This window comes from Argentina anserina, chromosome 1 (genome assembly GCF_933775445.1).
Source record: "Argentina anserina chromosome 1, drPotAnse1.1, whole genome shotgun sequence".
NCBI lineage: Eukaryota > Viridiplantae > Streptophyta > Magnoliopsida > Rosales > Rosaceae > Argentina > Argentina anserina.
The window spans coordinates 6,069,476-6,210,853 of NC_065872.1; the positions used below are offsets into that span (position 1 = coordinate 6,069,476).

The 141,378-nt window shown below is 38.5% G+C and overlaps 17 protein-coding genes, 1 long non-coding RNA gene and 3 pseudogenes across 22 annotated transcripts; 8 read left to right on the forward strand and 13 right to left on the reverse strand.

Moving 5' to 3' along the window:
- Positions 1–3,417: 3,417 nt before the first annotated feature.
- Positions 3,418–4,899, reverse strand: LOC126800022 (dehydrin Xero 2-like). Of its 2 annotated transcripts, XM_050527316.1 has the most exons (3): positions 4,538–4,899; positions 4,162–4,440; positions 3,418–4,041 (listed from the first exon to the last, which is right to left on the reverse strand). In XM_050527316.1, exons 1-3 carry the CDS (start codon positions 4,802–4,804, stop codon positions 3,748–3,750), a joined length of 840 nt encoding a protein of 279 aa, XP_050383273.1. In that variant the 5' UTR covers positions 4,805–4,899; the 3' UTR covers positions 3,418–3,747. The 2 variants fall into 2 exon arrangements, with proteins under 2 accessions (XP_050383273.1, XP_050383265.1); XM_050527308.1 differs by having other exon boundaries at positions 3,418–4,440.
- An 888-nt stretch (positions 4,900–5,787) lies between these two features.
- Positions 5,788–8,477, forward strand: LOC126800152 (uncharacterized). Of its 2 annotated transcripts, XR_007672696.1 has the most exons (4): positions 5,788–6,427; positions 6,743–6,947; positions 7,283–7,536; positions 7,789–8,477. It is a non-coding gene; the product is annotated as an uncharacterized LOC126800152 (long non-coding RNA). The 2 variants fall into 2 exon arrangements; XR_007672695.1 differs by having other exon boundaries at positions 5,789–6,427; positions 6,743–7,536.
- Positions 8,478–9,910: 1,433 nt separating this feature from the next.
- On the reverse strand, positions 9,911–11,449 carry LOC126800123 (bZIP transcription factor 44-like). Its single transcript, XM_050527413.1, has one exon. It carries the CDS (start codon positions 10,555–10,557, stop codon positions 10,090–10,092), a length of 468 nt encoding a protein of 155 aa, XP_050383370.1. The 5' UTR covers positions 10,558–11,449; the 3' UTR covers positions 9,911–10,089.
- A 3,727-nt stretch (positions 11,450–15,176) lies between these two features.
- Positions 15,177–16,804, forward strand: LOC126800607 (uncharacterized). The gene is made up of 3 exons (XM_050528002.1): positions 15,177–15,645; positions 15,746–15,958; positions 16,380–16,804. The coding sequence occupies exons 1-3, from the start codon at positions 15,177–15,179 to the stop codon at positions 16,802–16,804; spliced, it is 1,107 nt and encodes a 368-aa protein (XP_050383959.1).
- A 695-nt stretch (positions 16,805–17,499) lies between these two features.
- On the reverse strand, positions 17,500–19,942 carry LOC126799992 (mitogen-activated protein kinase 7). Its single transcript, XM_050527264.1, has 3 exons — positions 19,667–19,942; positions 18,634–19,060; positions 17,500–18,368 (listed from the first exon to the last, which is right to left on the reverse strand). The coding sequence occupies exons 2-3, from the start codon at positions 19,054–19,056 to the stop codon at positions 17,679–17,681; spliced, it is 1,113 nt and encodes a 370-aa protein (XP_050383221.1). The 5' UTR covers positions 19,057–19,060; positions 19,667–19,942; the 3' UTR covers positions 17,500–17,678.
- Positions 19,943–23,585: 3,643 nt separating this feature from the next.
- Positions 23,586–27,494, reverse strand: LOC126799876 (phosphatidylinositol/phosphatidylcholine transfer protein SFH12-like). Of its 2 annotated transcripts, none has more exons than XM_050527150.1 (13): positions 27,364–27,494; positions 27,026–27,281; positions 26,839–26,938; positions 26,466–26,732; positions 26,167–26,244; positions 25,972–26,073; positions 25,848–25,897; positions 25,542–25,641; positions 25,347–25,421; positions 25,030–25,089; positions 24,486–24,573; positions 23,987–24,351; positions 23,586–23,801 (listed from the first exon to the last, which is right to left on the reverse strand). In XM_050527150.1, exons 1-13 carry the CDS (start codon positions 27,389–27,391, stop codon positions 23,697–23,699), a joined length of 1,674 nt encoding a protein of 557 aa, XP_050383107.1. In that variant the 5' UTR covers positions 27,392–27,494; the 3' UTR covers positions 23,586–23,696. The 2 variants fall into 2 exon arrangements, with proteins under 2 accessions (XP_050383107.1, XP_050383101.1); XM_050527144.1 differs by having other exon boundaries at positions 23,987–24,354.
- Positions 27,495–30,064: 2,570 nt separating this feature from the next.
- On the reverse strand, positions 30,065–31,870 carry LOC126800083 (thioredoxin domain-containing protein PLP3A-like). Its single transcript, XM_050527370.1, has 8 exons — positions 31,800–31,870; positions 31,543–31,710; positions 31,412–31,459; positions 31,187–31,329; positions 31,021–31,093; positions 30,824–30,885; positions 30,422–30,519; positions 30,065–30,352 (listed from the first exon to the last, which is right to left on the reverse strand). The coding sequence occupies exons 2-8, from the start codon at positions 31,699–31,701 to the stop codon at positions 30,249–30,251; spliced, it is 687 nt and encodes a 228-aa protein (XP_050383327.1). The 5' UTR covers positions 31,702–31,710; positions 31,800–31,870; the 3' UTR covers positions 30,065–30,248.
- A 1,338-nt stretch (positions 31,871–33,208) lies between these two features.
- On the forward strand, positions 33,209–34,613 carry LOC126800616 (AAA-ATPase At2g18193-like; annotated as a pseudogene).
- A 2,024-nt stretch (positions 34,614–36,637) lies between these two features.
- LOC126799923 (AAA-ATPase At2g18193-like) lies at positions 36,638–38,690 on the forward strand. Its single transcript, XM_050527190.1, has 2 exons — positions 36,638–37,977; positions 38,076–38,690. The coding sequence occupies exons 1-2, from the start codon at positions 37,021–37,023 to the stop codon at positions 38,490–38,492; spliced, it is 1,374 nt and encodes a 457-aa protein (XP_050383147.1). The 5' UTR covers positions 36,638–37,020; the 3' UTR covers positions 38,493–38,690.
- An 8,549-nt stretch (positions 38,691–47,239) lies between these two features.
- On the reverse strand, positions 47,240–49,163 carry LOC126800001 (probable mannitol dehydrogenase). 2 transcript variants are annotated; one of them, XM_050527273.1, is made up of 5 exons: positions 48,961–49,163; positions 48,720–48,833; positions 48,094–48,607; positions 47,777–47,930; positions 47,240–47,673 (listed from the first exon to the last, which is right to left on the reverse strand). In XM_050527273.1, exons 1-5 carry the CDS (start codon positions 49,068–49,070, stop codon positions 47,468–47,470), a joined length of 1,098 nt encoding a protein of 365 aa, XP_050383230.1. In that variant the 5' UTR covers positions 49,071–49,163; the 3' UTR covers positions 47,240–47,467. The 2 variants fall into 2 exon arrangements, with proteins under 2 accessions (XP_050383230.1, XP_050383238.1); XM_050527281.1 differs by lacking the exon at positions 48,720–48,833.
- An 821-nt stretch (positions 49,164–49,984) lies between these two features.
- Positions 49,985–51,749, reverse strand: LOC126799965 (AAA-ATPase At2g18193-like; annotated as a pseudogene).
- A 6,956-nt stretch (positions 51,750–58,705) lies between these two features.
- On the reverse strand, positions 58,706–65,261 carry LOC126800628 (AAA-ATPase At2g18193-like; annotated as a pseudogene).
- A 12,571-nt stretch (positions 65,262–77,832) lies between these two features.
- On the forward strand, positions 77,833–81,255 carry LOC126800636 (uncharacterized). Its single transcript, XM_050528031.1, is given in 7 exon segments — positions 77,833–78,111; positions 78,113–78,161; positions 79,355–79,436; positions 79,522–79,820; positions 80,049–80,265; positions 80,485–80,723; positions 81,009–81,255. Coding segments are annotated over 7 exon segments (1,314 nt in total). The 3' UTR covers positions 81,158–81,255.
- A 379-nt stretch (positions 81,256–81,634) lies between these two features.
- LOC126799891 (AAA-ATPase At5g17760-like) lies at positions 81,635–84,215 on the reverse strand. The gene is made up of 2 exons (XM_050527157.1): positions 83,054–84,215; positions 81,635–82,274 (listed from the first exon to the last, which is right to left on the reverse strand). Exons 1-2 carry the CDS (start codon positions 84,050–84,052, stop codon positions 81,759–81,761), a joined length of 1,515 nt encoding a protein of 504 aa, XP_050383114.1. The 5' UTR covers positions 84,053–84,215; the 3' UTR covers positions 81,635–81,758.
- Positions 84,216–85,017: 802 nt separating this feature from the next.
- On the reverse strand, positions 85,018–88,289 carry LOC126799902 (AAA-ATPase At3g50940-like). The gene is made up of 4 exons (XM_050527167.1): positions 87,841–88,289; positions 87,050–87,394; positions 86,693–86,963; positions 85,018–85,701 (listed from the first exon to the last, which is right to left on the reverse strand). The coding sequence occupies exons 1-4, from the start codon at positions 88,233–88,235 to the stop codon at positions 85,201–85,203; spliced, it is 1,512 nt and encodes a 503-aa protein (XP_050383124.1). The 5' UTR covers positions 88,236–88,289; the 3' UTR covers positions 85,018–85,200.
- Positions 88,290–90,964: 2,675 nt separating this feature from the next.
- LOC126799933 (cytochrome P450 90A1-like) lies at positions 90,965–93,945 on the forward strand. The gene is made up of 9 exons (XM_050527200.1): positions 90,965–91,223; positions 91,470–91,794; positions 91,965–92,114; positions 92,524–92,775; positions 92,921–93,007; positions 93,168–93,246; positions 93,446–93,552; positions 93,639–93,757; positions 93,852–93,945. The coding sequence occupies exons 1-9, from the start codon at positions 90,973–90,975 to the stop codon at positions 93,943–93,945; spliced, it is 1,464 nt and encodes a 487-aa protein (XP_050383157.1). The 5' UTR covers positions 90,965–90,972.
- Positions 93,946–94,185: 240 nt separating this feature from the next.
- On the reverse strand, positions 94,186–103,086 carry LOC126800142 (toMV susceptible protein tm-1(GCR26)). The gene is given in 15 exon segments (XM_050527432.1): positions 94,186–94,447; positions 94,814–95,067; positions 95,160–95,325; positions 97,879–97,912; positions 98,150–98,397; positions 98,837–99,056; positions 99,175–99,285; positions 99,287–99,391; positions 99,874–100,080; positions 100,321–100,791; positions 100,793–100,963; positions 101,041–101,153; positions 101,869–101,933; positions 101,935–102,145; positions 102,869–103,086. Coding segments are annotated over 15 exon segments (2,613 nt in total). The 5' UTR covers positions 102,954–103,086; the 3' UTR covers positions 94,186–94,295.
- A 6,736-nt stretch (positions 103,087–109,822) lies between these two features.
- On the forward strand, positions 109,823–111,314 carry LOC126800015 (probable methyltransferase TCM_000336). The gene is made up of 4 exons (XM_050527295.1): positions 109,823–109,921; positions 110,002–110,406; positions 110,489–110,761; positions 110,891–111,314. The coding sequence occupies exons 1-4, from the start codon at positions 109,847–109,849 to the stop codon at positions 111,224–111,226; spliced, it is 1,089 nt and encodes a 362-aa protein (XP_050383252.1). The 5' UTR covers positions 109,823–109,846; the 3' UTR covers positions 111,227–111,314.
- A 13,478-nt stretch (positions 111,315–124,792) lies between these two features.
- On the reverse strand, positions 124,793–125,897 carry LOC126800075 (uncharacterized). The gene has a single exon (XM_050527358.1). The coding sequence runs from the start codon at positions 125,765–125,767 to the stop codon at positions 125,000–125,002; it is 768 nt and encodes a 255-aa protein (XP_050383315.1). The 5' UTR covers positions 125,768–125,897; the 3' UTR covers positions 124,793–124,999.
- A 9,343-nt stretch (positions 125,898–135,240) lies between these two features.
- On the forward strand, positions 135,241–137,071 carry LOC126800053 (lipid phosphate phosphatase epsilon 2, chloroplastic). The gene is made up of 4 exons (XM_050527340.1): positions 135,241–135,720; positions 135,808–136,033; positions 136,497–136,570; positions 136,807–137,071. The coding sequence occupies exons 1-4, from the start codon at positions 135,373–135,375 to the stop codon at positions 137,044–137,046; spliced, it is 888 nt and encodes a 295-aa protein (XP_050383297.1). The 5' UTR covers positions 135,241–135,372; the 3' UTR covers positions 137,047–137,071.
- A 1,349-nt stretch (positions 137,072–138,420) lies between these two features.
- LOC126799867 (putative pentatricopeptide repeat-containing protein At3g47840) lies at positions 138,421–140,819 on the reverse strand. The gene has a single exon (XM_050527132.1). The coding sequence runs from the start codon at positions 140,803–140,805 to the stop codon at positions 138,694–138,696; it is 2,112 nt and encodes a 703-aa protein (XP_050383089.1). The 5' UTR covers positions 140,806–140,819; the 3' UTR covers positions 138,421–138,693.
- Between the last annotated feature and the right edge of the window lie 559 nt (positions 140,820–141,378).

Below are 141,378 nucleotides of genomic sequence, written 5' to 3' on the forward strand. Positions count from 1 at the left end.
GAAACCTCATCACTCATTTATCTGGTAAACCCAAACCTTCATCATCTTTCCTACTCCTTATTTCCTTCGATCTATTAGATCCTAGCCTTAATTCCTATCTTTTCTTGGTTTTGCCTTCGGTTTGTAGAATCGACTCCGGCGATTGTAAACCTTCTTTACCATAACTCTGTTTGGATCTTTGGGGAGGTGGTGGAACTCATACCCGTAGCAGAAATGTTTGGGAGGTGAGGAGGAAGTTCCAATAGCTTGGAATAGGAGTGGCGGAGCACATAGCTGACAAGATCTCTTTTCGGTGCTTCATTTAGGTATCAATCAAACTCTGATTCCTTTGATTTTGGTGTTATTGTGTTCGTAACGTAGTTTCGATTCGTTTGGTATATTTGCATGTTGGTTTTGAGTTGATCATAGTTGAAGTTTTGACCGGAATGGGTGATCAGAGGAGGAATGGTAAAACCCTAGTTTTCACCGTATACAACTTACCCTTTTACTGTTTTACTGTGGAGTGAAATCACCTTTCTACCCCTATTGACTTTGAATAATTACAGTCTTGCCCCTAGTAGTAAATAAGTTGAAAAGTTATTGTTTTACTAAACAATAATTAATTTAGTTTTTACTTAAATCTCATTTCAACCTTTTTACATTTAGCTTTCTCGATTTAAATCGGATTAAGAAAAATTATTAACTTTTCGCTAAAACGTAAATTTATCTTTACGGTTAAACCTTAAACTCGATTTTCGCCCGGATCGGAAATCGAGGAACTCTTAAGCGTGAGAGATTTAAATGCTGGAAGAATAAATTTAAGATTTTCTAATTATCGATCATTCACGTCTTAAATCTAAGATAGAAATATCTATAAAATAAATTCACACTCACCTTTAGAAAAGTCAACCGATCATCCCGAGATCTCGACTCTGGTAATCAAACTAGTCAAATTGACGATCAATTACTAAATCGACTAAAAAAGTCGTGCCCCTTACTTATCAATTTTTGTTATTTGTTTAGCTATGAGACTTGCTTGCGGGACGCAATTGAATGCGGAGCATGAGGAGCGTGACTTGGGGCGCAGACTTTTGACACTGCTATATCAGGTAGGGTGAGCCGCCCGCTAGGGTGAGCCGGTACCTTCCGGGTGAGTGATTTTCTATATATAAAATGTATATGTTATATGTCTTTATCGCATGTTGCATTCATTAGCACTTTACTTTGGTCATATTGTCTCGGGACTGACCATTTTTATTTTATGCATGATTATAAGTCGGTGATTTCGTGTATTGATGTCTAGCAACGCATGTTTTATTATTATATGGTGAGTCCTGCGTCTTGATGTCTGGGAACCATCACGGTGATTATGTTGTCCTAATGTCCTGCATCGTGTGACTTATTACTACGGTGATAAGCGTGTCCTGATGTCTAGCACCGTAGTACATTATTGGCTCTCGGTTCTCTCGAAGGCAAACCTTAGAGCGGTCGGATTGGATATACTATCGGCGCATTTGATATTTCGAGCCGAGTCGCATATTTTACATCTGCATGATTTTACTTGACTTGCCCTAAACTTTATGAGACTTGTTATAGTCTCGGTTTGGCTTTTGTTACGTGTTTTTATGCTAATGGTATATATATATATATATTGTTATATATATGTATATATATATATATTAATGGTTTTTAAACCTAACTACGGTTGGGTCGTCTCACCCGCATCGGGTTAGGAAGGACGAGTGCTCACTCCTACTTTTCAGGTACCTAGTAGCCGGTTCGAGGACTTGGTTTTGGTGCCAGTGGCGTTACATCGCTCGTGGTTCACTTTTGATAACGAGGAGTCAGCTTCCGGTGTGACATCTTATTTACCCGATCTCCGTTTCTACTTTAACAATTGCACGACACGTACTCTGTTACTTTTCATTTCATTTATGCAGTTGTTTCCTTTTACTCGTATTTATTATGATGACACACTTTTCTCATGTCATACTTGAACTTTCATTTTATTTGCTACCTTCCGCTTATTCATATTTATTCAGTAAATTGAGTTTTCTTTGTTTTTAACCCAAATTTACTATTATTTACTTATCCCCATAGCTTTGTAGTCATAAGTTAGCGCTGTTGATGCGTAGAATCCGGTATCGATTAATACTAATTTAGAATTACGACGATTACTGCTGCATTTCGGGACCGAAAATGGTCCCAGGGTGTGACATGTACCGTACCTTAGGGTTCAAGACGATGGCCATTCACCCGCCCACAATCATAAATTTTGTGGTAATTTTCAAAATTTCGACTATTGGCCTTCCCATGCTAATATAAAGATTTAATTAAAAAGATCTTCATGAAATGAGTCAAGTTAATAATCATAAGCTTGCCAGGAACCTTGGCTAGTAGTATATATAGCTAGGGCAAATAGTGCCTAGTTGTTGAAAGCAGGATTCGATCTAATGGAGCTTTCTGATTCTGCGAGTACTAGGACTTGCTATTATTGCGAAGTAAAGCAAAGCCACCAGAATGCAAATGGAATATATCATTTGATAGCGATAAAAGAATCATGTGCCGCCGTACCTGAGAAATTCTTAGGAACAATCATGGTGGTTGGGTTATGACGTCTTGCACGCGTATATTTTCTTAAGTCATCACTATATTTGCATAAATGTAAAAGTTCAATCACTTCAATGATAATGTAATTCTTAAGAGCCAACTAAACAATAAACATCATTAAAAATCATACGCATGCAGACCTTAAAAACAATTTTGGGTCGCATAGGATTGCATATATAGCTCACATGCACGTACCGTAAGAATTAGATTATATAGTGAGGACACTTCTGGTCAGATTGACTCTTTAGGCAAACCTATGTGGTCATCTCTTTTTGCAGTACTCACCTCATATTAATTAAACTACTAATTTGATACACAAACCGACCAAATCGAATAGTATCGATCCTCAAATTCATTAATCTTTCCGTTCTTTTATATATATATATATATTTGTTTATTGAGATCGAGATAATGGGTCTCAGCAAAACGCATACCCCATTAAATCAAGCTCCCCAAATCATGCGATTACGTGTCTAGGATACAACGACCTAGGAATGTATATTAATTTGTCGATCACAATTGCACAGTTGCACCAAAGGCAAGAGTTCCAAAGAACATGCAGAGCCAAAACTCAAAAGCCTTCAGTTAAGAGCCAGCTAGCGTACGCATAAGCAGTGAAAGCTTCAATTGTTTTTAATGCATATACTTGCTTTGTTGTACATTTGTACGTGCCTTGAACGTACAATGATCGGAGTGGTAGTGGCTACTATACTTCTACGGTAGCATCTACAATTTGAAATTTCATTAATTTGATCACTTGTTCTTTTGACTTTGAAGTGGATAATTATATATCGTTGCTATAATATATTCATCGGGTCTGGAAATGGCTAAATATAAGAAGATTCTTTATATATATTGATAAAACACAATACGTACACCTCAAAACATAAAAAAGGTACAGATTACATGATACAACAACCGCACACAGTACGCACCCGCATTATACGTACACGTACAAACATGCATGGTAAGCTAATCACACCAGGCACTTGTTATTATTATACGTACAAATTAAACCACACTAGCTGCTAAACAGTAGTACTCGTTTGCAACTACAACACGGCATACATACGCTTATGAACCCCAAGTGTGCGTATCATGACCTACAAATTACAAACGAGCATCCACCCACAGCCGTTTAATTACAAACTAATAAGTTCATCGAGTAGTGCTGTGTCCACCGGGGAGCTTCTCCTTGATCTTGTCCATGATCCCTTTCTCCTGGTGCTCTCCTGTTGCAGTTGTACCGTAAGCCGGTGCAGCAGTGGTGGTGGTGTGAGTAGTGTTGTAAGGATCTTCCTTGTGACCCCCCGGAAGCTTCTCCTGGACCTTGCCCATCATGCCCGGCTTCTCATGGTGCTCCCCCGCGACGCCGTAACCCGGTGTAGTAGTGGTGTTATGAGTAGTGCTGTAGGGATCCTCCTTGTGACCCCCCGGAAGTTTCTCCTGGACCTTGCCCATCATGCCCGGCTTCTCATGGTGCTCCCCCGCGACGCCGTAACCCGGTGTAGTAGTGGTGTTATTAGTGCTGTAGGGATCCTCCTTGTGACCCCCCGGAAGCTTCTCCTGGACCTTGCCCATCATGCCCGGCTTCTCATGGTGCTCCCCCGCGACGCCGTAACCCGGTGTAGTAGTGGTGTTATGAGTAGTGCTGTAGGGATCCTCCTTGTGACCACCTGCTGGGATCTTCTGCTTGATTTTGTCCATCATGCCCGGCTCCGGGTGCTGTCCACCGGTGTTCGGAGTTGTGCCGTAGGGATCATCGGTCTTGTGGGTACCACCTGGAAGCTTCTTCTTGATCTTGTCCTTCAAACCCTTCTTCCTCCTTCCACCACAGCCATCATCCTCAGACTACACGACGATACATACATACAAACCACCATCAAATCAATTCAAACACAAACACAACAAAAAAATCAAAAAGGTTTAGATGGAGGCTGGGGCTTACAGAGCTAGAGCTGCTGCCACTACCGGAGCGAGTAATGACGCCGTGACCACCCGGAGCTTTACCACCAAAACCAGTGGGTGCAGTCCCAGTGCCTTGAGTACCATATCCGGTTCCGGTGACGTGAGTGGTGTCATGAACGCCATGGCCGGTAGTTGCTCCGGTCACGCCGTGGTGAATGGGATTGCCATACTCGTCCTTACGTCCCACCGGGTTGCCGTAGTCTTCGGTGACAGACCCGGTAGGGTGGATGCCCTGGTATTGCGCCATTTTCAAATCGAGGAATCAAGAAAACACAAAAGGCACTTCAAATCGGGGAATGTATGTTGATTTCTAAGCAAAGATTGTTGTGGATGAGATGTGTTTGAGCTTAGAGACATGGCTGGTTTATGTAGGCATCGAATGCATGGACACGTACCTTGCCCTAGACACGTGGTTGCCTTAAGAAGGTGACAAGTGTCCTCGGAATGTCGGTAAACAATAGGATAAGGAGGTCGTTATCTGGGAGTGGAGTCAGTGGAGGGCTCGTGACGCCTTCTCCGCGTCTGGCCGGCGATGGAGGTCTCAAAGTGGGAGTTGAATTGTCGTAGGTGGAGACGTGGTGCTCTGAGAGTTGCTGATGAGTATCGACCCTGATCTAATATGACACTTAGTCACTTAGATCCAGCTATCAAGCTGGATAGGATTGTACGGCCCTTTTGTTTTTATCACTATCATATTGCTGTTAGGTAAATATGTTGGAGCAAAGCTAACAATCTATGAAGATATTTTTGTATACATTTCGTAGTGAGAACCGACATCAAAATAGTTTATGATCATCAAAGTGTGTTTAAATTCGATACAAATTACTTTAGTGAGTTTGATCAGAGTATCTAGGGCAGGTGGTGGTGTACTTTGGGTTTTCAGATTCATCCCCGAACAAGTTTAGTTTAGAATAATATTTTCCATGCCAAAGTATGAGGTTTGCCCAACTTGTTAATTTTGTCGAGGATATATGCTTATACCGATCGATTTGATATTTTGATCAATCTTAGCGCGTTGGTTTGTTGTTGAGAATCAAACAAGCTTGGGATTTTTATTTTTTGGAATTTTGAAGTTATATATAAAACTCCTCCATACAAAGCATATCAACTTACACATGTCGGGCAGTTGAACCCTATAATAATCCTGACAAGTTACGACCCCACAGAATAATGTGATACCTAACCACATAATTTTGTTTCAGAAAGGAAAACGAAACAAAGAGAGCAAAGAAAATGTGTAATTAAGAAATGTACATATTGTAAAGGAATAGCCTGGAAATCAGGGCTGTAGCTCTTTTAACTATCTCTCATAAACTATTTTTCAATCTTCTAACACCATGCATCCTTGAATCCAATGCAGCGTTTGTGTTTGTGACTGATGATCTTAATAAGAACGAGTTTGGTTTATCGGTTGAAAGTAGTTTCACCTCAAATTATTACCCAGACAACAAATTTGTTAGCCAACAGAGCTTTTTTATTTCCTACATTTCAATGATTTCATGTCTGAGTGTATCTTTGAGTAGAGCCGTAGACTCGTAGAGGATAAGCCACAAGGATATGAGTCTCCATTCTCCAAGGATATATCTAAACAATTTGATAGAGCCCAAGGTTGATAACCCAACACATAATCATATTAGTGTGACTCGAGTCACTTGACACGCTTCCTAGCTCCACCGCCAAATTTTCATAGCTCCCAAACCTCTCAACTGCACCTTCATCAATTCAAACTCAAACCAGAGAACCAAGCAGAGACGGTATCAACAGTTTCCTGGCAGCCCAAAGGAGATTCCAATCCAATCCCGCTGTCGCCCAGCCGCCCACCCAGGAAGTCATCGATGAGATTAATAAATTCCGGCATCTTAGACAGAAGGTTAACCTCTTCAACTCTTGTCTTTCTCTTAGTATTACTTATTTTTCATTCCTATGTTGTGTTCTGATAGTTGTTGTTTCTCAGTCTATGCTGTCATACTTGCTTCATTGCTTTTGGTCAGTTCTTGTTTACTTTGAAACAAATGTTGGGTGTCTTTAGTTTCCCTCAGAAGGGGGAGTCTTTATAGGGAAAATAGGGAAAGATTGAACTAGTGTAGGAGCAATGTGTTTGTGTAATGTTTAAGGAGGTGTGTTGTTTTATGAGGGTTTGTGAGTTAATGTAGTAATGGACTTATGGTGGGTGTTGTATGCGCAGTAGAGCCGGTGGAAGGGATGAGGATGATGAGGGAGAAATAGAGGTTGAAACCACTAATGAGGGTGGCGAAGTCTCCCAAGCACTAGAGGTTGCGAAAGCGCTCAGTAGAGCTTCCAAAGTGACGAAATCGGGGAGAATTAGGATGGCATTACTGAAGGATTGAAGGAGCTTGACATGGATCATTATTACGACGAGGATGATGATGGTATTTCAGTTTAATCTTCGTTTTGTTTAACATTATATTTGGGCATATAAGAGGGGGTTGGTTAGTAACTTAGTATGATGGCTAAACTTGTAAGATAGTGAAATCTGTGAAGTTATTTGCCTTGGTTCTTTGTTAGATGGTTTTATTATATGGATTCTCCGTGTCAGTAAAAATGGTGGCATTGGAATGGCAATCAGCTGTGAGAGAAGGTTGAAGTAGAAGCATCGCTAAATTTACTAATTGTAATTTGCTCAAGTTTATAGTGGTTTACCACATCTTTAAATTGTCAGTAAGGTTTTAAGCTGACAGTGTATCTTATTGATGTTTGACTTCAGGCATTGATTTGTTTAGTGGTGGGTTTGGGACCTTCACTACCCAAGTAATGATATGGATCCATATCTTAAGAAGGACAAGGATGATGTAGATTTTAAAACTTAATGTGCCGTTATCTGCTTAATTTGCCTGTATTGTGAGGCTAGAAAAGCAACTTGGTGTTTGTTGACATTTATATTTTCTTATCGGACACCATCAACCCAAATGGATTGTCATAGTTTGTGCTTGCAATGAGGATGGTATCAGTTGGTTCAAGGTATGCAATACTTAGCTGAAACTGTGTGTTTCCGTCTGTCACCTTTAATTCTTGAAAAGTGTTTAAGCAGATTGTTATGTACTTAAAAAAGATGATGGTGAAGTGGATGTTTACATTCACCATGACATCATTATTTTGGCATCGTCTAATCCTCATCCGTGTGCCATTCTTTCCCTCTTCTTTAGCTTCTTGCAACTGGATTCACAGATTAAGCCACTATTTCTCATAAAATCTAACTGTTATGTCTTGCAGGTTAAGCTTTGGGATTTGTCAAATAATCAACCTTCATGCATTGCGTCCGTGAATCCTAAACTCCTAAAGCAGTAAGTTATCTGTGATTTATTCACTGTATACAGTGATGACATTTTAAACTAATTTCATTTTTCTTACATGAGATTGATTGTTAAACTGTTCTTAATGTTGTCAGGGCGCTGTGTTTTCTATTTCATTTTCACAAGATAACCCCTTTTTGCTGGCCATGGGAGGCTCGAAAGGGAGATCAAAAAAGAGCTGTCATTTCAGATCTTGTTTGTGTTTTGGGTTTTGGAAGTTTCTCCTACATTGATTGATGATGGCTAATTCTATATTACTGTAATTTCAGGTCTGGAATACATCATATGATTCTGTAGTTGCCCAAAGATTTGGAAAATTGGAAGTTACATCAAGAAGAGCAGACCCCATTCTGCGGCTTCATCAAGATAATTAAGTTACATGAGCCCTTCGTTTTTTTTTTTTTTTACAGAAGTTGCCCAACAGCAGTGGTCTGAAAGTTTTAAAATCCATATGTTTCAGATCCTCATCACCTCTTCTGAAGTATACTTTAGTGTCATACACTAGAATTGGTATATTTTCAATGTTCTTGTATTGATGTTGTGTCAAAAGATGTGAATTGTGGAAAAGACATGGGAAGCGGTTTTTAAAAAAATTGTTTTTTGTGCGCATTATAGTCTTCTTTTTATGTTAGGAACTGCTTGACTGAATGGGTAGACATGATTTTCTCTTTGAAACAAAGTAGGCTATCTTATTAGATTCCTGGTTATTGCTATTTCTTGTCAACTTGCCTGTAATGGTGTTAAATCTAAAGCTTGTTACTCCTACAAATCCATATTAGACTCTATCAGGAGTATCAGCTGAGAAGAACATGCACCTATTAACCCTCAATTATTTTGAGACAATTTCTGTATTGTACACATTTTTCTGTTCATCGATAGATGCATATGTAGTTTAGCAGTCAATAATTCTAATATTTTTGTTCTCAAGTACAAATACTGCATTCATTAAGATTCATTAGGTATGTAGATTTAGATGCTTTTGTTTAAGAATAGAAAAACCTACACTTTAGCAATCAAAGATTATAATTAACTTTCTTAAGCTCATGTTAGCTCTGCTGTCATAGTTGGTTGGCCACATGCTTTCATCATCTCCCAAAGTTCCATTCTACATCAAAACTAATCTTGCTAATTAGACTTGCCCTTTCAAAGTTTCAATTGTTCTAGTGAGTATCAGGGTTCACAAAGTACATTTAACTGTTAATTACTCTATTACATGAATTCTCTATGTTTTTCCCTTTGGCCTTTGCTCGCGGCCTAAATTGTGAAAACAGGAATTAGTTTAGCTATGACCAAGTGTTAAGTATATGCTTATGACTTAGTATTACTTTAACTATTATGCAAAACCCACAATATAAACGTTAGCTATATAATATACTAATACTTGGTTGATAAACTGGGCTCATCAAGCCTGCGTTTATATTCTATCTCTGAAACCCTGACTATGACTTCAAAATAAGCTGTTAAAGAAGTATTTTCCGTCTTACGTAATAAGGAAACTTAATTCTCTGGTAATAGGCACTGTGTTTGCTTGCCAACAGAATTTACTAGGCACTCATTTTCTGACTTGTTTTTTTTTCTTTGGATATTAGTATTGTAGTTGGGCTTAAGTATATCGTTTCGGATTAACAATAACCAAAGAACAAAAGCAAATTGACACTAATGAGCTTCGCAGACCTTGTGAGTTTCGTGGCACTCCCACTTTTGTGTTCATATTAGGTGAAGATTTTGGATCATTATCATCATCCTCGACATTGTTTATATGTGAAAGCTTTCCCCTAAATATTGTTTATATGCACTGATGTAACCTTTCCCCACCAAGAAAGCACCCCAAATATAAATCTCACTCTAGAGTCCACTACATTTGTCACACCCCTGCAATCCAATTATGAAAACCATACAAAACCAGCACACAATAATGCCACTATTCTATGCTTGGTTCTTTTGTCCAACTCCTATCCTATTGCACATCCCATACCACTTAGCACCAATCAAACATTTAGAACTGGAAGGATCTGAAGCTGGAGAAAAAAACAAACGCAGCATTCATAAAGAGTTTCCACTTCTTTATATTTCATTGATTCCAACAAACCCATAAAAGATTGATTACAAAAACCAAAACCCTTGGCTCATATAATAGGAATACATTTGCACATGCCATGAGTTACAAGTACCATTAAGCATTATTAACCAAACAAATTAACCCAACTAATTAAGTTTAGCTTCAGCACATGAACATGTCAACTGGTTGATTGAAGCAAAGATTATTCCATGGATTAAGAAACTCATCACCACCAAACTGATCACTCATGTCCTCTTCATTGTCCAGAAGCCATTTGGTCGAGTCAATGCAGTCGACAATATCATTCAGACTCAGCAGCCTGTTGGTGAGCTCAGCCACCTGGGCTCTGAGCACACAGTTCTCAGCCTCAAGGTTCAGGTAGAGCTGGTTCGTGACATTGATGCTTTGAAGGATTTGGTTGTTTTCTTTCCTCAACAGACCAACTTGGGCCGTCAGATCAGTCAGGTGCTCTTGCTTTCTCATCCGAGACCGCCGTGCTGATGCTCTGTTGGACATCATTCTCTTCCTCTTCCTCTGGTCTATAACCTGATGGAGACCCTCTCGTTCAGAGCCGGAGTTCGTAATCTGAAGCGCGCTGGAGCCAGATGAGTTGCCACTAGAAGTGGCCATGCAAATGCTAATTATGTTACACAAAATAATAACAAGTAGAATGAAAAATAGGGTAGGAGTCTATAAAATGTGATGCAAAACTAGTTTATATATGAAGGGTTTGGTTTTGTAGGCAGTTGTTCATGAAAACACGTAGAACCAGTAGAGGAAGACAACAGAGAAGGATTGAACTAAATGGGTCCTGCGTCTGAGTGTGGAGTTTATCATAAACCCAGAGAGGAGGATTTCACTGAGTACAGGAGACATCAATCTAGCTCAAACATGAAGAGCTGTATATGTATATATTAAGCATTACAGAAGCTAGCTAGGAACGAACTAAGAGAGCTTTATAGGTATATGAGAAAACACTAGAATGAAGGGAACGCAGGTTTACAGAACCAGTGGAAGAGAGAAAGATAGAGATCAAAGTTTTATGGAAGGAAGAAAGATAAGGAAGAGGAGGTTTTGAATGGAGGTAGAGGGTTGAATATATAGATCAAGAACGCCCACTGTAACGGAATAAACTTTTAAGAAATGAATATGATAAGCCTAGAAAGATTAAGATGTCTCAGAATGAAAACAAGGGAAATGATTAATATATAAAGCTCAAAACTAAGGGTCAGGTTCTCTATACATATTCATATGGTGGGCTATATTGGTGAAGTAAATCAGGTTGAGGTTTTCAAGTTTTTTCTTGTTTCCGTATATTCCAAGCTGAAATTGCTCAAGGAAGAAAATGTATTCAATTTAGTGAAAAGGCCGAGTGAATCTGAAGGCAATCTGAGCAGTACAATAGCACATGCGATGTGATCAGAATTCTGAAAGCTTGGTCCCTTAGAATTGATAAAGTATGAGGTTTTACATGGCCGGCAATGGCAGCTTAGCTGTGTGTGTTATTTTTTGTTTAAAGGAAAAGGGCAACGAGCAAAGCAAAACCCTTCCTGGCTTGTTGGTGGTGCTATGTATATATTGTATTCATGCTGATTTTATACGTAATAAATCTGAGAATGTTAGGCATTCAGTTCAGTTTCTTTTATGTATACTCAGATCTAACTGGATATTTCATAGTGACTGTCTTCTTGGGACCTTTTCTAATTCGCAATAAAAAGTCTATACTGCACTTCCATTAACGTATGTATTGCATGCTCAAAAGTACCATTGGAATTCCTCTCCGAAATATATGTGCTTAATGGATGTTATGCATATGGAATCCTATGGTACAATTTTAATCGAATGTCAATACGTCTTCTATGATTTTGTAAACTGGTATTGGAATTTTTGTACCGACAACTGAATCTTTGCACATTTAATTAGCTAACAGGAAGTCAGGAACAAGAGGGGAAATATCCGAGAAGAACGAAATGGATCCAAAAGCAACTTTGTGGTGCCTTAGAAACTACGCACATTGTCTTGCAACTAGCAAGTAGCCCCAGGGTCTGAGATGGTGTGCTTCTTTTGTTAAGCACATTGTCACTTACTTTTCTATAAGGATGGTGATGAGTACTGTTTCTGTAATCCATTTGCCCAAAAGTTCTACAAAAGCGGTATCTTGAATTAAACCCAGTAAAAATGGATTAAGAATATTAAAAGTTCCACCAAATAGACTTTGTACCGGGTACATATCATAATTTCTTCAATGTCATAAGATGTAATTCTGGAGAATTATTATATATACTCGTCACATATCTCACATGACGTACCATATTAATGTTATTGGTCTATTTTTTACTGTGATTGTTTCTGATTGGTTCTTATATGTAAATAAACTTTTGTCATTTTCACCGCGTGCATGTTAATTATACTATGGCGTAATATAATTGGTTGGGTACACCACATGACAGTGTTACATGGTGTGGTAAGTATACAAAATAATTATTCGTAATTCTGTAGGCGTGTTAACCACCGTGATTTCTAACACGCCTTAATGATTTTGGAACTAATTAATGATCTTCCTTGATGACTTGAGCACTTTTGACTTCTTTGAAAGATATATTTATATAAATCAAGCATGTTTATATAGTTGGAGGTAATGGACCAGGATGGCTTAGAATATTTCTTGATTTTTTTTTCTTTGTAGCTATACGGCCATCATTTCCAGATTCCAATCAACTAGTTTCAATATGATGAGAATTTAATCAAAGATTTTAGATATACATTGTTTTTCTGTACGTCATAAGGATACATTCTACTTCAGAAGCTGATGCTCTGCTCTTGGACACTAATTAGTTGCGTCTTATTTCGTCTTAATGTCTTATATCTGTATAATTATGTCTATGAGGATTGAGGATTGAGTTAAATCGTCTTTCCCCATCAGTCTTGGGCCTTGTACTTTGAATTGGGCTTTCAATAATCCAGAATCAAAATCCACATTTTCATCTTAAATCCATTATTATCACTAATGATGCAAATTAGGGGTGGGCACGGGACGGGACATGGCTCATCCCACGTTTCGTCTCACTCATTTGAATCGGGACGGGACGAGGGTTTTTAAGAATGTATCACACTCGGGATTAATCCCGGTTGGGACGGGACGAGATCGGGACGGGACGGGATAAATCCCACTTTCCTATGAAGTTAAATAAAAACATATATTTTTACTTTTTCATTAACAAAGTAACATTTAATAATGAAATTTTAACAAAAAAAATGCTATTATGTTCAAAATATTATAATTTACCATTATTATTTGAGTTGATATAATTTTGGAGTTATTAAGAACATAAATTAGTTTCATTTTGATACAAATATATAAGAATTTTTCAGTTTTCATTAAAGGTGGGACGAGACGGGATGAAGTGAGATAGAAATTATTCGTCTCACGTCCCATCCCACTATTATGAAACGGGACGGGATCGGGATGGGACGAACATTTTTAGACATTCGTCTCGTCCCGTCCCGTCCTTATGAATTTCGGGACTGAATCGGGATGGGATCAGGATTTCCTTTTTTTATACCCACTCCTAATGCAAATTATCTACAACACGGTGTCTCCAGTAGTGGCGAAAGACCTCTGTCGTCACATTGGCTGCTGAGAGCCAGTGTGAGGGAGTCAACAACAATTTCACCATGGGCTTGAAGTCTTCACACTCTAGTGTGCTTGTGTTTCAACTTCATTTTGTTGCACTTACCATTTACGTTGCCTAGATGCAGAGCCGGCTCTGCACATGTGCAAAGAGCTCAACTGCACATGGCTGTAAAACTTTAGGGCCACAAATATTTTTAGTTTCTCCTTTTTCTATTGAATAAAAATGATGGGGCATCTCACTCAGCTCTCATTTCCCTTTTTTTATTACTTCCTTCAACCCACTCATTTCCTCTTTTTCTTTTCTTTCTTATTTCTCAGTTCGCCGCACTCATTTCCTCTTCTTCTTTTCTTTCTTCTTTCTCAGTTCGCCGCACTGATCTGATTTCAAATCTCATCCACTACAAGTCAACCATCACCACTCATCAATTCAGGTAAGATAGGTCGATCCACTCTATTGTATTTTATAGATTGAATGATTGATCATATTTGCATGAGTACCGGTTATTAATTGTTTACATTTGGAATTTCAATTTGGAAGATTGCGGTGGTCTAGTGATCAAGCTTTTTGAGAATTGAGGCAATTGGAACTTGGGAGGAGTAGCGGCTGTGAGTGAATCAGGTTTTCTTATTCAAACTGAGTTCTTGAATAGTTCAATTTAGAAACATGCTTCCTAAAAGAAAAAATTTATGTTGCTATGCAAAACGCATGAAGAAGAAAGATGAAGTCAAGTTAGTTAAGTCTTTGCCCCATATTGATACATTCATGAAAAGAAAAGAAAAAGGTCTAGGTGGATCTTTGGTTAATGAACAATCAGAAAAGCACATGGAAGATATTGTGGAAGAACACACTAATGACAATTAAATTGTAGATGATTTGGGTCATGATGCAACTGAGAATGATGCAGAGCATAATAATAATGTAAATCATGCAGATGAAACTTCGGTGAATATTTTTGATCCTAGAGTTTGGGATGCCCTGAATAAAAAGCTAGTAGATCTATTGGTAGAAAATGGTCCTCTTAGAGATCTCTCCATAGAGAGTGGCCCACCAGACAAGTTCAATAGACGTTTTAGTTCAAGATTCTACACTCGATATTTAGGAAATGGAGAGAAGTATGATAGAGAGTGGCTTGTGTACTTAAAGGAACTTGATAAGGTTTTTTGTTTTTGTTGCAAGTTGTTTAAAAGGGGGCTAATGCGGGGTCAGCTAGCAAATGATGGGTACAAAATTGGGGTCATCTTGGTAGAAGACTTAAGGAGGATGACATGAGTGTTGATCATCTCATTAATGCAAATACTTGGACTGATTTGCGTATTAGATTACAAAAGCTCACTATTGATAAAGCTTAACAAGACCAGATTAGAAAAGAGAAAGAACATTGGAGGAATGTATTGAAAAAAATAATTGCAATTGTGAAATTTCTCGCTAAATATAACTTAGCTTTTCGTGGAACTAATGAGAGGCTTTATCAACCTGATAATGGTCTATTTCTTAGCCTAGTTGAAATGAGGGCATAATTTGATGAAGTAATGGAGGAGCATTGTCGGCGAATTACTAATGCTGAAATTCATCATCATTATCTTGGACACAACATTCAGAATGAGTTGTTGCGAAATGATAGTTGTGGAGATCAACGCTAAAATTATAAAGACAATCAAAGATGCTGAATATTTCTCTGTGATTCTTGATTGCACACCGAATATTAGTCATCAAGAGCAAATGTCATTGATACTTAGATGTGTCAATGTTTCAAAAAGTCCAATACAAATTGAAGAGTTCCTTTTAGAATTCTTAAATGTTCATGACACTTCTAGTCAAGGGCTATTTGAAGAGTTACTAGTTGTGATACAGCCACTAGATCTTGCTATCAATAATGTGAGAGGACAAGGATATGATAATGGGTCAAACATGAAAGGAAAACACCAAGGGGTGCAAAAAAAGTTGCTAGATATCAATTCTAGAGCTTTATACACTCCTTGTGGTTGTCATTGTTTGAACCTAACCCTTTGTGATGTGGCAAATTCTTGTACAAAAGCAGTTGATTTTTTTGGCGTGTTACAACGCCTCTATACCTTATTTGCAGGTTTGTCTAACTTAACTCTTTATGATGTAGCAAAGTTTTCATATAGAAAATCATATGGTTTTTTTTAGAGATTTATAATGTGTTTATATCTTATTTGCAGGTTCGACAAAGAGATGGAAGTTCCTAAAAGACAATGTTAAAGGGTTCACTCTGAAATCATTATCCACCACGCGTTGGGAGAGTCGTATTGAGAGTGTGAAGCCTCTACGATTCAATGCTATTGAAATAAAAGAAACATTACTTCAACTGACTGAAGCTGACAAGGATCCCAAAATAAAAAGTGGTGCAAAATCAATTGCCACTAATGAGCTAGGTGACTTTGAGTTCTTGCTAAGCATGGTGATCTGATATGAAATCTTGTTTGCTTTTAATAAGGTTAGCAAAATGCTACAATCGGATGACATGCAAATAAGTGTTGCTATTGGTGAGGTAAAAGGTCTAATTACTTGGCTAGATAGATTTAGAGAAAATGGCTTCAAGGAAGCAATCATTACCACTAAGGAAATTGTTGCTACCTTAAATGTTGCTCAAGTTTTTCCAGAAAAGCGTATAATTCATAGTAAAATTTTTTTTTGATGAAAGAGCCGGTGAGCCATTACCATCATCTTCTGGTGAAGAATGTTTTAGAGTGCATTATTTCTTATACCTTATGGACCAAGCTAAGGGATCATTGCAGAGAAGGTTTGAACAATATCAACAATATGATGATATCTTTGGATTTTTATTTACTTCAGAAACTTTGAATTTCTTAGATAATATTGATTTAAGAGCTGCTTGCATTCATCTTGAGGATGTTTTGAGACATGGAGAGAGTTCAGATATTAATGGGGAAGACTTGTTCAGAGAGCTGAAACTTATGAGGGAAATATTACCTAGAGTAAGGATGACAACTTGTGATATATTGAATTTCTTACAAGAGATGAATACTTGCCCAGTGATTAGACTTGCATATCGAATATTGTTAACTATTCCTGTTACTGTTGCTTCAGCTAAGAGAAGTTTTTCCAAGTTAAACCTATTAAAGTCTAATTTGCGATCAACTATGTCACAAGAAAGATTAAATGGACTTGTTTTGATTTCGATTGAGAGTGATTATCTTGGGAAAATCAATTGTGATAAACTGATTGATGATTTTGCTGCTAAGAAGGCAAGGAGATGAATTTTCAAATGAGCATAGGTGATACTGAGTATGCGAAAGGTTTTCAATGAAGCATCTTTTTGTAACCATTTAGCATCTTTTACAAGGATATCTAATGATATTTTGATGTTATGTAATTAACATCTGAGTTTATATTGTCCGTTTGTTTAAGTTTTTTTTCATAGAATAAAGCTTAGAGGGCCGCATTTTAATTTTCGCACAGGGCCGCCGAAAAGTTTGAGACAGCCATGCCTAGATGAAAGTAACGGATCATGTGAGACTGAGAGAGACGTGATCATGTACTATCAGCTATTATCAATTTACCATTCCTAATTTCCTATTTTGCCTTCTGGCTTCCTTCTTCTCTTTTGTGTTAACGTTGATCCATCTCAGTCTCCATTGCAATACTTCTTCAAGAGGAGCTGTTTGAGATGAAAACCAGGTCTCCGATACCTCAAAATTAGGGTATGTGAACTCTGAAGGGTAAACATGGGTTAAGAATATTGCGAGCATTGTCAAGACCACCTGGATGCCATGATTAGCATTGAAGAGTTCAAAGTCAAGAGCAGCAAGAAACCATAAATGGAAGTAGACACTTGCGCGTTTTGCGGAAGAGGAGGAACTGTTGATGAACATGTATGTGGGAAAGGGAGGAAAACAACAGATGCGTTTTTATTCAATTCCTCTAGTTCCTTGAAGGATATGACTTGCTAGACTTGGGATAAACAAGCATAATTATATACATAGTTACATGATAGCAATGACCTTTTGCAGGGACCTCAAACTACCAAACAAACAAAGTGAAACAAAATCTTGGTGAAACCAATATCAGGACTAACACCTTATATGTTCTCAAATGTCCATAAACAAACATTGTTAAGGAATTAAAGCATACCTAGGCAAAAGGGTTGGAAGAAGCAGCTTCTGGATGGTAGTGAAGCATCTCGTTCCACATCATCTCCCGAATCATATGTTCCCCTAAACTCTCATCTATATCAAGGTTGATTGGAATATGAGCAAGCGGATTGCTTCTGGGATCATATAGCCCTGACATGTAAGGATGTTGGAGTGCTTCTGAGACAGTGATTCTCTTAGTTGGATCAAACACAAGCATCCTCTGTAACAAGTCTATAGCCAAAGGATCGGCTTGGGGGTACAGACGGGAAAAATGTGTTCCTCTCGAATATGGTAGTGATTTGATGAACTTCCTGGCTTTCGGATTGTCAATGAACGCAATATCAGCTTCCTGCTGGCTACCAAGGACATTGATAATTAGTTTTAGTTGGTTGAGGCATTCTGTTCCGGGAAAGATTGGTTTTCGGCCAAGAATCTCAGCAAAGATACATCCTACAGACCAGACGTCAATGGATGTTCCGTAATTGTCACAGCACAATAGCAGCTCCGGTGCACGATACCAGCGAGTGACAACGTACTCTGTCATGAACTGGTCAGTACCTCTACTGGTACGGGCCAAACCAAAATCACATATCTTCAGGTCACAGTTAGCATTGATGAGCAGGTTCCCAGGCTTCAAGTCTCGGTGAAGAATGTTTGCTGAATGTAGATACTTGAGCCCTCTAAGCAGCTGCAATGCATACTACAAATTAATATCTACTACAAGTGAGCTCAGAAATAACTAACTTGTTAGACACAAAATCACATATTCAAGCCCGAGCACTGAGTTCCTAATAAGAAACTGTAAGAGGCTTCAATGTCTTTCATAGTTGGCTATAACATACCTTAGTAGAAAGTTAGATACATTCTAGTCATTTAGTAGAATAGCAGAAATTAGCATAAATAGTTCAGATGCTTACTTGAAATTAGAAGAATGGTTTAGAGAATTCTAATACCTGAAATAGAAAGTACTTGCAATGGTCTGTTGAAAGTGGCTGTGAAGACTTTATAATTTGGTGAAGATCAGTATCCATGAGCTCATACACAAAATACACGTCCTTGAAACTTGTCCTGTGAATAGGCATCATAACATCCTTCAAAGCAATCACATTCTCGTGATGGATATTTCTAAGGAGCTTCAACTCCCTCAGTGTCCTCAATGCATCAATGCGGCTCTCGAACACATTATTGATCTTTTTGATTGCAACTTTCTCATTCGTTTCCCTATTGATGGAGGAGCAGACAACACCGTATGCTCCTCTCCCTATGGGTTTGATCGGAACATACTTGGAATCAACCTCGAACAACGTTTGCCACATTGAGTAGTACTGCTTCCCCCGTTGCCCGATTCCATTCGGAGGCTCAACTAAAGTTGCCATTTCCCTGCAAATCACCATACCACAATCTAAACCACTCCATGTCCATCATAATTTGAGCCACGAAAACCTCTAAATGACTCTCAAACTATCAGAGTTTATTATGAACAACATGAATTACTATATGAACTTACACAAAAATCTGGTTTGGAACAGGAAACATAGCCAAGAGAGAAAAGTTGGAGTATGACATGAAATAATTAGACACAGGTATAAAGAGAGGCTTTAGAATAGAATCAGTTCTTAATTGCCCCTTCTACTTCTGCAGGGTTTGGATCTTTTGCCAGTTTATGTTATTCTTCTCATTTTTCTCCTTTTCAAATTATAACAATTTCATTAACACTTTCTGCCTTCTTCCTTTTTTCTTAAAACCCCACTCTGTACTCTGCCAACTCCCAAAGTCCTAATATTTCTCTCTTCCTTTACTTGCCTACCCAGCAACTCTCCAATCCCATTCACACCAAAAAAAAGCCTCAAACTTTCAGACCCAACCCCTCCAAAGCTCACACCCGAATTCCCAATTCACCAATCCAATTCTCAATTCTACAGCTTGACACAGAAACAACCTCAAAAAACAGAAACCCAGAACAGAGAGAAAAGAAGGGAGCCTCACCTCAATAACTGCCAGCCAACATTAAAACCAAGATCCTACAAGCGTGTAGATCGTTCCTTATCGAATGCTCCAATATAAATCACTTCAACTTTGAAACTTCACAGTGATGGGATCGGTCACGAAATAAAGATTCGTGATTTCGTCTGAATAATCTTAGCGAGACAGAACAGAGAATATTGATAGAGAGAAGGGTTGGAGATACTTATTGGAATAAAGAATGGGGTTATGAGGAAGAGGATGAGAGTGAGCCAAACCCAAACCCACCCATGACAGAACCACACGGCATAATTCACCTCGTTATATAACAGCACCACACAAACGACAGCTCTCTCTCTCTCTCTCTCTCTCTCTCTCTCTCTTCTTTTTCTTCATGCACAATCAAAATCTCGAAGACCCTATCATGGAGTGGAACTGTGCAAGTAAAATTGTGCGCTTCTGTCTTTGAGCTCGCCTTCAGTCAACTCATCCCTTTCACTTGTTACAGCTACCGGCGCAGTCTTATTCATCAGCCATGTGTGCCTTGTTTTCAACGCCATTTTTTTTTGGAATAGACCTATGAAAATTCTCAGTCTTTCGATAGTCGATCATTTGATTCTCAGTTTAACACGGTTGAGGAACTCTTCATTTGGCTAGCAGCCATATATCACGAAACTTCACTAAAATAGTAAACGAATATAATTATGAATAGTAAGACGGATATCTTATACTTCAATGTCTAGAAAATATGTCACGTAAGAAGAACGTTTTTCAAATATATCCAAAATACCATTCACGTTTCTATCAATAATACAAGAAACCACCACACCCTATGGCTGTGTAAAAAAGTGGGTAGTTATTTACATGAAAAAATTGGTAGTTAAAATTTGTAAAAATTTATGTTTTTTAATTAATTTATTTAAGTTTTGACTATAATACCCTTAATAGTTTGGTTGGTAGTGGAAGTAATAAATATGCATACTCAAAAGTTCACAATTTGGTAAATCTATTAGTATCCGCTTTATAGTAGTAGAGATTTGCATGATATTGCAACCAACTTGCAAATCTTAACTTATACTCTTATAGGTTATGCAGACCCATTTAAGGTAGGCCTCATCATTTAGCCCGTGGAGGCCCGTAAGCCTGATGAGCTTTTACCCGGCCTGGCCCGCGAGAAAGCCTGTTTCAGTGGGTATAGTAGTATTGGGCTTAGATTAGAGGTGTGAAACCCGGCCCGACCCGTAAAAGCCCGCCAAATAATAAAATATCATACATACATATTTTATTGGGTTTAGCATCAAACTATGCGCATTATGAAGCAACTATATGAAAGAAACTTCTCGGGATCGATCGACACCCGTCGATATGATCGGTATATATTTTTAGTGATCCTGTAAAAATTTCATCCAATTCGGACTTCGTTTGACTGTCGGAATTTCCGATAAACCAAAAACAACACTAATATGTCATAAGGGAAGACCCATTACAAAAATGTTAACACCGAAAGTCATTTGCATATCTGAAATCACCTAATTTTTATCACCGATTGTGTGCGGTCGCACTAAGGAAACCCATTTGGAAAAGCCCCGGTCAATGAGATTTTTAATATGTCAAAACGCCTCTTTTTTTGTTGACCAAATGTACGGACGGTCAAACAATATCCAAAACGGACGAAATTTTTACGGGTTCCCTAAATGGCTAAATATATATAATGATCACATCTGTTAGTGTCGATCGACCATATTTCGAACTGGAGTAATCGATAGCCGAAGTGTCCATTAATGTATCATAACCTTTATATTAGGTTTATAATAAAACTATCGCATTATGAAGCGACTATATGAATGAAACTTCTCAGGATTGATCGACACCAGCCGATGTGATCGGTATATATAATTAGTGACCCTGTAAAAATTTCTTCCAATTCAGACCTCGTTTGACCGTCGGAATTTCTGGTAAATCGAAAACACCTCTAATATGTCCTAAGGGAGGACCCATTACAAAGATGCGAACATCGAAAACCGTTTGCATATCTGAAATCACCTAATTTTTGTTATCTATCGTGCAATGTCACACATATGAAACCTATTTAGCAAAGCCCCGGTCAATGAGATTTCAATATGTCAAAACACCACTTTTTTTGTTGACCGTAAGTACGAATGGTCAAACCATGTCCAAAACTGACGAAATTTTTACGGGGTCCCTAAATATATATATATATATATATATATATACCGATCACATCTTCTAGTGTCGATTGACCATATTTCAAACTAGAGTTGGCGATTGCCTAAGTGTCAACTAATGTATCATAACCTTTTATGTTAGGTTTAGAATAAAACTATCGCATTATGAAACGACTATATGAAAAAAACTTCTCGGGATCGATCAACACTAGCCGATGTGATCGGTATATATATTTAGTGACCCTTTAAAAATTTCATCCGATTTAGACCTCGTTTGACCGTCGGAATTTTCGGTAAATCGAAAACACCACTAATATGCCATAAGGGAAGACTTATTACAAATATGCGAAAGCCGTTTGTATATCTGAAATTACCTAATTTTTGTCATCGATCATGCGTGGTAGCAACGAGGAAACTCATTTGGCAAAGCCCCGGTCAATGAGGTTTTATTATGTGAAAACGCATCTTTTTTGGTTAACCGTAGGTACGAACGGTGAAATCATGTTCAAAACGGATGAAATTTTTACAGGGTCCCTAAATATATATTTCGATCACATTGTTGGTGTCGATCGAAAATATTTCGAAACTATAATTTATTTGTGACTTTTTTTAGAATGTTTTCTAATAATTATTTTATTGTTTTAAACCCTTAAATTAGAGTATTATAATTTTTTTTCTAATACAAGCCCGGAAGACCTGGTCCGCAAAAGCCCGCAAAGCCCACTTTAGATGGACGGGTTTGGATCTTCGTATTTATAAAAATACCCGGCTCGCCACTTATTTAAATATATTAAGTCTCGGCCCGGATCCGCCACTTATGGGTAGGGCCGGGCTGCGTTGACGAGCCCTAATTTAAGGGATAGACTTTTTCGTTAATGTAACGATTATGCTACTTTCAACACCCTGTTATCTATCTGTGTTTCATAACATTTGGGTGAGTGGGTGACCCTCTAGCCCTAGTGCTATTCTTCCTGTTTATTACCTAATTTTTCCACTCAACTCTGTGGGTTAAGCTAAGCCTAAGCCAAGCCTTTAGGGCAGCCTTAAAAATGAAAGCCACATTCAAAGGGCGGCAGTTCCACCGTGAAGATATGGTAAAGATCTTAGTGTTCTTTCACTTTGCTTACCCTACAATTCATTTCAAAGAAGACATTCTTATATATATTTTGCTCTCCCTCACTCCAACTCTGCCTCCACTACCAAGCAAACAGCGGCGCCAAGCGGAAAGCAGGTAGCTGCCGCCGGTGGCCTCCTCCCTCCTTGCTTAGCTTTGCTTTGACCCCACTTCACCTATCAATCTTGTTCCGTCATCAACAAAATCCAAAGTAGCTCACTAGCTTTCCGGCAACCAAAACTGGAAAGTCGTCGACTCGTCGGGTACAAGGTAGGGTATTATGTTCGTGCATGCACCCGATTTGGCATAATGTGATGATCAACTAATCACACTCCTGTCACGTAAGTTTGTTTTTTTTTTTTTTCACATAAGTTTGCTTATAAAGCAATATCAGTGTGTTACATGAGCCAATAGCGGTCGAGCTTGTAGTTTTAGTGATTAAGAGTATTTATTTCTTACGTTATAGATGTTTCGAGAGAAGAAAATAGTATGAGCAAAACTAACAAATTACATTCCACATGAAATCACTGAAATGACACAAATTTTGGAATAAAAGTGGGTGCAAAACTATACCAAACTATAGCATGTGGCCAAAACATATGAATTCAAATGTCGTAAAGGTTACAATTAATATAAGGGTGGCTGCATTTGGGGGGCGGCTTTGGAAAACCATCAATCAAAGCAAGCATATTCTTCAGGTCTCCCTTCACCATGTGGAATGACACAAACTCCACCTTCAGAATATGCAACTGGATTAACCATGATAGCACATGAATTTCATCATTTTCTTCCTCTTGTTCTTCTTGTTCTTCCTAGGTGCCAAAATCTCGTCTTGTCGCGCAAGCGACTCATGGAGAGCCTAAGAAAGGAAACAAATAGACAGTACTAATCTCTAGTCATTGATGCAAACGTAATGTATAGCTTTTACTCTTCTGTTGCCTGGTTCTGTACTATGATTGTGTTATGATACTAGTTTCATGAGTAAGGTTTAAAGTCCTGTGTAACAATTTTTGAAAAGAAACTTGAAGAGGCCAAGGATGGTACCATCTTTGTTGCATTAAGTTCATGCTCCAAGGCATCGACTCTGCTCATAGCTTCATTCAGCAGTTCCTCCTTCTCATGTGGTTTGGAAGATGGTTTAACTCTCTCTTCCAATTCAGCCATACGTTTCATGACAGACATGAGTTCTGAACTGACGATGCTAGAGCATGAAGGCTGGCGTCTGAACACGGCATCATCACCATATACAGTGCTTGAGTAAAAGGTGGAATCTGTGAGTCTCTTTGGCATGTTGTGGGTTAATTTGACCATCGCAACAATCCCCATGATAAATGCCACAATACCAGCAAGAACCTGAGAGCCGAACCCATCATAAACTCTGGGAGTAATGGGAGTATCATAATAACCTCCTGCTGCAAGTTAAAGAATATCATTACATAATGATTGTAAACAAATTAAAACACAGAACAAAGTTTGGGTTATCTTGGACGGGTAAGGTAAGGAAATGAAAGAAATAAGGCCACCTATTGGTTATCTGATGTACCTTTGCCATTATTAACCGCTGTTTGCCATGATGAAGCCGCAGTTGGGGGATAGTTGAAAGGCCCTTGGATACTTTTAGTCATGGAAGACTGTGAAGATTATATCAGATGAAGTTAAAGCAGTTATAATACATGGGAGAGGGAAAGATAACATGAATTCAGTACAAATTTAGCTAGATGAAGAGCAATGCAATTCCATCTCTTCAAGCTGCAAACATTGACTCCTAGAAACCAAGCACATGATGCAAATAGATGTGGCTTATAATGCCACAGTGACATTATATGTTGCATCAGTGATCAGTCTGATTCATTCACCCCTATGCAGCACATTTGATTTAAAACTTAAGTGCTTTTGAATCTACAAGAAGTCCACAATTTTCCCAACACTCAGGTTGCAACCAAAGGACAAACAAAGAAACTATAATGCCAGTGCTGCAGAATTATCACCACAACTGCTAACCACCCCCATTTCTAACTGTCTCATGCATAAAAAATTATAGAATTTGAAGGCAGCAAATACTGATGATTGAAGTCATCTGCACTTACTTCTCTGTGAAAACGAGAAGGTCCAGGAGACAAAGGTTGCACATCAGCTGCTTCACGTCCCTGAGAAGGTTATATAAATCAACTAGAGCTTTTGTCAACAACAAGATACACCAGATGACATTAAGAGTACAATGTAAAAGGATATTTGAAAGGACTCGGGCCCAAAATTGACAATTAGATGAGCGTTTGTTGGTCCTTGACAACTTAATGAAATTCTCTTGTCTACAAGGGGAGTTTTGGATGGTAAAGATAAAGGAAACGTTGATTTGTCTACAAAAAATGAAAATCATGTAAGATCTTTGGATTTTCTATTTCACCTCTGATACCGTCTTCATTTCACTTGTTTGAACAGGAGGTTTCTTTGTACATTTATGAACACCATTCTGGACCATCTGCATGTTTGTATATCAATTATCTGAGAATTTAAACTCAACTTCCAACTGAAAAATTATACTGTATTGAGTATTTATGGTACAGAAGAAAAAAAAGAGAGGCAGAGATGGTTTTTTAACCGTCATTATCAATTGGTCCTTCCAAGGGCCCTTATCAGAACGTAAACAGTCTCCTTGATCAGCACAAGTACATGCACCTCCTAAAAATTCTGGCAACTCACTGAAGGAGCCAAAAATGGAACATTAATAAAGAAAATGAGCAGCTCTGTGTATATATAAGCAGAAGATGTTATCGTAAATATAGAATAGGTGAAGTATTGTCTATTGAGTTAGATATTGTAGGCAGAAAAGATAGAACATTCTGCAGCAAGGAAAGAACCGATAATCTTGAGTGAAAAATAGCCTGCTGCTCATAATGAGACTTACCTAGCATCAATTATCTCAAGTAACTTGCTCTGATAGTTGTTACCAAGGACCTGGAGGAATATAACTTTGATCATAATATAGTCCTGACAGGAAATAGAACTTTTAGCTCAAAAGGTATACTGACATTTATCTTTTCAGTTGTCTTTGGATCAATGAAGGACTTCACAGTGCTCCACAACATTCTAAAACCAGAACCAGCATTGATGATAAACATACGATTCAAGGTCTGCAATGGAAACAAGAAAACTCACAATTTGGTCGTCCACCATCAAATACAGACCAAAATATGATCATATATATATATATATATATATAGTACCTCAGGATAGTTGTTGCCATCAATCGTCTGAAGGCGAGTAATAAGGTCCCTGGCAGCTTTATTGAAACTTTTAAGTCCCTGAGGCATACATAACATAGACGATTTTACTCTCATAGTTTCATGGGACATTTAAGCATTAAAAGGCAATACACAAAGTAAATTATAGAGATAATAGATTCTTTTAGCACCTTTGCCTACAAGATGAACAAAGCTTTAAAGTATCCCTAATGACTGACATAGAAACAGCTATAAACAATATAACAGCTTGTCTACAAAAGCAGTGGTTATGATAATCATACCACTCCTTGCACATCCAAAATAGTTGTACTTTGATCAATGTGCTTCTTTGCTGCTATTGAACAAGCCGGGAATTTAGCATCAAATGTCCTTTCAAACTCGCGGACATGGTATCTCACGTAGCGATCTATTGTTGTGGTTTCCATCAGCTTGTTTGCATCTACTTGGCCTATTCTCTCAATATAAACAGGCCGTCCATCCTTGTCAACTCCATGGTGTCCTTGAGGATAGTATTTCACGACTTCATCGAGTTCCTTGAACTCAAATTCCTTCGAAATGAAACACTAATGAGTAAAATAATGAATATTGTTATATGAAGACTGTAAGAGGAATTAAAAATTAATAATTTCAAAGCCTTAGAATCTATGAATCCACCTCCAGTATTGTGTCAGCACCAAATGTCTTCCTCCACTGAAGCATGTCGGACCACATTTGCTTGGTTTTCTGTATATCAAATTTCCTGGCCTTCAAGAATCTGCCTTACAAAAATGAATTCGCATTAGAAGAAAAATCTTGGAAACCATGCCACAAACTATTTTGTGGAAAATAAATTGGTATAAACCTCAGCATCTTATGATAATCATCGTGCTTGGTAGGAAGAAGCTCTTCCGATATAAGTGCCTGACGAAGCGAATCAACAGTCTTCATCTCCTCAATGTCATGCACATCGTCGATTTCTACAGACAAGACTCTACTCTGGCTTCTCCTATGCTTTCTTGTCAAAGAGTTTCTGAACCTGGCAGAAGCAGTCAATGCCTTCCTCTTCAATGACCCAATCCTCGTCTTTCTCTCTTCTTCGGTGATTTCGACATCACAAGCTGAAAACACATATTCGATAATCACCAAACATCATAATTTCGAAAAAGTGTTAAAAATAGAGAAGTAAAGTGGGGTTTTCACCTTGCTTTGTGAAATGAGGTCCAGACATGGTTTCAGAACCTTCTTTTGCTACTATAGGAGAGCTTGCAGAAGAGAAACCAAGCACTTACAATCACAGATGCAGGGACCCTAGAACCAAAGCGCTGCCCAAATGCCTGCTATAACATTCCACTTAGGAAAATAAACATCACAAGCAAATCAATTACGCAAATTTCTAAACAAATGCAGCTCAAATAGAACAAGACAAATTTAAAACAAAGCAAATTAGATAATCTGCATCAAAATGAAGCTGACCCAGATTACTACCTTTGATTCAGGAATGGAGGTATCCAAAAAAAGGATTAAAAAAAAAGAAAAAAAAGGGAAAAAAAAAGGGTGGAGTGAGAGATAGTAATGGATACAAATATCCTGAATCATAGTTGGGAATTCCGGCATATTTAGAAAATGAGGGAGAGAAAAGTGGACGAGGTCTCAACGCCATGCAAAAAAGGAGACAACGTTGACGGAATGCAAGGCTTTTTCGCTCAAGTTCTGATTCAAGTCAACTAACTTCCCGGCAGAATTCCTCAATACGACAGGTCGCTTTAATTTTTTTTCATTACAATTTCCAACTTTAAAGTGAACCCAGTTTCTTTCTAGTTGCAGTAAGACTATCAGTGGTCATCAAAGAAAAATCCCTGAACATAGGTTGGCAAGTCACAAGTTTGATCTGCTTCTATGATATTTCCCACCAAGGTTTTGATCTCCCAAGATTTATCTTCATAATTTCCTAATATTGAGAAGGTTGTGCATTTCAGCATTTGGCTTATCCCAGCCAAACATACAAATTGGCAAGGAATCAAGATTCGGCTCAAACAAGATGAGTTTACAGCTTTACATGGACTCGTTCTCATGAACTGAAAGTTTCTGGGAAATGAAGCTGGTTTTGGATTCAATCATGATCAATGTTCTAAATATCCCGATATATCCTCGATATGTCCCCGATATATCCCTGATATTAAGAAAACGATACGATAAGTTGCTTATCAGTCTATTATATCGGTCAACCCGAAAAATCAAGTCAAATGACGATATATCGGGTCAAACCGAGTTTGACCCGATATATCGGTGTTTTTTTTAATATTTTTTTAAACCAAGTTGTTTTGAAAAGAAAAAAATTAAAGAAAATAAAAGTTTCATCGATAACATTCAATGACAAAATAGTTTATGATAAATGATCACCTCTATTTTTTATTAATTAATACTATTTATGTATTTTAATTGTTGAAACAATCAAATATTTTTTTATGAAGTTTATTTAGTACATTTACTTCTATAAGTTTTAATTTCTCAAGTTTATTTGGTATATTTTGATGTATATGTTTATAAATATAGTAAATTTAATTAAAAATTAGAAAAAACGATAAATCCGATATAATCCGATATATCTCGATATATCCTTATTTTACAAAACCGATACGATGCCGATAACCGCTATTTAGACCATTGATCATGATGCATCAAAGGCTCCAGATAATATGCAGCGCCGCTCTAAGCTATATGAGTTTCCCACATTCACTTGTACTAGTTTCCATTGAATGTAGTGAATTTCGATTAAATAAAAGAGAAAAGAATCCTCAAATGGTACATGAATTATGCCTTAATGCACATTTTGGTACCTGAACTTTCAAAACTACCCAAATGGTACCTAAACTAATGCTCTGTTAGCCATTATAGTACATCCGTCAGATTTACCGTTAAAATAGGGGTAAAATCGTCAAAGATATTTATTTTATGCTTGAAATAATAATAATAATAATAATAATAATAATAATAATAATAATAATAATAATAATAATACACCATTGCTAGTTCCTCATATAGTATAAACAACAGTAATTGAGCATTCGCCAAAAACCCAAAAAAGTTGTTGTTCTCTAATTTTTCATTTTTTAATTTAAGAAATTTTTAAAAATAAGGCTTTATTCGTCAAACATAATTTTTTTATGCTTGAAATAATAATTATGCACTATCGCTAGTTCCTCAGAGAGTATAAACAACAGTAATTGAGCATTCGCCAAAAACCCAAAAAAGTTGTTGTTTTCTAATTTTTCATTTTTTTATTTAAGAAATTTTAAAAAATAAGGCTTTAATCGTGAAACATTATTTTTTATGCTTGAATTAATAATAATGCACCATCGCTAGTTCCTCAAAAAGTATAAACAACAATAATTGAGCCTTTGCAAAAAACCCAAAAAAGTTGTTCTCTAATTTTTCATTTTTTTATTAAAGAAATTAAAAAAAATAAGGCTTTATAGATTAAATCAATTTAAAAAGTATGTTTGACAATTTTACCCTCATTTTTAACGGTAAATCTGACGGAAGTACTATAATGACTAATAGAGCATTAGTTTAGGTATTATTTGGGTAGTTTTAAAAGTCCAGGTACCAAAATGTGCATTGAGGCATAATTCAAGTTCCATTTGAGGTTTTTTCTGTGAATGAAATCTAAGAAAAGGTAAGCCTGCCTCATTGAATAATCATTAGTTTTGAGATAGCTTGGTAGATCTTTATACTACTCTCAAGTAAATTAATGAGCCCCCCCCCCCCCCCCCCCCCCCCCCCCCCCACACACACACACACACACACACACACACACACACACACCTACGTAAATGAGTAACAACGGCTTCCAAATCTATTAGGAAAGACAAAAGGTATGAGTAACAACGGCTTCCAAATCTATTAGGAAAGACAAAAGGTTTGATTCAGTAGAGAGCAGGGATAAGGAAGAATTTGGACACACATTTCCTATTCAAGCCTGGAAGAACACATTTCGAATGTAATTTTGTTTTTCCAAAAGAAAATACATAGATTGGAAGTATAATAACATCCAACTGAAGCATCTGAGACTTCTAGTATACTTATCAGTCTGAATCAGAATCATGATTTAGAGAGGATCTCACTGTCCTGCGACCACCTTCAAGATAATCATCATCTTCGTCTTCTTCTTCCTTCTCACTAATTATACCTGTTACAATCACACTTTAGAAACTGCCACAAGCATATGACTGCAAACACACATTTAATGAAGTGTTACCTTTCTTGATTAGGACAACCTCAAGTGCCCTTGTGCTGAAATCATCTTTTCCACCCATATCAATGAATCCAATCAGCCTATCCACAGCAACTCCTTTTCTGTACGGCAAACAGTTGGATTTGTAAATATAGAAATTCTAAAGCAGCATCTGAATGTAAGTAGAAAGTGTCAAACACAACTTTGGGTAACCACTAAGAGATGTCATGAAGTATTGGCCATATCAAAATTAGTATTCCCACCAACCAGAAGCTGTAATCTAGGTATAGCCAGCTAGCAAGTATGAGGGCTCAAATAATTATACGTAGTATAGCTCCAACCATATAGTCTGCACTAATATGCATATCAATACTGGAAATTCAAATGCTTATAGATATATAGTCATCAAGATGGGAATGTTCTGACCTGAATATTATGACACAGGGCAGAGTTTTGACTCCCAGTTTGGTGACAAAGAAGGGCGCATTCTGCATATGATTTCCAAATAATTAATCTCTCACTCAACTGTTGTGCTTACTAAATGATCAAAACGGAGTTTGCAATCTAAGCTCAGTCCTTATAAACACGCAAAACAGTATGTATTCATAAGAGCAGACACTGACCTCGGCATCCAGCCTGACGAACTTGGTATCATCATGCTTCAACGCAAGGGTCTTCAAATGCTTATCCATTATCCTATACACAAACATTGCTAATAAGAAACACACACAAAAACCCTTACATTTCCATTTTTATTCATCTACACAACAACAGAGTCAAAAACCTTACTTGCATCTATAAAACTCTCTATGGTAAAAGTGGCACACAACCTTTTCACTCCCAGTAACTTCCCCCAAGAAATCCCCCTCAGTAATTTCCCTATACTCCCCATGTCCTTGCCTCTTCAATGCTTCCCTCTTCTCAGCTTCTCTCTGTCCAAATTAAACACAGATCAACACGATTCCCACATGACTTGCATAACAACAAAATGCCAAACATCCAAAAAGATCAAACCTTTAGCGCTGCAATTCGATCTGCGTGCAATTTTTCCAGCTCAGGATCCTAGAAACAACCGAAATCCACATACAGATCATATTTCTGTGTCAAAATTGAACATGCAAATTGTTAGAAATGATTGAACTTACATCCATGAGCTCATCAAGGTCGACCTCCTGGTCGGCGGAGCTGCTGGCCGGAGCTTTATCGCCGGAGAGAAGCTCCTTCTGGTAATTGCGGGCGGCTGCTGCCATCACATTTCCGAATGCAAGGTTTTGGAGGGTGGATTTGACTGCATCTGGATCCATCTTTTTTACCTGAAATCGAAAAGTGAATGAACTCTGAGATTGGTATTGTGGGATTGAATTTGAGAATTGGAGATCTGGGTTTGAGAAAAGAGGGTTACTTTAGTTGGGTTGTTGAATCGAAAACCAGTCTTGGATTGCAAAATCGGCAAAATCGTTTCAAAGGTTTGAAGTGGTGAACCGCCAATTAGAGCATTTGGGAATTTGGGATGACCATTGTTATAGTTCTTTGTAAGATTTTATTTTACGCCGCTTTGGGCCTATTGGCCTAAGTTTGTTCAGTCCACTTTCATCTAGGCCCAATAATTTCTTCTTCCTCACTAGTTAGTACCATGTTCTAGTTGTTCTTGTGTGCCTCAACATTGTAGCCAATTTCTTCACTTATGACTTTATGAGATCATCATGTTTTGATCTTCGTGAAATTCCAAGATAACACTTGTGGGATCTACGATAGAAAAGGGGGAATGTCAAAATGCAAGCAATCCCAAACACTAACAGTTCATTTTTGTGTGTTTTTCAGTTATCAAGGGGAGATTATAGCCCTGAAATAGAGAAAAGAAGCTGGTTGATCAATTCAAAACATATATCTTACATAGAAAGCTAAATATTGATTTCATTATGACATTCATAGAGGTTAGAAATTGAGCCCTAGTTTACTGTTTACCTACAAAGTGTCTAACTATATGGAGTAGTTACTGTTTATTACAATACTGTATAACTATTTGCCATAACCTAAAACTCACGACAATGTTTGAATGCTCTGTATTCTGAAATCAAGTAACATGCTTTGTATTGTTTGCGAGTCATAATGGTTGTACGATTTTGGTTTCCTTGTATAGATAGGATTAAGTTCTCCCTATGGCGGTATGGCCTACACTCTAATATAAAATGGAATTGGTCTACGTGTCATAACTCTGTGTCGGTTCATGCAACAAAATTGCTTGGAAACCAAGCAAACACACATATTGTACTTTTGATTGCTGCCCAAGTTCATCATAGATCAACATAAATAAAGCGTAAACCCTTCATTAATTACCTCCTCCCAAACCTATAGATTTGAAATCCAAATACAATCACAATGACAATGTTTCCACCCAGATTTGAAAGCCTGAACCTCATAAACATGCACACAACAGCATCGTCCTTGTTCTCAGCCTATTGTCACGTCCCATTTTTCAGGAGTGTCTATTGTGGGTATCGCTGGTTAAATATAATTCATGCATACGTGGGATTGCTCCAATGCCAGAAGGTGTGGGAGATATATAGCTGCTCCTTTCGAGGGGTTCAGACAGGCCGACCCGGTTGAGTTTTGGGAGCTTGTCGCTAGTCGGGGACTTAACGTCGAAGAAGGGAGTTGGCCACCCTACACACTGGTCGGGGTCTGGAGCCGATCCCCTGATGAGCCCAAAGCAGGGCGAAACCAGTGCATTGCCCCGTTAGATAAAGCTGGCTCCATGAGAATGAAGCGCCGCATGGACCAAGTATGGCAGCCGAATAGCTAGGTCCGTGACACTATGCCTCCTTCAACGCATTCATAATGTTGGTGCGTTCCATGGTTGATCAGTTCATCCCCCACGAGCTCCGCCACTACATCTACTCTAGCTGCCATGGGCCGCCTCTTCACCCCCCCCCCCTCCTCCGACCTTACTCTCGTCGTTGACGAGAGCTGCGGCATGGTTCAAAACCAAATCTATGAGGCCGCGGAGGTCTACCTCCGGACCAAGATAAGTCCCCAAAACGACCGTCTTCAGGTCAGAAAGGCACCTCGGCAGAAGCACATAACTGTCACCATTGAAAAGGGTGAAGAAATCAAAGACAGTTACGAGGGGATAAACATCAACTGGCGCTTCGTGTGCAGCAGGGGAGAGAATGAGCAGAACAATCAGAAGCATCAATTCGAGCTGACAGTGAGTAAGAAACATAGAGTCGATCAAGGTGATCGAGTCCTACTTGCCCTATGTGCTTGACAAGGTCGAGGCCATTAAGAATGAGGACAAGGTTTTGAAGCTCTATAGCAAAGTGGAGCAATATGATCCGTACGATTATGAGTCCGATTCGGAGTGGAGCTCGATACATCTGGAGCATCCGGCTACTTTTGAGAAACTTGCCATGGACACCGAGCTTAAGAAAACGATCATTGAGGATTTGGATAGGTTTTTGAGGAGGAGGGAGTTCTATAAGAAGGTTGGGAAGGCCTGGAAAAGAGGGTACTTGTTGTATGGTCCACCGGGGACTGGCAAATCCAGCTTGATTGCTGCCATGGCTAATTATCTGAAGTTTGATATATATGATGTGGAGCTTACTAGTATTCAAGACAACTCGGAGTTAAGGAGGACCCTGCTCAGTACTACAAACTGTTCTATCTTGGTCATTGAAGATACTGATTGCAGTGTAGAGATGAAAAACCGGGAATGTGAGGATCAAGATCATCAACCATCTGACACCAAATTAACTCTTTCCGGGCTATAGAACTTTATAGATGGTTTGTGGTCAAGTTGCGGAGATGAGAGGATCATGGTGTTCACGACCATCCATAAACACAAGATAGACCCGGCATTGCTGCGTCCTGGTCGAATGGATGTGCACATTCACATGTGTTATTGCACTCCTAGCGGTTTCAGGATCTTGTCCTCTAACTACCTTGGTATACAAGAGAGCAATCCTCATCTCATATGTGGAGAAATGAGGAGTTAATAGAGAGCACAAAGGTCACCCCCGCGGAGATTGCTGAGGAGTTCATGAAGAGTGAGGATGCTGATGTTGCTCTTGAAGGACTTGTAGAGCTACTGAAGAGAAAGAAGGAAGAGAGCCACAAAATTGAGGATGAAGGGACTAATATACCTGAAATTCAAGAAATAAATCAAGAGGCAGATAAGCGGAGCTCAATCGGTAGCAATGATGAATTTGATCGATGAATCTCCTCTCTCAGATGCTGAAGTACGAAGGTGTTGTCTCCTATTTGTTGCTCCTCATGCGCTATACATATGTAACCACAAATGTAATGCCTGCTGAATCAGAATGACAAATACACACAAAAACAAAAACAAAAATATGTACAAAAACCATAACAAAAAGAACTGCTATAAGGTTCTTGTGTTTGTTTCCAAAGCATCTGTGGTGCATAATTAAACTTTGAATATATATACTCAAGAACTCTATATCAAACTTCGTAAACATGAGGCTTTGATGAGTAAAATTTATTCAGGGACATGTAATATTGTCAGTGAAGATCTAAGTAGCACGGACACGGACACGAGTGTCCGTATTGGACACGATTCGATACGTAGACACGGAATATATAAAATTTTTTGAACACGAACACGTGGTGGACACGTTAATTTAATATTATTTTTAATATATATATATATTTAAAAGATTAATTTATAAATTTGAAAGTATTTAGAATTTTATATGTATATATATGTCAAAGTGTGCATTAAAATGATAAAAACATAACTTGTTAGAATGGTTAAGGACTTGATTAGTACCTTGGATAACCAAAGTTCGATTCCCACCACAAACATTCTTATTTTTATCACGAGTTTTTCTCCTTATATATATATATATATATATATATATATTAAAGTGTGCATAAATATAATAAAAAGTGAATCTGTTGGAATGGTTGAGGAGTTGTTGAGTGCCTTAAATGACCAATGTTCAAATCTCACCATAAGTATTTTCACTTTTATTGTGTCTAAAGTCAATTCGTGTGTCCGAACGTGTCAGTATCCGATATACGCTGCCCATAGCACGTGTCCGTGCTTCATAGGTGAAGATTGAAGACTTGAAGGTAATATTTATACGTACGTATCACATTAAAAAGGAATGGAACTGACGATAAATCGTCGTTAATGTCTCACTAAAGTATGATTAGTCACTACACCTTGTACTAGTCATAATACTCAGTAAACTAAAATCATATGATCACACCAATGTACTAGCCATCAAGATCACAATTCTAACAGGAAATAAGTTGGGGAACCAGCCGTGCATTAGGGCTAGCTAGAGAGCTAGACAAGCATCCATTGAACTAGCCTTTTAGGTGATTACATATACTGATGCGATTATGCGAGTGAATTTAACTGCTATACAAAAGTTAAACAGGAGAGCTTTTAAATTATATCGCTACATTGCTGACTATATATTTCTTAGATCCGCAACATTTGTGCGTGCAAAATCAATTGATACATGATAAATTGCAAGGATATTCAAGTATAAATAAAAAAACCAATATATATGTAAGCGAAGTTCACCTCTTTTAATTTTGTGACTGAATCTCACCAGCCGCTTGTGACCTTGTGTGTGTCACTGTGTGTGCTAGACTGTGTAGGGTTAGTTTGGGGTTTTCCCTGACAACCAGGGTTTGTATAAATAAGATAAAGTAATGAAGATTAACACTGTGCATCTAGCTAGCCGCATTTCCTCCATGTATTCTCTCTTGAATCCAACAGTGATCACTGGTCAGTCTGGTCACCAATGAGTCTCTGGCATTGACTCAATGCCAAATAGGAATATATCGGGGACTCGAGGCTAGCTTGAGATGTGAATTTGTAGTTTGCCGGTGATTTTTCTTCGTCTAGTTAAGGCTGAGATGTGAGATTGCATTATGACTGCCGCGCCGGCACCATTTCCGACTGAGTTTGGGCTGCAAGTTTGGTACGCACCTTTCTAGTTTCTAGTAAGTCCTTGTAACCTACTCTTGATACAATTGGTCTTTATAGGCTTCATCTTTAGGTAATTTATACAGCTAAGTTTTTAATAAATTTAGGTACTTCTATAAAAAAAAAGAACTGTAAAATATTTGGTAATAAAATGTAGAATGTTATGAGGACTTATATACGTACAAATTAAATTGCTCTTATAGTTGTCTCTCAGCAATTATCCATGGAAAGTCAAGTCATGCAACATGAATTTCTTTTATTGATGTTTGCACCACAAAGAAACAACTTTCCTTGATACCGATAGCACCCAAATTCCAACTCAACGTTCATAGTCTCATGTCATGTTTGTTGAAAAATTGAAATAGTTACCGTGCTTTGCTTTTTAAAATGACAAAGTTGTCTTTCCTAATCCATCGTCATGATTTGTAGTACATGCACTATATGACTGTGGCCACCCAATTGGAATGAGGATTCTCTACACGTCTTCAACACTTGAACCCCAAGCAAAACCAACAAGGACACAATTCACAAATCTGCCCCATTCGAAATTTTTACGAAATTGTCATACTGCCATTCTATAAAGTATAAAACCAAAGCTAGCTTCATCTTCATCCTCAGTCCCATAACCTGAACTCAGCGATTTACAGTCACATTTCCAATGTATTCTCTTAATTTCAAAGACATGCCTACCTCGGCCTCGTCCTTGTTTTCTGCCTATGCCTCATTGGCTGCATTTATCATGTTGGTTCGCTCCATAATGGACCAACTCCTCCCTCATGAGCTGCGTTCATGTATCTACACCTTCATCCGGCAATTCTTCTTCACCCCTCGATCTCTTGACATGACGATCATTATTGATGAGAAGTGCGGCTACATCAACAATGAAGTTTATGATGCAGCGGAGATTTACCTCCAGACCAAGATCAGTGATTTGAATGAGCGTATTCGAGTGACCAAAACACCAGGGCAGAAGAGTCTCAACATTGCTGTCGACAAAGACCAAGAAATGATGGATTTCTTCGATGGCGTTAAGCTAACATGGCGATTCGTGTGCGCTGAGGACAAGAAGAGTGATTCTGGTTCTGGTGGCGATGACAAGCGCCATTTTGAGCTGATTTTCGACAAGAAGCACAGGACCAAGGTGATAGACTCGTACCTGTCACATGTGTTGGCTCGGGCTAATGCAATAAGAGAAGAGGAAAAGGTTCTCAAGCTTGATTCTCAGAGTTCGGATTCAGTAGATTTGGAGCACCCTTCAACTTTCGACACATTGGCTATGGACCCCGAGCTTAAGAGGACGATTATTGAGGATTTGGATAGGTTTGTGAGGAGGAAGGAGTTTTATAGAAAGGTTGGCAAGGCTTGGAAAAGAGGGTACTTGTTGTATGGTCCACCTGGTACTGGAAAATCAAGCCTGATCGCAGCCATGGCTAATTATCTCAAGTTTGATGTGTATGATTTGGAGCTTACTAGTGTTTATGACAACTCGGAATTGAGAAGGATACTGTTGTCTACTTCAAATCGTTCTATCTTGGTCATTGAGGATATTGATTGCAGCGTGGACATACAAAACAGGGAATCTGAGGAGGAAAGTAATGAACAATCCAACACCAAGGTAAGCATTCTTTATATAGCTACTAACACTTTCAGTATATTTGGCATATTATTAGTATACCTTGAATGATGATTGACATGGGGTTTTAATGTTTGCAGGTTACACTCTCTGGCCTATTGAATTTCATAGATGGTCTGTGGTCGAGCTGTGGTGATGAGAGAATTATTGTGTTCACCACCAACAACAAGGATAAATTAGACCCTGCATTGTTGCGTCCTGGTCGAATGGATGTGCACATTCACATGTCATACTGTACCCCGAGGGGGTTTAGGGTTTTAGCCTCTAACTATCTTGGTATTCATGAAAGCAACCCTCATCGCCTTTGTGGAGATATTGAAGGTTTGATAGATAGCACCGAGGTTACCCCTGCTGAAATTGCAGAGGAACTTATGAAGAGTGATGATGTTGATGTTGCTATGGAAGGACTTGTCAATTTCCTCAATAGAAAAAAATCCGAGAGAAGTAAAGAAGACGATGAGGGGAGTCAGGGGACTAACAAGAGTGAAATTGAATGAGATGTAGGGAGAAAACAAACTTGAGCAACTTGGTGATGAATTTTACATCTTCATTCTTGAAAGTGCCAGTAAGATTTGGGGCATTTTGTTGTTAACTGCGATATTTCTGATGGAATGATTAGCTGTAACAGCGATTAAGAATGAGAATGCAAGAACAGTGTATTTGAATTTGTATCTGTTATGAAGGGTTGATCTTCTTTCCAACGGATCTGTTAGTCTGTTTCACTATATGTAAGAGTAGCCTAAAATTTGAAAATTAATTCAGAATTTTTTAACATGATTGGTTGCGAGGATGATCAATTGCGAACATGATTGGTTGCGAGGATGATCAATTGCAGAGGTCAATGAGGAGCTCTTGGAGGGTGAAGATGCTGACGTTGTTCTTGAAGCCTGGTCTCATGCATGCTTACGATAGGTACTGTAATGTTTCTGATGCAGTAACTTAGTTGAAGCATAAATAATGGACATCGGGGAATGCTAATATTTATGGTTAGATAAAATAAAAATGATCTTCATATATCTGAATCAAACTAGTCTCAACATGGTATTGCAAACTACGTACAACCCAAAATCCACAGATGAATATACATTTTCTACATTCTAATCGATCAAATGATGACAGTATCAGAACTCATGACAGATAATTGATATAATTTAGACATGCTAGAATTCATTAGGGCTTGTATTCTGTGATCTTCCTACTTCCAGACACCACCTCGAAAGCCAACGTCTTCTATGGGAAAGGACACCAACTCCGGACACCAAGTTACAGTGACTACTCTTACAGATGGTATCACCTTTTGAACCTTCACCCATTCTTCTTCCAAGTCAGAGAGAGATTCTAACATTAAGCCCTCGAGTTTCCATACAGTATTGTCATCTCCCCAAAATCGTTCATTCATCTTTGCAAGATTGCCCGCTGATATTGAAAGGTACTTCAACATCGGAAGTGAGATGGGATTGAGCCATATAGGGCTTACCTTCCCTGGATAAAACTTTAGATTGAGCCCATGGAGTTGTTGAGGAGGGAATAACTTATCCAGCTTTGTTATGAGGTCATCACCATGACTGTCAAAGCAGCTGATTGACATGTGTTGTAGTTCTTGAAGATTTACCAATACATTGACCTCAGTATCTGCAATCTCATCGGAACAACTTAATTGAAGCCCAAGTTTTCCAAGTCGAATTAAATTTCTGAGCTCAACAATTCGACAACCTTCTAATTGGCTTGACTTGGCAGGCTTGAATCCCAATAACACCTCAAGATTTGAGAGTCTTCCCAACCCTTTAGGTAGATACTTAAGTGAACCACAATGACTTGCATCAGTTAAACGTAGCTGAAAATTTAAGTTATTAGTTATTACAAGTAGAAATTCACCGACATTTGCTCTTCTACTTAACACATGAGATAACCTACTTAAGTTAATGCAACTGATCAAATCTGCATCTTCATCTTCAAACTCTAGACCCAGTTTGAGTTCATCTCATCCGTTTTCTGAATCTCTGCTTTGATAGTCCCTTCCTTATTTCCTCTTTCAGTCCCTGCCTCTACTTTCTTAGTCCCTTCCTCCTTTGAGTCCTTTCCTTTAGTACTTCTTGCATCCATTTCATGACTCTCCGCTTTGTTAGTCCCTTCCTCCTTCCCTGTTTCAGTTCCTACCTCCTCTGCTTTCTTAGTCCCTTCTTCTTTTCCTTTTGTACCCCTTTCCTCCTCTGCTTTATAAGTCTCTTCTGATATGGTCAATCCCTCCTTAATGGAGGTGTGAAAACTATGTGATGTTCACATGAGTAAATCAAGCACACCTATTACTTTGGTGACCCATTAATTGATAGAGTTGATTTTGTTGAAACTTGGAGCAACCTTTGTTGAATGTAAGAAACAAATCTACAACCTTATGGTGGTAGATGGTTGATTTGTTTGACAAAGAAAGAAGAATGCATTGATGAACATGCCAACATTGAGCATGAATCAAGGAAGAAGATTGACTTTGCTTCCATGCATGTTACATGCAAATGCATGAATTGCACAAAGATGTTTGCCTATATAAAGACATGAGAAGTGGTGCAATAAACATAGAAAAACAATAAGGGAGAGATCATCTTTTGTGTGATCAAGAGTGAGAGATAGAGAAAAAACTCCAAGTAGAGAGTTTTGTGTGTGTAGCAAAATAAAGTGTGTGAGAGTGTATCCCTTCAAGTGTGAGTCTTGAAGTAATGTTTCTCTCGGTGTAACCTTTCTTCGTATAGTGGAGGTTATTTATTGTTACTACCCGTGGACGTAGGCACTTTGCCGAACCACGTTAAATCCCGGTATTCTCTATCATTTTTATTTTCCGCTTGTGGTTGTGAGTTATTTCGATTTCCATTCTACAGTTCATTCTTCCGCATTCCCCAAGATCTTCCTCAACTCCAACATTACTCCCATCCTCTTCTTTCTTAATTCTTTCCTGCTCAGCTTTTAAAGCCTTTTTTGACCTCATTTTGTCATATGCGGCCTTCTTTTCTATGAGAAATGTGACAAGCCCTTCTAGAACAACATCTGCATCATCACTCTTCATAAACTCCTCTACTATAGCTGCAGGGGTGACCTCTATACTCTCTATCAAGCTTTCAATTTCTCCAAAGAGGTGATGAGGGCTGCTTTCATGAATGCCAAGGTAGTTAGAGGCTAAGATTCTGAACCCACTTGGAGTGCAATATGATAGGTGAATGTGCAAGTCCATTCGACCAGGACGCAACAATGCAGGGTCCAATCTCTCCTTGTGGTTGGTAGTGAATACAATAATTCGCTCATCGCCACATCACGACCACATACCATCTATGAAGTTCAGTAGACCCGAAAGGGTGAACTGCAAATAGCATACCACCATCTCAATGCCTATTCACTATTCAGTAGAGCACATATAACAACACAATCTCGATGCCTATTCAGTAGAATACACATAACATCTATACATTACAAGTATTCTTACCAATGCAGATCACTAGCGGATCCGCTCGAGCCCATGCTACAATATTCATTCTAAATTTTTAATATATTAGTGCTGATAATATATATATATATATATATAATTAGATTATTAGCATATATTTCTCCTACTAATACTGTTATTTCTTCTTAAATCTCATACAAATCCTCAAGTATTTTCTCCTAATATTCTTGATATTCTATATATTGAATATGAAATTGTAAATATGAGCTATTAAGTTTCAATCTAAGTAATTTGAGAAAAAATTTATTTTAGTATTTTAATTTGTAATCGATTTTCATAATATTCTTTAACATTTATTGACACTTATTTATATTTTTAAAGACTTTACATACATAAATGTTATATGATTATATATTATGCTGACCAAAATTGTTTTTTGCCTACGACCAATTCTAAACCCACCCTATGTTTGGATCCTAGATCCGCCCTGATGCAGATGATTACTTGAGGTAACAATGTGTCAATATATACAGATTAATGAAGTAATAGACTAATAGCTCAAGTTAAATGGCTGTTTAAAAAGGTTAGGGACTAACATTTCTTGGTTGATTTACATGGCCTTTAGAAGACTGAACTGAATCCCGATTCTCTATCTGCACACTGCAATCGATGTCCTCCACAACCACAATAGAACGATTACATGTAGAAAGTAGAACCCTTCTCAGTTTAGAGTTTCCATAAATGCTAGAAAGCTCTAGATCGTAGATATTAAACTTGAGATAGTTAGCCATGGTTGCAATCAAGCTCGATTTTCCAGTACCAGGTGGACCGTACAACAAATACCCTCTCTTCCAAGCCTTACCTTCCTTCTTATAAAATTCCCTTCTCCTCACAAACCTATCCAAGTCATCTTTAATCATCTTCTTGGGTTCTGGATCCATTGCCATTGTCTCGAAAGTTACAGGGTGCACCGGTGCACGAGATCTATGCAATTTCTGGAAGCCCCACATTGATCCCTTCCAGTGGTATGAAGCTTCAAACCCTTTCCCCTTGTTCAATACTCTCAGCCTGAGCAAGCACATAGAGCAAGTACGAGTCCATCACCTTGGGTCCTTGGCTCTGTCTTTCTTATCGAAACTCAACTCAAAGCTCTACTGAACCTTCTCTCCTCTATTAATACCAACCATCCCGTACTTACTTGGGTTGGTTTTGCTCTTATTTGATGATTTGGCCACGTATCTCCACCGGAGATTTATGTCATCAAATACATCCATGACAACTTGGCCTCTTTTCTCAACGGTGAGGCTGGCACTATCTGCCGATTCGTCTTGCTCAGTTCGAGTCGAGAATCGGAGGGACTGATCTTGGGATCCTAGGTAGACCTCCACCTTTTCATGGACCTCGTTGACAGCCATGCCGATGTTCTTGTTGATGAAAAGAGTGCGTTTGTCATTTGGGGGAGACTTGAAGAAGTAACTTCGAACCTTGGAGTATATATAAGACCGAACCGAGCTGGGAATGAAGTCTTTGAGCTCATTGATAGCGGTTTGGAGCAAGAACTTGAAGGAAGTGAAGGAAGCATAGTGTCACGAGCTTACTCTTTTGTTATGCTACTCGTGCGGTCTTAGCAACTCCCTTATGCTAAGTCAGCATTACTCTCACAACACCTGGCTAGAACAAATGAAAGGCAAAGAGAATATCTCTAAAGAAAACTTGTATTAAATAAAGAAAGCTTACAAGTATGCTTGAAGACAACTTACTTGATGTTTCAAATGTGAGGAATGCCTTGTTATTTATAGGCATCCTCATCATACCTCAATAGTTATAGAGAATTCTAGGACTATGTAAAAGTGTAGTTGCTTCTAGAGAGTTCTACACAAGTCTATACAAGTCTAAGTGATACCGTGAGTATTCTAGAGACTTCTGAAATGGTCTAGGTCCTTGAGCCTCTCCAAGGTTCTAGAGAGTTCCTGAGATGTCCAAAGGTTCTCAAACCTTCTAGAAACTTTTAAGACTTTTAAGACTTTCCAGAGTCTCTATGACTCTCTAGAGGCTTCAACGATCTTCCAAAGTCTTCCATAACCTTCTATGACATTCCAGAGGATTCTAAAGTCTTCTAGATACTTCCACAATGCTCAAGTGATCTCTAATACCTTCCTTGAGCCATATTGACTTCAGAAATGCCTAATGAAAATTCTATGAAGGTTGGCGGGGCGTGACACTCTCCCCCACCTAAGCGCGCGATGCCCTCATCGCGCATTCCTTCTTGTAACGCTGGATTGTCCTTGAATTGCCATAGTGTATCCTCGGATTCTCAGCTTACTTCCGTATTAAGCAGGCCCCTCCACTTAATGAGGTACTCCTTGTACATTGGCATGCCTCGACGTCGAGTGACTCGATCGGCTACTTCTTTCCTAAAAGAAGTGACAACCGTTGTTGGTGCCAGATGTGAAGCTCCCCTTGATGAGTCTTTCATGACTTGTAATGTCGACAACACCTTTACGCCTTGTTTTGTACCTCTAGTTGCCGGTACTACACAAGACTTGTCGCCGTCCATGATGCACAAACTATTAGTGAATGGCACCGGAAATGCTTTGACTTGGTCATGAAATTCCAACCCCAAGACTACCTTATAGTCATCCATCGGCACTATCGAGAAGTCTAGGTTCCCACACCATGATCCCACGCTGGTCTTGACTCCTCGTGCTACGCGTTGTATGGGTCGGGCAGGTGAATTGACCACCTTGATGGAGCCCCCTCCATCGCTTGCCTTAAGTTCTAGCCTTTGTGCTTCCTCGATGGCAATAAAGTTGTGAGTTGTTCCCGTGCCGAGCATCGCCGTTGTTGGCTTCCCACATATAGTGATGTCTGTATGGAGAAAACCTTTGGCTTGATCCTTAGGCGTGGATTGGAACGCAATGAGTAGCTGTACATACCCCATGTATGCACCACTATTGTCGCCCTCGGCTTTCATTTCACTTTGATGACTTCCTAAGAGTGCACTTAATGCTTTCTTTTGCGGGCAATCCCTAGCCCAATGCGGTCCATCGCAAAGAAAACATTTGTTATTGTTGGGCTTACTCGAGCTCTGCATCTTCTTTTGCTTGCCTTTATCCTTGAACTTGCCAAGTAGTTCTCACGGCGGGACTCTTCCTTGTGTTGGACTTTATCTCCCCCACCTTTGGCATAGTTGCTCTTCTTTTCCTTTGGCTTGGTGGACTCCCTTGAACTTGAGAAATCAACTAAGCCCTCGGCCACGGCTATGGCGGTGGCAAGGTCTTGCACTCCTCATCGCCTTAACTCCATCTTGTCCCATGATTGGAGATCATCCATGAAGTTAAAGAGATCATCCTTGTCGAACAAGTCGCGGATCTCAAGCACCAAGTTAGTAAAATCTCTAATATAATCACAAATAGGCCTCATGTGCTTGAGCCTTCGCAAGTGAGCTCTTGCCTCATCCTCGGCATTCTTGGGATAAAATTGTCTCTTAAGCTCTTTAACAAAGTCATCAGAGGTAGAGATGGTGCACGTACCTCTTTCGACATCTCCTCGCTTTCTCCTCCACCATAGCATGCCGGTGTCGGTGAGATATAGAGCCGCGGTATTTATCTTGGCATCCTCCTCCGTGATGCCTACGGCTCCAAAGTATTGATCTAGCCCCCATAAGAAGTTGTCCACTTCTCGAGCGTTGCGCGTCCCTCCGAAGCTCTTTGGCTTTGGCACTTTGATTCGTTTGACCTCTACGGTGCTACTAGTGCTAGCCCTCGTGGCTAGTGTGCGCTTGCATAGGGCAAGGTCTGCCCACACTTCCTCCATGCGTGCAGAATCTGTTTGCATCTCCTCCATGCGTACAAGCATGCTATTGTGCTCCATTTCATGAACTTCACGTATCCGGACAAGTTCCTTCATGAACTCCTCGCGAATATTGTCCATCTAGCCCCGCAATGACTCCTATATCTTGAGCATCATGCCCTTGATCGCAGTGTGGATTGTGGCCTCCTCTGGCTCCAAGTCTTCCACTTGGGCCCCCACTCACGCTCTCCTCCACTTGAGTTAGTCGTGAGTCGATTGTAGCTAATATGTCCTTGAGCCGTTCCTTCTTTGGACCCGTCAGATTGACGAGTTCTTCGTGACCCCTCTCTTGCGTGTCGTCGGAAACATTACCAGCATGATTGTCATTTTTTGCCATTGTGTCGAGCTAGCGTCTTGATCGAACTTCAGCTCTGATACCGCCTGTCACGAGCTTACTCTTTTGTTATGCTACTTGTGTGGCCTTAGCAACTCACTTATGTTAAGTCAGTCTTACTCTCACAACACTTGGCTAGAACAAATGAAAGGCAAAGAATATCTCTAAATAGAACTTGTATTAAACAAAGAAAGCTTACAAGAGAGTGTTTACAAGTATGCTTGAAGACAACTTACTTGATGCTTCAAATGTGAGGAATGTCTTGCTATTTATAGGCCTCCACATCCTACCTCAATAGTTCTAGAGAATTCTAGGACTATGTACAAGTGTAGTTGTTTCTAGTGAGTTCTACATAAGTATATACAAGTCTAAGTAATACCATGAGTATTGTAGAGACTTCCGGAGTGGTATAGGTCTTTGAGCCTCTCCAAGGTTCTAGAGAGTTTCAGAGATGTTCAAAGGTTCCCAAACCTTCTAGAGACTTCTAAAACTTTCCAAATTCTTCTATGACTCTCTAGAGGCTTCTACGATCTTCCAAAGTCTTCCATAACCTTCTATGACTTTCTAGCGGGTTCTAAAGTCTTACAAATGCTTCCACAATGCTCAAGTGATCTCTTATACATTCATTGAGTCATGCTGGCTTCAGAAATACCCAAAGAAAATTCTATAAAGGTTGGCGGGGCGTGACAATAGGATGTGAACAGAGAAGACACTGATTTGGGCAAGTGTTTGGGATTCAGAGGAAACATTGTTTTGTGTTTTAGCTGTGGTGATTCTGTTTGTTTCAGCTCAGGGAAGAGATACAAGCTAGTATCTGGTCTTGACTCCTGAGTAGTGATTAAATATGACAAAAGGTTCAACGTGATTTCTTGGCAGTCAAGAAGAAAATCTTATGACAGAAGATCTCTGTTCTTACCAGTGTCAGTCTCTGGTACATCATGTAAGCTCATTTGATCAGAAAGTCTTGTTCGTTCGGGTAAGATTGTTCTGCGTGTCTTTTGTTCATCTCTTTACTCTTCTCTTTAAAATTTTCGCCCTTAAAAATTAGAGAAAATTATGGAACCCCCAGAGTTATATATCATCCCTTTACCTCAAGAAACAGAGTTGATATACCAAGAAACAGAGATGATTGATCCTCTTTTATGGAGTTTCAATACTCTTGATTTTAGAAGTTTCCGGAGTCGTTGATTTGGCTTACTCCACAGTACGCTACAAACATTGACAAATCTAACGGTTCAAAGACTATAAAACTCTGGAAGTCTGGAGCAAGTACTTGTAGTGTACGTATGTGTTGCAGAGAGCCGTTGGATGTATTCAGTTTTTGGGTATGAGATCTAGTACTATTGATTCCAAGCAATGAAGATGGTGTGCAAATACAGGAAGGAGCCAACTGTAAAAGCCTGCAACCTCCAGCTCTGTTTTCTCCTTCTTCTTTTTTTGGTCAAACGAGATGGATTTAAAGGCCAAAGAGGCCAAGCTACAACCGAGAAAACAATCAAAGCAATAATTTATTTATCCGGGTGTTGCACAAGTTTGCTATTTCTACTTGAGTTTCCAATGGTAACAGACTAACAGTTGCTCCATTTACTTATTTTCAAGCAACAAAAATTGATATCTGGATGGTATTTAGACATGTATGGTAACATTTTTAAGTCTCACCAAGATTAGTAAACTCGAAATTAAGCAATATCCCATCTTATGAAAATTCTATGTTGGCAAGCATACATTTTGTCATCTCAAATTAATGTCTTTAAAGTTTAGAGGACACTTTTTTTTATTCAAAAATCTTAATCCTTTATTTCAGGTTCTACATTACTTAGTTTATTTCAGGTTCTACAATTGAATAGAAAGGGAACTCAATATGGAGAATTCAAGGTGTTTGCGACATCAATGACAAAGCGGTACTTAACATCAGCCTTGGCAACTCGTTCAAAAGCAGTGTTCACATAATCCATAGGAATGATTTCCACATCAGCTGTGATATTGTACTTTGCTGCAAAGTCTATCATCTCTCGAGTCTCTTTCATTCCCCCAGTTGCACTCCCGGCAATTAATTTCCTCCCTATGTATTGAATATTGAGAGTTAATCAAATTGAGATTTTGCCAATTTGCAATTATTTTAGAGTAATTATTAACTTTATCCAGAAAAAAAAAAACCAACGCACCAATGATCAGAGGAAACACCGGTAGCTCTGGAGGTTGGAGGGGAGCACCCACCACAACAAGCTTTCCGTCCGTCATTAACAAGTCAAGCAACGGCGAGAGAGAATGAGGAGCTGAAACTGTGTCGATGATGCCGTCCAATGTACCCATGGCAACCTATATACACGATCATTGATCGAATGCAATGTATTCAGATATGGTCGGTACTACGTACATAAGTAAAAGGAATTTTAATTTTGACAAAAAACTATGTCAAGTAACATAATATGTCACATATTTATCGAGAGTTATGGTAAGAACATCAACAATATTGTAGCACCTGCATTTCTTCTTGGTTGTGACTGATCAGAAAATGGTCGGCACCAAGTTTTTCCATTGCTTCCTTCTTCTTGTTTGGAGAAGTACTTATGACAGTCACTTCTACTCCGATAGCCTTGGCGAACTTCACTGCCATATGACCGAGTCCCCCAAGTCCTACCACACCCAAGTGCTTACCACGCTCAAGTAGTCCAAAGTGTTTCATAGGGCTATACACCGTAATGCCGGCACAAAGCATAGGTGCAACACCCTCTAATGGCAAGTTATCAGGGATTCGTACTGCGAAATGCTCCTCGACTACAAACTTGTCGGAGTATCCACCGTAAGTTATTGATCCGTCATGGTAGCGTTTGTTGTATGTCCATATCATATTGGGACAGTAATTTTCCAAGTCTCGCGTGCAGTTGCTGCATGAACCACACGATCCCACCATGCACCCTACTCCGGCGATGTCTCCTACCTTAAATTTTGTAACGTTGCTCCCAACTTCAGTCACCTCGCCAACAATCTCATGTCTTCAAAATTAATGATGGTGAAATATCAGATATATATCGATCGCACTTGTATTTGTACGTGGTGATGTACAAATAACTACGCTAGCTAAGGTACGTAACTTTTGGTACTTACCCTGGGACGAGGGGATAGATGGTCATTCCCACTTCGTCCTTTGCAAAGTGAAGGTCTGAGTGACAAATGCCACAGTAAAGTATCTTCATGCCAATATCATTCTTACCAATAGTCCTAGTTGCACAATTGATCACGTAAAATTTAAAACCAAACACCAACGCCATAATATATTGAAGGAAGCTTAACTTAATAAGAAGAAGATCAAGATCATATATAAATGCTTAGGCACGTAAGGACGTACCTGCGAGTGAAGTGGAAGGGAGAAAGAATTCCTGAGGAGTCTCTAGCAGCCCAGCCATAGGCATTCACTGCCTCCATTTCTTCTGCAAATGTTAAAACTGCTTCACACATTTTCTTTTCAAATGTGTATCTGGATGGGACAATCGGTATTGAGATATATATAGCTCGAGATTAGGAGAAAATAGTTTGTAAATGAGAGTAATGAGACTGTGGGAAAGTTGTGTGTATGGATTGGCAAGATTGCGTTTATTTATAGCATATGGTTTTGAGTAGAGTGCAAGAAATTGGTGGAAAGATCATCAAATAGGTACTTGTATCTTTCGTCTGCAATGACGTAAATGCAAGCTGCACGGCTCCAATATTTGTTTACTTTTACGTGGTCTTAAACCATGATGTATTTACTTCCTCTTCCACGGTCAACCTTGATCAACGAAGAGAAACGACAATAGAAATTCTATGAGCCAAAACGACAATTAAACCCTACCGTATTTTTTTTGCTTCCGTCTATTGGACCCACCAGATTATGGAACATCTGATCATTCAAATTTTTGTGCATACCACAAACTTGAATTCACAAAGCAGAGATTCAATAATCTGGAATTTCATCTATATATTCTCTAGCTAGTTTGTCATGATGTTGTTATTCCAAGAGTTCCATTAGGTATTAACAGCAAAAAAGAAAAAGGAAACAAAAAAGAGGTCTACTAGGTTGTGGATATGTTACAAGAATAGAGAAAAAAGGCAAAGAGAGATTGCGAGCCTCCAGATGGGGGGCAGGAGCGGTGACGGATTTGGGTAAGTAGGAAGCTGGTATGTGATATGCAAGCATGTAACTCGAATATATATATATATATATATATATATATATATATATATATATGACACTACAATTAATAGAACCCTTGTTAAAAATAGAAACAAGTTCATCCCAAACAATAAAAATCCTAACTTCACCAGGAATTCCTACGACTAGACAGACTCTGAAAACCAGGCTAAAAGATTAGGGTATTACTAGTTGTCAAGTTCAAAAGAGTTTTCATCCATAATCGACTCATACAAGTAGTACAACCGAACAAATTGTAGCTTGCATCTGTCTTCTTCTTCTCCCTAGCTTCCTCTCCTTTTTCACTCCCTGCCTCCTCCTCTGTTAGTCCCATCCTCCTTTCCTCTTTTACTGCCATCCTCCTCTGGTTTCTTAGAGTATCTACCATACCATGGAAAACCCAAACTGAATATGGCTTTCTAAGAATATAATACACTAGGATTATTCTTCGGTTTTAGCCTTTCCTGCTCAGCTTTTTAAGTCTTTTTTTGACCTCATTTTGTCATCTGAGGCCTTCTTTTCTTTGAGAAATTTGACAAGCCCTTCTAGAACAACGTCTGCATCATCACTCTTCATAAGTTCCTCTGCTATAGCTGCAGGGCTGACCTCTGTGCTCTCTATTAAGCTTTCAATTTCTCCGAAGAGGTGATGAGGGTTGCTTTCATCAATGCCAAGGTAGTTGGAAGCTAAGGTTCTGAACCCACTAGGACTGCAATATGACAAGTGAATGTGCAAGTCCATTCGACCTGGACGCAACAATGCAGGGTCTAGTCTCTCCTTGTGATTGGTGGTGAACACAATTATTCGTTCGTCGCCGCAGCATGACCTCAGACCATCTATGAAGTTCGGTAGACCCGAAAGGGTGAACTACAAGATGTAGTCATCATAACACAATCTCAATGTATATTCAGAAGAACTTACATAGCAATATACTGTAACATCTATACCACAAGAATTACACTTAACAATGGAAATGAATCAGCAGATCGAGTTGAATGACTCATTAAAGTTTAGGGATTCTGGAGTCACCTTGCTAGCTTGAATTGCAGAGTTTTTAGAAGGCAGAGTTGATGATTCCCGGTTCTTAATTTGCACACTGCAATCAATGTCCTCCACAACCACAATAGAACGATTTGATGTAGAAAGTAAAACCCTCCTCAAGTCAGAGTTTCCGTAAATGTTAGAAAGCTCCAGATCATATTTACCAAACTTGAGATAATTAGCCATGGCTGCAATCAAGCTCGACTTTCCAGTACCGGGTGGACCGTACAACAAATACCCTCTCTTCCAAGCCTTCCCTACCTTCTTATACATCTCTCTCCCATTCACAAACCTATCCAAGTTATCTACAATCATCTTCTTGAGCTCTGGATCCATTGCCAGTGTCAAAAGTTGCAGGGTGCACGAGATCTATGCAAGTCTTGGAAGCCTTATACTCATCCCTGCCACTGCTATAAAGCTTGAGAACCCTTTCCTCTTGTTTAATGGACTCCGCCTGGGCAATCACAAATGGCATGTAGGAGTCTACCACTGGGGCTCTGTGTTCCTTGTCAAAAGTCAACTCAAAACTCCACTCATGAGATTCCTCTTCTCCATCATCAACACCATGAGGCTTGTACTTGGTTTTGCTCTTCTTTGATGATTTGGCCACGTATCTCCACCGGAGCTTTATGTCATCAAATACGTCCTTGACAACTTGGCCCCTTTTCTCAACGGCGAGGCTGACACTCTTCTGCTGGTTCGTCTTGCTCAGTTCGAGTCGAGAATCGGAGGGACTGATCTTGGATCCGAGGTAGACCTCCACCTTTTCGTATACCTCGTTGATCGCCATGCCGATATTCTTGTTGATGACAAGAGTCAGATTATCATTTCGGGGAGGCCCGAACAAGTATTTTCGAAGTGTTGAGTATACGTAAGATCGAACCCAGGAGGGAATGAAGTCTTTGAGCTCATTGACAACAGTCTGGAGCAAGAACTCGAATGCTGTAAAGAATGTGGTGTCACATCCCGTAAACTTATCCAAATTTTACCTTGAGCATTCTAAATGGATCCGGAATATGGCGGAACTCTTTGGAATATCATAGAAGATCTTAGAAGGCGTTAAAAGTCTCAAGAAGTCTTGAGACATTTCCGAATTTCTCTATAACCATGGAAAGGCTAAGGGAACTAGACCACTCCAAAATTCTCTAGAACACTCAAGGATCATCTTAGATGTGTGTAGACTTATTTAGAGTTTTCTAGAATTCTCTACATTGTACATAATCCTAAAATTTTTTAGAACTAGTGAAGTAAGATGAGGATGCCTATAAATAGCAAGACACCACTCTCATTTGATGTATCAAGTAAGTAAGCAAGCAATCAAGCAATCAAGCAATCAAGCAAGAAGCATACTTGTAAGCTTTTTTTCTTTGTCCAATATAAGTTCTATTTCGAGATATTCTCTGTCTTTCAATTATTCTAACAGGGCGTTTGCGAGAGTAATGTTGACTTAGCATAAGGGAGTTTCTAAGACCGCACGAGTTGCATAGCAAAAGAGTAAGCTCGTGACAGTTGGTATCAGAGCCGAAGTTCGATCAAGAGGCTAGCACGACACAATGGCAAAGAATGACAATCATGTTGGTAGTGTTTATGACGATACGCAAGAGAATGGTCATGAAGAACTTGTCAACCCGACGGTTCCAAAGAAGTAACGGGTCAAGGACATGTTAGCTATAATCGACTCACGACTAACTCAAGTGGAAGAGAGCGTGAGTGGCATGGGGGCCCAGGTGGAAGATTTAAAGGCGGAGGACGCCGCAATCCACACTGCTATCAAGGGCATGATGCTCAAGCTAGAGGAGTCTTTGCGGGGCGAGATAGACAAGGTTAGCGAGGAGTTCATGGCGGAACTCGCCCGGATGCATGAAGTATAAGAAAATGAGCACAATAGCATGCTTGCACGCATGGAGGAGATGCAGGCGGATTTTGCGGGCATAGAGGCAATGCAGGAAGATCTTGCCCTATGCAAGCGCACACTAGCCGCGGAGGCTAGCACCAGCACCAACATAGAGGCCAAGCGGATCGAGGTACGTAAGCCAAAGAGCTTCAGAGGCATGCGCAACGCTCGAGAAGTAGACAACTTCTTATGGGGGTTAGATCAATACTTTGGGGCCGTAGGCATCATGGAGGAGGATGCCAAGATAAAGACCGCGACTCTTTATCTCACCGACACCGCCATGTTGTGGTGAAGGAGAAGGCGAGGAGATGTTGAAAGAGGTATATGCACCATCTCTACCTTTGATGACTTTGTTAAAGAGCTCAAGAAGCAATTTTATTCCGAGAATGCCGAAGATGAGGCAAGAGCTCGCTTGCGAAGGCTCAAGCACATGGGGCCTATTCGTGATTACATTAGAGATTTCACTAACTTGGTGCTTGAGATTCCCGACCTATCCTTTCTTCAATTTCATGGATGGTCTCCAATCATGGGCCAAGACGGAGCTTAAGCGTCGAGGAGTGCAAGACCTTGCTACCGCCATAGCCGTGGCCGAAGGCTTAGTTGATTTCTCAAGTCCAAAAGAGTCCACCAAGCCCAAGGAGAAGAAGAGCAACTATGCCAAAGGTGGGGGAGACAAAAACCAATGCAAAGAGGAGCCCCGCCGTGAGAGCTACTCGGCATGATTCAAGGATAAAGGCAAACAACGGGACATGCAGAGCTGGGACAAGCCTAATGAGAACAAGTGCTTGTTATGCGATGGTCCGCATTGGGCTAGGCATTGCCCACAAAGGAGAGCTCTAAGCACACTCTTAGGAAGTCATCAAGGCAGGAGCGAAGCCGAGGGTGGCAATGGAGGTGCACACTTGGGGTCTATGCTGGTGGTTAATGCAATCCGCTCTACACCCAAGGTCCAAGCCAAATGTTTGCTCTACACGGACATCACCATATGTGGGAAGCCAACAACAGCAATGCTCAACACAGGAGCAACCCACAACTTCATTTCCGTTGAAGAGGCACGCAAGTTTGGACTCAAGGCAACAAATTGAGGAGGCTCCATTAAGGTGGTTAACTCACATGCCCTCCCAATACAAGGAGTAGTTCGAGGAGTCAAGACAAGCGTGGGAGTTTGGTGTGAGAACCTAGACTTCTCGATAGTACTGATGGATGACTACAAGGTAGTCTTGGGGTTGGAGTTCCATGATCAAGTCAGGCATTCCCGGTGCCATTCGCCAATAGCCTATGCATAATGGATGGTGAGCAGTTGTGCATGGTGCCAACAACTCGAAAAGCAAAGCAAGACATCAAGGTGTTGTCAACATTGCAATTCAAGAAAGGCATCAAGAGAAAAGAAGAGAGCTACTTGGCCATCCTTAATGAGTTCGATTACGAGAATCCAAGGCCACAAGATGCCATGCCAAAGGAGGTAGCTGCAATTCTTGAGGAGTTCAAGGATGTATCACCCGCGGAGCTGCCCAAGAGACTACCCCCAAGGAGAGAGATCGACCATGAAATCGAGTTGCGGAAGGAGATGAGCCGAAGACCGCATGCATCACAAGGTATGATTCTTATTAGTTCTTAGCTATGCCATTTGGTCTAGCTAATGCACCGGCGACATTTTGCACCTTGATAAATAAGTTATTACACCCCTATCTCGATCGGTTCGTGGTCGTCTACTTGGACGACATAGTGGTGTATAGCAAGACCATGCAGGAACATGTGGAGCACTTGCGGGAAGTGCTTAAGGTTTTGCGGGAAAACGAGCTATACATCAAGATGGAGAAATGCTCATTCGCTAAGACGGAGGTGTCGTTCTTGGGACATAAGATCAAGGACGGCAAACTCATGATGGAGGATAGCAAAGTGCATTCCATTCAAGAATGGGAGCCACCCACCAAGGTACATGAGTTAAGATCTTTTCTTGGGCTAGTTAACTATTACCGCCGCTTTATCAAATGATACTCGGCGAGGGCTGCACCATTAACCGACCTTCTCAAGAAGAACAAGGCATGTGAATGGACATCGGAGTGTCAAGAAGCCTTTGAAGACTTGAAGAAGGCGATATGCGAGGAGCCCGTACTTAGCCTACCAGATCACTCCAAGCCATATGAAGTACACACCGATACTTCCGATTTTGACATCGGTGGAATTCTCATGCAAGAGGGGCATCCAATTTCTTATGAGAGTCGGAAGCTCGATGACACGGAGCGGCACTACACCGTGCAAGAAAAAGAGATGACTGCCATCATCCATTGCCTTCGAGTGTGGCGACATTACTTGCTTGGGACCAAGTTCGTGATCATGACCGACAACGTAGCAACAAGCTACTTCCAAACCCAAAAGAAGTCAAGTCAAAAGCAAGCAAGGTGGCAAGACTTCTTGGTGGAATTTGACTACACCATGGAGTACAAGCCCGGGAAGGCGAACATGGTAGCAGATGCACTAAGCCGCAAGGCGGAGTTTGCAAATATTTCGCAAGTCACTAGCTCATTGATAAGCAAGATCAAGGAGGGACTAAGGGTAGACCCTCAAGCACAAAGTCTCATTACCTTAGTAAAAGAAGGAAAAACCCGGAGGTTTTGGCTAGACGATGACATTTTCTAACGAGAGGCCGCTGCATCTACGTATCAAAGTGGGGAAACTTACGGAAGGAGCTTATTAAGGAATGCCACAATTCTAAATGGGTCGGCCACCCAGGTATGAAACACACACTTGCTTTGTTAAAGTCCATGAATTATTGGCCTAAGATGCGAGACGGGGTCGAAGAGTATATGCGGACGTGTCTAGTTTGCCAACAAGACAATGTAGTCTAACAACAGCCGGGGGGCTTGCTAGACCCCTTACCCATTCCTGAGAGACCATGGAGAGTGTCTCTATGGACTTCATTACTTGTCTGCCGAAGTCCAAGCAGTTTGGGAGCATCATAGTGGTAGTGGACAGATTTAGCAAGTATGCAACCTTCATGGCCGCATCAGCTGACTGCACCGCGGAGGAGACAACAAGGTTATTCCTACGCAATGTAGTCAAACTTTGGGGAGTTCCAAAGAACATTGTCAGCGATAGAGACCCGCGCTTCACGGGAAGATTTTGGACGAAGTTGTTCAAGATGTTAGGAACAGACTTGAACTTTTCAACAAGCTTCCATCCACAAAGCGACGGTCAGACGGAACGCGTTAATGCTCTCTTGGAGCTATACTTAAAGCATTATGTGAGTGCCAATCAAAAGGATTGGGCCAAGCTCTTAGACGTGGCGCAGTTTTCCTACAATCTGCAACAAAGCGAGGCCACAAACAAAAGTCCTTTTGAGATTGTATTGGGGCAGCAGCCTACAACACCTCTATCCCTTGCCACTCGCTATGAAGGGAAGAGTCCAGCCGCATTCAAGTTTGATAAGTCTTGGCATGAGCAAGCAGAGTTAGCTCGAGCGGCGTTGCACAAGGCTGCCAAGAGGATGAAGAAGTGGGCGGACAAGAAGAGGAGGCATGTCAAGTTCAAGGAAGTCGACCTTGTACTTGTGAAACTCTTACTGCAGCTGTTCAAGGCCTTTAGGAAAGTGCACAAGGGCTTGATCCGCAGGTATGAAAGGTTGTTTGAAGTTATCAAGCGCATAGGCAAAGTTTCATACAAACTCAACCTCCCGCCCAAGTGAAAGATACATTCGGTCTTCCATGTGAGTATGTTGAAGCCCTACAACGAGGACGAGGAAGACCCATCAAGGGGAATCTCACATCGGGCACCTACAACGGTCATCACCAACTTCGATAAGGAAGTAGATGAAGTACTCGTAGATCGGGTCATACGACGTCGAGGCGTATCAAGTTACAAAGAGTACATCATCAAGTGGAGAGGTCTGCCCGATACAGAAGCAAGCTGGGAGTCCGAAGATATGCTTTGGCAGTTCAAGGACAAGATCCAGCAATACAATGAAGCGCGATGAGGGCATTGCGAGATTTGGTGGGGGAGAATGTCACATCCCGCCAAACTTATCCAAATTTTACCTTGAGCATTCTAGATGGATCCGGAATATGGCGGAACTCTTTGGAAGATCATAGAAGATCCTAGAAGGCGTTGGAAGTCTCTAGAAGCCTTGAGACATTTCCGAATTTCTCTAGAACCATGGAGAGGCTAAGGGAACTAGACCACTCCAGAATTCTCTAGAACACTCAAGGGTCATCTTAGATGTGTGTAGACCTGTTTAGAGTTCTCTAGAATTCTCTACATTGTACATAGTCCTAGAATTCTCTAGAACTAGTGAAGTAGGATGAGGAGACCTATAAATAGCAAGGCACCCCTCTCATTTGATGTATCAAGTAAGTAAGCAAGCAATCAAGTAAGAAGCATACTTGTAAGCTTTCTTTCCTTGTTCAATATAAGTTCTCTTTCGATATATTCTCTTTGCCTTTCAATTGTTCAGGCAGTGCGTTTGCGAGAGTAAGGTTGACTTAGCATAAGGGAGTTGCTAAGGCCGCACGAATTGTATAGCAAAAGAGTAAACTCGTGACAGTAGGCTGAGAACATAGTAAGCTGAGAACATAGAGGACAATGATTTGGGCAAGTGTTTTGGATTCATAGGAAACATTGTGATTATGTTGGTACTTCTTTTTCTTTTTGATCGGAATTTGTTGGACTGTTGGTGGTTCTGTTTGATCTTAGTGAAGAGAGAAATAATTAAGTCTTGGTCTTTTTTATTATCAACCAAGTCACAAAAGCTTCGAAGTTTCTTGCCGGTCAATGTCACTAAATTTTTCTGGCAAAACCGAAACTGATATATGGGAAATAACAACAACGTCAAAAGGGAGTGACATTTACATTAGTACTTCTTATAAAATGAACCAATACCAATAATGATCGGGACGTATACTAACACTTCATTTTGATTATATTACATTATAATTACAAACGCCTTTGTTAGATGTCAAATGAGACATTTGCGGATCATGAATTGTATTGTGCTATGGCTAATGATAGTGTCTCTACCTCTCTTTTTTTTTCAATTACTGTCTCTACCTAATTTAAGCACGGCACTTGCTAGTCACTACTCACTAAAAGACATTTGTTTGACTGCTTGACTTCACTGTTCTTCTAAGTTCATGCATGGCATTATCTCTTGCCTCCTTAGTAAATTTCTCGTCTGCAACAGATTAGTCTTCAATGCATTATGTTTTCGTTTTCCCACTTGCATATAATCAGGGATTTTTTAAGACGAATAAGTGCCGAAATTTTATGTTCTTGTGTTTGTCTTATAAATGATCACAAGGTGTTCGATGAAATGCATCAACGACACTTGAAAGTTATATATATGTGAGGGTTGAATTACCGCAAGCATACGAACATGGGTAGTTTGAAGTTACTCTTTTCGTTTTTCGGCATTTAGATTTTTTTTCCCAGAAAATCCATTGTCCTTTGGGAGATAAATATACCTTCGAGCCCCGTCAGACCGCCGGGTTATGACGGGAGGCTCTCCCAACACTGATTGCTACATTCACAAAGTTCAAACTCGAGACTTTACTAAAGGGGAACAAACTCCTTTCTAATTGAACCACAAGTGTTGGTTGGTTCGGCATTTAGATTTTATGTTAATAAGCTATTGGAGATTATTAAACTAAGATTTTAATATTGTTATGTTTGTTCTTCACTTCGACAGTCTTTCTTAATCTTTTCCTGCAGGGAGAAGCAGACTGTGATGAATTGCCCGGCTGCAGTTAAGTGAGCAAGACATGCATCATAGAATCAAGCTCAGTAAGTTACCCAATCAAAACATTAATTAGATTTATCTGAGATTGTCTACATTACTGTCGAATGTCCCAGAGAATTTTTTGCTCGACGTTTGTTGCCATTGATGCATACACTAAATCAATGCACATGAGAACACATACCACATAGATAATGTTTACTAATGCAAAGGATCAAAATATAACGATATGTAACAAAGTTAACGCTCTAGTTAAACAGCTACTTTAAATTTGAAACTTCAGTACTGACCTTGCGTGTAGGACTGTCTCGGGTATTAGAGGATTTGGTAGGCTGGGCTGATTCCCGATTTTCGATTGTCACACAGCAATCGATGTCTTCAACAACCAGAATAGAACGATTTGTAGTAGTCTAGTAGACAACAACACCCTTTTCAAGTGAGAGTTGTCACGAATACCAGAAAGCTCCAGATCATGTTATGTCAAATTGGAGATGATTAGCCATGGCTGCAATCAAGCTAGATTTTCCAGTACCAGGTGGACCGTACAACAAATACCCTCTCTTCCAAACCTTTCCAACCTTCTTATACAACTCCCTCCTCTTCACAAACCTATCCAAGTCATCTATAATCATCTTCTTAACTTCTGGATACTTGAATATTGAGATTTGTATTGATATTTTTTGATGAATTGATACAAGGCTAAGCTATCTATTTATAGGAAAGATTGAAGAATATTGCACTGCTGTTAGCACTAATCCTAATGATTAAACCTAACTGTTAACACCACCATGAGTAACATGCTTATGTTTTACCAGCTCTTCCAACACAGCTGTTACAGCTCACGCTAACACCCCCCCTCAAGTTGACGCATACATATCAATTATGCCCAATTTGCTAAGTGAGTCATGAAAGACCTTCTTCGACACTCTTTTTGTGAGTATATCCGCAAGTTGCTTTTCTGTAGGAACAAACGGAAAACAAATGATCTTAGCGTCTAGCTTCTCATTTATAAATTAACGATCAACCTCTACATGTTTTGTACGATCATGCTGCACATGATTATGTGAAATATCAATAGATGTCTTGTTGTCACAGTACAACTGTATAGCACACTTAGGCTTAACACCCAAATTTTGTAACAAATTTCTAAGCCATAACAACTCGCACACTCCATGAGTCATACCTCTGTATTCTGCTTCAGCACTAGATCGAGCTACAACATTTTATTTCTTACTCCTCCACGTAACAAAATTACCTCAACAAAGGTAAAATACCCTGATGTGGACCTCTGATCCGTAATATTTCCAGCCCAATCTGCATATGTGAAGCCACAAATCTCAAGGATATTGTTGTGATTAGAAAACATTACTCCTCTCCCTGGAGCTGACTTCAAGTATCTCAAAATCCTCACAATAGCATCCATGTGATCCATACTGGGATTATGCATGAACGGACTCACTACACTTACTGCATAGGCAACATCAGGTCTGGTATGTGACAAATAAATCAGGCGTCCAACTAGCCTCTGGTAACGAGTTTTGTCAGTGAGCACTTGATCTGGGTACTCTGCTAACCGATGGTTCTGCTCAATAGGAGTATCAATTGGAGTGCAATCTAACATACATGTCTCTATTAGTAGATCAAGGATGTACTTCCTCTGACACAGATAGATACCATCATTTCCCCGGGCTACCTCAATGCCCAAGAAGTACTTGAGTGTACCTAGGTCCTTCATCTCAAACTATGTGGCTAGCTGTTTCTGTAATCTATCCACCTCAATAGTATCATTGCCAGTAACTACCATATCGTCAACATATATAATTAAGGCTGTTACCTTCCCTTGTTGGTGTCTGAGAAATAATGTGTGGTCTTAATTACTCTGCCTGTAGCCAATTTTCCACATGAATTGTGAAAATCTTCCAAACCAAGTACGAGAAGACTGTTTAAGACCATACAAAGACTTTCTCAATCTGTATACAAAGTTATCGGGAGAAGCTGCCACATATCCAAGAGGAAAATCCATATACACTTCCTCTGTAAGTTCTCCATGAAAGAATGCATTCTTAACATCAAACTGTCTAAGTGGCAAGTTTAAGGTAGCAGCAAAAGAGAGCAATACTCGAATAGTGTTCATCTTTGCAACAGGTGCAAATGTCTCATTATAGTATATGTCATATGTCTAGATGAACCTTTTTGCTACTAAGCGTGCTTTATACCGGCTCACTTACCCATCTGGATTATGCTTCATTGTAAACACCCAACGACATACCACTGCCTTCTTGCCATGTGGTGGAGATACAAGCTCCCAAGTATTGTTCTTCTGTAATGCTTCTATCTCTTCCTCCATCGCTTTCCTCCATTTTGGATCTCCCAATGCATCCTGCACTTTGTTAGATATTGATACAGCAAAAATTTGATTCACAAATGATTCATATGACTTAGACAATCTTTTGGTAGACATAAAATTTGCCACATGATACTTAGCTTTAGCCTGAAGGGTAGGTTCATATTTTTTTGTTGGCTGATCCCGAGTAGACCTATTTGGCAAGACATATTGTCTACTATTAGCTTCACCAGTATTAACCTCAATAGAATGACTAACCTCAAATGAGTGATCTTCTGTACCAGGAAAACGTTGGTCAGGGGTATAAACAACAGTAGGGGAGGCAGGAGGAGCAGTTGTGCTGTCAGCTTCCGGTACCTGAATCTCTGGAGTGACTATACCAGAATCATCTGGTGGTGCATGTGTAGCTGACACATCAGTAATCTTAATATAACCTGTCACCATATCTCATGGCTGACTTGTCTCCCCCTCCATGATACAGCTCTTCAAAATATGAATTCTCCTCCTGAAGAACAATATTAGAAGACGTGAAATAGCTCATGTCCTCAAAGAAAGTAACATCCATAGTGACATAATACTTTCTGGTAAGTGGATGATAGCACCTGTACCCTTTCTGATGTCCACTGTATCCAACAAACACACATTTAACTGCTCGGGCATCCAACTTAGACCTCTGATGTTTTGGAAGATGGACAAAAATAACACAACCGAAAACACGGGCAAGAAGATTATGAAAAGAGGGTAACGAAACATGGGATGCAAACACCTCAAATGAAACTTTGCCTTCAAGGACACGTGATGAAAGACGATTAATAAGGTGAGCAGAAGTTAGGACAGCATCACCCCAAAGGTATTTAGGCATATGGGCACTAAAAAGAATACACTAGGCCATATCAAGTAAATAACGATTTTTCGTTCGGAAACTCCATTCTGCTCAGGTGTAGGACACGTTGTTTGATGAACAATTTCGTGTGAGTTAAAGAACTCCTGAAAGACACGATTCACATATTCCCTCCCATTATCAAAATGAAGCTTAATTGTGGCATTATATTGTGTTTGGAAAGTGGTATAGAAGGCTTGAAAAGCCGGAAAAACCTCATTTTTGGTTTTCAGAAGAACAATCCACGAAAGACGTGTGCAATCATCAATAAATGACACATAATACCACATTCCCGACACAGTAGACTCTTTGGAGGGTCCTCAAATATCAGAATGAATTAATTCAAAAGGAATAGTACTTTTATTAGAAGTACTAGGGGAATAAGTAGATCAATGACTCTTGCCCAAAACACATGTTTCACAACGAAAAACTGACTCATCCACACCAAGAAACAAAGTAGGCATGGATTTTTTTCATAATACTAAAAGATGGATGCCCCAAGCGACGATGCCATAACCAAACTTCACTTAGCTTATCAGAAATGGAGAGTAAAGCGATCCGGGATGGTGCCTCTGGTTTCTCCCCGCATATGTCTGATACAGATGAAACAACCTGCCCCTTAGATACCCCCGACCAATTAACTCACCGGTGAGAAGATCCTGAAATATCACATACTTGGGAAAAAAATGTCACAGAGCACTTAGCTTCAGTGTTCAATTGTGGAACAGATATCAAATGATGAGATAAAGCAGGTACATATAACACATTGTGAAGCTCTATTGTCGGAGTAATACGAACTGACCCTTTCCCTAATATGGGGAAGGCCTCATCATTAACATTAGTAACATATGGTACTGGTGGAGAAGATAATATAGTAAAATAAGATTTGTCATAAGTCATATGATCGGACGCACCATAATCAATAATCCATGTATCGAAACCAACAAAGTGAGAAATATGTAAAGCCATACCAATCTTACCACGACCAGCTATTGATGCTGTGGGTGTTGCTCCTCCTGTTGTACGATGATCATGTCCAACCACACCATAGATATCTGGTTTCTGGACCAGTTGAATAGCTGCTTTCGCCTTAGGATGATAATTAGGCCTCTAGGGTCTAAGGTGTGGATACAACTTCCAACAGGTTGCACGAGCATGGTTTGTATCATGGCAATAAGAGTAAGGAGGGCAGGGCTAATTCCCGAAGCCTGGTGGTGGTCCTTGCTTATGAAGTGGAGCTGAAGTTGCTTGCTGAAGGGATGGTGGTGGAGATCTAGCCTGAACAGTAAGGCTAGAAACTTCAACTTTTGTCTTATGAAGACTCTCCTGCTAAGACTCATCCTTACGGATAAATGTGAAAGCTGTGATTAGGCTAGGGGGTTCGGTCTTTCGGAGCAGCTCTTATTTTGCACTGTTATGTTTTGCATCAAGACCTTTCAGGAAATTGTGAACTCGCTCAAGCTCCTTCTCTTTTTAGTACCAAACAATATCCTCCTGATTCTTGATCATGCAAGGACGTTTCACAACAATCTCAGCCCAAATATTCTTCAGCTTGGTGAAATATTGCGACACCGGTTGCCCATCCTGGTGCATTGCAAAAGTTGTGCACATTAACTCATGAACATGTATAAAATCAGAGTCATTAGTATATAGGACTTCCAATGTCTTCCAAATTGCATGCGCGGTATCACATTCTGCCACCAGGTCAAGTATCTCTTCATTCATAGCTTTGAACAAGACAGACATTACAAGACCATCATCATCGTTCCATTTAGTGTAGGCAACAATAGCATCTTCTTTGGGAGCCTTAGTTGCTCCGGTTACATGCCTTAGCTTGTGCATTCCTCGGAGATGGGCTGTCATAATTCTCTTTCATTTACGGAAATTGGCCCCATTGGGTTTTGCTCCCCCAAAAGAACCACTTTCAGAGTTCTTGACATATACTTCAAATTTCTGAACATCATAGACCTGAGAACTCTCTTCTTCGTCTCCATAACCTATTGTAAATCAAATCAAATCACAAATCAACAATAATGCAGCGGAAACCAAAAAACTGATAGGAACCTGCCTCGGGTGCACAAGCACAGTCGGTGAAAAAGCACGGACAAGGCAGCAGAAAAAGAGCCGGGCTGAGTCTCGGGTCGGGTCTTGGGTCGGGTCTGGTCTCCAAGTTAATAAAAAAAACCTTCTCTTTGTTTTGTTATTCGGGTTCTCACAACCGGAGGCCGATGTGGGATTGAGGGCCGAGGTCGGATCACCGGGTCTCGGGTCGCCGATGCTGCTGCGTTGGCGAGGAGGCGATGACAGGGAACGTCAGAGAGCGGACCGAGAGGGCCAAGGTCGGATCACCGGTTCTCGGGTCATCGCTGCTGCTGCATCGGCGAGGAGGCAACGACAGGGAACGTCAGAGATCGGACCGAGCGGGAGAAGCACGTCGTCGTCGAGCTAGCAGGGCGCCGATCGGAGCATGGCGTCGCCGATCTGGGCACGCTGATCCGGGTGATTGGAAGCGGCGTCGGAGCTGGCGACCGAAAGAGGCAGTGGCGACCGGGAGCAGGCGACGACGGAGGGGAGCACGTGGACAAGACCGGTGCAACTGGAGCTTCGGCTGGGTGATGCAGGTGATGCAGGTGTTGCTGCTTATCTAGATGTTTGGCAAAAAAACACCTACGCCAAACAGTAGAAAAAACGGTAGAGCAAATTTGCAACCAACCAAGTAAGTATGCTATGATACCAACTTGAATATTGAGATTTGCATTGATATTTTTTGATGAATTGATACAAGGTTAAGCTATCTATTTATAGGAAATATTGGAGAATATTGCACTGCTATTAGCACTAATCCTAATGATTAACCCTAACTGTTAACACCACCATGAGTAACGTGCTCATGCGTTACAAGCTCTTCCAACACAGCTGTTCCAGCTCACGCTAACATGGATCCATTGCTTTTGTCTCAAAAGTTGCAGGGTGTACAAGATCTATGCAACTTCTTGATGGCCCATAATATTCCCCACCCGAATAATGAAGCTTTAGAGCTTTCTCCCCTTGTTTGATGAGCCTGAGCAAAAACATAGGGCATGTACGAGTCCAGCACTTTGTCTTTGTGTTTCTGATTGAATATCAGCTCATAGTGCCAGGTTACATCCTCTTCATCATCATCTTCAGCACCGCTCTCCTCGAATTTGATCTTTTTGGGTTTGGCCGCATAACTCCACCGGAGATCAATGTCATCAAAGGAATCACTGACAACTTGGCCTCCTTTTTCAATGGAAAGAGTGGCAGTCTTCTGTTGATTCGTCTTGCTCATTACCAGACGCTTGTCTGAAGGACTAATTTTGGCTCCAAGGTAGACCTCGTTTTGCTCAATGCCAGATTTCTTGTTGATGACAAGGGTTAGATCATCATCAGATAGATGAGTAAAGTAGTACTCGAGCTTGGAGTAGATGTATGATCGAACCTGCATGGGGATGAGATGTTTGAGCTCGCTAACAGCAGTTCGGATCAACATCATGAATGCAGCAAAGGAGGCATAGGCTGAGAACATTGAAGACACTGATGTAGGTATATTTTTGGAAATGAGAGGGAACATTGTGTTTCTCTTGGATTTCTGGACGAGTGTCTAGGCGAAAAGAAGTGGGGGTGCTATTGGTTTCTTAGTAAATGGGGAGTGCTTATAGTGAGAAAGAGTTGCAGGGGGCTTAGTTTTCAGAATTACAGAATCCAGTTGGAGAACTTGAAGGAACTAAGGTTTAGGTGAGAGGTCAATTCTATATATTCAAAGGCATGTGAGTGATCTGACCGAAGAAAAAAAGAGATGAAGTACTGAAGTTGATAGTCATTGGAAAAGCCAAATGAAAGCCATACCTCCCTGTGTTCTGTTCAGAAAAGATGAAGTACAATAGAGACTCCTTTGACCGGTCAGATTGTAATATCCCACATCGGCCAACGGAGAGGGGGTGATGCGCTTATATGTACATGCCCACCTCTATCTAACGCGAGGCCTTTTGGGGGCTCAACGGCTTCGGAGGAGAGGAGAACTCCGAAGTTAAGCATGCTTGGCCCAGGTCAATCCTAGGATGGGTGACCCGCTGGGAAGGTGCTTCTGAGCTCCCAAAAACAAAACCGTGAGGGCTATGCCCAAAGCGGACAATATCGTGTTACGGCGGAGCGGTCTGGGTTGTGACATTTGGTATCAGAGCCACTCTGCCGTGTGGTGCGAGTGTGCCGACGAGGGCGTCGGACTCCCAAGGGGGGTGGATTGTAATATCCCACATCGGCCAACGGAGAGGGGGTGATGCGCTTATATGTACATGCCCACCTCTATCTAACGCGAGGCCTTTTGGGGGCTCAACGGCTTCGGAGGAGAGGAGAACTCCGAAGTTAAGCATGCTTGGCCCAGGTCAATCCTAGGATGGGTGACCCGCTGGGAAGGTGCTTCTGAGCTCCCAAAAACAAAACCGTGAGGGCTATGCCCAAAGCGGACAATATCGTGTTACGGCGGAGCGGTCTGGGTTGTGACATTATTGTAATAACCCTAAATTTCCAAACAATATTGGGTTAATTTAAATTCTATTAAGTTGTGAAGTTGGATTAAAAAGAACGTGATTGTTTGCGATGTTTTGAAAAGATAAACGGAAACGTTTTCGGAACGTTTAATAAGGAAAACGTTACGTTTCCGAACGATTATATCGACTTTTATTCCGTCGATCGGTTGTGAAAACTTCCTTCATGAAAGTTGTAGAACTCGACGATACGAGTTCGTGCATATGTGACGCGTTCTAATCGGACGACGTACGTAAAAGTTATTAACGTCGGAAGTTAGTTTCCGATTTGGAAACTAGTATAAATAGATATTTTTGGGATTAGGGTTTCCATAATCAGAAACCCTCCCTATCTCCTTTTCGCCGCCTCCCTCTTTTCTCTCTCTCTCTCTCTCTCTCTCGGTTCCCTTTTCCTCTCCTTCCTCCCGAGTCACTCCCTCCTTCAGCAAACTTCCAGCCACGATCCGAGGGGCTCCGACCTCCGTGCTTCTCACCGCCTGTCGCCACTCCACCACGAGCTTGACTGCGTCCTCTCCGAAGCAAGACGCGCCTTCCTTCATCGTCATGGATCGACACCGAGCTTCTCCATTCTCTGCAACACACCGCCGCCGAACAAGCCTTCCTTGGACGAAGCTAGGGTGCAACACAGGTGCACCTCCATCAACCCCGAGACACGACGACTCACCTCCGCAAGAAAATCGAGACGATCGGCGACGAATTCGACGGTTCAACGTTGATTGAGGTGAGGGATTAGTATAGCTTGATTGTTGTGTTGTTTGTGTGAATTTTTGGATGATTTGGAGTAGAGATGTTGGAGATCGGTGGTGGATTGAAGGAGAGGGGTTACCGCCGCTCTAGGCGGCGCGTGGGGAGAGTATGAGGCGGTGTGAGGCCGCGGGGAGGAGGAGGAAAAAGAAAAGGAGAGAAATGGGGCTGCGGTGGCATCACACGCGCCTCGGTTGGCGTCGGCGCGTGGGCCCCACGCGCGGCCGGCCGGAGGTGGCGCGTGTGCCACACGCGCCGCCACGTGCGGCGGTGGAAAACAGTTTTGACAGAAGGGCATTTTGGTAATTTACTGTGTACGGTAAATGTAAATGTAATTTTTATTTACTGCGGTAAATGTAATTAAATTTTACCTTTGGTAAATGTAATTATAAATTACTTTCGGTAAATGTAAAAAGTAAATTGTAAAAGGTAATTAGTAAATTTTATTTACTGAGGTTGTATTTATATTTAAAAATACGTATTAATATTTATACGTACAGAAATACGTATTAATATTTATACGTACAGAAATACGTATTAATATTTATACGTACAGAAATACATATATAACATTTATACGTACAGAAATACGTATAAATCGTATATTTGTACAGTAACCGTGAATAGTAACAGTGAACAGTAACACTGAACAGTAAATTCGTAAAACCGAAAATTGCTGAACAGTAACCGATTATTACTGTTTCGGCATTTAAAGGTTTACGAAACGATCCTAAATTCTTTTCTTATTCTTTTAAGGTGATCGTTAAACCGAGGAAAGGAATTAGCATCGGGAATTGTGGAATTACGCTCAAGTCAATAAGGTGAGTAAAATCTCATTGAATTACGAATCTACCCTCGTGGTGATTCAACATTTTTACAAGTGTGTTTATCAGATGAATTACAACATGTATATAATTTTGTGGACTACATATATACAGTATAATGGTAATAAGTACATATATATATATAGTTCATTAAATTACGTACTGTTATTAATTCATTAAAAATAGTCATTTCGGTGACAGAAAAATTGTGCATGTGTGTGATTTAAATGGTACGATATGATGTGAGATTATCGTACGTAATTTTCAGGTGTTTATGAAATATGACATGTATAGGATATAGTGGACTATGTATATATTGTATAAATGGTAAATAAGTACGAATATATATAGTTTGCTATATAATATACTGTTATGATTTTTATTGTGGATATATCGTGAAAGTTTTAAAACGTACAATATGATGTGTGATTATTGTACATGATTTATCACGGAAAATGTGAAATATTGTGATTTGTCTTCGGACGTGATGTGTGGTACAATATGATGTGAGATTATTGTACATGTGAGGCAAGTCGGAACCTAGCCTTTGGCCGGGCGAAGGTTACGATACAGTTAGAGCTCTAGTCTGTCTGCCTTAGTACTGCATGCGAGGTAACGGGTGGTTATCTGCTCATGGGTACTCGGTGTATTTTGGATGTTGGGTAGCGGGTGGCTATCCAATATCAACGGTGTATTACGAGAGGGGTAACAGATGTGTACCAGCGTTCTTGGTACCCGTATTATAAATGCATTGGGTAACCAGAAGGGTTACTTAATTTCCTCATGAACGTTTTATTTCATATTTTTTTGGGTCAACCAGATGGGCTGACGAGTGACTCATGAGGGCATTTATATTTGTTGTTTTGTGATCTTTCGTATATTTTGATATGCGAATTATATTTTGATTTTACTCATACGAGCTGTACAGCTTACCGGGTTTGTGTTTACAATCCCGGTGCACCAATTCGATGGTGTAGTGGATGACTCCGCAGGTGTAGATTAGCGGGAATTGACGGACCGCTCAGAGGACTTGAAGTGATTTACCTCCAGCTTGTGTGAGGATTTTCTGTGACTATTTTGTGAGAGATTGTGAGGATTATTACATTCCAACTTACGTAATGTAAATTATAAATTTGGGTTGTAATAATTGGTTTTCTGAGTTGTATTGATAACTCAGTGATGATCCGCTGTGCACTTAAATGATTTCGATTTTATTGAGATTATTTGGTGTTTAACGACTTTAGAATTTTGAGTTCTTAAGCTCGAAATTTTGGGGTCGTTACAGTTGGTATCAGAGCCTAAGTGTGTATTTGGCGATTATCAATATCATCCGGGAGCGATGATCCGACTGCAGGCGGGCACCCATCACATGCTCCTCGGTATTGATATGTCGTCGGGTACGCGAGAGTGTTAGGAGCCATACCTTATGGTTTGGTCCTGTAGAGAGTATTGTGACGATACTCCGATGATTCACCTTCTTCTGAAATTTCATGATTGATATTGGTTGGATCTATTTTGTCGAATTCGAGACTTCACATATATGACTGAGTGTTGATTGTTGAATGGTGATGAATTTGGAAAATGGCCGTGGACAGGGTCGAGGACGGACGAGAGGTCGAGGCCGAGTTAGGGCTGCAGGCCGAGTCCGCAATGTGGAGAACCTTTATGAGGAGGCTGCTCCACTGGAAAGACAAGTTGACCTTGTTCCTATCGTTAGAAACGATAGTCGTGGTTTGAGGTTGATCAAGGACATGAGTGAGCTGCTAGTGCTGTCATTTCATGACGCTTGGATCATGTGGTAGCGGACAATCGGATCGGGAGTATTGGGACTTACTTGGTAATGATTGAGTACTCTGAGTTAGAGAAGACGATGATAGCCACATTCATTTATTGATAGTTGGCAGTGTAGGGGTTAGGATTGATTCCTACGCCTATGGGAACTCTTTATGTGTCACTTCACTTTTGGAGTGTTCCTCAAAATTGGAGACAATGAAAGGCTTGTCCTATTGTGACTGGAAGTAGAGAGTGCTCTGCTTATTTGATAGTGATTTCGGACCACACTATGATGTGATCTGAGGAATTGATTGGTTGAGGCCGCAGTACGCGGTGATTGATTTTGTTGACATGATGGGTTTTTTTTTCATAGACCCAGGAAACCAGAGTTTCGTATCTGTGCCTCGAGACGGATAATGCCATGATAGCTAGAGTCTTGGAAAATGTGGAGTTTGTAGATCTAGAAGTAGCTATCACAGACATTGTTCTACTATTCGAGTATAGTGAGGTGTTTCAGGAGATACAGAGTTACCTTCTTCGAGAGTTGTTGATTTCTTTATTGATGATGTGCTTGGTATAGCATATGTATCAAAAGCGTCTTATGGGATTGGGAAAGAACGAGTTTAAAGAATTAAAAGAGCAGATAGATGACATATTAGACCTAGAGTTCATCAAACCTAGTGTCTCAGCTTGAGTTGTGACGGTGTTATTCGTGAATAAGAAAGAAGTCTCATGCGGTTGAGTGTGAATTATAGGGGAATGATTAAGGTGACCATCAAGACTATGTATCATTTACCTAGGATTGATGATGTGTGTAATACGTCCTTAAGGTGGTGATACAATTATTAAACTGAGATTCACATTACGTCGTTGTTGCGTTCCAACTCGTTTTGCTTCGGACATTGACAATTGAAGTTACACATTGTTCTTGGCTGAGCAAGAAATCTAATGTGTTAGAGAAATTTCATTTTGACGTCACGAATCAATTATTTTGCTAGATGAGCATTTAATTGAGAACGCTGATCTTTCAGGATTTAATTATTTTGGTGTTGGAGATTGGAACTTCACAATGCCACAGGTCCAAATGAGACGCAATGGCGGTGAAGTAACTCTATTGAAGGTAAGGTATGAGATGACCTTAGCTTAATGATGTTTTAACGATTTGGTCGTGACAAGTACCTTCTAACTGGTAAAGAAATGGTTGAAAAATCAAATTTTCTTTTCAAGTGCAAGTGGTGTTAGTATGGGAAGACTTAGATGCTCTTCTTCCCTCTATGCATCAGATTTTATCGTTGGATAAGGCGAAGTTGACTGAAGTGTTCAACAAGGGATAATTCTACGATAAAGTGTAATCAATTATAGTGTTGTTCGCAGAGAAGTTATGTTGGCCGAATGTGTCGGCCATGAGAGTTCTTGATAAAAGTAAAGAAACAACTGTTAGAGTGGTAGTGTGGCAACAATCTTGGGTTAGTCTAGACGAGATGGTGGACCCAAAAATCAGGATTCAGTTGTTGAATTGTTTACTGAATTTATTATATTACGACTGTGAAAAAAAAAATCAATACTATAGATGTTGCCACTGGGGCGTTGTGTGGGACCACGTGTCATACATTTGAGGTATGCATGAACAAAGGGGTATGTTATATCTCAGTTGTGGTTGTGTTTATTTTGCACTGTAATTCCACCTAATTTTCATGTTCCACTATCGGGAGATAAATATTTTCTTTACCTGTCCTGCGACTTGAAGCAGGTAGCTGTAACTTCTTTTCCGACGGTAAGCTTTGGTGAAGGTGGTAGGATGCGTGATGCATCTCTCTTGTGGTGGTAGTAGAATTTTCTACAGCCTTTTGCGTATATTAGTCGATTCTCTGGTGAACTGTTTGAGAGTAATTCTTAATCCAAGGTGGTGTTCTGTGGTGGTTGTGAACTCAATGAGTTAAGATTTCTTTATCGTGTTGCCGATACAAATATAGTACTCGAGTGCGTATCATGCACGACAACTTTTTATGGTTACAATAAGATGATTATGAAAGGGGATTATTTTGCTGATTGGAAGAAATGGTAGGTTCGTTATTCTAATGATGATTTGTGGTGAAGTCATGAAGGTATTGTCGTGATAAAGCACGTTTATTTGAAAACCACTATGTGTGATGTAAGTAGTAGGCATGTGTTAATCATTGTTTTGACTCATGTTAGATGTTGAGAGTTTTAACCATGCTTGGTGGTGGGAGCTAACTCATGACGTGAGGATAGTCTGTCAAATGGCAAGAGAGTGGTGAACTAGACAAATGAGGGCGTTGACGCCTCCATGCTGGAAACATCATTATGTTTCGGGAGGATGATTATATTTTGAGTAGCTCACATGTGACTATTATTGTTAGGACATGTGACAGATTGTCTGATGGAGGAAGTTTGAGGTAACTGAAGATAGGTTGAGAGCTTGTATGCTGGATTTTAAGGTAGCTGTGAAATCATTGAGATTGATTGAGTTCTCCTACAACGACAGTTACCATTCCAGCATCGGCATGGTATCCTATGGGGCACTTAAGGTAGACCATGTCGATCACCTACCTGTTGGGCCAAAGTTGGGAGTAGTGAGATTATTTTGTGTTTAGCGACTTTAGAATTTTGAGTTTTTAAGCTCGAAATTTTAAGGTTGTTACACTATGCTTAAATATGAAGACAAAGAAGCTTTGAAGGAAGGAAGTGGAGCTAGCCAAGGTATTGTAGAGCCATCATGATGTAGGTGATGCATCATAGAAGCTAGGGTCGGATACGAAGACGAGATATCCACAGTTATTTGTTGAGTGAGATTGAATTTCGGGACGAAATTCCTTTAAGGGGGGTAGATTGTAATAACCCTAAATTTCCAAACAATATTGGGTTAATTTAAATTCTATTAAGTTGTGAAGTTGGATTAAAAAGAACGTGATTGTTTGCGATGTTTTGAAAAGATAAACGGAAACGTTTTCGGAACGTTTAATAAGGAAAACGTTACGTTTCCGAACGATTATATCGACTTTTATTCCGTCGATCGGTTGTGAAAACTTCCTTCATGAAAGTTGTAGAACTCGACGATACGAGTTCGTGCATATGTGACGCGTTCTAATCGGACGACGTACGTAAAAGTTATTAACGTCGGAAGTTAGTTTCCGATTTGGAAACTAGTATAAATAGATATTTTTGGGATTAGGGTTTCCATAATCAGAAACCCTCCCTATCTCCTTTTCGCCGCCTCCCTCTTTTCTCTCTCTCTCTCTCTCTCTCTCGGTTCCCTTTTCCTCTCCTTCCTCCCGAGTCACTCCCTCCTTCAGCAAACTTCCAGCCACGATCCGAGGGGCTCCGACCTCCGTGCTTCTCACCGCCTGTCGCCACTCCACCACGAGCTTGACTGCGTCCTCTCCGAAGCAAGACGCGCCTTCCTTCATCGTCATGGATCGACACCGAGCTTCTCCATTCTCTGCAACACACCGCCGCCGAACAAGCCTTCCTTGGACGAAGCTAGGGTGCAACACAGGTGCACCTCCATCAACCCCGAGACACGACGACTCACCTCCGCAAGAAAATCGAGACGATCGGCGACGAATTCGACGGTTCAACGTTGATTGAGGTGAGGGATTAGTATAGCTTGATTGTTGTGTTGTTTGTGTGAATTTTTGGATGATTTGGAGTAGAGATGTTGGAGATCGGTGGTGGATTGAAGGAGAGGGGTTACCGCCGCTCTAGGCGGCGCGTGGGGAGAGTATGAGGCGGTGTGAGGCCGCGGGGAGGAGGAGGAAAAAGAAAAGGAGAGAAATGGGGCTGCGGTGGCATCACACGCGCCTCGGTTGGCGTCGGCGCGTGGGCCCCACGCGCGGCCGGCCGGAGGTGGCGCGTGTGCCACACGCGCCGCCACGTGCGGCGGTGGAAAACAGTTTTGACAGAAGGGCATTTTGGTAATTTACTGTGTACGGTAAATGTAAATGTAATTTTTATTTACTGCGGTAAATGTAATTAAATTTTACCTTTGGTAAATGTAATTATAAATTACTTTCGGTAAATGTAAAAAGTAAATTGTAAAAGGTAATTAGTAAATTTTATTTACTGAGGTTGTATTTATATTTAAAAATACGTATTAATATTTATACGTACAGAAATACGTATTAATATTTATACGTACAGAAATACGTATTAATATTTATACGTACAGAAATACATATATAACATTTATACGTACAGAAATACGTATAAATCGTATATTTGTACAGTAACCGTGAATAGTAACAGTGAACAGTAACACTGAACAGTAAATTCGTAAAACCGAAAATTGCTGAACAGTAACCGATTATTACTGTTTCGGCATTTAAAGGTTTACGAAACGATCCTAAATTCTTTTCTTATTCTTTTAAGGTGATCGTTAAACCGAGGAAAGGAATTAGCATCGGGAATTGTGGAATTACGCTCAAGTCAATAAGGTGAGTAAAATCTCATTGAATTACGAATCTACCCTCGTGGTGATTCAACATTTTTACAAGTGTGTTTATCAGATGAATTACAACATGTATATAATTTTGTGGACTACATATATACAGTATAATGGTAATAAGTACATATATATATATAGTTCATTAAATTACGTACTGTTATTAATTCATTAAAAATAGTCATTTCGGTGACAGAAAAATTGTGCATGTGTGTGATTTAAATGGTACGATATGATGTGAGATTATCGTACGTAATTTTCAGGTGTTTATGAAATATGACATGTATAGGATATAGTGGACTATGTATATATTGTATAAATGGTAAATAAGTACGAATATATATAGTTTGCTATATAATATACTGTTATGATTTTTATTGTGGATATATCGTGAAAGTTTTAAAACGTACAATATGATGTGTGATTATTGTACATGATTTATCACGGAAAATGTGAAATATTGTGATTTGTCTTCGGACGTGATGTGTGGTACAATATGATGTGAGATTATTGTACATGTGAGGCAAGTCGGAACCTAGCCTTTGGCCGGGCGAAGGTTACGATACAGTTAGAGCTCTAGTCTGTCTGCCTTAGTACTGCATGCGAGGTAACGGGTGGTTATCTGCTCATGGGTACTCGGTGTATTTTGGATGTTGGGTAGCGGGTGGCTATCCAATATCAACGGTGTATTACGAGAGGGGTAACAGATGTGTACCAGCGTTCTTGGTACCCGTATTATAAATGCATTGGGTAACCAGAAGGGTTACTTAATTTCCTCATGAACGTTTTATTTCATATTTTTTTGGGTCAACCAGATGGGCTGACGAGTGACTCATGAGGGCATTTATATTTGTTGTTTTGTGATCTTTCGTATATTTTGATATGCGAATTATATTTTGATTTTACTCATACGAGCTGTACAGCTTACCGGGTTTGTGTTTACAATCCCGGTGCACCAATTCGATGGTGTAGTGGATGACTCCGCAGGTGTAGATTAGCGGGAATTGACGGACCGCTCAGAGGACTTGAAGTGATTTACCTCCAGCTTGTGTGAGGATTTTCTGTGACTATTTTGTGAGAGATTGTGAGGATTATTACATTCCAACTTACGTAATGTAAATTATAAATTTGGGTTGTAATAATTGGTTTTCTGAGTTGTATTGATAACTCAGTGATGATCCGCTGTGCACTTAAATGATTTCGATTTTATTGAGATTATTTGGTGTTTAACGACTTTAGAATTTTGAGTTCTTAAGCTCGAAATTTTGGGGTCGTTACACAGATTGCCCAAATTGGGATGAGAAAGTAGGTTCAAATTTGGCTAGTTAGGCTGTAGCTGAAGTTGAACTAAAACAATAAAAATACTTTGGATAGGAAAATTGGTCTCTTTGCTAGGGGCAAGACAGGCATGAGTACTTGGAAGCACCCCTTTCCTGAACTACAGAAGATGTAAGTTTCATTTAGTTACTCTACAAAACTATTAGTGATTGTTAACAATTTGATTAAAGTAGGTTTTTGTGTTTCTCAACTTCTGTGTTCTTGAGTTAATCAAGCATCCTCCGTCATGAGAAACTAACTAGCTTGAACACATATTAGTGTTAAGAACCTAGTGATAAATGGGATGAATTAAAACTGCAGAACATCATAACTAACTCCACAAGGATTCCATGCATATATGACAATAAACCTATTTGCAAACATGTAACTGAAAAGAACATGATCATACATATAACGCGTTATAGTGAGAAAACCAATTCACACAAGTGACACAACAGAGAAGCCTAACTAAGCTAGGGAATCCTACTGCTAGACAGAAAAAAAAGATACTCTGATCCTAACTAAGCTAGGGATTTGTTTTTTTGAGTTTCAAAAAAAAAGAAAAGCTAGGGATTTGTTTGCATTCATCTGAACATTTTCTCACTATATATGCATTCTCGAGTGAGGTTTGATTTTTAGTCTATATAGAGGTTGAGCTTTCCAGACCTCTATATCAATTAGGCTGTTTGATGAATGTACTAATTAATGTCCAACTCACACACTCAGCCAACTAAACAAAACTTGATCAATTGATTCATATGTTTTGATGAAATGCCTGTACATCTGAGTATTTGAAACTTCGAAGCTGTTTATATCTCAAACAGGTTGGGAGGCCCTCGATGAGGACAAGACTTGGGAGGCCCTCATGCTTATCCCGGAACAAAGTAATTTACTGTACTCGACAAGGTTACATCTAGACATTGTTATAATTACAGTCTTATTTAACTATGATCCATGTGTATCTCGTCTTTATATATGCCTCTTGATTTCACCATTCTTCATGCTAAATTTTATTCCAACATTCTTGATTTCACCATTCTTCATGCAAGATTTTTATTCACCTCTTGTAGGACTTTGTAAATGGCTAAAGGTTCAATTCTGCACAAAATTGCCAAAGGAAACTGATCTGCAAACATATAATTCGAAATAAGTCGCACAAAACAGAAACCTAATTTCTAAATATGCTAGAAACCAAATTCAACTCAAACAATTAGTATAAAAATTCCTATTGCTAAGAAAGTTTTAAACTTTTGATATCCCATCTTCAACTTTTAAAGAAAGCTACTATTTAGGTGGTTGGAAGAAATTTGCTAAAAAGAGTTTCTGGTGACAATTTGTATTTTGCTTTTCTCATCTTTGGCTACACTGCATTTCCTATCAATAATCAGAAAATAATAGTCCTCTTCATCTTTTATCTGATTGCTCTCGATCAAGCTTCTTACACTTGAAGAAGTTGGGTATAATATAATCAAAAAACCATATTATGATTACTTATTTCTTGATATATGGCCAAACACACATCTGTAGTAGCGTGCCACTGTCTAAATAAATAACAAAATACTAGGCAAGAAATTTGGGAGGGGAAGGTGAATTACAAGAATGCTGGATTTGACACTAAGTAATAAATTCACTTTTAAAGATATGGTGCATTTGAGAAGTTATTTTTCAGTAGAGTTTAGAAGAGTTCTGTTACTTGAGAAACTCTGTAACTTACTAGTGTTATTGAGATTGTTAACATTCCTTTGTGCTTTTGTGCATCCTTATTTGCTTTCTGAGTTTAATTTTTATAGTTTTTTTTTCTCTTTTCTGGTCAAAGCCAATTTTTTTTTAAAGTTAAGATTAAAGTTTAGTAAGGTAGAACCGAATGACGTTAGAAACGCAGTTTACCCCAATCAATAGAATAATTGAATTAGACTGAGTGGCAAAATGACTCAAAATAGTACTAAACAAACTTCTAAAATTTGCGAAGTAGAAACTAACGTAAAAAGAATTTACAGAGGGGATGTGCATAGCTGATCAACATGTGAAGAGAACCTGCACTAAACATAGTGTTTCTCGCTTCAACTCTTCTAGCTATTTTTGTTTACATCCTCATCCCGTGCTTGCTTCTCTTGTTTGTTAGTCCCTTCCAGCTCTTCTTTTTTGGTCCTTTTCTCCTTGGGTCTTTTAGCCTTCTCTAGCTTCAACTTATCATTAACGGCCTTCTTTTCTTTGAGGACCAGTCCCTCCAGAACAACATCTGCATCATTATAGGTGATGAGGATTGCTTCTATGAATGCCGAGGTAATTAGAGGCTAAGATTCTGAACGCACTCGGAGTGCAATATGACAAGTGAATTCACTTCCAACGTATTCACCTCTCTCACACTTTCTTGTTTCACTTTTAAAGTATCTTCGTTCTACAAAAGCAAAAAAACAAAAAAACAATCAGGGAGACCTTGAACTCTTGGACCAAAGTAGTTGGAGCAAAACCAAAACAATGAGCTTGAAGCCTGAAACTGCCCAAACATGGGAATCCCAATCCCACATCCCAACCCTCCACCTCTTCTTCTTCAACTCCTCCACCACTCCCTCCACCCAATGCCACAACCTCACCGTCCACCTCAGCCTCCCCGACTCTCTCCTCCTCCTCACTTGGACCCCCACCGCCGCCGCCATTGTCTCTCTCAGAGTTCCCATGCCTAGGGTTCTGCTCGACGACGAGTCCCCGATCAGCTTCAAAGCCTTGGACGACCACATTGAGGTCAAGCTCTCTCTCTCTTCTACCTGTTGATCACTCCATTAAACTCAACTTCGATTCCATACTTAGTTTGTGTTCGAGCTGGGAAAACGGATCCTCCTCAGAGAACAATCAGCAAGCCCCGATGTCGAACCCTAGATGGTTCGACCCTTCGTTCTCTGTTGTTGTTGGCGTGCCAGTACCTTTGAGTTAGGTACAACTGTTGCTTTGTTTGACAATGATCGCGCTCCACGTACTGTTTTCTTCTCAAACGATTGCTTCGCAGTTGCTGATAAACCGCTAAAGTTCGAATGACCTATACACAACCGGAGTTACTAGGTACCTTTCACTCCACCTCAAGTAGATGGCCGATCTTACTTTTGACCGCTTGGGGAAAAGCAGAGCTTATACTGTGTCGTTAATAGCAGGACTCTCTCGCGAATGGGATTTACTGATTAGTGCAGACTTTGGTGTTTGCTAGAAACTAGGCTAGCGACTCGATGGACTTGACTCGAATTGCCGAAGTTAACCGGACTTGTTGCTACATGCAGCACGAGGCGTACATCTGGGTAGCTCCGCTCCGATGAGAGACTTGGTTGCCGAAGCGAATCAGACTTTTACTCCGTGGGGAGATTTTGATTATGCGGTTGCGCGATAGTTTGTTTGACGTTGCCTGTGCTATTTTGTGCGTTCAACCCCCTTATATAGAGAACACAACTTGTTCATTCTTGCGAATCAAGTCTTGAGAACCTCCTAGTTGATTCAGATTCATCTTCCTTAATCAACTCAGATTCTATACGGAGATAGTCCCCTAAATCTATTCCAATACGGCAGGTAATCTCGCTTTGTGATATACTTTCCCCAAATAACCGGTCCACGAGCCTAAATAGTCTAGATAATACCGGAGTATTATTTTAGGCCCAAACAGTTTGGGTGAGCTGAGATTGGATAAAGATGAAGACGGTGGTTCGAAACCGCTCTCAATGGACTCCGGTGAGCTCAGATTGGTACTTGGGTCATTAACGTTTGAATCTTTGGGTTTATTAATTGTTCAAAGGCTACTTTTTTCGTTTTGGCTTGAATTGTAAGCGAGTGATTAGTGTTTTGAGAAGTTGAAGCTGTTTCTGATTGTAAATAGATGTGCATTGTTACTGTTTTACTACCCAATTTTCTGTTACTGATGTTCAAGTAATACAGTTTGTCATTTATGAATCATTGAATTTGAATGTGTAGCTATATTTTGGTGTTCTTATGATGTGATGCTGGTTTTGGTTGGTTCCAGATGTGAAGAGTTTATCTTCTAGGGGAGATGTTAACTTTTATTGGAGAAGTTGCTCCTCTAAGTTGACTGCAAGTCCTCTTAGGTAACTACTTGCTATGGCTATTTTGATTGAACTAAAGTAGTTAAAGTTTATTGACATGTCCTGTTTCGGCTTTTTGTTAATGTAGCACTTTTGTGGAAATGCCTTCAGTAAACTGGCGGGGGGTGGCTGATAACTGGTTTGGGAATTGCTGTTGCTCGTTTGGGGAAGTTAGTGAGAAGCTGGTTGCTGGGTATGCAAAATCTTACACGAGTAAGATGGGTGTGTGCCTGGTGAGCTCTACAAATATTACACTTTGCAAAGATGATCTTGTTGGAAGTGAATTTCCCAGCTTGGGTGTTTGTGAAGGACAGGATAATAAACCAGATGTCAATGGTGAGTGTGGTTCAAATGAATCTGACCTTGTTCCTGGAAGTAATGTCGGATGTAATGAGATAATAAGGGAATACATATAGATGCCAATTGTCAAAATGAGGCAACTAAGGAAGAAGATACAAGCGAGGGCGTACCTCATAGGTATCCGGAATCAGATTGTTCTTTTAGACTGAAAACAATACCAGGATGTTGTGATGAGATGGGAAGGCACGAGCAAAACAATGACGGTGAAGGCTGCAGTCATCATTTGTCCGAATCTTCTTCAGAACTAAAACCAAGGTTCTGAAAAATCACAAATCTTTGTAAATGTGTATCTTGAAAATGATTTCATGGTTAGCTCCTCCAATCTTTCCGTAGATGTTGAATGGGTTGAATTTTTCTGCCCTCAGTGTTCATCTCCCCTTGGAGCTTACCCTTGTTATAATGGTGGTGTTAGAGTATTTAAATGCAATATTGCAACTAGTCTTCCAGTCAGAGGGACAAAAGATGTTTTCAGGTTAGCACATAATGATCTACATTTCTATAGCTCGTGTATCTATTTTTACCTGTACTATATTTTGTGAAGAAAACTCACTCTTCCCTTGGGCACTCAGTAATGCTCACCCATCTTTCTTGTCCACCTCTGTTTTTTTTTTCCTATTATTATTGAAGTTTGTTTTGAGTAATATTGTGGTGGATGTGAGCTTAATTGCATTTAATTTGTTTCATGGAACAGTAAGTATACCTTGGAAAGAATGTTTGTAAACCAGCTACTCGAATGTGCAAAAGATCAATTATCATTCAGGACCGTGGTTAGGGACCTGAAACTCAGATCTCCAATGCTGCAAATTGTTCTCATAAATACAAATTCTTGGTCTGGCACTGGTCATTGTTTGGCCACCCAGGCCAATACCTAACCAGTACAAAAGATTGATCTAAACCCTGTCATCAAGGTGCTATTTTCTGAGTGCAGCAGCAGCACTGAATCTCAGTTAAGGTTAGTATACCTAAGCTCCATATAATTGTTAAAATGTGCAATAAATATCGTGAAAAATATTGCTAATGCAGCCTTAGATTTACAGGAATATAATTTTCTGCCTGTGAATTAGTTAGAAAATACTTTGTTAGACAGCTCTGTTATGTGCCATAGGATTTGTGTAGTTCAGAGTTCAGACTAGTATCCATTCCATCATTTTTTTTCTATATGTTTTTTTTTTCTAGTTCTATAATATAAGGGGAAATTGTGTAGGATGTTGGAAGATTCAGTATCAAAGGATATAGTTGAGGAGGTTTTCATGCTGACACATCAGATAGAAGAATTGATCAAGTCTCTGTCAGCAAGACGGGATATACTTCCACCTTCATACTCATCCCTTGGGGGTTTATCTTTGTCATCCATACCGATGTAGGAGTATTGTAGACCTCAATTTGATTTCCGACATCGTTGGCCAATAGTGACACAGCTGAAACTTGTTAGGTAGGGGGAGAAGGAATCATATTAAAGAGGCGATGAAGCGTGACAATGGGATAGGTGATTTTGTTACTAGCTTTGAAAATGCCTAGTAATTTTTGAACTCGAATAGGTTTGGAGATTGTAGCATGTAACTTTTGATATTGTAGACTTGCTTTTGAAAGAGCTTCATCTATATTCTTCTCGTTCCTGGCTACATCCATGCGTGAGCTAAAGTTATTGTTATTGACTGCATGAAGGCAAGAGCCTTTAAAATCCAAGCTTTTCACAGTTTTCAGTATTGATTTTGGTGTAGGAGTCTATCAAAGCCATTGTAGGGATGAAGTCAAAATATGGCTTGGAGAATGGATGGTGTTATTCATATTTTACAGGAATATTCTCGAAAGAGAGAGTTCTGTGCCTTAATAAAGATAACTCAAACAAAACTTGACATTAATATATTCATGACCTTTACTAGTTTATTACAATATAGGTCTCCAGGAACTGAAAGCTAAGCCCCAAAATCAAGCATTAGTGTTGTGATAGGATCAGGGAGAATTTTATGCATAGTAGTTTGCTTTCGCTGATAAACGCTTGCTGCATCTTTTGGTGGTGTTCTTCCTATTATTCCTCACAGGTTTCTTCACTCTAGTCTCAGTTTTCTGCCTCTTTGCTCCTTTAGCACCAATCTTCTTTTCATTCTCAATCTCGCATTCATCGCCTTCCATCTTCTTCCTCTTTAAAAGCTTGACCAGTCCTTCAAGTGCAACATCAACTTCTTCACTCTTCATCAGCTCCTCTGCTACTTGCGCAGGAGTCACCTCTGTTTCTTTCAGTAACCCTTCGATTTCATCATAGAGGTAGTGGTGCTTCTGGATACCCAAGTAGTTTGAGGCCAAGAGTTGGAAGCCATGGTATGTGCAGTAGGACATGTGAATATGCATATCCATGCGTCCAGGGCGCAATAGAGCAGGGTCTAACCTCTCCTTGTGGTTAGTGGTAAATATAATGATCCTCTCATCTCCACAACTTGACCATAATCCATCTATGAAGTTCAGTAGTCCAGATAGTGTTAACTGCATAGATTAAATTAGTCAAGAATCTAGTACAGTGATAAGAATGCTAGAATAAGACTATCGAACATTATTATATCGCAATAACTCACACAATGTATAGTGGCAGATGTGTGTTATATATCAACTAGATCTTGACTGGTAAGTTCCCTTAAAGTTGAGGCCAATGAGAAACCCAGAAGTTGTTTACATCTAACAAGCGATGTTGAGAGCTACTCATCATTTACAAATTAAATATGAAGAAACTACAAAGCAAATTCCTACCTAACCAATATGAGAGTTGCTCCCTTTGAATCAAAAACAATAATACAGCCGAGGAAAAGCGAGCAAGTCATGACACGTGAGGTGGGGTTGCTTGATGGGTAAAGGGCATGCTTTTCTGGGTTATAAACTTATAATTAGTTCTACACTACTAATATGCTAGTCAGCTAGTATAACCAATCAGATGCTAACACCCCAAATTTGGATTCACCAAATCACTAAATCACGCAAAGCATTTTCATTTCACCCCCATAAGTCATATCACCCTGCAGTTTAGTCCCCGGCTCTTCGCTTACGAGGTCGATAATGAAAAGAAAAGTAACAACAATAGAGATTAATCTATACAAGAAGAGGGAAGAATGCATCAATAAAGAAACGTCAGATCTTTTCCGCAATTGATTTGTTTATGAAGAACAGATTCTAGATGAACTCCATTAGTTGTTCAATACTTTAACGGTACCTAAAATTATATTTGAGCACACAAAAAAGCTAAAAGTTTTTTAAAATGAAGTTGAACAAACCTGTACATCAGGAACTTGCTTCCTTCCATCTCCATGTCGAATCCGATCAGGCAGATCAACACTACAGTCAATGTCTTCAATCACAAGAATGGACCGATTCGCGGTGGCCAGCAACAGTTTTCTCAGGTCAGAATCACGAAATATATTAGCCAGCTGCAAGTCATAGACATCAAACTTGAGATAATTGGCCATGGCTGCAACCAAGCTCGATTTTCCAGTGCCTGGAGGACCATACAGCAAGTACCCTCTTTTCCATGCCCTCCCCACTTTCTTGTAGAACTCCTTTCTCTTCACAAACCTGTTAAGATCTTCAATAACAGCATTCTTGAGCTCCAAATCCATGGCCAGAGTCTCAAACGTTGAGGGGTGTTCGAGGTTGATGGAGTCCCACTTGAAGCCATTGTAAGGGTGGTGGTGGCCAGAATTATTTAATGTGTACATCTTCAAAACCCTTTCTTCATCTTTGATTGCTTTGGCCTTGTCAAGGACATAAGGCACATAACAATCCAAGACTTTGTCCTTGTGCTTCTTGTGGAATGTGAGCTCAAAAAACCTCTTTTCAGACCTTGGAGGTGAAAATGGATCATGGGGGTTGTTCTGTCCAGACTCGTCACATACAAACTTCCATAGGAGTTCGATCCCTTCATAGACATCCACCAACTTCTCACCTTTCTCTAGCCGAATCGTCAAGTTCTTCGCTTTAGGGGTTTTGCTGATTTTGAGCCTATCAGTCCTAGGACTGATCTTGGTGCACAAGTAAATCTCTGCAGCATCATAGAGTTGGTTCCGGCTTATGCTATTCGACTCCTCGATGACCAGTGCGAGCTTAGTGGAGTGATTTTTGAAGATGTAACGGAGTGTTGAGTGAAGGTAGCCTCTAACTGGCTGAGGTACAAGCTCATTGGCCATGGATCTAAATAGCATCATTGAAGCTGCCATGGATGCATAGGCAGAGAACAATGATGAAGGAGAGGGCATTTCTCTGGTGGAGAACATCATGATCGACTAGATTAGAAGGTTTGGAACTGAGTTGGTGTTGGCTTTGTCTCAATGTTTTATGAAGTGTTTGAGAAGCAGATGAGGAAAAGTTGGAAGTGATAAATATATGATTGATGGCTTTTTCTTGGCTTTGGTTTCTTTCTCCTTGGAGTTTTCTTGGTACCAACTAACGTGTCTGTGCAAAAATGTGTCTGTGTGGGGAAGTGAGTGGTTCCTAGTAATAAACTAATAATATGTCCAAAAGATAAAGGAAAAGACGCATGCTTTTTCTTTTTGAAAAATTTTAATATATGTTATATATTTCGGTATTGTTCTGTGATTATGATCAGAAAAATAATATCCGTTAGCAACCGTCAGATGTGAAATGTATAGCATATATTAATGTATAGTATATTAACTCACTTTCTTTTCTCCAAATTTTTCTTGTGTGTCCGTTTTTAGTTTCCAAATTTTCTCTTTCGTATCAATCGTATGTACTTCAATTATTAATTTGGAAACTAAAAAAGCTTGATTTCTACAAAGCTTCTGCCGCAAGCAATAAGGTCGTGTGCGGTGGTGACTTCTGCCTCAGTCGTGAGGTTTGCTCGTGTATCCCAGTTCTTGCTTGCGTCTTCTTCTTCTTCTTCATCTCTGTTAGCTTGGAATTGTATATTATCTTTATCCACAAGAAACACAAACTCATACATGGTGAAATTTGTTTACTGCGGTCATGTGCATACAATAAGTTTCGTTTATATGATAATTAGACAAAGATGACCAACTTATGGAACATGCTTGCTAACTTTCGGCTTGGAAGAGAAAAGTCTCTTGGCTAGAAAAGTTGGCAAGTCAGTCGCGCACATCCTTTATCTTATACTTGGTGACTTCTGACTTCATTTCTTAATTTCTTCAGCACTGTGTTTTATAATGGCTTGTGTTCTAGAACTGAAACGTCTTCTGCATAATCTACTACCAGAGAAAAGGAATTCAACTGAAGCTAGAATAGACCTCCTCATTTATAGTTTACAAAGACTCGTCAATGTCATGTAATCAGGACACTTTCAAAAGCCTCAATGTCATCTTCAAACTAGTAGCTAACAGATATCTTTTATTTGCTTTCATTGTCATCAAAATGTATACTAACTTGTTACTATTTTCATCATCATCGATCAAATGTTTACTTCCTTGTTACTTTTGTCATCACCATCTTGTTTCTCATCCTTCTTATTCTTGGCTTCCTCAGCAACGGTTTGCTTTTCCTTTTGCTTTTTCTTTGCTTCTAGCTCTTCTAGCTTCTTCTTCTCTTTGGCTTCCTCATTTTCCTTCTTCTTCACCGTAAGAAATTCAATCAGGCCCTGCAGTGCACCGTCTGGCTCATCACCCTGTAAGAGTTGCTCGGCTACTTCTGCAGGTGTTACTTCAGTGCTCTCGATTTGTTTCTCAATTGCCTCAAACAATTTGTGGTCTTTGATTCCGAGGTAATTGTCTGCAAGAAGCCTGAACCCAGTTGGAGTGCAGTAGGACATGTTAACATGAACGTCCATGCGACCAGGGCGCAAGAGTGCAGCGTCAAGCTTCTCTTTGTGATTAGTTGTGAAGATTATGATCCTCTCATCTCCACAACTCGACCATAGCCCATCAATGAAATTGAGCAATCCTGAGAGTGTCACCTATGCCATAACAAAATGAGAACATTGAGCTTACTATGCTTACATCATGAAGAAAGTGTTGGTTGGTCTCTAATGCAAAAGTTGCTAAGGGGGTCTTCCATAATTGACCAAATGAAGCGTGAAAGACAAGAAGATAGCATTAGGTTTTTCCATTGGACTCTTTCAAAGATTCATTTCATATTTTAAATTTTCAGACAGATAGGTAAATCCGTATATATGGAAGATTTTTACTGAAGTAAAATGTGATTGGCTATATATGTGAACATATAAAATGGGTAAAGTAGTCCATGTCACATTGTGTTATGAAAGAAAAGTTTGGTCATTACAAAGTCGGTCCATCCCAATCACCATGGAGATCACAACAAGAAAAGGGTATCAAATGTGCTAGAAATTCATTGGCTTTTTCTGCATTGAAAGGAACTTTCCCTGAAGCTGACTCAAAGTAACCATCTTTTTCTCTGTACAGATTTTTCTAAGGAGAGTGAAATTTGCACACCCCTTTTACAAGCCACACACCCTGGCCCACTTTTTCCTATTGAAATGTCAAAAATGTTCATCTTTCTTTCCTTTCAAATATTTTACATAAGGACATGTTTGACATTTTAATAAGAAAAAATGGGTTGGGGCGTGTGAATTGTAAAAGAGGGTGTGTAAATTTCACTACCCTTTTCTAATAGTCCAATCCTACACAATATGCATGACAAAAGAGGCCTCAAATTACCACAAGCTTAATGATGATCTCAAGCTATTCTAATTAGGTGTCTGAAACTCTGAATTTACTAGTTTCTATTTTGGGTGTCCTAGACTCCTAGTAAAGTCTTAAATTCAAGCAGCTCCAACCATAAGCAAATTACACATTGTGAAATAGTTTTCATTAAAACACAGTAAAATGTTGTTGTTCCTCGGTCACTTTTACAATGAGTAAGGTGTCAATGTTCAAATATATCAAGCAGACTAGTCCAACAGAAACAAAGGGGATATAGAAACTGACCTGCTGTCTTGGGGATCCATCCTCGGTCTTTACCTCAGCCATTCGATCTTGGAATTCAATGGTGCAATCAATATCTTCCACAACCAGTATTGACCTATTCGCCATTGAAATGAGCAGCCTCCTAAGCTCAGAGTCGCACCTGAGTCCCGTGAGCTCCAAGTCATAGATGTCAAAGTTCAAGTAATTCGCCATTGCAGCAATCAAGCTCGATTTTCCAGTTCCCGGCGGTCCGTACAACAAGTACCCTCGTTTCCATGCCTTGCCAACTTTCCTATACACCCAAAATCAAAACAAATTATTGTCAAATTGTGAGTGTAATGCAATTAAAACATGTCGCATTGATGTTTCAAACCATACCTATAGTACTCCTTCCTCTTGATGAACCTGTCCAGGTCTCGAAGAATGAAATTCTTAATCTCCGTGTCCAGAGCCAAGGTCTCAAAGGTTGCAGGGTGATCGAGATTTGTCGGAGTCCAAGCATCTGCCAAGTTGTGGTAGAGATTGCTAGGATCCATAGTGAAGATTTTGATCGTCTTCTTTTCTTGCTTCATGGATTTTGCTTGTTCCAAAATGTGGGGGAAATAAGAGTTCACAACCAAGTCCAAGTGCTTCTTGTGGAAGCTGAGCTCAAAGCACCTAACTTGTGACCTCAGAGTCGAATTCATGTCACGAGGGTTGTAGAAGTCCTTGGTCTTAACCTGCCTGAAATCACAAAGCGATTTATACGTTACCATTAGAAAGCTAATAGCCTAATATACCCCAACTGGAAAAATGGGTTCACAAAATTTACAAAAAGTTACAAACTTTGTATATAATGTTGTAGCGCAAAAACCTCATAAAGCTGAAATATATCTAAATTGCTCAAAGGAGTTCAGAAAATTTACCAAAAGTTTCCAACTTCGAGTAAAATGTACTAAAAGCATTTAAAAACAAAACAAAAAAGCGATTCTCCGACATCAAAATTGGAGAAATGGGGTCATAAGATATTAAGATTCACAAAAGAATGTGTAAAATGCTCCAAAAGAAAACGTCAGGAAGTGTATTCCATGTTCAAGTTGGAAAAATGGGTTCACATAATCTTAAAAGTTTGAGTAAAGAAAACATAAAAGGAAAAGCTCTAAGGTGTCGAGTTCATAAAATAATCATACCTTGAGACCAAGATCCAGTTGAACTTGACCCCTTTGAAGAAGTCCACAATCTCCTCATTGCTATCAATGGTGATAGTGATATTCTTCTCTTTCTCCGGTTTGCTGACTTTGAGCCTCTGCATCAATGGAGACACCTTGGAGCCGAGGTAGACCTCAGCAGACTCGTAAATCTGGTTGTTGACGAGGCCATCGAACTCGTCGATGACCATGGTGAGTTGGTTAGAGAAGCGACTGAAGAAGGTACTGATGCTGGAGAAGAAGTAGTCTCGGACCTCATGGGGGAGGAAGTCTTGGGCTATAGACCTTGCCAGCATTGCCGTTGCGGCCACGGAAGCCACGGCAGAGAGGACAGTCTTGGCCGTGGCTAGGTTGGCTTCAGAAGAAGAAGAGGCCATTTTTGGAGGAGTTTGATTTGGAATTGAAATGGGATTTGATCAAGTTATGGTAATTCACAAGAGATGGTGTACTATTTATAGAGCAAATGCGTGTTTGAGTTGAATTTTATGAGGGAAATGGTGTTGAATTTAAGTAAATAAGACATGTAAAAGGTTGTTTTGAAAAAGAGATGTGAAAGGGAGAAGGATCGGAGGTCGTTTCCCAAAGGAGTGAGAGTCGGTTTGGTTTGACTATTAAGAGATTTGGAAACCACGCATGAAGTGCAATCTGAGATTAGACTATAGACTCGATCATTTTTATAAAATTGATTTCAGCCGAGACTAAGACCAGGAAGACGAACACCAGGTTGTAATTATAAGCGAATTGTTGACGAAAGGATACGTGCTTGTAGTTGTTTTATGATGCAGAGTTGTAAACATGTCATTTTTTTTAACACTGCCATATTATGTTTTATAAATTTCTCCGTGAATAGCCATTGCATACTAATCCATTGTGATAAAGCAGCATACAAGAAGTCATGAGTAAAACTCAAAACTAATGTGTTATAAAACAAATCTTTAGTAATAATAAAGCTCAATTATTCCTAAAAATTGCATATTCTACGACTTAATCGAGCATAGCAATGTGCAACATATTAAACGAAACACTTTTTTAGCCATACATTGTATTATTATCTCTATCTATCGATCGATCTATCATCTATCTATCTTATGTAAAAAAAAAACTCGCTCCACCTTGATAAGAGCTTCAATTTTTTGTAATGGTGTAGTGAAGTTACATGACTCACTATTATCATAAATCCTGATAGTGACACTATAAAAAAAATGGACAAAGGGCACACATCATGTGTGGTTTTTGTCTTAGTGGCCATTACAAAAAATACCACAAATTTCATGTAAATGTAATAATTTAATTATTATAATAATCAAATTATCACTTTTGAATGCAAATGTGAGATATTTTCAGAATGGTCACACCACTAGAGGCCACAAATTCATACTTTTGTGACTTTTGCATTTATGACATATACATATGTTTTTTGTAGTCAGTTACAGAGGTGTAATTTTTCAGATCAATAAATCATACTAATCAACCAACGTAATAAATAAACTCAAAGAATAGCGAGTTAACCCAAAGGACACTTCAAAAACCACTAATGAATGAAGTGCTGGTTGATCGCTCGTTCCAACTTTCAACAGTTGAATCTTCTTGCCACCTCTGTGTTGTTTTGAAATGGAAGCTTCTATCTTTCCAGAATGACCAATTGTCAAAAGTGTTCTAACAAAAGACTCAAGATTATGGGCTTATAGGCCTATCGCATTACCACATCGGCCTTATGCAAGTTCTGAAATGAAGAAAATTGGCAAGGCGATTAGTAGTTATGAAGTGAGTAATCTCAACGCACAATCAGATGGCTAGAATGGTTCTTACTTCTTAGCCTTCCCTTGAAAGAGAAAAATTATCACTATCAATTGAAATGATAATAGGTGTCGAACTCTTGACTGACATTGGATTTTAATGAAACACAGATAACACATTTAATACAAAGACAATCCGAGTTCTTAATAAGTAGCTAATATGAGTTTCCGTTGCAACATCAAAATATAAAAGATGAAGCTATAAAAGATCAACTATATACTCGATGTTTGGTTGAATACTTGAAAACGAATCTGAGTTGCTGGAGACCTGTATATAAGGCTCACATTCTCCAGAAGTCCAGCTACTACATTGGTAATTTGAGCAAACCAGAATCTTTCTGCTATGATCATGATTGGCCGCCCCACTCCAATCTGTCTCTTTACCTCTCATTGTAATACAATATCAATCACCAAACGTGATCAAAATCTCACAAGACATATAGATATTCATGGTATCATGAACCACTTTGTTCAGAATCCTTAATTAGCCATCTGAGGTGGGTTCATTTCTCAATCAAATATATATCTCTTTATCCTACATAATCAATTTCCATTTGTCTCATTTTGTCAAATTATATTTGAATGCCCTGGTGTGAGATCTCAATCATAACTAGGTTCTAGTGTTCAATTATTGCACAATGGGAGCTGCATAGAATCATATGGCAAAACAGTGTCCAGCTAGGTGACATTTCGAAGTTTTAGTCTGCATCGGAATTATGTAACGAATTGAAAGTTGAACACAATCCCACTATATGTTCAGTTGACATCAATGGGCAATTTGCATTTAGACTTTCCGACAGAAAATATGAATCTTCGATTACATAGAATTGTATTTATATCTAAAACGACGTTGTTTCACAGCATTTCGGGTATGAAATTCATCACTTTGATGAAAATCTACATTTACAATAAGTGCATGTTCAGTAAAGACACGAATAGAATATCCACTATTATGCATGTCTGTTAAGCTTTCCTAATTATGGATGCTTACCCTTTTTACTTTAGATGACAATGTAACCAATTAATACAAAGACAATCCGAGTTCTTAATAAGTAGCTAATATGAGATTCAGTTGCAACATCAAAATATAAAAGATGAAGCTATAAAAGATCAACTATATACTCGATGTTTGGTTGAACTTGAAAACGAATTTGAGAATTACATGGTCCACATTTGAGAATTTTCTGCCAATTAAACGCATTTTGTCTCAGCTGAAACCTCAGCTTTGCTGTTCTTATATATCACACACATGAGAACATAGACTCTCACAACCTTGGACCTCTCAATCTCTTCTTCCTAACATAGACTGAAGCTAAAGATGTTCATTTCATCAAAAGAAGATATCATATTTCTTGTTCAGAAGCACTATGATACTTTCATTCTTGCAGTGCTCTCTGTTGGAGTTACATTGCTGGTCTCAAAATATGGTTGGAACAAGGTTCCAATTAGCCACAGAGGTCAGATCCATGGTCGGTTGGGATTACCCTTTATAGGGGAAACCTTTTCTTTTCTTTCAGCAACTAACAGCACAAAAGGATGCTACGAGTTTGTCAGACTCCGACGACAGTGGTTAGTGATTCTACATTTCTACTCACAAGTATTTACGTACCTAGTGGTAAGATGTTAGGACTTCATATACACTTGGTGTCTCCGAGTAGTCAGGTTTTAAGGACATCAATAAGTTCTGTCTCATTAGATCCTGCTAATTCAAAACAAGGATGCATACTTTCTTTCATTTCTCTACAGAAACTTACTGTGAAAGTCACACATTTTCATGTTGATAGAACATAGAGCTGATTATTGTGATGAAACTAGGTATGGGAAGTGGTTCAAGACAAGGATTTTCGGAAAGATCCACGTATTTGTGCCAAGTGCAGAGGGTGCAAAAATGATATTTTCAAATGATTTTACAAAGTTCAACAAAGGGTATGTGAAATCAATGGCAGACTGCGTTGGAAAGAACAGTTTGCTCTGTGTACCACAAGAAAACCACAGAAGGATAAGGCGCCTTTTATCAGATCCTTTCTCCATGAACTCTCTATCTCAGTTTGTTCAAAAAATTGATAAAATGCTGTGCCAGAAGTTGAAGAAGCTAGAAGAAGGTGGGAAAAGCTTTGTGGTGCTCAGATTTGCTATGAAGGTAACAACACAAAGCTATACCCAGAGTCTTTTTCCTAAAATATAATTCGGCGTCAACGAAACTGCGACTAAATGTCTGTTTAGTATGAAGAAAAAGAATAGAATGCTTATGGCATGTACTCTAGATGTATTGTTGTGGCTGACCTCTCTGAATGGTACTGGATTTTACAGATGACACTCGATGCAATGTGCAGCATGCTACTGAGTGTCACTGAGGATTCCTTGTTACAAAAGATTGAGAAAGACTGCACTACTATCTCAGATGCAATGTTATCCATTCCACTCATGATTCCAGGCACTAGATATTACAAGGGCATCGAGGTAATGCAGCTTGTCCAAGATCAAGAACAACAAAGGCTAAGAGTGCAGTGATATTGTGTTTTGTTTGTCTGATATATTATTATTGACAGTAGCTACTTAATATCTGTTGGGTTCCGTGGTTGTCTAACATTGTTCCAAACCACGAAACTTTGGTTATTAAAGGTTCTGTGTTAGATCAAAACCTTATCTGTAAAATAGGAGTGGACAGATGCATTTGTTCCCTCTTCACATGCGCAGTGGGAGTACAGTGAAGAGAGTTATCAGCTTGATGCTATCCATTCCCTTACAGCTTAAGCTCTTTTTAATAACAAACCAAAGAAAAGAAAATATATTCTTAAATAAATAGTATAATTCTGACTTTAAAAAAAAAGAAACTGTAAAACAGAAACTCACAGAATTGTTGAAGCAGGCACGCAGACGTCTTATGGAAACTTTCAAGAACATGATTGACAGAAGAAGATGTGGGAAGGAGTCTGGAGAAGACTTCTTACAGTCCATGTTAGATAGAGATTCATACCCTCCCAACGAAAAGCTTCAAGACTCGGAGATCATGGACAACCTATTGACACTAATAATTGCGGGACAAACAACCACTGCAGCTGCGATAATGTGGAGTGTCAAGTTTCTGGATGAGAACAAAGATTCCCAAGATAGACTTAGAGTAAGAAACAAAGGAATAATTGCCTAAGGCATCAAATTTTCTGACCACATTATATTATCTGCCTGATGCTGCAGTTGTTGATGCTTACTTAGGTAAGGTAATCACCTTTTAATTACCATAACCGCCGTAACATGTGAATGTACAGGAAGAACAGTTGTCTATAGCAAAGTCTAAGCCAGATGGAGCTTCAGTTACACTTGAAGATATCAAAGATATGTCCTACTGTTTGAAGGTTAGCAGATCCTATTCTAGATGTTCTAAATGGAAAGGTTTTTCACTATTTTTATTTTTTTAAGATTTGTTTTCATATATCTTGCATTTTTGTACAGTATTCTTCTAGTAGTAGTTACATATTGGGATCCCTTCAATATTCCATGTGCTTTGTTTTTCAGGTTGTCAAAGAGACACTGAGGATGGCCAATGTCCTTCTCTGGTTTCCTCGCATTTCACTCAGTGACTGCACTATTCAAGGTAAGCTTTCAAGTTCTTTATCAATTTTCTCAGACTCTAAGGGCTCCTAGACCGTCTTATTGTATCATAAAAATCTTTGCTGGATAGAGATAGACTGAGACTAGTTTCTCGTGCCACGAAATTCAGAATTCCAGAAAGATCTTGAGAGATAGATTCTTTACCAGATCTGTTTGATCAGTCTGTGACATTGCGATTGCAGGTTTTGAAATTAAGAAGGGATGGCATGCGAACATAGACGCAACTTGCATACACTATGATCCAGAATTGTTTGCAGAGCCTATGCAGTTCAACCCAGATAGATTTGATGTAACAACCTCCCTACCCAGTCTGATGATTGAAATTAGCATCCTTATTAGAGTTAAATGTTACATCTGCTTGTGTTGTTTATCCAGGAAATGCAAAGGCCATGTAACTTTATACCATTCGGGTCAGGACCCAGAACATGCTTAGGAATCAATATGGCAAAGGTGACAATGTTGGTCTTTTTACACCGACTAACTAGTGGTTACAGGTGAGTGACATATTTGCAATACCCAGCAAGTCGCCTAGACCTTCATTACTCTCGTCTTTCAGATTCTTAAACTCTTCCCAATGTTGCTGTTTAGGTGGACAGTGGATGACCTGGATACTAGCTTAGAAAAGAAGGCACACATTCCTCGGCTAAGAAGTGGATGTCCTATTACTTTGAAAGCCTTATGAGAAGAGATAAGAATTTCATGTACAACCTGGTATGCTTACAAGGCTTCCGATGGAATAGAAATTTAAAACTGTCGAAGAAGAATATTGCTTGTAAACATCGTCCAGTGGCTCTTATGATGATTACATATATCATTACTGATCATTATCATATAATATTATTGTATTACAATTGGTTTATGTTGAACCAAGTAAACAATTATGTCGACAGCATATCGATTGCAATCAAACCAGGTTCTCGTGTTCTATCTTCTTCTCTTATATCATGATCCAAGCAAATATGATACAGTAAATAAATGAAAGAAGAAAGAAATGAAGCAATATATTGGCTATTTGAGGAACGGGAGCATACTTCAGTGGAAAGAGATTGATTTGTATTGTTGCATTGTGGAGGTTATAGCTTGTTCAACAGGTAGCCTCTCCATGCTTGATGCGCCATAAAAGCCATGAACGCCCTTGGTGTTCTTACGTACAAATTCTGCCTCTTTTGGGCTAGAGATGGGACCTGTAAAATGCACAAAATAATCTTATGATGTTTGGAGCATAACTAATAGAATTGGCCATTTCAAAGACAATTCAAGGAACCCCAAAGGTGGAAATTGGAGAAAAACAGAAGCTTTGAATCAAAATGAGCAAGCATAAAATAATTGAGCTGACACTTTAGAACACCTTTCTTTTGTTTAAACCAGCACCATAATAGTAAGAGTAAACAAGGATCAATAAGTGAATAACTGATCAGAAAATGCTACAAGTGGTAACCAAAAGCAACAGAGTTAGAGTAAGGATATGCATTTTCTTCTCCATGCAAAATTGTAATTTCATGATGACACAAACATCACACAAGAAACAACAAAAGCTCTAGAATTCATACCACCATGGCAGAGCACAATAGCATTGGGATTGATCCTATGTGCAGCATCTGAAATATCTTGTACACGAACTACACTTTCCTCCAGCGAAACAGCAGTCTTTGCCCCTATGGAGCCAGCTGTAGTGAGTCCCATATGAGCCACAATAATGTCAGCACCACCTTTTGCCATTTCTACAGCTTCATCTTGATTGAAAGCATATGTGGTCGTCAAGAGACCCATCTAATGTGCTTTCGCAATCATTTCAACTTCCAATCTCTTCCATAGTTTAAGATAAATAAATAATTGCAAAATGCATAAAACGACGATATCAAGTCCTTTTAAGGTAAACTTTATTTTAGGACCTACCGATATCCCATTCCAGTTTCTTCAAGATTTTGTCGAAAATTCCCATCAAATAATCCAACAGTTGGAAAATTTTGAACCCCAAAGAATCCAATTGACTCAACCTGCCTCAGGAAGAAATCCATTCGGCGAAAAGGATCAGTGCCACACAGTGTATTAAAAAGCGCGCCTGCGGCGAGTTTTAAGGCGTAAAAGGCGCAAGGCGTAGCATAAAAGACCTTAGTCTTAGTTGCTTAGGCGCTGAGCCGCAAAAGGCGCGTTTTGAAGCGCGAAAGACGAAAGTCTCAAAAAAAAATTAGTTCAAGATTTTTTTTTTTTGAATAGATAAATTTTTTTATTTAAAAAACTTTTTTTTTACATGGTCTTTTAGGTTTTGTGATTGAGACTTTAGAAAAACCACCTCTACCGATCCCCTCTACCAAACCTATGCTGGTGTTAGAGATGATGTTGTTGGAGGTGATAGTAGGGCTCGTCAACGGGCCAGGACTTAATAAATTTAAATAAGTGGCGGGCCGGGTATTTTTACAAATACGAAGATCCATGCCCGCCCACCTAAAGCGGGTCTTGCGGGATTTTGCGGGCCGTGCCAGGCCATGCGGGCTTGTATTAGAAAGAAATATAATACTCTAATTTAAGAGTTTGAAACAATAAAAGAATTATTAGAAAACATTCTTAAAAAGTCACAAATAAATTCTAGTTTCGAAATATTGTCAATCGACACCAATATATGTGATCGATATATATATTTAGGGACCCTGTAACAATTTCATCCAATTCGGACCTCGTTTGACCATCGAAATTTTGGTCAACCAAAAAAAAAAAGGTTTTCACATAATAAAACCATATTGACCGGGGCTTTCCCAAATGGATTTTCTCATTGCGACCACGCACGATTTGTGACAAAAATTAGGTGATTTCAAATAGATAAACATTTTTCCGCATTCGCATCTTGGTAATGGGTTCCCCCTTAGGGTATATTAGTGTTGTTTTTGGTTTACCGGAAATTTTGACGGTCAAACGAAGTCCGAATTGGATGAAATATTAAAATGAGCATTAAATATATATACTGATCACATCGAATGGTGTTGATCGATTCTGAGAAGTTTCCTTCATATAATCGTTTCATAATGTGATAGTTTTATTATAAACCTAATATAAATGTTATAATACATTAGTGGACACTTCGGCGATCGACAACTCCAATTCAAAATATGGTCGATCGACACCAGTAGATGTGATCGGAATATATATTTAGGGAACCCGTAAAAATTTCGTTCGTTTTGAACATGATTTGACCGTTCGTACCAACGGTCAACTAAAAAAGATACGTTTTGACATATTGAAACCTCATTGACCGGGGCTTTGCCAAATAGATTTCTTTAGTGCGACCACGCACGATAGGTAACAAATTAGGTAATTTCATATATGCAAACGCCTTTCGGCGTTCGCATATTTGTAATAAGTCCTCCCTTAGAGCATATTAGTGGTATTTTCGATTTACCGAAAATTTTGACAGTCAAACGAGGTCCGAATTGGATGAAAATTTTTAAATATCACTAAATATATATACTTATCACATCGGATGATGTTGATCGATTCCGAGAAGTTTCCTTCATATAATCGCATAATAATGTGATAGTTTTATTATAAACTTAATATAAATGTTATAATACATTAGTTGACACTTCAGCGATCGACAACTCCAGTTCGAAATATGGTCGATCGACACCAGTAGATGTGATCGGTATATATATTTAGGAAACCCGTAAAATTTTCGTCCATTTTGGACATGGTTTGACCGTTCGTACCAACGGTCAACTAAAAAATGTGTTTTAACATATTGAAAACCCCATTGACCGGAGCTTTGTCAAATAGATTTCTTCAGTTTGACCGCGCACGATAGGTAACAAAAATTTGGTGATTTCAGATATGCAAACGGATTTCAGCATTCACATATTTGTAATAGGTCATCCCTTAGGGCATATTAGTGGTGTTTTCGATTTACCGAAAATTCCAACGGTCAAACGAAGTCCGAATTGGATGAAATTTTTACAGGGTCACTAAATATATATACTAATCATATCGGCTGGTGTCGATCGATCCTACGAAGTTTATTTCATATAGTCGCTTCATAATACAATAGTTTTATTATAAGTCTAATATAAAAGTTATGATACATTAGTGGACGCTTCGGCGATCAATAACTCAAGTTCGAAATATGGTCGAGCAACACCAGCAGATGTGATCAGTATATATATTTAGGGAACCCGTCGAGCTTGCGGGCCTTCGCAGGCTTTTCGGATCCATGGGCTAAATGATGAGGCCTAGGTGATGGTGATGATGACATTTGGATGATAATTTAAATGATGATATTCTAATTGATGATGATGACAAGTTTAAAGCTTGAAGTTAGTCCAAACATTGTTCTTTATTTATTTATTTCAAAACTAGTTAGTATTTTAATATATCGATTTATGTTATGCAAGTTGATTTGATTAATTGCGTGATTTTGATATGTATTTGTTTTGAAGGAATAACCATTTATCATGTCTATTTTGGTTACAAATCATGTTATATGTAAACTACATATAAGACTAATCAATGCACAAGTATAGGAATTCATACATAAGGCTTACGCCTTTTGCCTCAAGGCTTACGCCTTGGTGAGGCTCTTCCGAAAACGTCTCGGCTACGCTTTAGCCTTTTAAAACATTGGTGCCACATATTCCAGCAAGAACAGGTACCTTCTTCACCACCTACACAGTATCAGAAGACATCAGAGATTCTTCTAAAAGGGAGCAGGTTTTCCCTACTAACATGACTCATCAGGAGTTTGTTGAATGTTAGAATTGAATTAGGAGCATTTACAGAAGATGATAAAATCACAAATAAGCTTAAATTATATGACGGCAATTGTATAGCAAATTAAATGCTACAATAGTTGAAGTACTTTGGTAACGAAATTTTGGAAGATGCAAGCAGTTAACACTTACTGGTAAAACTTCATTTGCCATGTCAAGTACTACAGCATTTGCATCAGCAAACGGCAAAAGGCCTGCCAGTGATCCTCTTCCTGCCATGCGAAAGCGCCCTGAATTGTACAACACTATCAGGTCAACTCTGCCAGCTTCCTCAAACTTTGCTGATATACCTGTCCCAGCCCCAGCCCCTATAATTGGTATTCCTTTATTTATTTGATCTCTTAGTTGCTCTAGTATTGCCCAGGTTCTTTGCAAAGTTTCTGTCACAGAAGTAACAGGCTACATGTTAGAAAATTTGCACAATATGTTGTTCATTGCTCAAATCCTAATGACAAGTGAAATAATAAAGATCAAACAGCATACTGCAAAATCCATAGCAAATCATTTTGTGTAACATTTCAATGCATTGAAAGGAGATCTGTTTACTGGTATATTCAATGTGATTGCATCATCTCCTGTTTCCTTGTATCTTATAGGTGAAACATAATGTGCAACATTATGCGGTGTAGTTCTTTTTTCTTTCTTTTTTTCTGATTTCAATTCAATAGAGCCCCAGCTAGACTCCCAAAAAGCCTGATCAAGTGGCGAACAACAGTATAATGCTACAAAATGCATCTGTTGGACAAGGATAGCATCTGATCTACATAAAATCACCAATTTTTTATGTGTCGTAAAGAAAACCAACAGAAAGAAAGCAACCTGGTTTTGCATCTGGGAAGTCAATCAGGCTGCGGGGAGTGGGCTCACAACTTGAGATGTTTACCCGGGCAACAGAACTTTCATGAACCTGTTGACTGGGCTCGGAAGAAACAACTTGTAGAGTACACTGCAGAGGCCTCTTCATACTAATCTCCAAAAATGAGTCAACCAATGCATTTGCAAACTCAGGGTCATTTATATGATGAGTGTACACCTTTACCTATTAAAAATGCACTATTTGCAATAGTAAAGTCGATCCTGCACGTGAAATTAAGGCAATAAAAGAAGGTTGGGATAGTCATACACTCATACACACCAGCTTGTTGGGAAAAAAGTACCTGCCGATCTTCATTTGTCCGAAGTAGCTTCTTAAGTTCATTTATTAGAGTAGCAGTGGCCTCAGGATCATAAAAAGACATTCCCGGTGCATCCAAAGCAGAGACACCCTTTTTGGGGCAGGTAAACAACAACCTTTGATGATGACTTGTTCAGTTTATCAGTTATAAAGCTAGCAAATATCTTGCTTTCATCTATTGTAGTTCTCATCAATGAAACCTAAAAATGAAGCATTCACCCCACATTAGACACACAAACCTATTATTTATAATCAATGTTGTTCTTTAGTTAGGTTTTTTCAAAAAAGGAGCGTTCCAGTACAGTGCTCTTCTGCAGTTTCTTAATTGATGTTAGCTGTTATATGCCATTTCTTGCCCTGATGAGTGACACCAAACTAAGCCTCTATGTTAAAAGCACACACACGCAAGCGCACGTGATAATACCTCATTCATGACTGGGGTATATGGAAAAGTTGACATGAAATAAAGAAAGCTTACTACTCATTTAGCAAAATTACACAGACAGACCAACTGCGCATCATTTAGTATTCCAAGACCAATTCCAATTAAGCATCTCATTTATTGACAAAATGACACAACCTCTAATGGGTTCCATTAAGGGTAGAACTTTGACGCCAAAAAACGCATAGAAAACAAATCCAAATTGAAAAGGAGTGGACTAAAAGACTCCAGAATTATCACCTGCTTATTATGTTCATGAATCTTTCTGTTCTGAAAATTGGAAGGCATGGTATCTTTAGCTCCAAAGTTAACCATATCCAAAGCTCCAACGCTCAGGACTAAAGGAACCCCTTTCTCTAAAGTAGCTTCAAAGCGAGAAGCATCACAAGCCATGACACCTCCAACCACATAGTCTGCAACCTCAGTTGTTGTGATATCCAAAACACCCTATATAAAAATAAGCAAAGAAAAATGAAGCTCCCTTATAAAAGTTCAGACCACAATAACTGATTAAAGCTAAAGGAAATGAAACTGCAATAACAACTTGAAAGAAAAGCTCTCTTGCAAGCAACTCGAACCAACAGATGCATACAGCTGATACATTTACATGTTCAAACAAATCGAAATTTTCGATACTTCAAACAATCCACATTTGACAAATGAACGAATCGGAACAAAATGAACTACCTTTATAAACCCCTCCTTGACCAGAGACTCCATGGCCATGCCTCCAACCCCAGTAGCATGAAACACCAGAGCCTCATACCCCTCCTTCTCCAGTCTCTCCTTCACAGCATTCACACAACTAGTAGTCACCCCAAACATGGTCAACCCCACCGTTGACTTCTCAACCTCACCACCACTCTCCTTCCTCTCAACTCTCCCAATCACCATCCCCACAAACGCGGCCGCAGCGTTGCTCAGTACGACCCTGCTCACGCTATTAATCCCACACACGTCCACAATCGACGGGTACAGCACCAAATCGGAGGTCCCTACGTAATGGTCCGTCCGGCCACTCGCCACCGTGGACAGAATAAGCTTCGGCACTCCGATCGGGAGCGAACGAAGCGCCGGCGATATCAGAGCCGTGCCTACGATGCCGATCGCGCCGACCAAAACGCCGTCGTTTTGCGACTTCGTTAGGAAAATCTCCAGCTCCTTTGCTCATCGCATCTACCGCTTCGCCTCTGTCCTCCGGCAGCTGATCCGCCGCGCCGGGATCGCTACGGAGCACCTCGTTCCTCGAAACGAAGGCGAAGTCGGTTGCGCTGTGATCGGAAATGGAGCCGCTCCGGCTGACGGAGACATCGACGACGGTGATTTCCACCTGAAATGGAGATCAAATTGACGTACTGAGCTGCGATTGGAGTGAAATTGGAGGAGGAGAGAGAAGAGGTGGTTTACCTTGAATGAGGAAGACGACGAGAATGCGGCGAGGTTGGATCGGACTGAGTCGGCGAGGAATTTGAGCTACTCGAGCTTAGTATCGGCGGTGCCGATACAGAAAACCCGCCGAGCTGTATCGTCGGCTGGCATTGTGAGTAGTCCGACTGGTAATTTTACGGTGGAGAGAGAATAGAGATGAGAAATGAGATCAGAACCAGAGTCAGAGTGTCGTGGTTGTTAGAGAAGGTGATTTATGGCGCTTAAGGTAAAAATATTTTATCTTTTATCATTTTACCGTAGTTATGCACTTTAATCTTTAACCTTGGATAATTCAACTACCTCCCCCCTTTTAAGTTCAAACATTACACCAAGTAGTCAAGTTTACTCACCCTTTTTCACATAGCAATAACAAATTTTTTGTTAATTTCACTTGGTATGTAAAAAACACATATCCTTATGTTCGCATAGCGATAACAACACTTCACATAGTAAAGTGAGCAAAACCGTGAAATGTTGACTAAGAGCATAAACTTGTTGAAGTTGTCGTTTTATAGCCGTAATAAGATTTCAAATGAGCTACGTAAAATCATGTTTCGCACCATGTAATAGGTTTAGAAATATCAACCACGTGTTTAAAAAATACAATATAAATGTGCATTAGTTCATATTATACATTTTGACTGAAACAATGAAGATCCTTATTTTACATGGTTTTTAGGTCACGATCGATCCTAGAACAATAGAACCATCTCTTTGATGAGTTCGACCATAGAAAAGACCTAATTATAAACAACAGATAATAATGAACTCTCAAAATACTTCTATGCATGAATTTGAGAAATATACGTACGATCAATCACATTATAGAGCAGGGTGGATTCGGCTCGTAACAAGGGGCCTCCAACATTGGGAACTTGCTGAGCGTTTTGGTCTGCTGGTTTCTTCTCCTCCGGCTTCTTTTTCTCATCTTCCTTCGGTTTTGGTGGCGCCTGAGGAGGTCCAACGGTCACTACCTCCGCAAACTTGCCTGTTTTCCTGCACCGGACGATTATATCATAAGGGTCTGCATCTCCTGTTACTGTCAAAGTCCCCTTGGCTACATCAACTTCAATTTTATCCACGCCTGCAATGCTTGAAGCCAACTTAGGAATCATACAATAACAATTAATACTAGCTACTATACGTTGCTATAGATAAAGAGCCTGTTGATACCAGCAAGCCAAGTTGGTGGAAATAAGCAAAATGAGGCAACCGCGCGCTTATGATCTCCAATTAATTACCTGGAACTCCATTTTTGTAAGGCCTCTATCAATAACTTGAGCAGTTCACATTTAAACCTACTTTTTAATCTGTGAGAAAGTAGTCTTAGTGTGGTAATTTAATTTATTACTGAGCTGCTTCAAGCCAGATGTCAGGACCAACCTTACAGTAACAAAATATGATATATATATATATGCATGAGACTTATGAATCTCTATTCACGTACACTAGCTAATTAGAAGGTCCCTATTAGTTGATTATGTACTAATTGTGATTGTACCAATTAATAACGATAAGAAGTTACCCTAGCACGCATGAATGGTTGATCCTAGTATCATCGACATAATATACGCTCATGCATGTAGATGCTCCCTTTTCTTGTTCCATGAGCTAGACAGAGAGCCGTCAGCTGAGTTGACATGCATAATTGCATATTCTAATCTACCTAATTAAGGTATGGAAAACTTATTGTAAGATTCATGCCAATCATGAAGTTACGGATAACAACTATACATGTATTATGTATATACGACTGATCGATGCTAGCAATATCGTGTATAAGGAAAAAGATCGATTGTATATATACCTTCGAGGCCAGTGACTGCCTTGAGAACCTTCTTCTTGCATTTTAGGCATGTTATATCAACCTTGAGGACAGTCCTTTGTACCATTGAAGCTGGAGGTAGCCAAGTTTCTCACTTCCTCTATCTCCTAATTTATGAAACCTAGCTAGAAGGATCCATCCTTGCCATGATGTTATATAAGGAGAAGATCGCGCGTTTATGTTTCAGCTGATCGAGAATTGAGAACTTTGGGTTGCTTACCTTCCTCTTTAAGCTCATCTGCTAGAGATTGTCTTTGTCACTCGTTGTCCTTCCTTTATTTTTCTAAAACACCCCAGGAACTTTTGAGATGAGTCCTCTATTGCTATGTGCATATAACCAACCACTTGATTAGAATGAAAACTACGTACAAGAACATATATATTGTAATTAAGATCTTTTGAGATGAGTCCTCTATTGCTATGTGCATATATGTTCCATTGACTAGTTACGTTCGATTTTGTTGGTATATATTTGGCAATTTGATTCCTGATGGATCAACCAGACAACCACCATCAACCATATGACAAGATTCACATTTAAATAACCCTATATATCCGATCCTAACCTAAAAGGTGGGGAATTTAAAACCAATGTGAAGAAACTTAACGAACTACTTTTTAAGAGAACATTATGCATGCTGACGAATACACAAACACACACACACACACGTATATAGACAAATTCAATCAAATCAAACTGGCGGCTAATTTGACTATTAAGTCATCCAATTCAACTTAGCTTATGTACGTGTCATGACATCAGCAGTATGCTGGATCCTTACTATATGCTGCGATATGATGCAAGTACGTTAATGTTATTATAATTCCAGAAATATGATCACTACCTACATAGGACGGAAGTTTGGTTGGACGACCGATTCCCGCTTCGGAAGCGGAAGCGGGAGCGGAAGCGCTCGGAAGCGCGACGGAAGCGCGATTCCGAAAAAGGTGGGTTTGGAAGCGCGGCGGAAGCGTTGGATTCCAAATTGGAAGTGTGATTCCTTCTCTACCTCTATTTCATCAATCAATGTCTTGAGACTCTTCTTGTCGTCTCATCTTCTTATTTATTCCGTTAAGCGGTTAAAGATGATCATCATCAATCAATCTAATATGTGTTAGAAATAAGGGGGAGAGATATCAGGAAAATCTAGATGAGAGAGATATAGAGAGAAGACAGAGAGTTGTGGAGAGATATGAAAACAAATCCATATGAGAAAGAGAGACAGAGGGAAGACGAACCTTTTTTTATTATTAATTTCATCTAAGTGATGTCTCTTTGACTTGCACGTGTCCAACACCTTCACACTATGTTGTACATTCTTTTGTTTGAATTTTGAAATGAATCTTTAATAATGCTATAATTAAAGATAATCATGGGTTAGAAAATAAGTCATTAATAGTTATCCAGTTATTTTAATACTAGATAAAATAATTAAAAAATAAAATATAAAAATATTATATATATATATATATTATTCTGACGCTTCCAAAACGCACCCGCTTCCTTAATTTTTGGAAAAAAAAACGCTTACGCGTTTCCAAACGCTTCGCTTCCACGTACCCGCACCCGATTCCATGCAGCCTAGATCACTACAATACTTGAAAACATTTGAGGAATATGTTTAATGAATTATGGAAAATAAATAATTAAGGATGAATCGCAATAGACAACCAAAGCAATTTGGTGTTCAATGTCCTCATTTTATCTTTTATGAAAAAAGTTTAAATATAGATCTGTAACTAACAGAGCTAGTCTATGATAAAAATCATCGATATCGATCACCAGCCCCATCATTTATTCTCATTTGATGGCATGTTTACTTCACATGAATGGAATTGTATTCCCCCATAATCGATTATATTCCAGTGTTTACTTGCGTAGAGAAATAAGATTTGTGGTGGGGCCCACCTTTTAAATACATAATTCATTTTGGGAGAGACCCGGATTTGTAAACTACAAGACCAAAGTCAGAATGGGAGGAAATGAAAATTTGCTTCCGAAAATATCCTCATGATTTTCCAAATTGCCCAATCGATATCCTAGAGTTTTATCCGATTTAGAAAAATGGTATTTTAATAATTAACTTAAATTAGTTTCATTTACTTAAATTAACTTAAATGGTATTTTGGTAATCAATTCATTATCGTAAGTAAACAATAACAATCGTAATTAGTTTCATTCTTATTTCTCTAATATTATTCCATTTCATCTCTCATTTTTTCGATTTATATTCCAGATGAATTTCATTCCAGATAAGTAAACGTGTCATCAGTATTTCATCTCTCAATTTTTTCAAGAAAATAGATATACTGACATATGGACCGAGATCCTCTCCTAATGGAAATCTTTCTAATATTGTCTAATAAGTGTATCCAAGCCGTTCGTTGTATATCAATGGCACAAATCACTTCTCCTTCTTTTATTTTTATTTTTGCCTTTATTCTCTCTCTCTCTCTCTCCTGGTATAATCAGCATTAAGTCCCAACTCTCTCTCCTCTCTCCCCAACTCTCTCTCCGACGTTCTGCGGCGACCCAAAATATTACTTTGTTTTCAGGACTTGATTACAACAATCAAAACCACTTGAAAGTTTTTTAGAGTGATGGATCCTCATTAACAACCAAATTTTGCCTCTATTTATGCCTTTTGTTCTATCTATTTGTGTTTTTTTGTCATTGAACTTTGAACAAGAAGAAAATAAGTGTAAGAAGACTGGAATTTGGCACCAAGATGATCAAGTTAAAACTTCTCAGAACTAAGAGGGATGGAGGGATTCGGGATGGAACTGTGGAAGTGTTGGGGAATGGGGATGAGATGAGAGACAGTGGTTCTATCAATGTTTAGTTGAGGGAGAAAAAACAAGAACGGTCTCTTAGCCATTGATACAAAACGAACAGTTGAGATTCACTTATTAGGAAATATTAGGAAGATTTCCATTAGGAAATGATCTCGATCCCTGACCTATCAAGTTTTTGACTTATTCATATGTTAGCACTTAGGACTTACCCCGTGATTATTCTTGAATACGATTAATGTTCCTTTTTATAGAGATCGATATGATCAGTCTCTTTGTCTCCATGTAAGAATGACAATGGGAAAGCCTCCAAAAGGAAGCTGTGAACAACTAAGAGAATATTGACCCAAAAAAAGACCAACTAAGAGAATATCTTTGCGAGTGATTGGATAACACATAGGGTTGATCACTAGCTTGCTCATTTTCCAGAAATATTAGCTAGTACAAAACGAATACGAAAACTAATTATTGTAATTAAAACGAATGGAGTTTGTAGCCGACCTAATCATCGTTGAAAAGACATTAGACATTTGTCTTCCTAGCCTCTAAAATATGGAATCATTCCGTGCATCATAGCGTGTCGAGTTTTGATTTGCCCAGAAGAACACTGATTCCTAAACTCATCAGCTTTTACGTTTTACGCGGTTTTTTTACGGGGGTTAGCCGCTGTTAGATTAGGTAACTCCCGCATAGTATCCCAACAAAGCCGGATTAATTTCTGCATCACCACGGGACATTATAGCAAACACCACATGTCAAACACACTTATCTAACCAGAGCCACCGTCAGCTGGCCACCCAGACCCAGGCAAGAATTCGAACCCCAGACCTTGTAGTTAGCAAGGATAGAGTTTTCCACCCTCACCACCTCCTGGGTGGTTACATACACCAGTTTTCAGCACACCTGAAGCTACTAAAAACAACTAGTGGGAAATAAAACGTGTTTGATTTTTTATAGTGTAGAAGGCATTCGGCATTCCATTGTTTCAGTCCTCTGGAAATTTTAATAGCACATCATGCTAAGCGAGATTTAAAAAAAGGCATAAATGCCGATTTGCACCCTAAATTTAGCTGAAATTGTCAATTTGCACCCTGAATTTGCATTTGAGTCAATTTACCTCCTAAACTTGGTAAAAATTGCCGATTTACACCCCGAACTTGTATTTGAGTCAATTTACCTCCTAAATTTGGTAAAAATTGCCGATTTGCACCACATCCGTTAAATTTAACTGTTTTTATCCAATTTTGCATCACATGTCATGCACATGAGGGGTAATGTTGTCATTTTCTATTTATATTTTTCTTAAAAACAAATAAAAATATTCTTTAAAATGAGGATTATTTTGTTAATCAAATTATTTATTTACATCTTTTTTTCTACCTACTTAACCCTACTTTGAATTATATATTCAATATATCCACCCATTCAAATATAGTGTGTTGTGTATAAATATATTTTTATATGTACACATTGTTGGAGGATGAACAAAACGAGAATAATAACGAAGTAATAGAACATAACGTAACCGTTTATTGATTGATAATGAGGCCAATATATAGGCATTACATAACCACGATCCCGTAGGATTCGGAGTCCTAATCTATTACAGAGATGCGGATCTATCTCTAACAGGAAACCTAATAAGGCTAAGACACAGACAATGGTAGAATAGTAATTCTCTCGGAACACACATTTATTTTTAATTTTCAATGTATTTATTTATTCATATTTTTTCTAATATCTTTTAACATACAATATCACATAAAATAATAAATATATAAATCAATAACATGTTTCGAAAAAACAAACATTGTAGCAAGTGTTCCTCTTAAGTAATTTTATTAATTTATTTCATTATTCAATATGAATAAATATATAATGACAATACTACCCCTTAAATGCATGACATGTGATGCAAAATTGGATAAAAACAGTTAAATTTAACGGATGGGGTGCAAATGCAATTTTTACCAAGTTTAGGAGGTAACTTGACTCAAATACAAGTTTGGGGTATAAATCGGCAATTTTTACTAAGTTTAGGAAGTAAATTGACTCAAATGCAAGTTCGGGGTGTAAATTGACAATTTCAGCTAAATTTAGGGTGCAAATCGGCATTTATGCCAAAAAAAAAACGTCTGTGTGATTTGTAAAGCCACTGTACTTTCATCAAATATATGGAGTTTGTAGTTGAAAAAAAACTCCCAACACTCGTTGCTGCAAAGGAGATGTACGTAGTATCTGTCGTATTGCATGGCACGTATCCGATTCACTAAATTATAATCTGAAAAGTTAATAATTCATCTATTTACTGACTCTTTCTATCTGAAACGCGATCAATTTATATACAACTTAATCCAACGGTTGGATATATTCGTAATATGAAATGTAAGTTGGATATAGAAAAATCTAATTATCTACTAATTCTAGGCCATATATATACATATGTTAGGGTTAACGATTTGTTATAGTGATCGATAATTGCTTAGTGAATCTGTACTATCAGCTACAAGGACTATCTTGTGCCTCTTATAATTCACGCATGCATAACAAAAATGGTAACTTCCATGCACGCCTGATCGTACTCATAGCCGTATGCATTACCAATTATAGCCCCTCAGTCGACATGTGTCCAGCATGCGTGATCTTTGTAATACTATCAAAAGGATCTCATCAAATTTCAAAGGTCTGATATGACGCAACCACTTTCACTTTGCTTGGTGATTGATCGAGTAGTACGTCTAACTTTGAAAAACTTGCTTTGCAATGCTGCTCCCCTGAACAATGGAGTTATGGAGAAAAAGCAGAAAAGTTGGCAAAGCACTGATGGAGCACAATACCTTCAAGCTGGCATTATCATGATATGCACTGGAAGCACGAGCGATATATCTGTATCACGTACAGACTTCAACTTAGAAACCAGAGAGTCCATTGGTCCAGATATGCAATATATACTCCTACTTTTCAGTTGAGCATCTAATCAACCTACTGTTTAGTTTTATAACAGATCTTTATAACCGTTTGTATTTTATACTTTGATTCCGTAATAGTATCTGTTTTAGCATGATTGCAACCTAGCTATATGATTCGAGGTTGGTTCTGGTCGAGGTTGTATATGTGAAGGAGTGCTATTACCAATTGCTGTACCTCGACTGTATGAAGTGATATGTGTATATATATATATATATATGGTTTCTCGGCTGCAGAGTCACGCACGGTGCAGATTTGACGATTACAGCCACTGGTAACGCGCAACGACGACGCTGACCAGCACAGCGGCACTCCCCTCCTCCCGGCGCTCATGCATGTGCCGGCCGGAGCTGCAATGCTGGCGTGGGCCAGCCGGAATTTCGAAATTTCAAATTTCTGGGGCACCGTGCGGAGATTTCGGCCACCGTTGGCCTTCCGGCCAGCACATACTTGAGCACCGGGAAGAGGGAAGTGTAGATGTGCTAGTCGGTGTCGTCGTTGCGCGTCGCCGGTTGCCGGAATCGCCGAATCCGCACCTTACGGACCGATAAATTTTGTATATATATATATGTGCTTAATGCCTTAATGGTGTATCATGAAGTGCTTTGCTTAAGTTGTGGAGTATGCATGTTAACAATTTAGGGTTGATTGCGCTTTGTTAGATTGTTCATCATGATACTAAAATGTTAAGGGTGAGAATGGTGTTTAGCTTGTAGTTTCGAGAGCATGCAGAGCCCTAGATATGGCAAAACGCATACAATGATGGATTATTAATAGATTATGAATGGCTTACAGCACTCAAATTTGCCACTAATTTCCCAGTAGTTCAGAATTAGGAGGCTAATTAGTTTTTATTATCTTAACTTTTAATGCTTGTTTCACTAAGACGAAGCTTAATTAGCCAAACAGTAATTCCTCTCAAATTCATGTAAGTTATTGCAATGCTATGATGCTCCACATTTGATTAGACTGATTAGGACCATCTATATTCCCAAGCCTAGATTGTGCCTTTCATGATGGCACTTGAATTATATGCACTTTGAATAACCATGATAAAAAATATATGCATTAATAAAACCATTCTGGGAGACCTACGGTAAAGTTTCATACCATTCAAACTTGCCTTTATATACCATTAAAACACCACCCACGTTTATTAAAGCAGCAGAGAACCAAGCAAGCTCCAGAGTCCAGACCACCATGGATGTTCAGCAAGTCTTTCACATGACTGGAGGCATTGGCCACAGTAGCTATGCAAGAAACTCTTCTTTACAAGTACTCTCTCTCTCTCTCTCTCTCTCTCTCTCTCTCTCTCTCTCTCTCTCTCCTGATTGTGTTCATTTCCTGTGTTATAGAAGAAGGCTTCTGATATGGTGAAGGACATGACCTTAGAAGCAGTCCAAGAACTTTACCTTACTACAGCTCCACAAAGCCTAGGCATAGCTGATCTGGGTTGCTCGTCAGGACCCAACACCTTGTCAATCATGAAAGAAATCATTGAAGTAGTCCAAGGAACAAGTAGAAAAGCCTTCCACACAGAACCAGAAATCAGAGTGTACCTTAATGATCTTCCCACCAATGACTTCAACTCAATCTTTAAGTCCTTGCCAGAGTTCTCAAGGGACTTCAACAAAGAAGTAAACAGAGGCTCTCCTTCCATTTACATAGGAGGTTATCCTGGCTCATTTTATGGGAGGCTTTTCCCCAACAAATCCTTGCACTTTGTTTATTCATCATACAGTTTACACTGGCTGTCTAGGGTGAGGAAAAAATGATTATTTACTACCATTTAATTTACAGTTTGACCGTGCTAGTGGGTTACTGGGCTATATTGTCGTGCAGGTTCCTCCAGCTATCTACTCGGAGCAAGGGAAGTCCATAAACAAAGGCAGTGTATACATTTCTGAATCAAGCCCTCTTGTAGTGGCTGATGCATACTTGAAGCAATTTCAGGAGGACTTCACCTTGTTTCTTCAGTCAAGGTCTGATGAGGTGATTTCAGGAGGAAGAATGGTGCTGATCTTGTTGGGTAGAAGGGGTCCAGATCATGTGGACAGAGGCAACTCTTTCTTCTGGGAGCTTCTATATCGATGTATTGCCATTTTGGTGTCCAAGGTACTATTATTATGACTAAAAACAAAAGTAGATTTAGAATATTTCACTCACGTTGAGTTGGCTCGGTTCTGTAGCACTCTGCCTATTTATGAATAAGAGCGTGCTTTTAATTGGTTTTGTGCTTGTTAGGGAGAAGTTGACGAGGAAAAGCTTGATTCATATGATGTGCATTTCTATGCTCCATCCAGAGATGAAGTAGAAGATGAAGTGAGGAAAGAGGGTTCTTTTGAATTGGACAGGTTCGAGATGTTTGAATTAGAGAGGGATCATCACAAGGACAATCAGAGCTATGCAACAAGTGTTGCAATGACTGTAAGGGCTATTCAAGAATCCATGATTAGCCAACATTTTGGAGAAGAAATCTTGGACAATTTGTTTGAGAACTATAGGAGATTGGTAGGAGAAGAAATTGCTAAAGAAGACATTAAGCCTACTACGTTTGGGATTGTACTTAGAAAACTATAATGGTAGCATTGACTTATAGCAATGCCTCATGATTGTCATTTTGCTCTTCCATCATTCTAATTAAATCCAGGAAAGCTTCTTGTTTGCAGCATCATTTTTAACCTAGCGGCTTCAATTATATATTATTACATCAGCTTGTCAAACAGGAAAGAAAAACGTATCTAAAGGTCTCACAAATTTTGTGACTTCCAATCAGGCCACGGCTTCAAAATGACTTTTGGATATCTTCACCTTTCTCCACTAATTGAGTAAAAATCTTACAAATATGCAATATCCTGGGAGCTACATTCGATAACTAGTTAACTACTACATCTATTGCTTTGACATTGTCCAAGAACTTAGAGTAGAGTATATCATCAATTGGTTGCATTTAATATGAATTTCATTTATCAATTGTTGTCAACAATGGATGCGAATGTGTGCCTCCCCGACAGCTTTTCATCCCTATGCAACCAATGTATGCCTCCCCGGAGCCAAACGCTTTTCCTAGAAAAATCCGTAGATCTTAGATTGAAAGAGAGATGATATATATCCAAGTCTAAATCCCTCCAAGAACTTGTACCTAGAGTGAAAATCTTGATTCTTGAACTTTAACTTCATAATTGTTTCGTACTTTCGTGCACTCGGAAAACCGTATACTCGTTTTAAAGTTCACTAAACCCAAGTCACTGAAGTCAGTGGACAACTTGCTCACCTTCGGGAGCATGGGGAAAGGTCATTACCTCTCTTGTGCATTGATTATTAACTATATATGTGATGAACATGCTGGGACTGCGAGCGTGGTTCGGACAAGATGATCAAACATATGCATGTATACCGAGGAGAAACGAAAAGGAAGATGCCGGAAGCCCGGAAGGGTTAGGACGTGGGTTGGTACCGTCACCGTCAGCTGCCATTTACGATTGATTTGTGATATGAGCATTTTGTGTGACGTTCTTAACATGTTTTTACTTCCATTTGTACTTTACTAGCCCTTATTGTTATACTATTGAGTCATTGAGTCGTAGTAAGAGTCGTAGGCGGTATTTGATGCATTTTTGTGCTTACATGAGTTAAAAACGCATAATTGGTCTAGAGTCATACTTTGACTATGAATCCCTAGGAAACCTAGTTGGATAAGGAGTCTTCATATTTCTACCTTTTGATCGCATTGGCGATATTTTGAGAGTCCTTCTTGCACTAGGAATCCTTGTTAGGTTTCGAAACTAATTATCTCTTACTTATGATTTTATTTTCTTATTTTCAGATTGGATTTAAGAGATAATACTAGAGGAAAACAAGGAGAATTCATGCACATGGAGTCATATCATCAACAAGTCATGCAACAATTAAATAAAAGAGATAAAAAAGTGGAGATAATTAAGAGATTGAGTCCTTGCCATGGGAATAAAGAATAAATAAATGTGAAGATTAATTAAGTGAAAAGAAGAGAGATGGAGCCATGCATATGCAACATAAAAGTTAGAATATGATCATTAAATAAATAAAACATGGCATGATTTATGTAATAAAACATGACATGATTTGAGTGATTAAAGCATTGCATTATAATAGGAAGAAAGAAGCTAGTGCAAACCAAGCATACCCTCTCTTTTTCCTCTATATATACATGGATTCACCTCTCAAATAATTTCACTTCTCATTAGCATACAAGAGCCAAAACTCTACCAAAACACCACCATAAACTTCTCTCACAAATTAGCCAAGTCGTCCACCCCAAAACCATCATCATCTCCACCGAGTTTCACTTATTGCAGTCATACCTCTAACGTTCCTATAACGTGTGATATTCGCAACTCATCTCCATGGCTTCGTCTATTTGTGTTAATCTATAATTCTTTGTCTATGAAGATTGTAAGTTGTTGTTTATGTGGAAATATTGGTTTTGTATTTGTTTTAGAATTTTCAGATTGTATTTGATATGTTTTTGAGACTATGCTGAATCTATGTTCTTATAATTATTGAAATTTTTATTTCTATTGTTGTGTTCTAATCATCTTTCTCATACTTTCAGATAATTTTTCAGATATGTGCATATGAATTTAGTGCTTGGATGCAGTCCCTAAGATTGTGTTTGAGTGCTAGATTCATCAACCATATTGACACAAATCGAATCATGCCCTAAGTAGGTTCGGTTTGTGTTGATTAAAAGTGGTAAAAATTTTGGAAATTTGCATGTGAAACCATAGTGGGTGACGCTACACATGAAACATGTCTCCAACAAAAATTTGGTGCTTAAATGTAATCTTGTTTGATTTCTACTTTAAGTGTTATTGAATTTGATTGCATGCAAATTTAGATTAGGCCCTAAGTCAATCTAAATGTTAAATGAAATCTTGCATGATTAGATGATCCCCTAAGGCTCTAATTGTATTGGTGTCTAAAAAATATGTAATTGGTCGAATTAGAATGCATGATAGGTTCGAACTTGTAATTATGTGGTGTAATGGTAAATTTGATTTAAATTTGTTAAAGAGAAGTCGATCATGTAAATAGTAATTTAGGTTTCATTTTAGTAGTTAATAATCCATTTCAAACCCCCCATTATTTGTTAACACTAAAAGTTTAGAGTTCAATTCAATTCTCCAGAAAGAACGATCTCTACTTATTCTATACTAACGATGATGTTTTACAGGGTTTATTATAGACGCTTTAATTAATGCTCTATCAATTTGAAGGGAGAAAAGGTGCGCGCCGACGTGACTTCAGTAACTTGGATGCGATGAGAAAGAGGTTATGATGAGTGTGATCTTAGCAAAGCGGGAAGTGACGGATATGCCTCATCATTAAGCCTTTGATCAAGTGAGCCGATGGAGGCCGCAAGCCCGATGGGCCTAAAACCCAGCCCGTGTAAAAGTCCTTTACATGCCCGGCCCGGTGGGTAGAGGGCCAGGCTTGGTTTAGGGGTGGAAACCCGGCCCGCCGAAAACCCGACCCGTGAAGTCCGCAAATATATGATATATAGTTATATACAAATAATATCATTATAAATTATGCTAATATGTTGAATAATAAATATTTATATATACAAATAATACTGCTATATTAAATATTAGTATATATCTATATTAATTAAGTAAATTTCCGGTAATTTTACTCTTTTAAAAGAAAATGCAAGAATATAAATTTCAAAGTAGTGACGACTATTGTAACTGATGTATATTTGGAATACATACATATTTGTAGTAGTCATTATTGATTACAGTCCATTTTTCTCAAAAAGATGATGATCTTGTGTGCGATGCCAATTAAGTACACAAAATATATATATATATATAGAAAGAAATTAAGCACATGATATAATGTTATATATATATATGAAATATATGCAATAAGATAGATTCTAATATATCGATTAAAGATGGTTTGGTTAATGAACTCATTTAGGCGTGGGGATGAGCTTCCCGGACTTGTCGGGTTACAAACCCAAAAAAAATATTAGTATGATCATAAATGTATTTATAAACAAAACCGGCATAAATGCCGATTTGCACCCCAAACATGGCTGAAATTGTCAATTTACACCCCGAACTTGCATTTGAGTCAATTTACCTCCTAAACTTGGTAAAAATTGCTGATTTACACCCCGAACTTGTATTTGAGTCAATTTACCTCCTAAACTTGGTAACAATTGCCGATTTGCACCCCATCCGTTAAATTTAACTGTTTCTATCCAATTTTGCGTCACATGTCATGCATTTAAGGGGTAGTATTGTCATTATATATTTATATTTTTCTTAAAAACAAATAAAAATATTCTTTAAAATGAGGATTATTTTGTTAATCAAATTATTTATTTACATCTTTTTTTTTACCTACTTAACCCTACTTTGAATTATATATTCAATATACCCACCCATTCAAATATAGTGTGTTGTGTATAAATATATTTTTATATGTACACATTGTTGGAGGATGAATAAAACGAGAATAATAACTACGTAATAGAACAGAACGTAGCCGTTTATTGATTGATAATGAGGCCAATATATATGCATTACATAACCACAATCCCGTAGGATTCGGAGTCCTAATCTATTACAGAGATGCGAATCTATCTCTAATAGAAAACCTAATAAGGCTAAGACAGGCTAAGACACACATAATGGTAGAATAGTAATTCTCTCGGAACACACATTTATTTTTAATTTTTAATGTATTTATTTATTTATATTTTTTCTAATATATTTTAACATACCATATCACATAAAATAATAAATATATAAATTAATAACATGTTTCGAAAAAATAAACATTGTAGCAAGTGTTCTTCTTAAGTAATTTTATTAATTTATTTTATTATTCAATATGAATAAATATATAATGACAATACTACCCCTTAAATGCATGACATGTGACGCAAAATTGGATATAAACAGTTAAATTTAACGGATAGGGTGCAAATCGGTAATTTTTACCAAGTTTAGGAGGTAAATTGACTCAAATACAAGTTCGGGGTGTAAATCGGCAATTTTTACTAAGTTTAGAAGGTAAATTGACTCAAATGCAAGTTCGGGGTGTAAATTGACAATTTCAGCCAAGTTTATGGTGCAAATTGGCATTTATGCCAAACAAAACCCGACCCGCCCGGATTCACTGTGGGCTATTCAGCCCAACCCGTAAAAGCCCCCTAAGGCCCGTTGTATACAAGCGGCATGGATCCAAGACTTTTTGTAAAAGCCTGGCCCGACCTGCTATTTAAAAAAAAAATAATAAAGCCCGGCTTGGCTCTCTCCAAGTCTACCATGAATAAGCCGGGGTTGGCCCGCTCTGCCCTGTCTGTTGACGAGCCCTAGTGACGGAGGTGTGCTTTAACAAAGGAAGGTTCACGGATTAGAGAAGCCCATGATTTGCATACCCGCCGGATTGCCGGAACCTCATCAATGACTCCGCCGGTAACGTCCTAGCCTCCTAGGCAGTATTTCAGAGCGTTGGATTTCAGCCGTAGCTCTGTCTCGCCAGATGGGCTTGTATTTGACAAACATATAGCCAAGGAAGATTCATCGCCATATTATGAATGTGTGAGAATATTGTCGCTGGTTCCTTAAAGTTCCCTTGCTTTGCATGGTTTCGTAATTAGAGTTAGGTTTGAATTTTATATCGTCGGACTTTGCCGAAGGGGACTAGGGATACGAATGAGAGAAAGCCCTAAAAGACCATTAATGCGTAGCTTATCAGATAAAAGCCCATCAAGCTGCTACAATTTTTTTTTAATTGAAAAGTTTTAGCTGCTGATGAATCTAAGAAAACGTGAATAAGGATCGATAAATAAACACTATCATTGTCAATGCGATGGATATTTCTGTCGATTATTGTATTCATATGATCAGCAATTGCAGTCTGATATATTATCCAAGCTTTTCTAACTTATAATGAGATGTTCCTTTTACTACCCGTATGGCTGTATGTTTTGTCATATCCCCCTATCCCACTTTCATGAAATCAAAATCGTGACAGATGATATTTTTGGTTAAAGATGATATATTTTGGGTTAGGTACTTTTTTAAGTTGATCAATACAAGAGATGCACCGTGCACGTATCAGTGAAGGTAGCATCGATATTGTAGTACCTAATTATATTTAATTAGGTATTTTTAAGTCCATATCATCCAAAGCTACAATTCAAGCAAATCTAAATTTTAACGCCATATGTCTTGCTAGTCATCACGAACATTACATTGTTTCAAAGTTGTTTCATACGATCACTCTTAGTTCGAGACTTCGAGCGTATACCATGCATGCAAGTGATGCTACACCGCACCACAGAGGCACAGACAGAGCCCATATTCATCTTTATTTTGAACAACAATTGAGAAGGATAATTTCTTTTATTAAAGCAAGAAATAGAGTTAATAGGTTGACTGATTAAAATTTTAAACTACTCAAATTACATAGTTAGTGACGGAGTCAAGATTTGATATTTGGAAGTGTTATATTAAGAGCATCTCCAACAGTTTTGGCAAAATTTCTCCAAAATAGAGAAACAAATGCCAAAATCTCAAAATAAAAGCAAATAACTCAAAAGTACCAGACAACAATTTAGTTTACAAATAACTCATTACTTAATTTGATAGAGCAAATAAAGACCAAAATTTACAAATAATAACTAAATGATGGCAAGTTGTCACATGTTATATAATATTTTACTTTTTTACCCCTCTTTGATCCATATTGTTTGCTAACATCAATGAATAGGTTATCTGCTACTGTTGATTATAAAAATTAAATGCAACTGTCGACTATAAAAATTAACTGCTACTGTCGAATTAAAAATCAGCTGCTACTATCGACTTGAAAGACATCTGATATTGTCGACTTGGAAGGTACATGCTACTGTCAACTATAAATCTAATTGCTATTGTCGACTTGGAAGGTATCTGTTACTGTCAACTATAAATCTAGCTGATACTGTCGACTGATAAACTAACTGCTACTGTGATTTTTGGTGAGTAAAACTCAAAATTTCAAAATTTCTCAAAACATATGCAATATGGTCCTTAAATGAAAATGCATGACATAAGGAATAACTTTATATATTGGCTCACCTCCAAATTGCCGGTGGTTTGGCCGGAAAATTTAAATTTGCCGGAAAAAAATAACTAAAAAATGAGAAGAGAGAAATTTGTTATATCTATGAGTGTCATTTGATAATTTTCACGAAAATAAGGGTATTTTAGATATTTTTACATTAATTAATTAAAAAATTTTGTTCTACTTATTCTTTAAGTTTGGACACGTCCTAATTTGTATATGAAATATGAAAAATGAGTTTTTAGTTAATTTAAATGTGGTCTAGTACCAATAAGTAATTTCTCCAAAAATTTATGCTCAAACTCTAACAGATTCTCTATTTTGCATATTTCTGCATTTATTACAAGTGAATAAAATATTATATAATCTTGTTTTTATAACCATAAATTATTTTATATATTTACTTTTCTATTTTGAAATAAATTATTTAAATTTTTTATTGTTTTGATCGGTGGTTATTAAAACTTGATTTATTAGAGAAAGTGTAGCATTTAATGCTTTTACTTGTGCAAACATTTGCAGATTGCTGCAAATTTGGAGAATTTTTCATTCTCTCATCCATTTTTATATTTTGGAGAATGAGATGCACAATCTGTTGGAGTGGAAAATACCCAATATTCTATAAAATTTATATTTTTCTCTAAAATGCCAGAGTTGTTGGAGATGCTCTAAGTTTCGAAACATCAATCATAAGTTGAAAAATAAAGATACCTAATATTATACTAATTTATATTTTTTATTCAATAGTGCTAAAAAATCTAAAAATCAGTTTAAGATAAAACATAAATATAGAGATTTGATGATAGTCACGTAAGAAGAGATGAGATTTGACTCATTTGTAAGATATTGAGGTAATATTAATCGTATAAATACTCTTAAGGGGGTCTAGTTTAAATAACTATACTATATATTTACTATACTTTGATAAATAACACATTATATAGGAATTGCATAAATGCTGGGGTGGGTCTGAACTCGGGTGGGCCTGCATGTGACTCCGCCACTGCCCAGACTCCATAGTATTAAACTCCAAAATCTATTTGATTATGGTTTGAATGATATAATTGTAATTTGAAAAAAAATGATAAAAATATGAGAAACATAACTACACACTACTCTATTAGTTTTTTTTTTAAATGATTTTTGTTAGAAAAAAAACTGCATATACCATATACGGAGGCTAGTAGAAGATAAATTTAAAACTAACAACTCTTACTACTAGTACGTACGACGCACGAACCAACTATCTTAATTATCCACACTTGCTTACTGCTAGCTAGCGCTGGCTAGCTTCACAATTAAGTATCTTATCTGAGTTCTTTCGCACTATTGTTGCCTCAGGCCCTCAGGGACCCCTTCTAATGGTACTTCAGGTCTTGAGCTATACAATCTGCTAGACATGTAGCATATACAATTTGAAATCATTTAAGGGACTAAAAATGTATTGTTTCTTTGTTTGAATTATACTTTGGGTACCAGTTCGGTATCAGTCATTGATATATGTTGTCAAGTCATCACAAGTTGCCTTGAGAACTGCGAAGTGTTAGATTCAACAACATTTTCCAAAGCCCCAAGCTCTCCACAGGAAGATCGATGGTGAGCATCATTATCTGTGAACTCTATATATATGATAGTGTTCTGCATGATGACATAGGATTTCTTGGCTCTCAGTCGAGAATCATTTGTGGATCGATATGATGGTGTTCTGGTGATGAAGTTAGAATTTCTTAGCTCTTGATCAGTCCAAAAGATCTTTCGTGGGGCAAACTTGTCACCAATAACAATCCATTTATACAATTTCATGCCTCAAAGACCTAATTTTGCTTCCATGAGCAGAGACACGATTATATATCAGATATTAAATTTGGCGTCTGCCCTGTGGAATAGTCTGCAAATCTGCAATGATGGCTCACATTTAACATCACATATTTTCAGATAACACTGAACTGGAAAGCTTGTACATCTGATTGTTTGAAACTCTAAGTTGGTGATATCATAAGAACCATTTTTTAGTACATATCCATATATCATGTGATATTCTAGTTATATTCAAGAATCTGATTCAATGGAAAAGGCATATTGCTGATGAAGCGATGAAGCAGCAGTTTTAATCTAGACCAGGAAAAGACATAAAATTATCCAGAAATTGATGGTGCTCATTGATGACATAAGAGAATTGATGCCTTATATAATGGTTGGTACAGTGTGATCGATGACATAAGTTATTGTATTTCAGAGACATATAGCATATATTTTTTCAGATCAATTAGATTTTGTTGGGCTGGGGAAGTTAAAGTATCCATGTTTATACCTAAATTGTTCTTATGCATATTAATTAATGATTATCTGCTTTATCTGACTGTGGTTTCATGAATGATTCGAACTGTTGAAGTGTTTCGGAGAATATAGATGAGCTCAATTTACTTTCCAAGTTAAAGTACAATAAAGGAAAGTAACTATGCAAACTAGTTAAGTGATTTTCAAGACAGATTAAGGCGTTGTTCTGTGGTACAGAAGCACAGTGAGTCAGTGATCGATTTTTTCAACGTCGTATATATGTATGCATGATTCTAATTCTTGGAGGACCACGAGGGGAAAATGTGCAGATCATGGCCTCTCTATGCCCATCATGACGTTTTACTCGCATTCGTGAGAGATATAATAGATTAATACATATAGCTTTAATCATATACATTATTTTGATAGGAATATATATGTAAAAGTGGCCTTTTGTTTCAGAGATTACACGGGAGGTTAAAGTACAAATGTGGAAGGCGATAATTCCATATAATTACCTGATGATCTAATGATTGGTGTTTATTCGAAGTGTTTATTATCCATCAAAACATTTGTATTACTTGACAAGGACAAGGTAGAGGGTTATGTGGGACAATGCCTAATTTAGTGACTTTATGTTCTATATGTCGATGTACAATGCCCAAAGCTTGTTGTTTTCAATTCCCTTAATTACTAGCTAGAAGAAAATGTGGAACTTCCGATCTTTTTTTTTTTTCTGAAAATGATTGTTTATGGACAAGAGTCGATCAAATTTGTCATCAAGATGAGATTTAGTACCATTTATCAAACCATAATTGTTTTGAAGTCTTCAGAATATATATTACGTGCCGCATTGGTAGCTAGCTCAGAGGAATAGAGTTTGGGAAGAGCCTATAGAGCAAGGCACGATCTAATAGTTAGCTATCAAAAATGAAACTGATACAGGTACGTATCAGATTCTTCAAGAGTCACCAATATATGAAAATCTCATCACACATCACAAATGCGTATGGAATAAAAAAACCCAGTTATAACAAGACACGATCTAATTAATTAGCATATACATATATGTTTCTCTAATAGGCCATTGTCATGGATAAATATAGGGCTGCGGCTATTGTCAATAAAATTCCAATAAAATGCTTAGTTCGCCTTATTTACCAATAAAATTCCAATTTTGACCTCACTAATACAAATATATATATATATATATATATATATATATATATATGCGAACGACATCGTATTTCACCTAAATCTGCTCATTTCTCGAATCATATGATCTTTTTTTTCTCTCCTATATGCTCAAAATTATGCCTAAATTAATCACGGAAGATTAATGAGTAAGCAGATGATAGTGAATTATATAAGCAGGAAGATGATAGCTAATTAGGGTTTAGATTTAATCATGGTTTTCAGACCTACTTTATAGAGGATATATAGTGGCTGTGATTTACAACGACAACATGAAGTCATCAAGTTTCATAAAGCTTTTGTGGATATGGCTATAGATCGATGTCAGAAATAATACGAATGCAATTTGTCTGCATATATATAATGCCTCTCCTCGATCTCAAACACAAATGAGTTCATTGCGTTCTTCACCATTGGCTACATTGACAGAGGTACCGGTACACCTGCTTGTGTTGGTTAGGGCTGCAATTTCTCGTGTTATAGGACTGCTAATCATTTGATTTGTTCAATTTCTTTTTTATTCGGTTAATTTTTACTTTTAACATAATTTTCACAAGGGTAATGAGGGAATATTTATAACTGTAGGGTGAACTAAGAACATAATTAATTGGGTGGCAATAACCTCACTCTAAATATAATTGTAGATGCAAAAAATACGCAAAACAATTAAAGAAGCTAGGCTAATGGATTGTAGATACATATACAAACATGCACTATAGATCAAACAAGACATATATATATATATATATATATATATATAATCCCTATCAAGAGTGAAGCTTCACTCTGAAATTACAGAGTGAAGTTCCAATTTTAGCACACTTTTCAGTCAAATTTTTTCACCATAAGCGATTTAATATTTAGGTATGTTATTCAAGATCATCTCTACAAAGTTTCATCTAATTCGGATATCGTTAAAGTATTGAAATTAGATTAAATCAATTAATGAATTAAAACTGTTCAACGTAAACCGTTCGTGTGAATCTCAATTTTGAATGCTCAAACCATTGTCAAATTGGATGAAACTTTGTAGAGATGATCTTGAATATCATACCTAAATATTGAATCGCTTATGGTAAAAAAAATTGACCGAAAAATGTACTAAAATTGGAACTTCACTCTGTAATTTCAGAGTGAAGCTTCACTCTAGATATGGACTATATATATATATATATATATATATATATATATATATAAAGACGGGCAATTAAAGATATAACAATCAAACTAATTATCATATGAAATTAAGAAGCACAAATGTAATCGGAGCGGTGTTAATCAAAAACAAGAAATGAGTGAAAAACAGAAAATTTCTACCACTAAATCATCAAATTAGGGGTCCGGCTTCAGAAACCTAGTCGATATTTTTTGTCATCAAGATCACCGCCATGCCTTGTCTCAAAAGTCAAATTAAAATAAATGAGCCTTTTTCATCCGTATGTGATAGTCACATAAATATGTGACTTTTATTGTGTTAATTATTCATTTTACTTAGCTATTTATAATGTTTTTATATTTTAATTAAGTTTATTTGTTTTTATGTATTTTAAAGTGGAATAAAGAAAAAGAGAGAAGAAAGAGAGGGAAATCCAATTCTTAACTCGAATATTTTGATAAGAAGAAAAAAATATGAAATTCCGGCAATTTTCCGAGCACCACTACTTTTGATGGTGTCATGTATTTTCGGGCTAATTTTATGGAGGAGCAAGGAATGAGCAACACATTGTTCTATCACAACTGGATCTCATCTTTTTAGTTGAGATTTGACCACACCATTTTTTTCTCTTTCTCACAAAATCATGGCTCCTATTGTCCAAAAATCCACACATATACTATGCAAAAATTTGATTTGATTTTGGATGTAATTATCACCTCTAGGTTCATCATTACCTAGTCATCACCTACTTCTTTCATGATCATTCACTTCCTTTCATGATCACTCACTTCCTTCCATGATCATTCACTTCTTACATGATCACCCACTTCCTACATGATCATCCACTTCCTTCCATTATCACCCACTTCCTTCCATGATCAACCACCCGACTGACTACACTATTATCTCTCACTTTTCTATACTTTTTCCACCACCATTCTCCTCTATAAAAAACCTCAATCACCACCATCTCCATACACACTATTTTTCCACAACCAACCAATAGAAAAAGAGGGAAAGGGGAAGAAAAAATAGAGAGAAGAAGAGAAGAGAAATGGGAGAAGACGAACAAGGAGAGCCGAAGCGAAGTCACCTTCAATCTCCTCAAGCTACAACCCACATCTCCTCAAGGTGCTAAAATCTCATCAAGTCTCCACAAGAAAAAGGAAGTTTGGTCTCTTCTCATTTAATTCATCTCTCATGAATTATTTGATGTTTTTATTCAAGATTATGTGTAATTACATTCCTTGATAGTTATGGGCTAATCAAAGCTCTAGATATGTCTTCGATTTCAAAGTCCAATTGATTTATATAATTTTAGATGAGAATTTATTCACTGATTGTTCATTGATAATTCTATTGCATGTCTCATTGGCTCAATACTTTAATGCATGTTTTAAGGTTTTATTATCTTGAATATGTATATGACCGACATATCGTTGCATATTATGTGAGAGATAACAAGTTCTTTGCAGGTACTTGTGTGAAGTGATTCTTTAGTAATCTAAGGCTACCAACATTGACCTTAGATTCTTTGTTGTTACTCAAACGTTCTTAGAACTTCATGATTTTAATTATTTTGGTTTAGATACCGACATTTCATAGGTCAATTTATTGAGAATATAGTTAAGTCGATACCGACATTTCGCTTAACATGACAAACAAGAGAACGTAATCCGGTTAATGACCTAACGACATTGGTTTAATTGTGAGTGCATTCATATATAATTATTGACATTGTTTTGGGGTGATTGAAGCATATCTAGTGATGGAGAGATGTTCCTAGTTATTGTTTTTCTTATATTTACATTCATATTTACTTTTTAATATTTTGTTATCAGCAGTACTTATATCTTATTTATTTTTGTTCACCAATCAAACCAATTCCAAATACCATCAAAATGTGTGTGGTAGTCCGTCACTGTGTCTAGTTAGTTTCTATTTAATTTTGTACGTTTTGGTTGAGTCTAGATTAGCTAATTAATTAGGTTTCCGCTCCTAAGTCGAGTCTGTTAGATTTCTAGTTTACGCGTCTGTTTGTGTTTTTAAGTCTTAGTTTCATCAATCATTTGCGGGTAATGACTCATATTTGCTATTTACTATATTGATATAATTAATTTGATAATATAATATATTTGTATCAGTTTTTGCGCCTATCAGTAGATTATTGATTTTTCTGAAAAATATGAATGTTTCAACCAAAACCAACAAAGAATATTCACGCGCTAATGAACTCTTATTATGGAAAATGGAATTCGATGCCAATCCCCTATTTTATCCCATATGATCATTCCAGAACATACCAAATCCCACTTGCTAACACAGCCGTGAAGCATCTATAATCTTCAGAATTTCAAACAATTTATCTACTTTAATAATAACACGCCGACGATCGGAATAAATTCCTCAATGCCTTGTACCCTGGGTTAAAATCTAAAACCGACGGGACAAGTGAAATATGATAAAATCTAATACCCAGAAAAATTAGACAACAGGTAATTAAAATTGTGAATTTTAACACCAAATTGATGATTAATTACTGTACATAACACTAATCAAGAGCCGTAGAAACATTGCATTTCACTTTTTTCCTGTTTTTCTTTTTCTTCTAATTATCAGCTTTGGTTTTGATGCACGATGGCTAGAGACTCTTCCTGATGACGAAACTTCTTCTGCTTCTCAATGAAAGCTTCAATGGCGCGCTGAAACTCCTCGTTGCTCAAGTCGTTTTCCGGATCGAAATCTTCCGGTACAGTTTCCTCGCCGGACCTCAGCATTTTCCGGCAATTATCGGTGTCCGATCTTTTAAGCTTTGCCGGAACAGCTCTCTCGAACTTCTCTGACTGCGTCCTCCGTATAGCTTTCGTAAATTGCAAACCCGAGTCCAAGTCTGACTCCATGCCGGAGTCTGAGCTGGCTTCAGGTTTGGGATCGACGACGTTCACCTCCGAGATGATCTGCTTGTCCTGATACACAACCTCCTCTTTCACACTCGACACGACGTCCTCTCCGGAGTTCGTCATCTTTCGGCCACAGTTGTCGGCGAACTGATCGTAAAGCTGAGCTGTCTCAACGTCAATGTTCGGATCCGAAGTTGCGGCGGTGGCGACTTGCCTGGACTTGGCGAAAAGAGAGGCGATGATGGCGTTGCAGACGAGGAAAACAAAGAGAGGGCTAGAAACGACACCGGAAAGGAGGCGGACGTAGTCGCGGGAGATGCGAAGAGCAAAGGGGAGGCGAGTGAAGGTCCAGGAGAGGAAGATGGCGGCGACGAAGAGCTCGGCAAGGCGGAAGAGTCTGGCGATGGTGAGGAGGCGGTTGTACCTCCGCATGGCGCTGGCTTTCTCAGCTTTAACGTTGTCGACGAAGCTCCAAGAGTCCATTTTTATGGGGTAGAGAGAATATGTGTTCAATTTACAGATAAAGTGAGATAGAAAGGGAGGAAGGTGAAGGAGATGAGAGGGACTGGAGTGAAGGTATGGATTGGACCGTACAAGAACAGTGAGAGTGCCTGGGAGAGAGAGAGAGAGAGAGAGAGAGAGAGAGAGAGATGGTTTGTGTTTGTTGGTGGAAGGCTATTACTCGGAGACAAGTGAAGTTTTTTTCTCTGCGGACCATGCTTTACAACCTTTTATAGACTCTGCGCAAGTGTCCTTTTAGCTAGGTTTTGGCATGGCTTCACTAATCTGGTTTAGTAGGGGTTTAGGAATTAGGAGGATATAAGTGGGACCGAGACGGACAGTCCACGTGTCATGTTAGATTAAATAGTTTCTCTTAAACTAATTTTTTTATATGAGATAAAGTTTGAACATAACCTTACTTGATCAATTCCTATAGTCGATCGTGAACATAGTTGCTTAGATATGTTCTTAATCCGTTGCTTAATAATATCATCGAAGTTTTCACGATCCCATGCAAAATGACCGTTTTTTTTTTTGTATTTTTTTACTTTTCACCAAAGTATTTAAACGTTTTGGAAAATTATACAATATGTTAATGCATACATGACATGCGTCAACTTTACCTTATAGTCCACGTTGACATGGTGCCGATTCAATTAATTTTTGATTTGTTTTAGCTTCGGCAAAGAGATGTGTATTCCGCGTAAGAAACTATAATTCTAAAACACAGACAAGTTAACATAAGATGAGACATGTGAGGTTTGAGGTGTCATTCTAGCTCATAGCTTAACGATACGTGGCCTAATTATGAGTCCAAACTCTAAAAGCTTGGCTATGATATATAATACAACTCATCGAAATTTACTTCAGGGAGGGTAGTCGATCACTACATTTTCCGAATTAGAATTCATAAACCCCAATCATTCGCTAATATGGTACACACATAGGGGAGCTAATTGTAGGTACACTAAGTAATAATAACAAGAACGTACGCCTAATACTAGTCATATGTTGAGGAAGACATGAGACATTGACCAGTCAGAGGTACAGTTCCAGATTTTACGGGCCAGAAAACATAAAACCAATTTATGGGAGACGTATTGAGAGAGAGAGAGAGAGAGAGAGAGAGAGAGAGAGAGAGAGAGAGAGAGAGAGAGACCGGGGTTTGGTTAAATTGGAGTGTGGTTTGGTCGGGTTTGGTTTGGAAGTGTGGGTGGCCTGAAATTTTCTGAAACGATGATAAGATTGTAGTAGCATTTTCACGTGAGGATTCGGTCGAATCAGTCCTCTTCTTCTATGCTCGTGCAACACTTGTGGCCGTTTGTTCTATTATACGTACTTTAATTGCATTACATATTACATATTCTTCTGATGTGGTTTTTGGTTTGGTTTACCGATTCAGCAGCTCCTGAATCCAATCTTCCTTTGGCCTATGCTTTCATTGGCTACTTGGTCTTGTCTATTCTTTAGCCTCCCACAGACTTGGTCCAAACATTCAGCTGGCCAGCTAGATCTCTTCTTCCTATCTTTCTGCCCCGAATTATTCGATCATATCATACGTAGGTATTATAATCGGAATCCCATACTGATATTAATCCGTAACGTACGTATATATCGTATATATCGTATATAAAATGGTATGGATATTGCCACCCCACCAACTCTTTTGTTCACCCTACAAAGATTTTAATTATTGAAATATTATATTATCCAAGTGCAAAATGATTATTAAGTACATCAATTTTCTAAAATGTATAATCACTTAATTTTATGTGTACAAAAAATACTTAATTTGTCATGAAATACTAATTTTGTCCATTTCTCTCCTTTTTATTAAATAATTTTCATTTTCTATTCGATATGTAATTCGTTATTCAAATTATACATCATTATTGTTGACTTAATAATATCTTTTATAATACCTTGTGAACATTACAAATAAAAATTCCAATTTTCATTGCTTAAAGTTTTTAATATGAATTATCTAGCATTTATGTTAGATAAACACCGATTTTTTTTGTAGAAAAAAATTAAAAATGAATATATAATTAAGGAATAAATATATTAATTAGGTTATGATTCTATCTGGAAACTTGATTATTCCATTTATATTAGTGTAAATATTTTCTTTTTGAATTCAATATGTCATATAAGGACAATTTTAGAAAAAATGAAATAAACAAATTTAATGTTAAATTTAAAATATATGGTGAAATGAGTTGAGATGGTGAACAAAATAGATAGTGGAGTGGCAATAACCGTACTCTATATAAAAATGTTAGAACATACGTAATTAGGCAGCGCGCTTAAATAATACTTTAATTTCAAGGATTAATTACTAGTTAACTTCAACTCGCACTTACCTTTGGATAAGAGGTAAAAGATTTGCATATACACAATTCCACTGCAGTAAATTTTTGCGGTGCTAGTTAAGTTTGTAATTTTTTTTAAAGGAGTTTGTAATTTTTCTTTGCTAACTAATGCTTCTGATAGAATTCAAAATGCAGCTACATAGGGGTTTGAGACGAAAGTACTTTACGTGCACAGACAACGGTACATCTGATATCGGAAGATCAATATGTACCACAACGCCAGAATATAACTAGAAAGCCAGGGTAATCTATAAAACAGTAATTGGATTGATTCTCTATTTTTGCTTACATGATTTGTAAAACCTTTTACGGGCTATGCGTTTTATATATGGTACATTTACATCCAACATACTTCAACGTTTTAAATTAGATGACTCAATCTAAGTGATAGTTGAGTACCTACGTGTCACTAGAACAATTGTAATTGTAGTTTTTACGTACCTTTTGCACTACGGGTTCCTATCTCTCAACGAAGACATTGCATGTGTGGGCAATAAAGTTTACGATGCTTTGGTCAGTGAGTGCGAATAATCTATACTTCTATAATCAGAAGAGAAGAGGGTTTGTCAACTAAAATACATTTGAAAATATGTATAGGGCTCTACATTATATATTAATTTAAAATTATATTTAATACTTAAGGAATAAAAAGATAAATAATGAAAATTTGTTTTCTTTTGTAGATAACTTCCATGTGATGTACCTATCCCACTATCTCCTCAAATACCTATTTATTTTAAAGAAAAAAAGTATTTATTGTACTCATCGGGTGTGTCCATTGGGTGTGTATTGTTCTAGTAGTTATGAAGAGAAACAAGCATGAAGCCTCTTATGAATAAAGTAGGTTTACGAATATACACCTATACATAAAGTTTTATCAAATTTGTAATATGATCGAGTTCTCATTTTAGCTGGGCGACCTCAAAGTCCATAGAGTATGCAGTATGCACAACAATAATAATGCGCCTACCTTAGAAAAAATCCTAACTCGATGATACGTACTATATTGCCATCAAAAATTTATTAGTAAAAAAGAGGAGCAAAAATTAAGAGCGTGAAATTGATCGATGAGTCGTGTATTCGATCTTCAATAGTGAATTGAAGTGCATGTGGGAAATTGGTTTGCCAATAATGTAGAAGCATAGCAGGGACCAGGTAGAGAGATAGTCCAGAAGGCAATTATACATTCAAAAAGAACAGAGACCTAGTTTTGCTAAGCCATAGCTTGATAGCTAGTTCAGAAGCGGGCATGCAATTGACTGGGGTTTGAGTTTTTTGTGTTTGGTCTAAAATAATACTCCGGTATTATCTAGACTATTTAGGCTCGTGGACCGGTTATTTGGAGAAAATATATCACAGAGCAAGATTACCTACCGTATTAGAATAGATCTAAGTAACTATCGCTGTATAGAATCTGAGTTGATTAAGGAAGGTGAATCTAAATCAACTAAGAGGTTTTCAAGACTTGATTCGCAAGAAAGAACAATTTGTGTTCTCTATATAAGGGGGGTCGAATTAATGTGCAGAATAACACACGCAACGTCAAACAAACTATCGCCCAACCGCATAGTCAAATCTCCACACGGAGTAAAAGTCCGATTCGTTTCGGCAACCAAGTCTCCCATCGGAGCGGAGCTATCCAGATGTATGCCTCACACTGCATGTAGCAACAAGTCCGATTGACTTCGGCAACTAGAGTCAAATCCATCGAGTCTCTAGCCTAGCTTCTAGCAAACACAAAAGTCTGCACTAGTCAGCAAATCTTATTCGCGAGAGAGTCCTGCTATTAACGACGCAATATAAGCTCTGCTTTTCCTCAAGCGGTCTAAAGTAAGATCGGCCATCTACTTGAGGTGGAGTGAAAGGTATCTAGCAACTCTGGTTGTGTATAGGTCATTCGAACTTCAGCGGTTTATCAGCAATTGCGGAGCAATCGTTTGAGACGAAGACAGTACGTGAGCGCAATCATCATCAAACAAAGCAAGAGTTGTACCTAACTCAAAGGTACTGGCACACCGGCAACAACAGAGAACGAAGGGTCGAACCGTCTAGAATTCGACACCAGGACTTGCTGATTGTTCTCTGAGAATGATCTTTTTTCCGAGCTCGAACACTTTATTTTCTTCCATTCGATAATTCGGACAAAACCCCAATAATACACTGACGTCACTTCCAAATAATAAGTGAGAGTTGCTTCCTACAGTAGTAACATTAACACAGTACGTACTAACCTAACTAACGTACCCATCTGGAGCCAGTAGCTTGCTAGGTATGAATGATCGAATGAGGTGAAATAACTTGAGGAATAGGGTTCCTGTGAGTCTGTGACTGTGTGGTGGGTTCTTTCTTCTTTATCTTTTCCTTTTCTTTCTATCTTTCTCATTTGTACTTGAATGCAGTTTCTGTTTCTGGTTTTGTGTTTTCTGCGGATAAGAAGAGAAAGCAAAGCCATGAGAGGAGGAAGAAGAAGAACCCTCAGCTTTTGGCAGTGATGGAACGCCTCGCACCACCGTCTCTTTCTCCCATGTACTGCGAATCCAACACCGCTGGAGTTATCATATCTGCTTCCCACACGTGGCGGGAGAAGCCCCACTTCCGATCGATAATGGTAAAGCTTGTGGTGGTGATCAATCTCTGGTCTAGAATATCGTTTATATGTTTTACATGCTTTTGACTCTTTCTGGGTTTTGACTGTCTCCTTACCCCTTTTATTTCAGCTCCCTCTTGCGATATTAATCACTGACGTGACTAAATAACACTGTCATGTCAAAATTTAAGTTAAAATTTGGTAGACGTGGGAAGCCAGCTAGGCTGCTAGGGTTTGAAACTTTGAGTCACATAACCAGATCAACCACTGTTTTTACTTTCTTTCTCTTCTTCATTGATTATGCAGGTTAAGTGTCTTAATTATCTCCATTTTAATGTACATTTCGTATTGTTTTTACTACTTAAACTATCTTCAGACTTGGCCAAAATTATGTAATATGATAACGTAATATGTATAATGAATGTTTGTATTCAAGTGACATTGGATAAAACGCCATAGCAAACAATCTCATTTTATGGAGTTTTCGTGTTTGAAGGCATATTAACAGTGACTCTAAGTTGTTTATCAATTTAACTTTAAGGGTATCTTCAACAGCATGTAAAAATTATCTATTATAAAAAATGAAATCACAAAATCTCTATAAAAAAAAGGTGAAATTTACTCTCTCAAATTTGTAATTTACACTTCATGTTTCATTTTAAAATGAAAATGCATTTTAAAAATCACAAACTCCAACAACTCTTCTTATTTATTCAATAAAATTAGATGCATTTCTTCATCATTTAATAAATATTTAAAAATATTATATATTTAATTGTTCTAATAAAGAATATTATTATTTGAATTTATTAATTTTTAGATATAGAGAGAATTGTAATAGACAAATAATAAAGTTTAGAGATTTTTTCAAATATTTTTATTCTTTCTCATCCCACTTTCTGCATAATATAGGATAATTTATATAAACTGTTGAAGCCAAAATATAGTGTTTTTCCTCTAAAATAGATAAATTTTAGTTTTACTTTGTTGAAGATGCTCTAAAGATAATGAATTATAATAATAAAACATGATATAATTTGATCACTATTGATCAATCATAGAGCGATAAAAAACAAATACTATCTATCTATATGTGTGTGTGATGTACCATAGTTCCTATGATGCATGGAATTTGGTGCGGGTACGTAGAAACGAAACGTTTAGAAGCCCGGAAGTGTTTTTTTTCAAATATTAAGGAAGCGGGTGCGTTTTAGAAGTGTCAGAATAATAAATATATATTATGTACTATTTTTATCTTTTATTTTTTAATTATTTTATCCAGTATTAAAATAATTGGATAACTATTAATAACTTTTTTTTAAAACCATAATTATCCTTAGTTATAGTAATATTAAAGCTTCCTTTTCAAAATTGAAACAAAATAATGTCTAGTATAGTGTGAATGTGTTGGGCACATGGTAGTCAAAGAGATATCACTTGATGAAATTGAATAAAAAAAGGGTTTGTCTTCTCTCTGTCTCTTTGTCTTATCTAGATTTTCTTCATATATCTCCTCAGTTATGCTCTTCTCTCTGACACATATTAGATCAATTGATGCTATTCATCTTTAACTGCCGAAAGAAATTGAAAGAGGATGAGATGACAAGAAGAGACTCAAGACATTGATTGATGAAATAAAGGTAGGGAATGAATCACGCTTCCAATTTGGAAACCAACGCTTCCAATCCGAAAGCCACCGCTTCCGCCGGGCTCCCAAACCCTTTTTTTCCGGAATCGCGCTTCCACTCCCGATTCCGCTTCTGAAGCGGGAATCGGTCGTCAAGCCAAGCTTCCGTGCTATGTAGAATATTTCAGACATAATAAATCTGCATTCTATGGGCTTCGTTCGTCCATGCATCATTACTGCTACTTGGGCATTAAAAAATTCTATCAATATTAATTTGGATTGAAGATAGCTAAATTTCTTCTGTCTTGGAGAGTTGGAGGCATACCAATTTCAATATAATTATCAGGGAGCTAGTAGTTCAATATGTTTATGTTATCAGCGCAAAAGCATTTGGATATATTGGAGTAAACAAAACAGAGAAAGGAGCTTTAGCGGTGGAAAATTGCTTCTCCAGAATCTGGATGCAGTCAGCTAAAGTTGCATCGTTGCTCGTAGTCTGCAACATTAGATTTGATAGAGATTTTAATTCAAACTGTTAAAGTGAGAGGCTTTGCGAAGGACTATCCTGCCTGTAAAGATGAGCAGAATATAGGTAAAGGCTGTTCTAGAGTTAGAGATAGTCATTTACCTTCGAGTTAACTCTTAAAATTGGAATCTTCACACGGAAAAGAAAACCTCCTAAACTATATTCTAGTGAGTGGCTTACGCGGTCTTAGTAAGCTCCACAAATTAAACATGACAATCATCACATTTTCTTCTTGCTTTCGGAATTTAAAAGAGATCGATTAAGAAAATAGTTGCGTTAGTGACATGTATGATATTGGGTTTAATCAGTATTAGTAGACGAAGTTTGTTTTTGTAGTTAGTGTTAAGTTGTAATGAGATGCACGTGTTAAGCGGGAGATTGGTTGTTCAGTGTTCACACGCCAATTCATTCAATTAAAATTTGGAGTCTCTTGGGCGAGTTAATTGGTTGAATAATTTCAACCTTGATTAGAAAAAAAAGAAGAGTAAATAAGAGAGTAGAGCATTCGTGTCGATCAATGGTTTCCGATAATGAGGAGGAGAACCAGGTGTGGAACTTTGATTCCCTAGACTTTCCCATGGGAATGAGAAATTGAAGTTCCTATTAAGTTTCCTTTCTTACGTTTGGTATACAGCAGGAAAACATTCAGGATAGTCAATCTCATTTGCCTTCCAATTTTTGTTTTGTGCAGGAAAACATAGTAAAAATTTGCCAATGTTCCAACAATACCCCTTGACAATGTTTGCAAATGTTAAGGCATTGATTGCATTGTAGCTGCTTCTCCTACACCTGATATAAAATTTGGAAATATCACTACTCATATAAAGATTGAATTTCAGATATATAGAAACAGAGGAAGAGTAATGCAGGAGAATAATGCAGCTCACTAGAACTGTCTTGTTTAAAGGAAATTGCATCAATTGTTAAGCAGTAACTATGCAATATATCCCTATGCTTATTTCCTCTACTCTATTAATTGTTTTTGAATCTGCAGATATAAGACTTGATCATAGGACAACAACATATTTTTAGGACAACTCCATATCTTTCCAGAACTTCGTTCAAAGACCCCTAAGAAAAAATGATCTTGCAAATAACCCAATAATTGACATACTGTGCCTTTTTAAGATCGAGCATATGCTCCCAATTCAGCAGAACACAGAAATATTGTATATTCAAAATGCTCTATTTTCGTTTATACCAGTAATTGCTTCCAATAGTTCACATTAAGCAAATACATTCCATTTTAGTCTCATTACAGAAAGAGACACACCAAACGCTAAACTTTTTCCTTTGAAATTGACTCCCAACTTCAAGTAGAACAATTCCATCGGCAATTATGGCACAATCCAAATGTAAGAAATTGATTTTTTTTAAATCATACACAAATAGAAACACACCAAGAAAATAACAAGAGCCCAATCATACTATGAAGTATGAACGAGATTATAGCACTCGGGTCTGAGCTTTGTTTATTGGGATTTCTGGAAATCAAGGCGCGAACGCATCTGTGTGGCTGATGAAAGAGGCTTTGTGGATTGTTATACATGCATGGGCTTACAATTGTTTCACGTCTTAACAGATTTATTATTATCTACATAGTGAGTACGTTGTTTTCATTCAAGTTGTTAATTTTTGTTGGAAGAAACTAGGACATACGACTAATGTTCAAACCATTAAAAATATACTCTTCGATATCTTATACGTGCATGGTTTCGATCACTGATTTGGAAGTAGAAGGGGGTTTCTAAATAATTGTCAAACACCAAGTTCTTGTCAACCATGCATGGTTTAGGACTTTAGGGTTTAGGATTCTTGCAGCATATTAGGAAAGTTATATCCTTAATTAACTGAGACTCCGATCGATCGAGAAGATTAGTCTAGTTTCGATCGTGGTGTTCACTCTTGGCACTATTCCTTGCAGACATTAGCTAGTCGAGCATTTCAAACACGTATTGCATGGGTTTAATTAAGTTTAACTCTTGTCAAGTTTGAAATTGTACGTCCATATTCCATCAAACGAACTGAAAGTTGAATAGATCGTAGATCTTGATTATAAATGATGAGAGAAAACTGAAACTTGAAAATTAAGTAAAAATTAAGTCCTCATGACCTCATATACACACGCAATCGAATCGGTAAGTGCCTAAGCTCTGACTCCTCATTTTTAAATTCGAATTTCATCGATGCTAACCCTTGCGCGATCTTAAAAACTCACAAAGAAAGCCTATCGGAGAATAGAATACTGTGATACTTTCTTAAGTTTTAAAATTAAAATTATGAGCAATCACTTGTGCTCCACCAGAAAAGGATCAAAACGAGACACATATAAAAAACCAAACAGATGCCATGTTTGGACTCTTCTCAGCCCCATCACTCAAACACTTGATGCTTCTCGTCCTCTGTTCTTGAAATCCCGCCCCAGATCTCCAATGGCTGTTGACCGTTGGGTTTCAGCCTCTCTTCTCCGCCAACATGGCATCTTCAACATCCATTATTTTCCTCCATCCCAAACTCAAATTCTTCCCCCGCCGTTTTCCCACCCTCAAATCTTCGAAACCCTTCTCCTCTCCTAGATTCCCCATTTCGAAACTGACCTCCTCCGGTGGATTAGACCCCATGAAAGCTTCTTCACTTAGAAAAAGAGTCATGGGTTCCAACAATAGAATCGTTGAGCTCATAAATCTGCTCCCTTTTCGTAACTACGCTAATGAACACGACGAAGCGGTTAGGGTGCTCCAACGGGAAGAATGCTTTGATGGGTCTGAGGATTCGGGTCCTGGTTTTGCGGAGAATGGGATAGAATCCACACTCAATCGATTGGTAGGTTGATGAACTTTGAGTTTCGATTTAGTTTGTTAGCATTTTTGGTTTGAGTGATTGATAATGAGTAGTTTTTGTTGGCTGCAGAGTAAGTGGCTTGTATCTGGCCTTTTTGGTTTGGTGATACTATGTAGGCATGATGGAGAGGCTATGTGGGCTTTGATGGGGTCTGTGATGAACTCCACACTCTCTGTTGTACTAAAGAAGATTCTGAATCAACAGAGGCCTGTTCCTTCTTTGAGATCTGAGCCTGGAATGCCGTCCTCGCATTCTCAATCCATCTTCTACATTTTTATGTTTACAATCTTTTCAAGTAAGCTCCTTTGCTTCCATTCATTTGAAGTCATGATTCTCTGTTAAGTGCTAGGAGCTTTAGTAGGTTGAGGATTGAAAATTTAAGGTATGTTTGTTAGATATAATGTGGAATGTGTATGAGTTCGGAATGTCTTGAATAAGATCATGTATCATGTACTTAAAAGCTGGTAGTAAGTCTAGTTTAGAATTTGTAATGTGAGATTCCAGAACTGAGCTAGCTAGATGGGACTACAATCCGTCGCATTCTGTGTGGTATTGGAAGTATATGTAGTAGTGCTTCATTCAATCAAAACTTAAATGGGGTTTGAGTAACATGTTGTTTTAATTGGGGAAGACTACATCTTTAACTGTTTCTCGTATGGTATTATTTCAATACAATGTGGAAAATTGAATAGTTTATATCAATTATTAATGTTCTGGCTCTGTTTACTGATAGAATGCCTGGAAATGTGATATTGCAGTTGTGGAATGGCTAGGGATGAATGAGATTAGCATGATTACTTGTGCTCTTGCCTTTGCATCTGGTGCATATCTAGTAAGTATCCCGTACTCTTCAAGTTTTAACTTCAAGATTCACCATAGAATAGGAATGTGTATACAAGTGCTCTTGCCTTGGCATTTGGTGCATATCTAATAATTATCCCGTTTTTTTTTTTTCAAGTTTTAACTTCAAAAGTTGCCATAGAGTAGGAAGCAAGCACAGTTTAGCTCTAGAGTGAACACAGTCGAAAGGGAGACATTGCTTATGGCATTTGTTGTTTGCGTCTGCAGTCTTGGTTACGAGTTTCGCAGCGTCTTCATACCACGAGCCAAGTGGTTGTGGGTGCTGCAATTGGAACCATTTTCTGCATTGTGTGGTACTGGTCATGGAATGCTGTTGTTCGTGAAGCATTTACTTCCTTTCTGTGGGTTAAAGTAGTTGTTGGTTTTGGGGCAGTTGGATTTTGTGCTGGTTTCCTTTTGTATGTATTTCGTTATTGGATTAGATTACCGATGAACTATGTAAATTGATAACATATAACAAACTTCTTCCTCATTTCTGACACTGGATCTCATGTGTAATGTTTACAAATAAGATAAGCCATATGATTCGATCGGTTTATAAGAAAAAACCTACTAAACTAGCCAAGGACATACCATAAAAGCATATATATTGTTTGAAAGTTGCTGAATCCGGAGATGGAACATCAAGTCTAAACTTGAATCTGAGCCTCTGAGGTGAGGCGACTGTCATGTCTTCGATCCCACAGAAATCAGAGACAAGATTTGGAAATGGCTGTTGATGGTTTTGAGTTTCAGTCTACTACGCTCAACATGTCATGCGCAACCCAGCCTCGAACTCTTTCATCGTCCTTGGCTCTTGCATGTTCTTCAAACACTTGTGTTCCTCGAGATTTTGTACCTTGGAATTGTTCTTCTCGATTGGTTTTGTCTTTAATAAAGCTTGCTTCAGTGAGAAACAATCATGGCTTCCAGCACCAGTGTCGAGCTGATTAATTTGCCCAAGGGCGACATACTGCTTGATAAAAAAAAAACTACCAAAAAATTTCATTATGGCCTCTAAATCATATGCGTATCACTTGGTTACCATTCTCTTCTACCGATGTAGTATTACTTCATATGATAATGACTAGTGGCTAGGCATTGTTGTGTCGAAAGCAAGTTTCTTGTATCTGCAAATTTTGCTGCTGGAATATTATGTAGGCATGATGCTGAAGCTATGTGGGCAGCAATAGGGTCTCTGGGTTAATACACATTCCAGGCTGTTAAATGAATGGTAGCTCTACTGGACTGACTTCCCTTACATTCCAGAATGAGGATGCTGATAAATCCATATCGCGTCATTGTCTGGTTAACAGTCCACATATCTAATGCAGTTGCTTTGTGTGTCATTGCAGTCGCGCTATATCTAGGGGTATTTGTATAAATCCATATGTTGCAAGTTCCATCTTGTACTGCTTTTGGTTTGATTCACCGTAGAATACTCAGATGAGCGATCTAGTTTGCCGCAAAAAGAATTACAAGATAGTAGTTCTAAAACAAACAGAATTAAAAGTGATATGTTGCCTATGCATGTCTTATTATCTGTTTTTGCAGTCATGGATACGAGCCCCACAGCGACTTCATGCCCTGAGCCAAGTGGTTGTGGTTGCTACCATTGAGATCATTCTCTCCATTGTTCGAATAGCTTTTTTGGTGGATCTGCAAAGCATTTCTTTTGTATGTGATTTGGTATTAATCGCAAGATGGCAAGACTGGCTTCGTTAGTTCGTTTCAGGTGGTCATGCAATGATTCTCAGTTTCTTCAATATGCATGGAATTGAGTCTTCCTATTTTTATCAATCCAGCACACAAGTGTATAACTGTTCATATATAATTTACAACCAAGAGCAAGTGAAAAAACTGGTGAAACTTTACTCAACGACTCTGGTCATGTATTGTCTTGTGTTACGCTCCAATATCATTGTCAGCGGTTCATACATGTCAACTGTAGATCATCTTCTCAAAACCTTGGAAGTAATGTGTTCCTGCGTTTCCATGCCTTCAGTGATGCTTCACCATCGCATACATCATAAGGCGTGCCCAAGCTAGATACCTGAGCCCAAGCCTTGAGAGAAAAGACAAACGTTTATGAATTATGCTCGGTAGCAACATTGACTAATGAAGAACTGTTTCTGGAATAGAATTGTCTGCCTTGGAATCTAGTAATTCCAGCACACCGTATATCTCATCACCTTGTGGATGAGACCTATCTTCAGCAACAAACACAGAAGTACTATTCCTGACCTCTATCCCAGACCATCCGGGTTCCTTAATTACGCCCTTCCATCTCATCATTCTCCTTATCTCGGCTGCTTTCCTCCACATTCCTTTAGCAGCGTAAATACTAGCTAGCGTTATGTGAGTCACTGCACAATTAGGATTTAATTTAAGAATCTCCTCTGCGGCATGTCTCCCACATTCAACATCACCATGGAGTCTACTGGCTGTAAGTAGAGTAGACCAGGCAACATCATCTTTAACTGGCATACTTTTGATCATACGCTTGGCGTCGCTTAACCTTCCAGCTCGACAAAGGAGATCAATCATGCAGCCGTAGTGTTCTTTCAAAGGACTAATCTTAAAGTCGTTGCTCATTGAATTGAAGTAGTGGAAGCCAAGATCAACTAGCCCAGCATGGCTACACGCCGCAAGAACACCAACAAAGGTGACTGAGTCCGGTTTCAGACCAACTGTATGAATCTTCTCAAACAGATCAATGGCTTCTTGGTAGTACCCATGCTGAGCATATCCATTAATCATGGACGTCCATGAAATAACATCATCATCTTTTGTCATATCAAAGTTTTTTGCTGCCTCTTGTATACTTCCACATTTCGAGTACAGATTGATCAAGGCACTTTGTACCATAGCTTCAGAATCTAAACCAACTGTTAGGACATGAGTATGTAATTGCTTGCCTTGCTCAAGCATTGCCATGCTTCCACAAACACTTAAGAGACTAGCAAAAGCATACTCGTTTGGCTCTGGTCCTTCTTGTCTCATCCACATCAAATACTTGAAAGCTTCTTCCCCATAACCTGCTTGAGAATACCCTGCAATTACAGTGGTCCATGAAACAATATCTTTACTGCCCATCTCACGAAACACAGCAGAAGCTGAAGTCAAACACCCACATTTTGCATACATGGTTATAATTGAATTTCCTACTGACAAATAATCCGCAAGACCCAAGCGTAAAACGTTGCCATGCAATAGTTCACCCCATTCAACTCTAGCAAGACTGGCACACCCAGAGATAACGGCTGCAAAAGTGTATTCATTAGGACGCACACCAGATTCCTGCATCTGCATAAACGCTTTCATCGCACGATCCTCTTGACCTGTCCAAAAGTATGATGTAATGATTGATGTCCAGGAAATAACATCCTGCATCCTCATGTTCGCAAACAACTGCCCCCCATAGTCCAATTTGCCACATTTATTGTACATTGTAGTAAGAGAGTTGGCAACAAAAGAGTTCTCATCAAAACCTTTCTTCATTGTCTGTGCATGAACTTCTCTCCCACAATTCAAAGCACCCAAATTGGCACACGCCTTCAACGAGATAGCAAACGCATATGCATCACATTGCACCCTGCTTTTCCACATTTCAGCAAAATACGACAAACCCTCCACATTATAACCTGCTCGAACAAGACCAGTGATCACGCTAGTCCAAGACACCACATTTCTCAGCCGCATTTCATCAAAAACTCTACAACCCTTCTCAATCTCACCAACCTTCATATACATATCAACAAGAGCACTACCCACATAGACCGAGCTCACAAAATCCGATTTCACTGAGTAGCCATGTACAACTTCCCCATATGACAAGTTCACACCAAGTCCACAAGCCTTGAGCGCAACGCTGAGAAGAAAAGGGTCCATGCCGAAACCCGGCTGCGCCCACATATGTGAGAACAGAGCCAATGCTTCAGATGAATCCGAGACTCCAATATAGCCAGAAATCATATTGGTCCATGAGACCTCATCTCTCTTGGGCATTTTATCGAACACCTTCCGGGCCTGTTTGACGTTACCCATTTTGACGAGCCGCTTCAGTTGGGAGTTGAGTTCGAGGATGTCTACATGATTAGCCTGATGGGTTTTGTGAATTAGTTGCTCTGTTTTTGATTCAGGAGCCAGAAGGCTTCTGCATTGTGAGTGAGCAAAAGGGGAAGTGGTACATATTCTTCGAATATGAGATCTAATAGATGAAACCATGTTCTGTATTTGAACACGACAGAGGGATTGGAGGGAAGCATTTGGCGCCGCCTAACTTCTACAAAAACGTACTTTATTTTTTTTATTAGAAAAGAAAACCCTGCATTTCACCAAAATAATATTACAAATACACCAAGACTACTAGTCACATGACTATTGCAAAAACAATAGATATAAGTCAAGAAAGCCAAATCTCAAACTAAAGAAGTTAAATTCCAGAAGTAACCGATAACCTACTCGCTGTCAATCTCAATAATAGAACTGCTCTAATAGCATCACATACCAAAACCTCTGACATATTTGCAGAGACAACTTCCCTATTACATTGACACCTAGAAAAAAACCGACATTTAGATAATTTCTGAAAATGACATGCACCATAAACATGTGCACCCAAAGACACGACACTACCTAAACACTCCCAAAAAAAAGGGGGGGAACAACTCTCTCTCAAAAGGAGGGAGACAAAACAACTAAAACATAAAGAAAAAATGAACTACACCTAGGCCCAACCACCATTGGAATTCAAGAGGAACCATCCATAGACCCGACCCGACTCGAGAAGCCATGGTG

Bases quoted from the DNA above. Each gene is read 5' to 3' on its own strand.
- LOC126800022 (XM_050527308.1), bottom strand. From the start codon at position 4,804: ATGGCGCAATACCAGGGCATCCACCCTACCGGGTCTGTCACCGAAGAC. The intron at 4,441-4,537 runs GTAAGCCCCAGC...ATCGTCGTGTAG, and splicing joins GTGGCAGCAGCTCTAGCTCT to TCTGAGGATGATGGCTGTGG.
- LOC126800123 (XM_050527413.1), bottom strand. From the start codon at position 10,557: ATGGCCACTTCTAGTGGCAACTCATCTGGCTCCAGCGCGCTTCAGATT.
- LOC126800607 (XM_050528002.1), top strand. From the start codon at position 15,177: ATGATAGTTGTGGAGATCAACGCTAAAATTATAAAGACAATCAAAGAT. The intron at 15,646-15,745 runs GTTTGTCTAACT...TCTTATTTGCAG, and splicing joins CCTCTATACCTTATTTGCAG to GTTCGACAAAGAGATGGAAG. The intron at 15,959-16,379 runs GTGACTTTGAGT...TATTTACTTCAG, and splicing joins AATTGCCACTAATGAGCTAG to AAACTTTGAATTTCTTAGAT.
- LOC126799992 (XM_050527264.1), bottom strand. From the start codon at position 19,056: ATGGCAACTTTAGTTGAGCCTCCGAATGGAATCGGGCAACGGGGGAAG. The intron at 18,369-18,633 runs GTATTAGAATTC...TATGCATTGCAG, and splicing joins GCAAGTACTTTCTATTTCAG to CTGCTTAGAGGGCTCAAGTA.
- LOC126799876 (XM_050527144.1), bottom strand. From the start codon at position 27,391: ATGTCTGGACCTCATTTCACAAAGCAAG. The intron at 26,939-27,025 runs GTTTATACCAAT...TTTGTAAGGCAG, and splicing joins GATTATCATAAGATGCTGAG to ATTCTTGAAGGCCAGGAAAT. The intron at 25,422-25,541 runs GTTAAAAAACCA...ACAAACATGCAG, and splicing joins AGGACCAATTGATAATGACG to ATGGTCCAGAATGGTGTTCA.
- LOC126800083 (XM_050527370.1), bottom strand. From the start codon at position 31,701: ATGGATCCAGATGCAGTCAAATCCACCCTCCAAAACCTTGCATTCGGA. The intron at 31,460-31,542 runs GTAAGTTCAATC...GGTTGTTTCTAG, and splicing joins ACCTTGATGAGCTCATGGAT to GATCCTGAGCTGGAAAAATT. The intron at 30,353-30,421 runs GTAACACTTCAT...TGATTGTAACAG, and splicing joins GGTTGTCCTAATCAAGAAAG to GTATAATTAGTGAGAAGGAA.
- LOC126799923 (XM_050527190.1), top strand. From the start codon at position 37,021: ATGTATTCTCTTAATTTCAAAGACATGCCTACCTCGGCCTCGTCCTTG. The intron at 37,978-38,075 runs GTAAGCATTCTT...TAATGTTTGCAG, and splicing joins ATGAACAATCCAACACCAAG to GTTACACTCTCTGGCCTATT.
- LOC126800001 (XM_050527273.1), bottom strand. From the start codon at position 49,070: ATGTGTGAAGCAGTTTTAACATTTGCAGAAGAAATGGAGGCAGTGAAT. The intron at 48,834-48,960 runs GTACGTCCTTAC...TTGTGCAACTAG, and splicing joins CCCTTCCACTTCACTCGCAG to GACTATTGGTAAGAATGATA. The intron at 47,931-48,093 runs GTGCTACAATAT...TCGTGTATATAG, and splicing joins ACAACCAAGAAGAAATGCAG to GTTGCCATGGGTACATTGGA.
- LOC126799891 (XM_050527157.1), bottom strand. From the start codon at position 84,052: ATGATGTTCTCCACCAGAGAAATGCCCTCTCCTTCATCATTGTTCTCT. The intron at 82,275-83,053 runs GTTTGTTCAACT...TAATCTATGCAG, and splicing joins AGCAAGTTCCTGATGTACAG to TTAACACTATCTGGACTACT.
- LOC126799902 (XM_050527167.1), bottom strand. From the start codon at position 88,235: ATGGCCTCTTCTTCTTCTGAAGCCAACCTAGCCACGGCCAAGACTGTC. The intron at 87,395-87,840 runs GTATGATTATTT...TTGTGATTTCAG, and splicing joins AACTGGATCTTGGTCTCAAG to GCAGGTTAAGACCAAGGACT. The intron at 85,702-86,692 runs GTCAGTTTCTAT...GTTATGGCATAG, and splicing joins ATGGATCCCCAAGACAGCAG to GTGACACTCTCAGGATTGCT.
- LOC126799933 (XM_050527200.1), top strand. From the start codon at position 90,973: ATGTTCATTTCATCAAAAGAAGATATCATATTTCTTGTTCAGAAGCAC. The intron at 92,776-92,920 runs GTAAGAAACAAA...GTGAATGTACAG, and splicing joins ATTCCCAAGATAGACTTAGA to GAAGAACAGTTGTCTATAGC. The intron at 93,008-93,167 runs GTTAGCAGATCC...TTTGTTTTTCAG, and splicing joins ATATGTCCTACTGTTTGAAG to GTTGTCAAAGAGACACTGAG.
- LOC126800015 (XM_050527295.1), top strand. From the start codon at position 109,847: ATGGATGTTCAGCAAGTCTTTCACATGACTGGAGGCATTGGCCACAGT. The intron at 109,922-110,001 runs GTACTCTCTCTC...CCTGTGTTATAG, and splicing joins CAAGAAACTCTTCTTTACAA to AAGAAGGCTTCTGATATGGT. The intron at 110,762-110,890 runs GTACTATTATTA...TGTGCTTGTTAG, and splicing joins TTGCCATTTTGGTGTCCAAG to GGAGAAGTTGACGAGGAAAA.
- LOC126800075 (XM_050527358.1), bottom strand. From the start codon at position 125,767: ATGGACTCTTGGAGCTTCGTCGACAACGTTAAAGCTGAGAAAGCCAGC.
- LOC126800053 (XM_050527340.1), top strand. From the start codon at position 135,373: ATGGCATCTTCAACATCCATTATTTTCCTCCATCCCAAACTCAAATTC. The intron at 136,034-136,496 runs GTAAGCTCCTTT...GTGATATTGCAG, and splicing joins TATGTTTACAATCTTTTCAA to TTGTGGAATGGCTAGGGATG. The intron at 136,571-136,806 runs GTAAGTATCCCG...TTGCGTCTGCAG, and splicing joins TTGCATCTGGTGCATATCTA to TCTTGGTTACGAGTTTCGCA.
- LOC126799867 (XM_050527132.1), bottom strand. From the start codon at position 140,805: ATGGTTTCATCTATTAGATCTCATATTCGAAGAATATGTACCACTTCC.